General features: G+C 33.1%; 1 protein-coding gene across 1 annotated transcript; it reads right to left on the reverse strand.

The window, feature by feature from the left end:
* Nucleotides 1-76446: 76446 nt before the first annotated feature.
* On the reverse strand, nucleotides 76447-119293 carry Lim1 (LIM homeobox 1). Its single transcript, XM_077434242.1, has 7 exons — nucleotides 119281-119293; nucleotides 116323-116515; nucleotides 112700-112914; nucleotides 90944-91098; nucleotides 90622-90840; nucleotides 79488-79761; nucleotides 76447-77386 (listed from the first exon to the last, which is right to left on the reverse strand). Exons 1-7 carry the CDS (start codon nucleotides 119291-119293, stop codon nucleotides 77175-77177), a joined length of 1281 nt encoding a protein of 426 aa, XP_077290368.1. The 3' UTR covers nucleotides 76447-77174.
* Nucleotides 119294-121896: the final 2603 nt, after the last annotated feature.

Here is a 121896-nt window from a genome sequence, read left to right on the forward strand (position 1 = left end):
TATGTAGTTATGGCTTCATAATTAATATGGAATCAAACGTGTATTCATTGATTTTTAGGAACAAATATATAATAGTTGATAAAAATGTTTATTCTTCTTTGAATTCGCAAATTCATTTAAACTAAAACACACTATTTTTTTTTAATTCAACTATCTTGATTCATTTTTCTCACATACATATGTACATATGTATGTACATATATGTATAGTATAATACTAATCTTCTCGTCTACAATATAGTGAGATATTTTTCTATCTTGATATGTGAAATATTGAGATTTAAATCTTTTTTTTTTAAATTGAAACTCAATATATTTATTTGATTTAAGAAATTAAATAAAGAATAAATAAAAAACGAAATAAAATATGATTATTATTAAAGAGTCATTTATTGAAGAATAATAATAAAAAAAATGTTTTTAAAATGAATAGTTTATAATTGAAAAAAATCATCGACCACTATATTTTTAAAAATTTCCAATTCGATGTATCGGAAAAGAGTAAAAATTAAAAAATGGCAAAGTTTCAAAACGATCGGAAGAATGTAGGATATCAAAACCAAGATGTTGTCAGACGAAAGAGCGAAGTGAAATATAAAAGAGGCTTATAAAAAAACGATCGGAAGTTTGTAGGAACCGACACATTTCTTTTATTTAATAACTTAATATGCCAACACCCATGCGATGATATTTCATCGGGTAAAACAATAGTAATTAATAATGTTATCACTTCTCAATGTTCATATCTTCAATGTTGAAAAGTCATTTTTATATTAGTGAGATAGGTACATATATACATATGTATATCAAAAATTCATACTGATTTAATTTCGTTGTACTTTTGATTAATTTTGGAAGAATCAAGAATACCTTTTGAATTTAAGATCATTAAAATCACACATATGGGATATGTCTTTTTAAATTTATTTTAGGAGTCTTGCATTTTTTGTAGGTGCATATTTATTTAAAACTAGCTGAACAATGCGTTGCAATGCCAGAACAAGGCATGCAATTCCCATTCCCGTTCCCGTTGCGTTCCCGTTTCCGTTTCAAGTTTTATTATGGTTTAATAGTCTTGCGGCCGTATATGTATAAACAAATAAATAAATAAATAAGTGATGGTTGGAGCTCTAATAACGTCTCTTCAACGCCGTGTCGCCATAAACCAACTGGTAACGTGGTTACCAACGAACACATTTCCTTGACTTGACAATGGCGCTCCAAACTTTCGCGTCGGTAAAATTACGAAAATGATTACTAAGAGGTTTTTTCCCGCGTTTTTTTCGCAGTAGTCTTCCCGGACATGCATACAACATATCCTGAAAGTTCCATCGTAATCGGTTCAGTGGTTTATGAGCCTATACGAGGCACACATACATACATTCAATTTTATATACATATATGTATACTAGCTGAACCCTACATGCGTTGCAATGCCATAATAACGCATGCAATTCCCATTCTCGTTCCCGTTCCCATTTGTCGGAAAAACATAGGCGGTGAACACATTTGAAATTATTGCGTTGCAATGACACCCATTCCCGTTTTTCCCCGTTTTTTTTTCACAGTATTCTTCCCGGACATACAAACAACAAATTCTGAAAGTTCCATCGTAATCGGTTCAGTGATTTAGGAGCCTATTCGAGACACACACACACACACGCAGACATTCATTTTTACATACCTCCTTTGCATTTCACATGGCTTTCGTGTTAGTGGTCATTTTTTATATCTCTTATCTCGTATCCGATCGTTTTCATACTTTGCCATATTGCTCATTTTGGTCATCAATATACGTTAATGAATCGTCTGCCATTACGTTGGAGATAAAATATCGTATACAACGCGTTTTAAAAACGGGGCCCGTAGACCTTCTTGACGTTTAACTAGCGTTCGTCCCGTGTCTTCCAACCTGTTCGCCTTGATATGGCCATATCAGATTTTAATTGTTTAAGCGCCTATAATTCACTCCATATTTTATCAAATTTGCTCTATAGGTTCTCGTTATCTCTAATATTTAAATATTGATAGTTTTAACTCTCATATGTATATATAAATTTCAAATTTGGCGTCTAGCTTCATGTAATGTAATACACGATATATATATATATATATATATATATATATATATATATATATATATATATATATATATATATATATATATATATATATATTGATTTTTGGCCAAATATGTCAGATCTGACATTTCACTGTATATCTCCTCAGTGAGTTTTATCTGCGAGATAAGTATTTATATATATATATATATATATATATATATATATATATATATATATATATATATATATATATATATATATATACATAGATAGAAGTACATCCTATCACACTGTTTAATAAATAATGTACATATATTAGCCAGCAGTTTGGCTTAATGGTAGCGTATATAATAAGCACCACTGAGACCGAAGGTTCGAATCGTCAAACTGCTGGTTAGGTTTGGGGGTTTTGTGACTCCAAATCGATCGTTTCTATATCAGAGTTTGCCAATTTTATCTGATCATTGCTGAAACGGTTCCGGAAAAATTGGTATTAGATCATTTCCTGTTGTCACAAAAATCAGTCTGTGTATAATTTGTAATAATTATGCACAGTAATCTGAAATCTATAGATATCTCTATAATTTCGTATTTATTATATGTATAAAAATTGTACAGAAAAATCTAAAAATAATCCATAGATGTTTCTATGATTATTATTTCTGATTAATTGTTATATGCTATATATTCTGATTGTATATGTATTATTGTATTTCTGATTTCTGATTGTTTATGTATTCTGTATTTCGTTATCGTACACCCGTCGCATTGGAGCAATCTGTAATGACGAGTGTCTATTGATTGTAACAATAAAAATAAAATAAAATATAGGTATATGTATATTGATTTCGTTCACAGGCCAGTAATCAATTTATACAAGAGGTACTGAATTTAGTGTCGAGTGTATCGTATGGCGAAATAAAAAAAAGGTGAAATTGTGCACAAGTGCAGTTGGCAATAGTCTGGCATAAATTCGGTTAGTGTTTGTGCGTTAACAAGCATTTTACCCCCTTCGTGGGCCATCACCGAAGACAAATTCCCCTTTGTACGTCCGTATGTTCGTATGCTGGAGGTGGGTGGGGTGGGGAGGAGGTGGCCGGTGATGATGCTGCTGCATCTGTTCCTGTCGTGCATCCTGCTGAGATGAGCTTGGCGGGCGGTCTCGCGTACACCCCCCTTCATCAAAACCGAAATTATACACGCATATAATAACAATTATTGTAACGTGGACACTTTCGGGGGAATTCCCCGTCCAAAAAACTACCAATAAAATAATACCTTCGCTACTCGTCTTCGCTCTCGTCTAGGTGTAGGTGGCAGATGACAGCGGCCACGAGAACCTCGAATCCGTATAAAAGGACCTTTTTTATACGGCTTTTAATAATACTTTTGATAAATCGTTTCGTCAGATACGCTCCCTCCTATATGCGCGCGTTTGTGTTACAATAAAAAGAAACCTTAACAAAAAATTATATACATTGTACATATATGTATGTTACTGTTTCGTCGCCCATTTACTTTCATTCTGCTCGGAAGAAGAAAATTATGTGCTTTTTTGTTTTGGAATCAATATACTTTCTATTTTAAATTATAGCCACAGAATTGAGGACTTTCAGTTTCAAATTATTACATAGTGCCAAAAATAAACCATCAATTTAATTCAATTTAGCAAGCAGTATGGCTCGGTGGTTGAGTTTATGTTTAGCATCGAAATTACTGTGCATAGTGTAAATTAGTGTGCATAGTATGTAGTTACAAAACCATTTTTTCACCTGGTCAGTAAATCATCATCATATGTATGTATGTAAACTATTTTCAGAAAAAAGTACTACATATACATCAGTATCAGTAGCGCTGAAATTCTGAGGAACAGCCTTTTCCTCTTGTATCCTGCTCGTGCACATTAAGTAAGGCTGTACGACAAAAAGAGAGAGAATTTCAGCGCACGCCACTGATATACATATTAGCCAGCAGTACGGCTCGGTGGTGATGTTTATGTTTAGCATCGAAAGATTACCGGGTGGTTCGATCCCGAGCTAATCTTTAATGCTGCTGGTCAGACTTGGATATTTGTGAATCTAAGTCAATCGTTTACTATCAGAGTTTGCCAATTTATCTGATTTCATTGTTGAAACGGTTCCTCCATCATCAAATTGGTAAAAACCACATTCATATATACCTGCTATGTCACAAATATCTGAATTTGATTTATGTACAATATGTAAAAATTTATGTACAAGTCTAAATCCACAGATGTGTCTATGGGTTAATTTATTATTTGTTGATTTCGTGTTCTTTCGCTTTTTATTACATAAATACAGCGATTTATGTATATAATAAAAAATGCTGCAATATTTGTAATTAATTGTCTAGATAGGCACTTTGTGGGTTACTTGCTAAGCCTTCCTGGTATATATGTATCTGTGTAAAAATAAATAAAATAAAAATAAATATATCTCAAAAGACTTTTTTATTTTATTTTACTTTTTACTTTTATACTTATTTATTTATTTTATTGCATTCAAATACATATAAGCCAGGAAAAACTAATAGGTAAACCCCAATGTGCTTTCCTGGCTAATTACAAATAATTTTACAGTATCATAGAGACGGGGTGGGTAGCATTTTTCAATATCAGCAAATTCGGGATGCTTATAAAATTGAATTTGCGAGAGATTTTTTTGGTCTTTAAATGCTTTTTATTATTACTAAATTATGTTCACAATGCATCCTATATCCATTTTAATAGCTACTGATCTACTGATAATTTTCTATTTTACAATTTTATTTTATTTTTGTTAGTAATCATAGTATTATATTATTAAAATGTTAATGTACAGCATAATAGGAAAAAGAGCTCAAAAACGAGCTCAAAAAAAAAAATGCACATTTGTATATACACATATCTACAAATATTCATATATCCTATTTATTTTTAAACATTGGAAAATATTTATTTATCCATTATATATTAATCACTTTATTTATTTGCTATATATTTATTTATTTATTTGTTATCTCTATTATGGTCAAACTCAGTAGTATAGATTATATATCTATCTATCTACATTTCTTTATAAATAAAATCACATATACATATGTTTCTAAAATACATATCGTCATCCAAAATTACAAGCTCTATCATCGTGTATCATTGCTAGTCACCGGACCCAGAAGGTGCCGTGTATTGTTCAAAGGTTGTAAATGCATTGTTAATGGTTTGCCGAACCTTTTTTACAAAGGATTTACAACAATGGAATAATGGATAGCACTGTGACTATCCTACCTCTAATCATTGCCATACAATCGTGCACGAAAATTATATATTTTCTTTGAAATACACAATTTGTATGTGAGTATAGTATATACATACTTAAGAGAATATATGTATGTATGTACATATGTATATTATGAACCTTTGTAGAAATGTATAGCATTTTTGTTTTATACATATTTATCCTAATTTACATATATGTGTATACATATAAATCTCAATCTGCTTATGGAAACATTATGATTGTGATTAAAATATCTGATTATCATATTGTATGATTTTTTTGTAGTAAAGTTTGAAATATTTTATTTTTAACAAGTACATTGTACAATTGTGCAAGTTTTTAATATTTTTTCAACATGTATGGTAGGGAAGATGCAGATTTGAAAGTACAGTGGTCTTTCATTGAATGCGTAATATTATATGTATATTCTTTGTGGGTCTTATGAATTATTGAGCGAACAGAAGAGCACGTTGAAAGATTTGATCTCACAGGATGCTGTGATGATTAGCATCCATTTTGAGAACACAATGGCGTATGAATGACAGCATTGTATCGTACGGGACGTTTTGTTTGTTTGAGAGGGTCCTTCTTCAAAAAACAAACAAACTCTCGTATACTGTATCTACCTAGTACGTATCATATTTATAAATAAAACTCATTCATGCAAAAATTTTCAACAAATATATCATATTGCAATTTGTACATTTTTATTTATAATTTTATGTTGGATTTTGAGTGCACAAATACATATCATTTGAAATTTGATGGATGTACAATAAAAATTTATGTACAATTCATAGATGTCTCGTTAATTTGCGAGTTTTTTCAGTGTCTCGCAATTCAACGACTTATAATAAAAAAATGCTGCATTTGTATTTGTAATTGGCCAGGAAGGCGCATTGGGATTTACCTGTAAGGCCTTCCTGGTATATATGTAAAATAAAAAATATGAGAATGCACGTTGAAGAAGGTGGTGTATTGGGTGTGTCCACCTGTGACATCTTACAAGATCTAAATACGTTGAGGAAATGGATTCATATTTCCGTTCCGACGTTATTACATCACATTTTTTCATAAATAATAATTTTTATCATAACTTTCTCGAAATTTCATCTATAAAAACGAAAGGCATTATTATAATTGCATAAATAATTATGATCAGTACGATAGATGTATTTCTCAAAATCAATGTAGATATTGTAAGTGTGTTTTTATTTTTTATTTCCGAGCTATTCCAAACCAAATTCACATACTACATACATATTTATACACTTATATTATACACGCACATATATTAATGTCTATCATGAATTGTTATCATTTTCCGTAGTGTTGGCTATTTAAGTAAGTTTTTTTTCCAAATTGGATGTTTGGAATATATAAATTAATAAATCCATAGGTAGATTCATACATGGAACGGAATTACAGCATCAGGTAGCCGACATTATGTGACAAAAACTCTACGCCCATCTGAATCATTCATACGAATGTGAATAATATTAAGACCAACGCCCTGACGTATTTATTCATATCAGAGAATGTTAAACATTCTAACCCCACCTTATATCAGTATAATCTTGGTGGAACTCCACTGTGTAGAACATTATCCAAAAAAGACCTTGGCGTTACGTTTGAGAGCAGATGGAAGTTTGGTATCCATATTTCCAATATGTGCAATAAAGCTTCAAAGATGCTGGGTTTCGTTTTACGTAATGCTCACAATTTCAATAATTTAAGAGTTTTGCGTCTTCTTTATAACGCATTGGTCCGAAGCATTTTGGAATCTGATGCCATTATATGGAGTCCCAGTGAATTAACTCACTCTCTAAAAATTGAAAGAGTTCAAAGGAAGTTCCTCCGCTATCTATATATGAGGGAGTTTGGATACTACCCTCAACTGTTTCCTAGTGCTTTTGTGCAAGGTTCTGTTGGCTATACTTCCCTATCTCATCGGCGGGATATGCATCTTGTGTGTCATTTCTTCAAATTATTAAGAGGTGATATTTACAACCCAACTATATTGGAAGAAATGAAATTTTGGGTTCCATCTCGCCTCATTGATTATCGATTGCGTCCATTGTTCCAAACTATTAAAGCAAGAACTAATGTTCTTGCTTTTTCACCAATCGCTCGAGTCTTACGCTGCTTGAATTTGGTCAGCAATCACATTGATATTTTCAATATTTCACCGGATAATCTATCCGTATTTTTACTGTTTTTTACTTTTAATTCAATTTAAACTATTTATATATGTGTTTTTTTTTTGTGTATTATTTTCATTTTTGATTTTTCAATTTATTAATTCTCAATTTTTCAATTTTTAATTTTTATGTACAATTTTTTAAATGTTTTATTTTATTTGTTTTTCTATTATTGTTGTTTTATTTTTTCTTATGTATTTGATCTTTTATGTATTGTCTGGCCACAGTGTCATATTGGGGTGACCTGTAAAGACTCTGTGGTATACTTGTATATTAAAATAAATAAATAAATAAATAAATAAATATACAGATACGATTAATAATAATAATAAAAAAATATATCAAAAGAACCGTCCGTTATAAATTCACGACCGTAGAGTGTGGTGATTGATAATTTTCAAATAGGTTATATAAATAAATGATTACATACTTGACTATCTGATTTATTAAAATACAGTTTGAGAAGCGGCGTGTCCGTGGGTTGACGATAAAATCTGGGATACGGAAGCTGTGTCTGTTCTGGGCTCGGCCTCTCTTAGTGACACCTCATCCCAATGAGATTATTACTACTTAACATAAATTATATTGTTATACAGAATTGTTCATCTTGAATGTGTTGTTGACAAACACGCGAGATTATAACCAGTTGTTTGAGTCATAGTGAGTGCACTTTTTTAGATGCAAAATCTTGTTATAAGCTCATTACTCATTATTAGGGATCCCAATCGAATATTTTGATTGGGATCTGATTTTGCAGCCATTCGTTATTCGAATATTATTCGTGTATGTATTTTTAAATGAAAAAATACACAAAATCAACATGAAAAGAGTGATGACGACGAAACCAACGATTATGAAGAAAATGAAATATTTTTAATGGGGATAATTGTGATGACAATGAAGATTTACAGGAATATGAAATGTCTACATGTGAAAAAACGGTTTTCTATTCATTAAATAGAGAAAATCACTTTTCGATCTATAATAATCTATATTATATTTTGTAAATTTATTTTTAATTGCAATTTTCTTATAATTATGTTCTATTAATTTTAATATATTACATATATAAATATAATGTAATTGATGGTTAGCACATATGTAATTACCTTTTTTTAATTTTCGAATATTTGAAGTCGACAAATATTTGGGATCCCTACTCATTACTCATCTTCAATTTCACTGTTTAAGTATATAATATTATAGACAGTGGTGTCATCCCAATTTTGGAACAACGGGTTTCAAATTTTTTTTCAATAAATTTATTTTAAAAATATATATGTATGTATCTATATACATTTTTTTCATCCAAGGCTAGTTCACATGAGAGTTCATTAAATTTTCAAGATTTGTATAATTTTTGACATCAATTTTTAGATAAAATAACGGGTTTCCGGAATCTTTTGATTTTTAACAACGGGTTTCCGGAAACCCATGGAAACCATTAGGGTGACACCACTGATTGTTATAGATATGTAGATTCTGCTTATTACATCATTGATAGTAAACGATCTCAATTGGAATTATTTGACTCGTATGTACTTATGTACATACATATGTACCTACTTGGCTGGATTGAATGTTTCATAAAAATTAAAATAAACGGCTTGGTATGTACTTAAGTATAAATATATAGATATGTATGTACATATGTGGTATTGTTGCGGTTGACATACACAAAAGCGAGTCAGTTGGGTGGGGGATTTTTCAGGTCTGAAAGGGGATTAAGCTTGAAATGTCAACGGGGATAAACCAGCCGCCTTTGACGAGGGCTATTTCACTCCTATGCCCTACCCCTATTCTGCCTTACAATTACTTTCACGCTTTTTTTCCAAACACCCACTAGTAAGCCTTTTCGCATGCTCAGGTATGACCAAAGCTCCAGCACTTTAATTCGATTCAATCTCACGTCCTCTTTCGTAAGAAAACATACTTCATATAGATGATTGTACCTACATATAAATTAGTTGCCTATATGATTATATTGTTAATGGCACCCATGATCTAAATTTAACATTTCATGCTATAATTTTTTACCTTTTGAAGTAAAAAGTAAAAACATTGAAACTTGAACGGTGATTTTAGTTGACTTTTTACTCGAATAGTCCCCTGCAAAGTCGTATAAACTTGCACGGCATACGAAGGTATCGACTTTTGGAAGCCAAATACATATAAAGTTTCTTTCCAAGTTTCTATTGTACGAACGTGTTTGTGTTTAGTGTATTATATACCTAGATATATTATTGATAGAATTCAGAAATGTGCAAAGGATCGCCAACCGCTTTTAACGCTTCGTGAACTCTTTCATACGCTTACCTACCGCATAGTATTATATTATATGTATCTATAAGTACCTATGTATGTATCTACATACAAACGTATATATGTATGTACATAATCGCCAACTATTGTGTTGTTTGCAAACTTTTCAGCTTTGCCGCGATTGTTATCGCCGTGTTGTGTTGTAAAAACAAGGATTAACTTACCTCACCATTCTGCAGCTTTTTTCCTTTTCATTTTTCCCGAAACGAAATCGATAGGGCAACTAGGCGAATCAGATATTCTCGTGAGTAATCAGATATTCGCATAATTTTTTTTTATGTAAAATTTATATTTAATATGCTTATTATTATGAAAGTTGCAGCTGTTGTTGCTATAGGCGAACTCCGGATATTTTCCGTTGACAAGTTCAATTGTGATGTTTAGCATAATATTTATTTTTGTCGGCACCTATTCGACAAATCAAACGTCTTTTAAATAAATCTACCGCCATTTGTCAAAGATAATATTTAGATAGTATACATAGATATCTATAAGTATGTATTTTGTAGCGCTCTGACTGATCTGTGTGAATATTTGAATGCAGTCAATTTCTGCTATAACGAATGTTGAAATGATAATTTCAAACAAAATTGATTACTTGGTTGACATACTACATACATAAATATGTAGTTCCAATTTCATTTTAACGTAATTTCAGTAGTTACATACACAATAAAATCAAACAAGTACATATAATAAATATAATTTCGATAGAGACTTTTTATGTATGTATGTATGTTTGGTTTGTAGAGTCAATTTAATAAAAAAGTAAATGAATATTCAAATAAATTGAAATAAAATAAAACTTTTCAAATAAATTTAATAAAATGTTTCTATTAGATTGGCCATTTTTAAGCGGTTTATATTACAAATACTGAGCGAAACCGGGTAAAAACACTAGTAATAAATAATAAATGAATAGCAAATTTAATAACTCTTGTAACCCATACTCGTACGTCATAAGAACTAGGTATCATTATATTTATGAATTTAGTAAAAAAATTGGATTATTTGTATCGATTTTTGATGTCTTCACAAGTCTTCTTGTCAATTTACCAGTGAATTAGTGTGCTTCATGTCAATAGACAAAATCGGCGTAAATATATTTGAAAATTTAGGTCTGTTGCACTTTTTTCGATCCTAAGTAGGGGAAGGGTGTTCGCAGATCGTGCATTTTTTATTTACCGATAAAAAAAATCCAGCAAGGTGGGTAGATCTGTGAATAATCCCTGCGTGCTATAATGCGGTCGCAAAAGGGATTATTTTCGGGTTTTGGCGAAATGTGTGGTCCTGTTGTGCACTCATGTCGAATCATAAGCCGAAAGGATACCCCCATTATTCGGGAGTTAAGTATTGACACCGACTTCCCAGAAAATGTCACACCAGGTAAACGCCATTGTTGTCCTTCACAATTACCATTGTCGACAATTTCAACGCCAATCATTTTTACAACAATCTAATTATATACGAATTAGCCCTTCGGTTACTCACGTGGCATTTCCAACGTCCCCGTTCAAGATTACCAGTCGGACATTTGGTGATTGGCAGTTTTCTTGTGAATCATTTGGCTTATTATTATTATTGATAATCGTATTAATACATTAATATTCATATAAAAACTTTGTTTCGCAGAAAAGTTTTCATACTCTTTACTTTATATACATATGTACACACATAGGTACGTAGTAACAATACATGAAGTTTTTTGATTATGAGAGAATTCGAACTCAGAATAGATCACTGATCACGTTTTCATGATCTAGAAAAAATAATGTGTGTGTGTCTTGTGTGTTTATGTGTGTCTGTGTGTTAGGATGTGTGTCTGTGTATTTTGAGGATTTTTTGAACACCGTTATTCCTATTGAACTGATACTTGGTATCAGTTACTGAAATTCCTATCTACATGTATGATGTAGATTTTTTTTTTCAAATTTTTAAATTGACCGGAAGTGGTACCTCCCCTTATAGGTGTCCCTTTTTTAAGTTTTATTATTCAATTATGTCCCAAAACGCTCAACGAATCAGACTGAACAAGTTTTCTCTTGTTCGATTTTTCTTCCACTATTTTGTTCGACCTTTTAAATATGTGTGCTCTTCTCGAGAAAATTCGAGTATAATCCTGTATCAATCTGATGAAAATAAAAAAAATATCATTAAATTGAATGAACCGGAAGTGGGATTTTTTCTTTTAGAAAAGTCAAAAATGTTGTGACCACCGAACGTATCAAGCTATTTCTTTTTTTTTTATTTAACTTAGAGTTGATAAGGTTTTAGTAAGAAGTTGTAAACCGCAAATAGTAATTATTTTTAAACAATATTTCATTATTTTATTTTGAGTTTTTAATTATTTCTATCTTCTTGATATTTTATATTTATAACATTTATAGTAATGTTAAGTAATACATTTTTTAAATCAAATATCAATTTGTATCGAAAATGGTGTCATATGTAGTTGGTCTGTGTGAAAGTGTATGTACGTATGTTTCATTATCGAATTTTCTTATATTCCTATTATATTTCGTATATTTTTCAAATACATAGATAAAGTCATGGGTTAGTCCCATACGAATTTTTTTCTCAGTTGTGGAATCAAAGAAATTTGCTCGAAGTAAATTGTTCGAAAATCAAATGCACAAAGTAGTAAGAGTTCCTTGAATATTCATTACATAAAAATAGACCATTTATCGACTGCACAATATAGCTGGTTATAATTGATGTCATACGAAGAATCATTTACACAAGTCAATATATATTTACATATGTACATATGTATGTATGGCCGGAGTGAAAAACGCAATTTTTGGATTTCCATTAGTAGACATATGTACATATGTATGTGTCTATGTACATATATATTAGTATCAAGGAAACGTCAAATAATAAATTTCATCGATTTTAAACAATTACAATCGATTTATCTCGAATAAAATTTTAAAAAAGTGAGTTTATGTATCTTTTTTTAGAAGATTCAATTTGTTTACTATTTAAAAAAATGAACGCTGAATATTCACCTATTGTAGTTCAGTTGGGTTGATTTTGATAAGTTTTGAAAATTTTCCCGTCAGTATTTTGAAAACATGTAATAGCGGTTGAAAGCTTTTTTGGACATACATATGTATACCATAAATTTGAAAAAACTTATTTTCACTGTATTGTATATACGTACATAAAAGAAATCGTAATAGTGACGTAATTGCCAATGCGTTTGTCAGTCTTGGGATAAAATTCAAGCAACGATATATCGTCGATTGCCAACTAAAGGGTTAACGCAGTGACCTTTCGAGATCTCGTGAATTCCAGACACTTCATTGCCACATTAAATATTTACTACATATGGAATTGTTTACTATTCTCGTTTAATAATAATGAAAGAATTAGGGAGTGATGCTCGATTGAGGGATTTGAACCTCGGCGTCGTCTCAGGTGATAAAAGCGACTCGTAGGGGATGAAAGTGGGATGGAAAAAAAGTATCTAGCAACGAAAAAAATATACATACATACATATATGTATGTATACAAATCCCACACACACACAAGAGAGATATGTACAGCGCTAGGTGATGGCGTGGCATATATGCCCTTCTGGCGTCCTAACATGATACACAGATAAACCCGTTTGAAGTGGACCGGCGGCTCTAGGGGAAACTGCAGGGTCGCACTCGCACTTATAAACTACCTTAACTGGATTAAAAAACCACAACACGGCCGTAACATAACATTAATATTGCAGTGTTCGATTAATTTTCACTTTTTTTTCTAAATGATTCGTTTAAACTTTTTTAATTATGGTTAAAAAGTGGTCATAAACGACAATTTGTATAATTTTCCGATATTGTTATTATAGTACATATATGTAAAATACATTCATAATATGTGTGTACATACACAATATATGAGCCGTTACAATTGAAAGCGGCAGAAGATTTTAAAATAAAATATTAAAAAAGGAGAATGAGTTCATAGAGTTTTCAAAATAACATTTGATGAACAACACTGAATAAACTTGATAAGCACTGTTATAAGTAATCACCAATTTTCAGTTTTCAATTTTCGAGTCCAATAACAGTTTTCAGTTCCATAAACACTGTTTGATTTATTTAACAAATTTTTATCTCTTATTTTATTTCGATATGTTCAGAATTTCGGAAAAACAGAATTACAGACCACCAGTATTTTTAAATATTGCAAAACATCATATTTAATGTTTTGCGAAATATTTATCGAAATGAAAAAATGTGGACTTATGCCACTTTCAAATATAACAGCTCATATATTGTGTATCGGTTGATTTTAATGATTTTATTGGACAGGTTTTATGACTGTATGACTGGATTAAAAAAACTGTCTTCTACTCCGCGCCACTTTTCACGATGAATTTGTATTGAAGTACGAGAGACGATACATTTTAACGTATTCTGATATACTAAGCGGAATTTTTCGAAATTTTCAAAACACACAACAAGGTGGTACATTATCGTATGCATATGTAGGTATGTAGATGTGACATAAACCCGTGTGAATTTACTGTCACTATAGTGTGCTATTACTGTCACCGCTCATATGCTTAAAATGAAATTGAAAAACTTAAATATTTCGATCCGATCCAATTTAAATGTTATCGGGCTAACGGTATATTATTCATAAATGGTTTTGGTCGCCTTTTTTGTGTCGAAACGTGTATTTTTTCGAAAAAAGCACTCGCATCGTATACGTAGGTATACATCGGCGGCGAGATTTTTCGGTTATAATTAGAATCTCGTTTGGACGCTAGAGCTCGGGATCATAATAAAAATCTAATCAGAGACATTTGGGCGAGAGGCAAAAATCGTGAAGACATCGGGTCCGCCCCTGTGCTGCCGGTAATGAAGCAATTTAAATGCATGAGACGGGAGGGCGAGCGAGGGGAGGCGCGGGAACGGGACGGAGGGGCGATGGGGGCGACGGGGGCAGAGCCCCCACCGACACCCCACCCCACCCCACCCTCCGCCTACTCCCTTCGGACGCGCATCCCGTCAGACTCCGGGGTCGGGTCACGTGGGGGTTAAATCTGGCACAGGGGTCGCCAACTTCCGCAAAAGGGCAAACTTTGCCGACCGCGACTTCAATATCTACCCCACTACTGAGTTACCATCAAGTTCTGGGATTTTACGACTCGCTCAATCGTCTCCCTGCCAATGCCGTCTGAAATTGGTACAAGGACGTACATCAAAATCCGACTCGGATTTTTAATTAAATAAAAGATCGCTTTTTAAATTAAATCAATTGAAAAAAAAAACACTCGACCGATTACGATGGAACTTTCAGGATTTGTTGTATGCATGTCCGGGAAGATTACTATGAAAAAAAAAATGAAAAAACCTCTTAATAATAATATTCGTAATTATGATTTTACCGACGCGAAATTTTGAAGCGCCATTATGTTATCAAGAAATTGTGTTCGTTGGTAACTACGTTACCAGTTGGTTTATGACGACACGGTTTTGAAGAGACACGCGTTGAGCTCCAACCATCACTTGAAACGGGAACGGGATTTTCATGCCTTATTCTGGGTGTCACGACAAATCACTCACGGATTTTACACTCAATATAAAGCATTGTCAAAAATTTTCAACTCTTTTGTCGTCACTAGGATTACAATACCGAAAGTATCGATATTTGACCGAAAACAAGTTTTTGGTACTTCCGGTACTATAAACTAAATAAAAGCCTTTGAAAATCCACAGATTTATCAAAATAATTGATCTGACTTTTACAAACGATTGCAGTGATCATAATTTACACGTTAATTTGAACTCTATATGAGTATGTGTAAAATCCGTGAGTGATTTGTCGCGGAACCTTTATTCTGGCATTGTATTATATTAGTATTATATAAAAATTGCATCAATTTTACATAGACCACATCCAAAAAAACTTTGATACGGGCATTTATATATTTTATTTCATTTTATTTAACCTGGATACATACATATATACCAGAAAGGACTAACAGGTTAACCCAATGCGGCTTCCTAGACAATTAATTACAAACATTGCAGTTTTTTTTATCCCATTAATCGCTGTATTTTGAGAGGGGGTTTACCTATTAGGTTTTCCTGGCATATATGTATGTATTTGTATACAATAAAATAAAAAAAAAACATTCAGTTAGTATTTTCGAGTTATATTTATTTTTATTTTATTTATTTTTACATAGATGTATACCAGGCAGGCCTAATAAGTAAACCCTAATGCGCCTTCCTGGACAATTAATTACAAACATTGCAGCATTTTTTTATCGCTGTTATTCGAAAGGCCGAAGATCACGAAATTAACAATTATTTAATTAATGAATTAATCCATAGAAACATCTGTGGATTTAGGCTTGTACATATTTTTTTACATATTGTACATTCAGATATTTGTGACATAGCGGGTAGGATTGTTTTTGCCAATTTGATGGAGGAACCGTTTCAACAATGAAATCCGATAAATTGGCAAACTCTGATAGGAAACGATCGACTTGGAGTCACAAATATCCAATTCTGACCAGCAGTATTAAAGATTAGCACGGAAGCGAACCCGGTAACCTCTCGGTGCTAATAAACGCAACCACCGAACCATACTGCTGATTTATAACCGTAATGCCAATTTATGCGTAAAATTTCACGAAAGAACCACTATGTAGTTTGATATAGTATGCACGCTAAATTAATTTTGGTTTGAAGTTAAAAGCTGTTGATTTGCATAACAAACAAATCATCATCATCATTTACAGCCATTCGCCATCCACTGCTGGATGAAGGCCTCTCCAACACGCTTCCACTCGTCTCTGTTTTGCGCAACACTCATCCATCTCATTCCGCACATTTTCCTAATTTCGTTCACCCATCTTCCTTGCGGTCTTCCTTTTACTCTTTTGCCTTCTCTCGGGTACCATTCAAGCACTTCTTTTGTCCACCTTTCGTCCATCCTCCTAGCTACGTGACCCGCCCATTGCCATTTCAATCTCTTCACTCTATCCACTATGTCCACTACCCTTGTCATATTTCTCACCCACGTGTTCCGCTTCCTGTCTTTCCTCGTTATGCCAAGCATACAGCGTTCCATACTTCTTTGAGTGCATTGGATTTTATTTTGCATCTTGGCGTTCAGTGTCCAAGTTTCACATCCATACGTCATCACTGGCAAAACGCATTGATCAAAGATCCTTTTCTTCAGGCAGAGTGGCATTTTTGATTTAAAAACAGCATTCATCCGTCCAAATGCACTCCATCCTAATTTCATACGTCTCTTTATCTCTTCATTTTTAATACCAGACATGTCAATTATTTGACCTAAATATAAATAATTATTTACTACTTCTACTGGTTTATCATCTAAGGGGATGCTATCAGGCATGCAATAACTATTGAACATTAGTTTAGTCTTATCTACGTTAATTTTTAATCCTACTTTTCTACTTTCCCTGTCCAGCTGTGTTAGTCTGATAAGTAGGTCAGCTGAATCACGAGCTACTAAAACTATATCGTCTGCGAACCGAAGGTGACTCAAAAAGCGACCATTGATGCTTACTCCGGCTGTATCCCAATCCAATTTCCTGAAAACTCCCTCAAGCACCGCATTGAATAACTTGGGCGAGATTGTATCTCCTTGTCTTACTCCTTTTCCTATGCTAAATCTATCTGTACCTGAAAAAATTTTAACCGAAGCTGTGGCATTCTTATATATTGCAGCTAACAGTCCCACATAGGGTTCCGGCACTCCCTGTGTTTTTAGAGCGTTAAGTACTGCATTATGACTAACTGTATCGAAGGCTTTCTCATAATCGACGAAACCTAGGCACAATGGCCGTTGATATTCGTTGGCGCGCTCGATTAGTTCGCCAACTACTTGGAGGTGGTCCATTGTGCTGAAATTTGCCCTAAACCCTGCCTGCTCTATAGGTTGGTTCTCGTCGAGGATATTCTTCAGCCTTTCTGTAATAACCTTCGTGAAGAGCTTGTAGACCGCTGAAAGTAGACTAATGGGTCGGTAGTTCTTGATATCGCTTTTGTCGCCTTTTTTGTGTATTAAAATGATAGTTGCGTTATTCCATCCTTCTGGTATAGCTTGGTTAACAAACAAATATTCATCTTTAATTCAGTTTTTTTTATGTCATATGAAACTGTTTGTTTCTTCTTAATTTAGGTTCAACTTCACAAACTTAAACGCTATAAGGTTTAACGATCTTATGATTGGGTGTGAAAAATAAGGGTCGGAAAATGTTCCATTTTCCTAAATCTTGTTTATTTTAGGAATCGGACGATTTCGTCTATGGTCGAATATAATGAAAATAAATTGACGAGCACCCCACGTATAAATGTTGAAAGTCCCTGCTATAAAGGATGGGGGATGAATGCTGGGTTTTGCGCATGCGGTTTACCCTCAAAGCCATTCATATAATTTAGTTTCAAAGAGGAAATTTCCAAAGGTATATATAAAGTGAGGTCAATTTTATAGCACCCCCGTATGCTTCGAGAGGACCTGTAGAGTCCTGGACGTATCCTGACAACTTTCACTTTCCGACACCTACTTGTACACACATTGTACATATCCACTCGACTATTATTAATTGAGTATTTAAAATACCACTGCACTAAGTATCGATCGATTCAAAATAATTTCCTACATACTTCTAGATACCTATCGCACTTTTTCATGACCTGAATAATTTAATCATTGCAAAATATACTAGGTATAAACGATCAGCGATTACGGCAAATTGGTTCAGAGATAAGAGTGATTTTATTAGAACCAAGCCACGGCTCATTTTCTGATTAAAAATGTACATGAATAAATTTATGTGAACTCCTTTCGATGATTCAATTATTATTTGTGTCAAGTTCAAAGGCGACACTCTTCTCGCACGTTTTATAAATACAAGATACTCTCGATTTTCCGGTTTTGCTGGTAATATTCCGTGTTTTTTAAATTGATAAATACATACATATAAGCATGGTGAATAACATATTTAAACAAAATTTTAATTCAAAGTTAGATTGTATCGAAGAGTTACTTATTTTATTAATATAACAACGCTACTACATAGTACATACTTACTGAACTTCTTAAAATCCTTAAATTCAAAGGAAAATGACGATAGATAATTAGTGCTATTACAAGTATTTTATATGGCGTAACTAAATCATAGTTACAAGTATATAATCTTATTTCGATATATATACATATACTGTATTTCTATTATAACGGTAGATATACATATACACAAAAATAAATTATCAGTACGATTATTCAGAATACTACATAAGACTTTATTGGAATTAAATCGACCAATGAAGATTTGAGCATATTTGACCGATATTAAATAGATTTCTAAATAGACCTATCTTTGTCGTTTTGTTATGAAAAATTATTACCAAAAACATTAAAAAAATGACCTATTAAACGTTTAAACTTGCTGTCTACATTTTATATGTATTTTGCATGTCTACCAAACATATGCTGTCGTATTTAGCGGCCTAGGAGATAAAATTAGCCAGCAGCATAGCTAAGTCGTTAAGCTTCTGCTTAACACCAAGAAGCGCCGGGTTCGATAAAGATTTTTTCTGAATATATCCGTAGTGCTGCTGGTCAGACTTGGATATTTGCGCGCCAGGTCGATCGTTTCCTATCAAAGTTTAACAATTTTCTCTGATTTCATTGTTGAAACCAGGGCTGTGGAGTCGGAGTCGGAGTCGTGGAGTCGAGCTGTTTTGGCCGGAGTCGGAGTCGTGAAAAATGAGCGACTCCGACCAAACTTTGTTTGCTATAATATAGCAAACAAAGAAGACGATGCATTGAAAAATGGTGGAAAAAATTGACCGAGCTAATAATTTAAATGTTAAAATGGCAATACAGCAGTATCCAGAAATCATAAAAAAATCAGCGTTGATCGTTACAACATTGCCGTGTCCGTAGAGCGGTTATTTTCCGCTCTTAAAATCTTTAATTCTGATTTGAGAGCTTCTATGAATACAGATTTATTGGAAGCAACGTTGTTTTTAAGAATAAATTCAAATAAATAATTAATAAAGTTTGATTTGATCTTGTTTTATTTTTATGCCTATAACATGAAAAATATTTGCAATGATAAGAAAACAACCTGATAAAATTTAACATTTTTGAGTCGGAGTCGGAGTCGTGATTTTTTTTAACGACTCCACAGCCCTGGTTGAAACGGTTCCCGATTAAAAATTGGCTAAAAACCTTCCTACTCACTATGTCACCACTATTTGAGTATGATTAATGTACAATAAAATTTTTTACAATTCATATACATATGTCTCGAAAATTTGCGAGTTTTTCAGTGTCTCGTAATTCAACGACTTGTAATAAAAAATGCTGCATTGTTGCCAGGAAAGCGCATTGCGGTTTACCTGTAAGACCTTCCTGGTATATACATATGTAAAATAAATAAATAAATCACTAAAGTTTTCGAAACGGGAGACCCATTTATATGAATTTTAGGTTGGTTCAATTGGATAGTGTTTGTGTCAAGTACGGAGTTGATAACGAGTTGGTTATTTTTGTATATACAAAATAGGTAGAGTCGAGATGTTTATGGAGGCACATTTGAATGGTTGGATAAAAGTGTGGATGCGATATGATAAAAATAAGCAAACAGTAGTCGTAGTGACGGGTAGCCGCGCGGTGTGGTAGTCGTGACCGTCACCGCCCTTTTGTTCATTATGGAAGGGTCCCGGTTCAAATACCAGCACGGACTCGTTGCACAACTCGTTGCGGGAGAGAAAGCCGCAAACAATACGACAGCCCGTTGTTTTAAAATGTTATTTATTATTTTTTTTTTCGTTCGCCGGTGACCGCCCTGCCCTCCCCCTGAGCGCCTCGCGAACGTGTCGCAATACAAAATGGCGGACGGCGATGGCGACGAAAATCTCTCGAAAAATCGCCACTCTCGCCTCGCGTTCATTCTAATTCCGACCGCCAATTTACTATTAAATTGGTCATTGCAGATGTAATCTCGGATCAATATCATGTTGGCGGACATCTTCTGTCTGCTCGATTTCCGGCCCTTATGTGAATTATACGCCTGGCCTGGATCCAAACAAAAAATCTATATATGTAATTTCAATATACATACATAATATCGGACAGGGTGGTGCGACTGTATTGAATGTGTTTTTAATATATGCATATACCTACATATACTCAGTGAAGTAGTGCTAAAAAAAAAAGAACCAGGGCGGTGTTTAATTCTTACGACCCCTCCTCCCCCCCCAAATAAAAAATATGTATCCTAATATTTGTAGTTCAAATATTTATAAAAAAAAGTCAAATGTTAATTAACAAATATTCTTGTTGAAATTGTGATGTTTTTATATTTTATAAAAACATCCAAACATCATCCTCTTTAAAATCTTTGATCTTTCAAACCCGTGTTTATGTGTCAACAGCAACATTTGCTTTTAGCAGTGCTAAAACCATATTTATTTAATTTAATTTATTATTTATAATAATTATAACAATAAAATGACCAGTGTGACCTGACAGGTTGCCCCAAAGCGTCACACTAGGTTTACAAAACAAAATAAAAGCAATAAAAATCCCAATCATTCATCTCATTCAAATAGTCTCGTGTTGAATCTCAAGAATCTAACCAGCTCATCAACATGACAATTGAACAGGTCCAACTGCTCATCATTGATGAGTCATCAATCACATTAAGGAACCGGATAGCCTTTACAAGAGACGAGTTATTGAAAGCAGACGTTTTCGCAGGAATAGGTTGGAAAAATAAATGATGACGCAAAGCTCTACCGCATTCAGGCGCCGAAAATTTAAATTCCAATAAAATCGAACGGTTGTCGATTCTGCCCTTTAATACTCCAAAGAAATATTTGGAAATGGCATATATATGTATGTACATGTACATATATGCCAAAAAATCTAATTTTAACATATGAATTTAGAGATGACTATCTATTTAAGCTGAGTTCCCTTATTTTATCTATCCTCAATTGCGTATGGTCAATAGTTCAAAAAATGTTTTCTTTCGAAGTTCTCGAAATAAAAATAAAACGGGAATAAGTTGATTTTATTTAATTAAACTATTGTAGGCATACATTCTGTAGTCGATTGGTAAGAACTTGTTGTTTGTTTTAATTTTTTCACATGTATGTATGTACATACATACCTATTATACTCACATACTTATTATTTGCATAATATTCATTAAAAATGCATATGGTCATTCACTGGAGCGTGATACCTTTTAATATTAATATTAAGTATGTATATGCATATATCTAATACGTATACGAATTTTTGATAAAATAAAAACGTAATGTAATTTTTTTCGCTGTATTATTTTTGTTCCACTTTTTATTTTCTAATAGATAATTCGTAAAATTCACGAGCCGTCTATGCAAGTATATACATTTGTATATTTTAAACAGTAAATTAAAAATAAATATGATAAAAGTTCAATATTTGAAATACATATTTTTCATATCTATAGGTGCATTCATACTACATACATTCAGTATGTTAATATGTATGTAATTACAATATTTAAAATATCATATATGGCATGAATGGTAGAGAAAAGCGTGCGCACACCTTTGAGCGTAATAATTCAGTGGTTGTCAAGCTTCATTGAGATTCGAACCCATTTAAATAATTGAATTGAAGCGGTGCGGTGGCCGGGGGCGCCGACCGACCCACGATCAGCGAATTTAAACTCTAAACTTAACAATTGAGACCTCATGAATAAAAATTAGCGAACGTGTGTTTTTAAAAAGTTATCTTTATTATTTTGCGCGAGCGTGCTTTTAGCGAAAAAGCTCTCGAGAGTTTTCCCGCGGCGCACGTTTTCATATTTATATTAGGAAGAGAGAGGGAGAGAGAGAGCGGGAGGAAAAAAAAAGAAAGAAACCATTAGCGTCTAGCCTCGGCTGCCTCCATAATTTATTCAGAACCTTAATGACCTCCTTGGGACGTTGGAAATAATATAAAGGAAACCTCGGAAAATGCGCGTCGAGAAAATTGAAAATGTCACAAAGGGGACACACCGTTTTAATGCCACCACCACCACATTTTCTCTGTACAAACATTACGCACACTCTGCAAGTGCACATACATACATAGCCCTTATACCCCCCATATGCCCTTCTTTCGCACCCAACACTAATTTCATTTGTCTTATTTCCTATTCAAATTGATTCAGAATAATTGGATACGTGTGCAATCAATGAATCACTATTTTTCCATCTTTGACCTTTCTTCACCCGACACGACAGGAGGCTGAATTAAAGCGGTATTATTACTACGTTTATCCCCCCCCCCCCTTTCATTCAGATGATTCAATTTGTGAAAAATACTGTAAAAGATTGCACTTTATGCAGATTTTCGGTGGTCGACTTTTTTGTGAAGAAATCCAACTTACCTTATTGCGATCGCCCAAAAGACAATTTTTGCCATGAAAATCTCATCAAATCAATTTTTGGCATGAAATGAATACGGAATATTTGGCACTCGAGTTCTCGTTAGTATGATGGACTTTTCGGATGTTACGTTATATAGATTTTAGTGACTTTTGGGCGAGCGCTTTGTGAGCAATAATCACCGAACCAAATTTTCGGTTCATTTTTAAGTTTCATGCTTAACAAAAATTATGAAAATTTAGAAAAGAGTTTTTTACGATTATTTTTCATCATCGGACTATCAGAATCGATTTAAATTTCCATCGTTGACCAGACCGCGCAAAATGGCAATGTTTCAAAACGATCGGAAGACTGTAGTAAAATATACTGAATCGTTTGCGAAGTAAACCTTAGAAGAGCATTGTAAAAAAAAAATGAACTATGTATCTCTAAAGCTGAGATGTAAATCTTTCAATATTTAACTTTTCAATTTAAACAATTTGTTAGTAATTATAATAAATGCTTTAACAAACGGCATTCGGGTTAGTTTGGAAATCACACGAAATCAGCAGACAAAAATTGAAGTTTGTGATAAAGTCAGTATACGTATGCATGTACATATGTATATACGAATCAGTAAAGTCAATTTTTATTCATCAAGGTTCCCATTTTATAGAATTTTAAAATACTATACACTAAAATTCAAAAATATGTGTTTTTTTTGTTGATACTGTATATTTCTACCTATGTTAATAGTTAATTGAAATTTCTTATATGCATGATCGTGTAGAATATTAGAGGTAACGTTTTAAACTAGGGATAAACATAAAGTGAACGAAATATAGAGGAAATGTACTAGATAAAGTGTTATATTTCATAGACGGGTGTATGTGTGCGTGTTGGTTTCTGTGGGAAAATAAAACATCATCGTAATTTTGACAGCATCCAAATATGATGATGATGGGGCAGATTCATGAGATACGTATGAAAATATATTAAAAAGTATAGAGATACTCAATCAATTTATCCGCCAGTCATTACACGCTGAATTATGAATCCATCTACTATCAACTTGCCTCCGTACGTCGCTTCTTAGAAATGGGGTGACCATTCTTCGCGTCGAACGAATCTAATCTGGAACTGGCACAATTTTAACGAACGAAAGATTGAAAGCGACGGAACGGGGAGAAGATTGGAAGTTGTGATGATTTCCAAGTCGGGTCGTATGTTTTTTTGACAAGCGCATAATTTCCGTTGTTCGCGATTTTCGATGTGTGCAATTGTCGTGACCGGTTTAATCCGATCGGCGGCATTTGTCCCGGATTAGATGTTGGGATTTATCGTCACCGCAAGTCATCAGCATACCCGGCGGCCGTCGGCCACAAAGAAAATAAATTACGAGACTTCTCTAAGACGTGTAATGGACACATGCGCCTATATGTAGAGTATATATAATACATACAATATTGTATTGAAGGTGCGTTTTTGTCGACGGCTCGCGTTTCGGTAGCAATTTGTTCCCTTTCCCCGGGGCGAACGTTCCAAATCGGTAGCCAAATCAAGAACACATCATTGCCCGAAGGTTTACACTATCAAAATAATTATGTCCGCACTATAAAAAACGCATCCACCTCTACCTCTACCTCTACCTCTATCTATGGCTCTCTGCTCGTCCAATCATTCGCCGTTCGATTGGAAATTTTCTATATCTATTCTCTTTCGGAAATTTGACTTGTCATGTTTGTCTTGTTGCATTTGAGAGATTTTATTTTATTTTATTTTTATTTTACATAGATCTTCAATCTTCACCTTTGCTCATTTTTCTACCCTAGCATACTTCTTTCCATGCTCAAACGCTATGACTATGACAAACCAAGCCCAGAGTATCATCAAGGTAGACAGTGAACCTATCGATTATGCAGAGTCCTATGTATGTATACCTCGGGCAGATTGTGTCTTTCAGTGACCACATGGAAGCAGAAATAGAAAAGAGGATCACTAACGCGTGGAAAAGATTCTGGTCCCTGAAGGACATAATGAAGGATAAACAACATTCCAGTGCAATCAAAAGAAAGATGTTCAACACCTGCATACTTCCAATCATGGAAAGAAGTATGCTTCTTATATGAATATACAAATAGTACCAAAATTATTGAAATTTTATTTTTACATATGTAGATATATACCAGGTAGACCCCAATGCGCCTTCCTAGACAATTAATTAAAAACATTGCATCATTTTTATTATATAAATCGCTGTATTTCGAGAGGCTGAATAGCACGAAATCAACAATTAATTAATTAATCCATAGAGACATCTATGGATGTAGATTTGTATATATTTTTTTTACATATTGTACATAAATCAAATTCAGATATTTGTGACAGCGGGGAGGGTGATTTTTGCCAATTTGAGGAACCGTTTCAACAATGTAATCAGATAAATACGACCGACGATAAGAAACGATCGACTTGGGTTCACAAATATCCAAGTTTGCCCAATTGTATTAAAGATAAACACGAGATCGAACCTGATAATATCTCGGTGGTAAACATAAACGCAGCCACCGAGCCATACTCGTGGCATAAAATGTATATGATTAAAAAAAAAAGATTCTCAAAACACAGATTTTTTTTAAACAATGCCTATAAATAAACGTATTGGCTGCATTAGGATGGTAACTATATATAGTAGGATTATCTCCCTATTTGGAGATAATCCCTATGGACGATTTTATAAAAGAAACATGTTTTATTTATCATCGACCTTTTCAAAAAATTATAAATTTGTCATGAATTTACATTTTCAGATGTTTCACTTTCGTTAGGGTCATAAGAATCTAAAAATCCTTTCTTAAATTTCTTCCTCCAAGATAGAATCACGAGAAAAAAAATTTTGAACCAAAATTAGTACCATATCATGTATGTAAACCACCTAAAATTTTATATACCGACAATGATGAGATGACTGTTAGATCTGTTGTTTGAAAAAGTGATTAAAATCAGACAGTGATCATTTTTTGCACGTTTTATTTTATTGTATTATTTAAAAAAAAAATACAGAATTCTTGTAGGTATGGGAAATCTGCACCCAAATAATCGAGATATTATTTTGAATTGCGACACATTATTTGTTTTATTCATGTTTACCTACACTGTACATATGTACATATATGTAAGAATATGAAAATTTTTATATGTAAATTTCAAAAGAAAAGTATAAGAGAAACGCATACGAATTTTCCGCAAAGAAAATATTTCTAATTGATTTCCAATAAGAACGGAAAAATTCTACTATGAATATTCTCATATGAAAAAGAAATTTTAATTGAAATTCTAGGAAAATAAAAAGACTCGCACACCGCTAGAAATATAGTAGAAAAAATGATACAAATAAAAAGACAAGTGTAGAGCATAATGTACGGTTTGTCGTCACATCTGTCGCGTGCTATGGGTTTGTATGGACGCCCCGTGGAGCCCCATCGCGAGCGGCTACGCCCCCGTCCTCATGCAGAATCACCCCCATGACGACTCTCTTTGTTCTGTGTGTCTGTGTGCATTTTGACGACACACCCGACATATTGACGATCCGTCTTTTGTCGTGTTTACACGCATTTTAACACCACGAACGGCTGATGCGCTCTCGGCTAAACGCATTTTATGATACGTCTCTCATTTGCATAGACTTGATCGTTTTCATTGAAGCGATATATTACACCTACCTACCTATTTGTATGTATACCTAAAAGGTGACCGAAGCGTTAATAAATAAAAATGACCACCTCGTACGCGTATAAATATTTAAATTTTGTTTTGGATGCAGATGCACCCCCCGTCGATTCGCTTTCATCGGAGCCCGACTGCGTCACATCATTTTAATCCTTTGCCTTGTGCATACGTATGTAATTCTTGAAAACGATTCTTGAAATCTTCATTTGCTTTCAAACTCATCTTTTATATAAAGGACACTGCTTTTGACAAAGTGTTTTATTGAGAAAATATTTCCACGTTTTACGTAATTGTAATTATAGGTATCGTTTCATGAAAATGTCAAAAAAGTGCTCGGTTCATGAACGGAGCAATTGATACTATTTCTATAAAAAACTATCAATTATCATTTTGACATAAATAGGTAAGTAAAATAAAATGTCATCTGATTTAATTAAAAAAATCATGCATCAAACTGAGCTTACACCGATTCTGAACTGATTTTTTTTACATTTTCATGAAATTACCGATTTCATGAATTAATCGTAACATATTTTCATTTAAATATGTATATTAAAATAAAGTACTTCTTGGAAATTATATATGTATAGTATAGGCTGTTATATTTGAAAGTGGCGGAAGTCTAATTTTCAGTTCCAAAACACTATTTCTGTTTAAATTAATTCACAAATTGTTATCACTTATTTTATATAATTCAATATATTCAAAAAAGCAGAATAAATGCATTACATGCCATCACTATTTTAACAAGGTTTATATTAGTTTCACTTCTTACAAAGAAAAGTGGTTTCTTCCTAAAATCTTCCGATCGCTTTGAAACTTTGCCATTTTGCGAGGTTTTTAAATATGTAATGTTGTAATTGTAAATATTTTGTATTGTAAACACAAAACTTAAAATTTAATGTTTTACGAGATATCTATTTCTCGAATTTCTCGAGAAGGAAAGTGAACGTATACCACTTTCAAATATAACGGCGCAGATGTTAGAATATAGTACTATATTATATGACATTATTTATATTTATTTTTATAAATTTATAAATACATATTGTAGATCGCTTTTTGCCTTGCATTATTATCACGATGTGAAACGAAAGAGATTTTAGCTTTCTTTATAAATTTGCATACTTTCATATTGTAAATAGTTTAGTATGTTTTGATTTTCGATAATTCCCCATTAAAAAGTTGAGAATGAGAAACACAAGCGGGATTTGCACGTATGGAAATTTTGAATTAAAATATCAATACATTTTGTAATGCATAAATTTACAACATCGATGCAACAATCGAATACAGCCTATTGTATTCCCTTTATGCGTGTTTTGCGTCTTGGTTATAAAGCTTAAAACATTTCAAATGATACATACTATACATGTGTAGATATGTATCAGTGGCGTGTATCCATGGATGATGTGGATGCTGCGCACCTTAAAATGTACGTCAAAAATATTTTCGTACCGTTTGTTTTCTGAATTTCTTAGTTTTATTTATCTTTAATTTATTTTTGATCATGTGATTATGATATATACGATCTTTTGTCTAATCCAAAATTGACATAAACAAGCCGTCTTCTCGACCGGTGCTTGTTTCCCATCAAGCTCGTATCACCTTGAATGCTGAAGTTCTCTACAAATCTTTTGCGCATGCGCATAAGTGAGCTGTCACTATTGCGTATGCGCATGATTGAGACGACTCTACAGTCGTCTCACTTGCTCTGGAAGCAAAATCTCTTTTTGCGTATGTATGGACTTGATTCGTTGATGTATATTTCGTACGATACGTCTCTAGTTATTTACTTTTATTATATTATTGTAATTTATTACGTCCTAAATTATTATTTATTATGGCCCTAAATATAAATGGCCAAAGTAACAATGCAAGTGGATTTATCGCTGTTATTAATAATAATTGCAATTGTTTAATTAAAAATGTACTAAAAAGGATATTTGCTTCTCTACGATATAATGAAAAAGAGATTATTGTTAAGATACCAAAACCCACACTAATATTGAATATTCATTCAAAAACGAAAACATATCAAAGACATTTTAATAAATATAAATATGACAATGTTTGGAAGAATAAAATAAAATAAACTGATTGTGTTTTGAACAGCATCCTCTGGTTGAAAAGTCACCGCACGCCACTGATATGTATGTATGTAGTTAGGTATATAAAAAGTAGTGTCCCAGTATTTTTTCATTAAAATCTCACGCTTAGGCGCGAGTGCGCCAAATCGACGGTGCATCATTACGTTGTGGTAAATGGCAATAAAATAGAAATAAAAAGGAATGAAAACAAATTGATGTGAAAATGTTTTTTGTCCGACTTAGCTTTCTCTGCGGTTTGCCGCAAAATTGTCGCCGTGTTGGAAAACCGCGGGCGCCGGGACTCAATCCAGGAGATGCGTGATGGAATCCTTACACCTACACTTCACTACACCATCTCAATACCATACCTCACCTACATATCTCTACCTCAGGACCAGGAGTCGTCTACTCACCTCAGATACCTCAAAAATGGAACTCTCCCCGTCACAATCTGACCACATTATCTTGGATACTTATTCAGAGCAGATTAAATTTGGGTACTTTAATGCTATTTTTGAATCCATAAAGTAGCTCACTGGTTAAGCGATTGTTTACCAGTAGAGAGGTGGGATCAAATCCCGGCTGAAGACTAGTAAGATCTGGATGGTTTTACCTATCCAGATCGATCGTCGCCTGTTTGAGCTTGAAAATTTGTGTAACTTCTATAAATCGACACCCTCGTTCTTTCTTTTCAAATTTAAACAGTCTGAATTTGCTGATTGTTGCAAGTATTATACATATGTGTACGACTCAAAGGAGCAGTAAACCAGGCACATGCCTAGGGATGCCATGGCCACAAGGCGTCCTCATTTGCATATTTTTGATTATAAAATTTTGCTTTATTTGTACTTATAAAACATTTTATATTCAACTTAATTTTTCTAAATATCAACGACTCTATATATCTACCTTGTCAAAATAAATCTTCGCTACAAATGGTTATTTGGCAGTATATATCAGGGATGGATTTACTTCATGAAATTAAATATATAAACTAATATCTAATATTCATTGTTGAATATAAATTAATGTCTTCATTTTCTAACGTTACCCGCTTATGTGGCGAACACAAAAAGGAGATTTTCTAAACTTAAGTTAATAAAAACCAGCTTAAGATCATCTATGAATTGGTTGATTGAGAATCGAGTGATTAGTAATCGAGTGATTAGAATCGAGTGATTAATAATCGAGTGATGAGAATAGAGTGATTAGACAATTTGGATATGATATCCATTGAACAAGATATTTTGTTATATTATATTAATTTATGTTTAATTGCTATTTTGTTTTTTTTGTGTTATATTTTTTGACCATTGTGGCGCTTTAGGAATTCCTGTTATGCCACAATGGTCTGTTAAGAATAAATAAATAAATTTTAAAACACCTCGATATGAAAGAATTGACTACAAATTTTGCATCAGCAAACGTCAGAAAAACTTTTATTATGAAAAATAGTCTCTAAATTTAATTTTATGTATATTTTAAAATATTATCGACAATAACGAGTTCCTTGTGCAAATTTTATTTTATTTATTTTTATTAATATTATATACTAGTTGTTTTACCCGGCTTCGCTCAGTATTTGTAATAATAAACAACTTAAACATGACTAATCTAATTGTAAACATTTTATTAAATTCATTTGAATAGTTTTATTTTATATAAATTTATTTAAATACTCATTTGTTTTTTTTTATTAAATTGACTGTCACGAACAAACAAACATATATACTAAGTTTCTTCTTAGGGGGGGTGGGGGTAAAAGCCAATCTGCTCAGGGACGTCATAGACTCTCTTGTGGCTTTTTATGAAAAATCTTCATTCAAGCCTTCTTTAAAGGTAGGGATATATAAAAAATGTAGAGTTTGACCACCTATAAGAAGTTTTAAATTAAAAAAATTCTCAAGCAATTCAAATTGAGTACTTTTTGACAATATATTCGCGAGTGTTGTCAGTCGCCACCTCAAGAATTCATCTCATAATTTTTATGGGCTGGTGGTAGCGGCACCAAAATTGTCTATCGGTTGAATTAGAAAGCCACTAATAGTTATAAATTTAATTATCCGTCGATAAATCATTTCGTGGGCGATTTAAGAGATTTATTTCAAGGATTTTCTTTGTTGAACAATAAAAATCTTTTGTTTCAAGTTGGAAGTACATATTGAAGTATTGAAGGAAAAGTTTCCAACGCAATGGTGGAAAAGGTTGACGATTGGCTGGGCATTTTCCTTAATTGAGCAGCGAGTATAATCTCGTTCGGGTTGAGGGCACCAATTGGCCTGCGAAGGGCTACCGCTCCGCTCCTATTGCACATTCGGTACGTGACCCTTTTGCGACGAGCCGCTGCCCAAGATTGGATTTATAAAATGGTGAGAATGTGGGAGCGTGACTTGGTAGCCGCTAAATTACTAATCCACCTCTCTGGTCCGAGGTGGTCTACACCTATGTACTTACGATACGTCTTTCGCGTTGGCAAACTTTGACAAATCCTACTTAGCAGTTACCCAGTTGCCAGGTGTTCGATCCTTAAGCCCTTCGCTTGACAGGACCCTCTTGTCAAATCGTCGGACGTCTCCTTGCACCAAAACGTGTCAAACGTCTCGAATTCTGCGTCCGCATCTACTCCCGCCTTTTTCTTGGAAAACAATAAGAGCACTCGCTTTTTTTTTCATCAGTTGTTACATTTCTCACAGGGATTCGATGTCGAGTGAGCATCATCGTAAGATGACCAAACTGACTAAGACGATAAGCCAATAAGCAGAACAGACCACGCATCGGTAAATAGCAGCTATTTATTTCTCAACAAATTCTTTTTCTGTAGTATTATAGATTTTTGAAGTATTTAAAATAGGCTTGTATTTTTCGGGTCAGAATTTTAATACGGTTTTGGTTAGAATTTATATTTCACTGGTCACATTTTTCGCTAAACTAAAAATGCAATAATTAAAAATTGTATTTAATGCATAAGTTTTCTATTAAATTTTATTTTTGTGACTGGCAACATTTTCGACATTTCAATACTTGTCAAATGATACAAAAAATATATTATTTTGAACTTGTACATATTCGCATATTTTGTCGTAAATTAATATTATTTTATATACTATCACCATTCATTATGAATGTTAGTTATAATTATTTATTACTAGTTGTTTTACCCGGCTTCCCTCAGTCTTTGTAATATAAACGAATCTAATAGTAAATATTTATTTGTTTTTTTATTAAATTTATTTGAATCGAAAGAAATATAATATTCAACCAATTGAATTGTCGACATAGAAACTTTGTTTTGTTTACGAAGTTCCCAACCAAAGATACTTACAAACATATACGAGTATACATACTTACATACATATATACAAAGTTTGAAATTATTTTATTCTGATCGTCCTACATATTTATTCTGACCACTTAAAAATTGTATTGTAACAATTTTTATTCTGACCATAAATAGTATAATTCTAACCAGAATGGTAATAATATTCTGACCAAGATTCGAATTTTATTCTGAGCAAAAGGTGATTTAATTTGTTGCAAATGCTTATTGTTACGGGGACAAGTAGGAGATGGTGTAGAATATTATAGTCACAGATTTTGTCAAATGATTATATTCTTTAATTAGCAGTAAATATAAACGAGATTAATGTACAAGTTTGTATTACATGTAACTAGTCTCGAAGTGCTAGTTAGGCAGTTTAATCACAAGTGTCTTGTAAGACTGTTTGATCGCAAGTGAGGTTCAATAGATCTAACATGAGCATTTATACACAAAAGAATGATAAGTTTTTACCAATCACAGAATTCTGGTAAATAATGAAGTGATTAAGATACAGAGCAACATCCGTGTGTAAGACAGTTTTAATATTTGATTTATGTATCCTTTGAGAGTATCGAGACATTATTGAGTAGATACACAATTTATCATAGAGATAAATAGTGATAATAAATTTGAGGGTTTACACGTGTCGTGCGACAAAATGCAGCTATAGCAATAAAGATTATTAAAAGTAATACTTTGGATTTCAACAGGTCATTAACTGTGTCGACTTATATAACAATCGTGTTAGAAACTCGTATAAATTATAATAGATAAAAGTTAAGTAGATAGGATTGAACAGAATAGTTGATTGTACAATGTGGAAGCAATAAATATATTGAAAGTCTCATAAATAATGAGGGATAACTTTAAGAGATAACATCATAAGTAGTTAAAAATGAAACGGATGTTCAAACTTAAGGTTAAAGGGTATTATACATAAGTATATACATAGGTTGTAAGATCGTACCACATAACAATACATTCAGATTTGAAACACAAAATATTTTATTTCGCCGTGAATAAATGTGGTTAGAAAATAAGGTATCCAACGAGGTAGATTACAGATGATTTGCGATGCAAGTAGAGAAGATTAGTAAGTACCTAAGTCAACGAAATTTCAGTCATTTTGGAAAATACTTCATACTTGTTCAGGTTAAGACATCACAGTAGAGTAATAAAGACAAGTGAACATCTTCTCATGTAATTCAGCTTTTGGCATCTATTGTTCAACGATAGGTGTCCTGGGCTGCGCGTGGCAATATAATAAATTATGAATAAATTGGAAGACGTAAGCAAGGGTCGTCTTGTTTTGATGTGACTATAGAGGGCACATATACTTGTGTATTGGTGGTAGTTTAGCGGTGTTAAAAAGCATTCCGCATGAGTTGAGTGGTGGCGTGACAGCGGGGATTCGATCCGGGGAGCTTTGAAAGCTCAAGCCGACTGACCCAACACCAGGCCTACCCTAATTCCCGGTACACCGTGACAAACGACAAAAAAACATTATATACTCCTATATAAGTTTTATATTATACCAGTCTTCAGCCTTCGTTCCACTATTTCTAGACCAAATCCACTACTACTGTGCTTACTACATAGATCTGGCTACTTCTCGCTTTCTTCTGCATCTTCTTGGATTAGCTACACTGCCACTGCTTTTTTCCCCTTTCCATTTCTTTTTTTTCATTCATTCGCTACTAATGCACTCTATTTGTTTACTTCAAAAATAAGCATAATCGACCGACTTAAAATTTCTAGAGACTCATTTTCTGGACTTTTCGTCTGCTTGGACAGGAGCTTGTAGTATATTGTATACAAATAAGTTTTTTTTTTGTATACATGTATGTAATATTTTTAATATTGAGTCATATTGTGGTCGTTCAATAAGTTTTTAAGCTATTATAACACCTTTATTTATTTTTTTAAACGTTTAAACATCAATTATCACTATGTTTTTTCGATAGTTTGACTAGTTGGAATATATTCCGTCTAACCCACGCAAGTTGATTCATATGGCGAATTACATTCCAACTGATCAAAATATATTACAACTGAAAATACAGTTCAACTCTAGGTTTTCGTGAAAACGTCATTCGACTAGTAAATTCAGTTGGAAAGTTTTTGTTTTTAAGATATTTTTAGAGCTATCGTAATATGGTATTCATCACATTTATTCGTAATACCTAGCAAATATTAACGCATTATTGAATTCTAAATCATTCGTAAAAAATCACAGCTGGCAAAGCTCAACTGGCGCACATTGTTGAAAGTGTATTTGCGCTTCTAGAGATATAATTTATTTAATAATTGAATTGTATTCGAATATGAATGAGCTAAAACGCCAGTCGGAATATGTATATTGTAACTGAAAATACATTTCGACTGTAATATATATGTACATACATATGTATATATGTACATACATATACTCAATGACGAAATACACTGAAAAAGTCGAGATAACGAGTTTCAAGAAATTTCTAGTCGGTGATTCCAATAAAATACTTAACATACAAACATACATTACGAATATGGGTTTTATATGTATGTATGTACATATATTTTCCATTTATATTTAAGCATAACATTGATGGCAAAATATTTAAAATTTAGCTCGTGTTTTACGAATTATTTTAAATTGCTTTCGTATTTTACGAATTATTTTAAATTGTATACAATAATTTTAAAAAATATATATGCTTACTAGGTATCTGAACTAGGTATGTATGGATGTAAAACTTGAAAATTGGACTCCAAGATGCTGCACCAAATTTAATTCAATCAAAGATGTCTGGAACGCTGTATTCTTGGCATAGCAAGGATATATAGGAATCGGAATACGTGGGTGAGAAATATAACAAGGGTAGTGGATATAGTGGAGCGAGTGAAGAGATTGAAATGGCAATGGGCGGGTCACGTAGCTAGAAAAACGTGCTTGAATGGTACCCGAGAAAATGTAAAAGGGTAAAATAAAAACCATAAGAAAGATGAGTAGACGAAATTCGGAAAATGTGTGGGGTGAAATGGATGAGAGTTGCGTCAAACAGAGACTTCTATGCGAGTGGCCTTCTCTGGGATTCTTACTCTATGTATTATAACTATCTTTTAATTATTTTAATTCATACTCTATTATAATTATTAATCTAGTATAATTTTCTTTGGCCAGTGAGGCGCATTGGGCTTACCTGTTAGGCCTTCTTGGTATAAATTGAATAAAAAATAAAAATAAAATAAATAAAATCACTATTTTTTAACTGATCGAGTTTTAGCTATATATTGTATGTAGATGTATTATATATGGTTACCCACTTCGTCTATTAAACTTATTTGCAAACTTCTAATTAGCTATGTACAATTACATGGAACTTTGAACCGCTGATTGAGAAGTCGTACGAAATATTTGATGCCGAGACTCAAGGTGTATAGTATGTATGTGAGTTTGTAGGGGGTGGGGTGGGGGTTTGGGGTTGTGAGGGTTGTTTGCGGCGTGCGGCCTGTTGCAAACTAATTTCAGGCTCGGCTGGTCGCGGACCCCATACACTCTTGCCATTTGCGACACAAATCCACTGGATTACGACACCCATTCCATTTTGCCATTCTGCCTATCCTGCCTATATAGGTATATACGTACATATACATCCATATGTTTAAATATATAGGTAAACACACCCCTAGCCACATACGACTCAAGAGTGAATTAAGACATTTGCGATGCGCGTATTACATTTTTCATTTCATGTCTACATATGTATTTATGTATCGTCGTTTCGTCTACTTGTGATTTAATTCATTCAATTCGAATGGCAAACAAGATTGGTTTGTTTGTTGTTTGTTGTGTGTGAGTACAATGGATTATCGGTTTTGCCATTAATCTAAGGGTGAATTTACCATACATCGTTGAATTCGATACGAAGCTATGTCAAAATCTGAGTAAATCTAATTTTAGACCTTTAGATATCTGTTTTCAATTTTTATTTAAAATTAATTTGTTTCATTTTCAAATTAAATACATGTGTACATACAAATATTGTAATGAATATTAGGTAATAAATAGTTTGGCAAAATTATTTATTTCATCTAATTCTGGCGTAGAGATTCCAATGAAATGAGTCTCGAATGAATAAAAACTCATTTAAGGGCGAACATAGCAATTTCAACCCCATGTAAAGCGCACCGTTGCTTCAGTAAAGTAAATAAATATTAAAGTCAAGTTAACTTTAGATTATCGACTTTAGAGAGTCTTTAATAAATATTATGTATTAGATGTATTATGAGCATTTATAAGGTTTTTGAGATTTTTTTCATATTATACTGTACATTAGAATAATATATTACTATGATTACTAACAAAATTAAATTAAAATTGTAAAATAGAAAATAGATTATTTGATACAGATATTGAGATATTTGAGAGAAATTATGAACGTAGAATTATGTACGTATGTATGTACCTATACATATGTAAGACCTAGCTTGCAGGTTTTTTGTGGAAATTGTTACCACTATTGTCTAGAGTGCATGAATGTACTATGATTTCTGAAAATAATAGAAGTTAAAATACATTTTACTGTTCTATGTACGTCAACAAATTCTAGTGAAATTATAAATACATGTAAAATATGAATATAGCACTCTTGGATTAATAATAATTAATCAGGGTAGCGTGAAAGTGATATAGGTGTCGATTAAAGGTAGATATTCATAAAGGAGACGGTTAATTTTCGCACTGTTAAAGTACATGCAGTTGAGCGGTTTTCCTATCGACGCCATCGATCATCTCGAATTTACATGCGAGTTGAGGACGAGAAAAAGTAGTCCAGTTTGGAGTAAATAAATCTTGGAGAAGGCGCTTCGCCCCCGGGCGTCTAATAAGGGGGTTGAGACCACAGACAAGAGTCTCACCGACCAAATTATGCAAATATACTTATGGACAGTAGCCGTTCTCCACGTAATTACCACTTGTCAAACCACCTTTATCACCCGTCACAAACTGAGATTGATAGCTGCCAGATCGAGTGCAATCAACCCCAAACTTAAATCTGATACATTCTGGGAGACTGGAAACACAGGGAAAGACTCTCTTTGTGATACCTACATACTATAATCGATATGTTTAATTTCAAATAAACATGTATATATTATAGTAAATATGGAAATTGATACACACAATTAGACAATAATGTAAATGGGTATGAAAATTATTAAATAATAATCGTTTCAACTTTTAAGTGCTTGACATATGTACCTAAATAAGTATGTATGTAATTGGAAATTGTGAGATGAAAAATGTATTACTAATTTTCCCTGATCACTAAAATTATCGAAGGTTTTTGTCAATTTTTTCAATATATGAGCCGTTATATTTGAAAGTGGCATTAATCCACTTTTCTTCATTTCGAGATATTTCTCGAAAACATTAAATATAATGTTTTGCGTTTAAAAATACTGGTGGCCTGTAATATGTTTATTTTGCTTTTCCGAGATTCTGGACATATCGAATTAAATACAAGTGAAAACAATTTGTGAATTGAAGTGTTTTTGGAACTGAAAATTGCACTTCCGTCACTTAAAAAGTATGAGGCTCTAGTAGATATATGTGTATAGCACTAATAATATTTATTAATACTCATCTTCCATAAATACATATGTAGATACATAATTGTGCAACTGATCGAATTTATGTACACATAGTAGGTCTTTTATGAACTTCAATTATAGCCTTTTGTCAAAAATTCTTCGATTTCATAACTACAGTCCAGTTTTTTGTCATCTGAAAATCGTTTTTGTTATTTTTAATAATGTTTACATCTAATTGACTTATAGATAAACATTATATGTATGTATGTGTATTCGTTTTTTATATAAACATTTTGGAGATTTTAAGATGTTATTTAAAAAAAATACGTTCACCTTACAATTTAATTAGAAGACGACTATTCGAGTTTTTTATAGATTAAATTCTTCCTGATTTATTACCACACACTTAACATTTTTTTTTAATCTGAAAGCAATAATAACGGACGGATAATTTCCACGAATATCTTTTTGTAGTCGACGCCGCTAAAGTGCTTCTATTACGACATTATATTATTTGAATAATTGACGATAAACGTGCGCGTTTTGCATAATGTACACATCTTCTCCCGAAGCTGCTCGATCGAACCTCGTCTATGCCATTAAATCGTAGAATATATTCATTATATTATATTATTATACAAAACATTTGGGGGGTTTGGAACAGACGACACCAAAGTGACTTGTAATTAGCCACTGTTAACATTCTGCGGCTCGTCCAGGACACCTCGTCTCTCTTATACTAATGCGTCAATGTTTCATACAAATTATCATAATTTCAACAGGGTTGCACCAAATTAAGAAAATTGTTTAGGTTTCCTATAAATTTTGTTTCAAAAAACCACCCGATGTAAACAGAAACATAAAATTTATATGAAATAAATCAAAACTCAAAAGAATTTCAAAATTATTTCTCAGCCCTGTTACACTTGAACGTTTATAGAATATTTTTGAATAAGAATGTACATATACATATGTTAAAACGATGCACTTGTGCATTTCGTTACCATAAACTTTGAACGTAATTGCCTTAATTTTTTCATATTATAATAATAGGGATATTACACAGGTAATCATCGAATGATTCGTATTATCTATTTTATTCATCCGAATTAATAAAATAATAAATTGAGCGAACTACACGCAACTTTCTTTAAGGAAAAGTTATTTTTAAAGAACTTCAACAAGTAAAAAGAAGATTTATATCATTCCGTAGTCATTTTAAACAATTTCAAGTATAAATATCACAATGACATGAAGGCTCAAAATCAGCTTTATTTGTGTTCATTTACTTACCGTTTTTTATTGAATATTACACAAACACTGTTATTGTGGACACTAAATGAAAAGTATAAGCGAATTTCATAATAATTTTGTGAAACATATAAAATATTTGCTCAGTCCGGTTCTTGCGGGAATAATTCTGCTACAATTCGAATCCGATTTATAGTAATGACATTGAATGGTACATATATTAAATAATAACATAATTCCTGTATATTTAATAATATATATATCTATATATATATATATATATATATATATATATATATATATATATATATATATATATATATATACATATATATGCCAAATAAAAATGTTGGGGTGAAAGGAACCCGGCGAAACTTTATAAAGCCAATCGCGTATGGAAATTGGCACACTTTGGTCTCGTTTCGAACGTCATTATCGAATTTGTTCGCACACAGTCGGTATACCATCCTCATCGCATATGTATGAACGTGTTTTGTATATATGTATATACGTATATATACATACATATATTTATTTATTAATATTATATTCATATACCTAGGTATTCTTTTTGCTTTAGCGTCGGCCGATTTGCATATAAACGCGGACGATTTCGGTCAAAAGTGACGGGACTCGCAGTGATGACGTTTACATGTTATTTATAGAATATTTGCTCTTGAAATTTTGAATACATAAGTATGAATGTATGTATGTATGTACATATTGAATTCGATTGTGTCGCATGACATATTATTGATGCGTTAATACGGGGACAAAAAGAGTAGTGTGTGGTCGTGGAAAGGTTGGGGCGCGTGTCCAGGTAGGTGTGTATATTATGATTGTTGAACATGTTAAGTTGATTACGTGTTGGAGATGACACGACGATGCAGCACGTGGGCACCGTGTAATTTGGAATGGTATCCCCTTATGCAAAAGTGCAGGAAGTGCAGGAAATTGGATGCGAGGGTGACGCCGTTGGATAACCGGCTATTATCGCGGAACCAAGACGACAAAAACATTCCCGTTCACACATTATGTATAATAATTATTCGTGTAAAAACATAATTGCCACCGTGGAATTTCTCCCATTTTGGATGTAATTTGTCCCTTTTGGAAATTGAAAACTAGGGTTGCCAGTGAATGCATTTTTTTATATCATAATGCATTCATCGCAAATCGCGGCAAAATTATAAGTAGGATAGCGTTCATAAGAATATGATTTTATTTATTTATTTACTATATTATATTTATTATTTACTAGAATTATATTTATTTATTTACTAGTGGTTTTACCCGGCTTCGCTCGGTATTTATAATATAAACCACTTAAACATGCCTAATCTAATAGTAAACATTTTATATAAATTTATTTGAATACTCATTTGTTTTTTTTTTATTAAATTGACTGTCACGAACAAACAAACATATATACTGTCTCTTTCGAAATTATATGTATGTATACCAGAATCCGGCGCCTGCGCCCCCGGAGCCTTCGCCCCTGGCGGTGCCTGTGCCCTCAGTGCCTTTGCACCCGTTGACTACGAATCCTTTGAATCGAAAAAAATCGAATCAGTGCCTATGAATCGAAAAAAAAAAATCGATCGTGTCGTCTACGAACGAACCAACCAACCAATGTTACATATATACATATAAAGTCTCTTTCGAAATTATATATTAGATTACAGTTAAGATAGTGACATTACAGATATACTCCAGGGGGTGACTATATATAGCTAGGCATATTGTATGTAAATGAAAAACAAAAGATACAAAATAAAAATTAAATATGAAAATGTAATAAAATTAAAATAATGTGAAGTAAAGAACAAAAAAAAAAAAAAAAAAAATGAAATGTGACACATTTACATAAAAAACATTTATGATCTCAAATTGCACAAATCACTATTATATACATATGTAGTTTTGAGTTTGTACAATTGCTTGACTTTCAATTTGCTTGAAATATGATACTAGTTCCTCCAATATATGTAAATTGCTCGAAATATATATATTTTTTAAATTAGCCGTTTTTAAATTTTTATTTGACCGATTTTCAGAAAAACTCACCTGGAATATAGTCTAGTTTTATTTTGTGTGGGAAGATAAATATTTTGGAAAAAATAAATAGTCGAATTTTTTCTCTCCGAAAAATATTTAGTGATTATCTTATCGTTATACAACGATTACTGATTACATTTCACATTTTTAAAAAGATTCAAAATTTTATTCTTTATGAAATTGTCATACAATAGAAAATTTTGTTTTATTCATTTCAATCGTTGCTTTTAGCCATTGTATATATTATGTATGTATGTATGTATATGTAGTCTCAAAATGTTAAATCTCCTACTTTATTTTATATTAATAGAATCAGCTGTACACAATCCTAATTAAGATTATAATTATTTATTTTTTCATTTTCTTACAACGATGTGATTTTATACATATTATGTATCATGATGACACCCCTATTTTTTTTAGAGACAGGTCTGTAAAAGCATTTTTAGGCGATTTTTTTTTTCTCTATATTGCTTCCTATTTTTTTTGGATCGTAGATTGCAATACTCATCAAATAATTCATTTTAAATCAAACTTTATTTTATCATGAAGCTTTTTTTTAAGTAAAATATATATTAATAAATATGCACGTCGAAAAAGAATTAACATAAAAGCTAAACATTCTTTAATCAATAAAATTTTAGTCCCAAATTAACGAGCAAGTTTATCTATCAATCTGAATAGTTTGATATTTTGAATTTGGAAGCAGGGTGTATTGGAAAGACGTTAAAAATTGAAAATTTTTCGATTAGCGATCGTTTCATTGGATTCCGGATATGGGTAATGGTAATGGCCACCGGGTAAACCATTTTAGACCCTTCGCTATCCCCATTGTTTTCATTTATGTATAATTTGAACAATTTAATAGGAAATTGCCCATACGTGGCAACAGACGTCCTCCTACTACCAGATGCCGTAATTTCGAACGCCGTTTTTTTATATCATATTAGGTATACCTATATGTTGAACGAGAGAGAGAATTTTTTCAGCTTCTCATACAGCCAGTGACGGGAAGTCGTAAGCAATTATGATTCCGTTTTTCGATAAGCGTTCCGAACATATACGTATACCAGTGATTCCCAACTGGGGTTACGTGGACCCTCGGGGGTACCCGAAAATTAATTTTCATTATATCTGATGAAAGTGATGTGAAATGAAGCATCTATAGTAAGTTTTCAGAAGTTCCACTTGGCTTCTGACGTTTCAGTGCATATTTACTATTCATGGATCGCAAGAAGGAAAAGGTGAGAAGTGTCGTGGAGGGGGAGGCGGGAATGTTGATAAATTATTCGCTAATGTGAGCTGCAATGAGGCACGCGAATTAAAAAGGTTGAGAGTCGCTGACATACGTATTCGTACATATATGTTTGTGTGTGTGTTTTTTTTGTTTTATTCACGCAACCGGTATACAGTTATTATAATTTTTTATCAGAGATTCGGTCGGGGGAGGTAGTTTTTCGTTGAATTTTCCGGTCGTGATATATCTCGTGGGTCTGGTCGTTATCGAGCCATTATCCGGCTGATGTTGATGCTGTAAGATCAGTAAGTGATAGCCGCCGACTCGTGGGTCAGACGCGAACCACTCGTACGCTTTGCAGACCGCAAAACGTGTTCGCAGCCGAGTAATTTCGGTGGTCGGATCCAAATTACACTTAATATGAGGCCTATTACTATGGGAAATGCCGACAGGACTACAAAAACGCCACACACCACATCAAAACTGTCATAACCACTCCACAATCTTATTTTGCTTCTATTAAAAGGGATTGTCATATCACCAGGGACACACCGAGAAGCCTGGACTTTATCGGTGGAAAGTCTTTGAAAAATGCTGAAGGAAAATTAAGTATTGTACCTACATATACATACATGTATACAAGATATGTCAGTGGTGGCACACGCTACAATTTATTTGTCCATATAAAACATTTCACCAATTCCATATTTCAAAAAATTACAGGTGCCCCCAAAGCACCAATATAACCGGAAGCATGAAAACAAAATTCAGTGTCGATACCTGATCACGTTTTCACGGCAATTTTTTTGCGTATACTCGTATATATGGTTTTCGTCAACTATTGACCAACTCTGTTACTGACAGTTACATATATAATATGGCGGTCTCCGTGGCGGGACAGAATGTTAAATTACAGAAAACGCAAATATCGGAAGGCAAAGATCGAAAATCGAAAGATCTTAAGTCGAAAGATCGAAAAAAATTGGTGCATGGTAAACGGTACATACTCACTTAATTTGCGCGAGCAGGATAAAACAGGAACAAGAGGAACAGGATTTTCCTCCTGTATTAATGTGCGCGCGCAGAATACGGGAGGAAAAGCATGTTCCTCTTGTTCCTGTTGTATCCTGCTCGCGCAAATTAAGTATGTACCGTTTCCCATGCACCATTTTTTTTTTGATCTTTCGACTTAAGATCTTTCGATTTTCGATCTTTGCCTTCCGATATTTGTGTTTTCTGTAATTTAACATTCTGTCTCGTCACGTAGACCCATAATATGGGTATTTGACGTCTGGACGAAATTCGCGACTGTTTTAATTTAAACATGTACGAAAGACGAGATATTCATTGGAGTGGCGCAGATGACATTTCGATGTGCATTGATGATTGGCAATTATTAAAATTGAGTTGGATCTCTCTGGCATGATTAAAAAGGCAAAAATCGAGACAAAAGTATGAAATGTAGCGGAGCGACAGAACCGATTCGGTTCGTTCGGATACCGTTCATTCGGCTGGAATATTTATATTTAATATATGGAAGATTTATTTTAGAAAGGTCTGCAGTCATGCAGACCTTTCGATGTTTATAACGATAGCTATTTTTATATTTATATATCAATCGAAAAATGCATATTGAAACATTTAAATGTTGGACTTCGTAAGTACATATGTATAATACGACCGGAATCTACCCTGTCATGTCTTTGGGCCGGGCCGCACCGTGCAACTTCGCGCAACTGTCGGCCGACTAGTTGCGCGACACGAAAAAATGTATGGAAATGTGTGCGACAAACAAGTTGACGGGTGTGGCATGTCCCATCTACCTGCATGCATTGGTCTCGTCGCCCTCAACCAAGTCGCTCGCAAGTCGCACGGTGTGGCCCAGCCCTTTATTGTGATAATTGTACTTGAAAATTATTATACAAAATGTGGCCAAAAAAACCTCACTCATATATGTATGTATATAACACATGCATATAATATGGTGTCACGACGAAACATCCCTGGACGAAACGCGACATAATGTCTACGGATAAAATGGTTAATGCGACATAATTTTATTATTTTTTTATTTTATTTTTCATAAATATATACCAGGAAGGCTTAACAGGTAGACCCCAATGCGCCTTTCTAGACAATTAATTACAAACATTTCAGTTTTAATTTATTTTAAATCAATTTTATTACATAAATCGCTGGATTTTGAGAGGCTGAACAACACGAAATCAACAATTAATTAATTATTCCATGGAGACATCTATGGATTTAGATTTGTATATATGTATATTTTTTACATATTGTACATTAATCAAATTCAGCTATTTGTGACTGGATAGGATGATTTTTGCTAATGCGAGGAACCGTTTCAACAATGAAAATCAGATAAATAGGTAAACTCTGATAAGAAATGATAGACTTGGATTCACAAATATCCAAGTCTAACCAGCAGTATTAAAGATTAGCACGAAATCGAACCCGGTAATCTTTTGGTGCTAAACATAAACGCAATCACCGAGCAATAATGCTGGATAATGTCTACGGATAAAATGATATGTACATATATGGATGTGTGTGTATGTAGATCTTCGTCATCACACGTTTTATTGAATTCTTGTACGTTTTTTCGTTAAAAAAATTGTTTTGAACATGTGAATGTCATATTATGTCGCGTTATCATTTTGTTGGGGATATTGTATCGTTCGGCATTTCGTCCGGGGATGTTTCGTCGTGGATCCATATAATATATGTACATAGGTAGGTTGCATTTTCGCTTAGTTGCCTTTTATACATATACAGATGTAAGTAGGAATGACACGTGAAGGTACATATGTATGTATGTATGTAGTGTGTCCTAATTAAATTTAAGCGATGAAAATTTTCTAATGTTAATTATTGTTATAGTTACACAATGTTTGAAAGTGAAAGGAAATAAAGAGATTCATAATCAGTTTCCGCATAATCAGTACCTGGCGGTTTTCTTTGAGATTTTAAGGTGCATTAAATTCAACCGCACATGTAAACTCTCTTGTAAAAGTGAATCAACTCTATATATAGTCACCGATAAAACGTGTTTAATGAACAAAAAAGATAATTTGAATATATGAAAGTGTTGCTATTTATGTACATATGATATGTATGTCGGTATATCCCGTTAAGTGTGAACATCCTCATATCAGTCGACAAAGTCGGAGAAAATGTTTGAGAAATAAAACAAAAGGAGTTGGTTCGTTTTGTTGTCCTGTAGGATTGTTCGTATGTGAATTGTTGTGGTTGTTGTTTTGTTGTTGCGGTTGAATTGTTTCAGTTGAGCTATACTATGATTACAAATTGCGGGCAAGGCCGCTAAGTGGCTCGACGGTACCTCACCGTTTACGAAATTATAATAATTTCACCTTTTGTCGATACCAATAATACCTACTCGTACTACCTAGAACATACAGAATCGCCTCTCTAAAACTTTTTACGCTCATTTTCAAAATTATCGAACACCGTGCTCACACCACCCCCCAAAATATTCATTCTCATACTTCAATTTATTTTAATTCCCTCCACATTCCTTCATCGATGGATACACCATTACATACAAATGTATTTTAGATCTACATACATATCTGTGCAATTATATTTAACCATGCAATTTCAGCTAGGCTTCATTAGAGACTAGTGTTGTGCCCGTTGATGTTTCCACGAGTGGTTTTGAAAAGGGAATTGATACATGAATTAAAATGAAGTTGTATAATAATAGTTGTATAACAACAATAATTAATACAACTTGCATGAATTGCCCTGTATTCTCTTTGTGAGACAGTTGTAATGTACAATGAATTATTTGTGCGCGTAAAAACATTTCAAAATCAATTTTTACTTTACGTTATAAATCGGAATTAGTCTAATTATTTAAATATTATATCACTAGTTAATCGGAATCGGAACTGAAGCGAGGATTGGGAATCGGAATTGAAGCAGCTATCGGAATTCAGAACTAAAACAGGGATTGGGAATCCAAAATGGAATAATCCAAAGTTTAATAACAAATGTGCAGCTTACCACTCACTGATCAAGTAAACGGGCGATAGATTGACTCGGTGATTGGCCTTTTTAGCAGAGCTGAATTGGAAACAAGAATTTGACAGGAGACGTGCTTTACTGATTCCCAAGAGATGCAAGAAATGCCACAAGTAAGATAAGTATACGAATAATGAATGCAAATAAGCGTTGTTCAGAGATAATCCAGCCTTAATCCACCATCATTTCCACTATTAGGTGCAAATGATAGTGATATCGAATACAATAGCCAGCAGCATAGCTCGGTCGATGAGCTTCTGTCTAACACCAAGAGGCACTGGGTTCGATCCCATGAGCTGACCTCAATTGAATAGAATTTTTCCGAGTATATCTGTAGTGCTGCTGGTTAGACCTGGATATTTGTGACTCCAGGTCGATCGTTTCCTATCAGAGTTTGCCAGATTTCATTTTAGAAACGGTTCCCGATTAAAAATTGGCTAAAAACCTCCCTACTTACTATGTCACCACTATTTGAGTATGATTAATGTACAATAAAATGTATGTACAATTCATAGATGTCTCGTTAATTTGCGAGCTTTCAGTGTGTCTAGTAATTCTCGTGTCTTGTATAATACAAATGCTGTATTTTTTGTAATTGGCCAGGAAGGCGCATTGGGGTTTACCTACAACGCCTTCCTGATATAAAATGTAATAAAATAAAAATAAAAATAAAAACAATAGTGCATAGTGTTCACTTATCTATGTATGTATGTATATCATTCGCTAAGTTACCCTACAGTGTTAATTTCATCAATACGTTGGACCTATGTACTCGCCTAAGTCGCACCCCCCACTACTGACGTGTAGATACATATTTACAGTCCATATAGGAGTTTATTTGTAAAAAGTCCGAGTGGGTTTTTGTGTCGCGGTGTATTATCGATCGGTAAATCGTGGATGTTCGATGTCCGCAGAGTATCGACGGCCATTTGGTAAATTGTGAGCGATTAGACGCCGATTAAATAATCCCCGGTCCCTTTTATACCCGTGCACAAATTATGGTCGTTTAACCCTCACCCGACCGGGAGACCCTCGACCCCAAAAAACCAACCCTGCCTGCCACAATACCAATCTAATCGCTCATAATGCACCTCCATTTCTTTTTTGCAAAGCGCTTCTCGGAAGGCCGTCTTCGACTTTCGATTTGTCCCGCAACTCATCGGAAATATCATTTCCTAAAAAAGGCTCATAAATTTTAATCATCTGTAATAAACCTTTTTTATGAACGCACGGCAATCAACGCGCAGATAAACAACATCCGAATTTGAATCTTGATACACATTTAGAAGAGTAATTTAGTGAGCTTCACTTTTTGACGGATTTATTTTATGATCTACTTGAAATTCTCCGAGGCACTTTTATACTACATATGTTAGATTTTAAGCGAGCGTTCGAGACAGTAGATAGGAATATTTTATTACAAAAATTATATAAGTTAGGAATAAATGGTATAGTATTAAAGTGGCTTCAATCATACTTAAATAATAGAAGGCAAAGAGTAAAAATTGATAAGGTGTTATCCTCTGAATTTGTAACACCTCATGGAGTGCCGCAAGGGTCCAAATTGGGACCCTTATTATTTATATTATATATAAACGATATTGTTAAGGTAATTAAGATGTGTAAAATACATTTGTTTGCAGATGATACATTGATATATATATAATTGGAAAGAATGTTGATGTAATGTCTGAGATTTTAAATATAGAATTAAATTATGTGAATGACTGGTTGTGTGAAAATAAATTAAAGTTGAATGTGAATAAAACAAAAATGATGTGGTTGAATGGTAAAAATAAAAATATATTGAATGAAATTAGAATTGATGATAAGTTAATTGAAAAAGTTGAAAATATAAAATACTTAGGTGTATACATAGATTCAGGACTAAATTTTAAAATGCACGCTGACTATATAATAAAAAAAATGGCTAGAAAAGTTGGTGTATTATGTAGATTAAGAAATATTTTAAGTAAAAAAAGTAAAATTTTAGTGTTTAATTCAATTGTCTTGCCACATGTGGTTTATTGTGCCACTGTGCTTAATTTGTTTAGTGGCCAAGATTTAGAAAAAATGCAAAAAATACAGAATAAAGCTATGAGAGCTATTTTGAATGTGAGTAGATTTAAGAGTATTGGAAGTATGTTAGATGAATTAGGATGGATGAGTATTAGAATTAGTCTAAATATTAGTACATTGTCTTTTGTTTATAAGTTAGATCATAAGTTATTACCTAAGTATTTTGATGATTATATAATAAGGAATAGAGATAAACATAGTTTTTATACTAGAAATAAGGACAAACTAGTTGTAAGTAGAGTAAGAAAGAATAAGACGGCTGGGGGTGTTTTTCACAGGGGTGTGCTCATGTATAATGCCCTCCCTGAGTGCGTCAGGTCTGCTAAAAACATGGATGCATTCCTGCGAGGTGCGAAGAGACACCTCTGTGAGGGACAGTACATATAAGTTAATTATAAATTTTAGAGTTAAGTATAATAATTAAGATGTATTTTTTTTTAAATTAGCTTGATAGCTAAAATATATATAAATAAATAAATAAATATGTATGTATATGGAGTACATGGCAATTAAGTAATTTTGAAAATATTCACGCGCCATATACCGCGCGGTATTAAATGATGCGAAAACCGTATAAAAATTTAAATGTTAAGAATTCGGTCCACTTAGACATGACAGCTGTCAATATCGAATGTGAACCGCTCTACTGTGTAAAATGCAAATTATTCATATTGATATATTATACTGTGTGTGACTTTATAATGACTTTATTGGGCATTTATCCGCAGAAATTGATAGCGTAATTGCACCGTACGAATATATGTATGTAGTTTAATTAAACTATTCGACTAATCGTTATATTATATAAAACATTTTGATATTGGGTGGCGTAAGTATTTGTATTAGTTGTCACCTGTTATGTCTACAATATACAATGTACTGTGACATTTTCAATTTTGATTACAATAATTAACAAATTGGTTAATTTTCATTCAAAATAATTAAAAATAAATAAATAACTTTTATGACGAAATTATTCCACTGCGATCATATTAGAACTCGCAATACATGTTGTTGCGGTCAAATAATAATTAATAATTAAATATGTAGTCCTATTATACAACGGCAATACATATATGTTATATTTTAATAATTGTAATTTGGGGGAGGATAGAAAATGATAATCTCTTCAACTTCTTCCGTGGCAGCTCCTATGCGGTTTCTCGATCAAATTAATGACTTCTCAGTGATGCCAATTCATGCGGCTACAAAGTTTTTATGAACGACTATTTTACTGTTTATCCCTTCTCATTTTGGTTTTGAATATTTTCGAAATATGTATAGGCAAGTCAGGTTGATGCACACAAGTTACAAGTTACAAGTTTACCGCTGGATGTTTGACAAATTGAATGTTTCACCGTTTGTGATATTCATGACTAGTAGACTGCTAATATTTAAAAAAAGCTGGCAACTTTAACAAGTAAAAATTTGTTTAACTTCAGACTTAACCTTTCTATTTTTATCTATCATCATCATTATACATACATTATATATTATACATTATATATATACATACATTATATATATATATATATATATATATATATATATATATATATATATATATATATATATCTTTAACGTTTGTCTTTGCCTTTGTTTTAATTTCGAGCCCTCATGCAAATTTTATTCAAGACCCCCTCCACGGACATGAGATAAAATAATTCAAATTATTTATTGATATGAACATATTTGCAAATGACTATTAGTATTATATAATAGTTCTACTAAATAATATATGTAGATGAACTTAGTTGATCGCTTCCTGCAATCGTTTGTAGCGCATCACCTGCGCTACAAACGATTGCAAATCAAGCGGGCGCATGCTCATTACATACTTTTGTCTCGGCTTTTGCCATTTTTAACTTGCCAGAAAGATCCAACTCAATTTTAAGAATTGCCAATCATCAATGTACATCGAAATGTCATCTGCGCAACCCCATGAATATCTCGTCTTTCGTACATGCTGAAATTCAAACAGCTAAAATTCAATCGAAATGAGCATGCAGCCGGTTGTTTTGCAATCATTTGCAGCAAACCCGCATTTTCATTATAGTATTTTTTCTTAATAATGGCGTTACGTGAATAATTATACCATTTGAAGCCAAATAGGTTTTAATGGTCTGCTAACGTCCAAATAGTTGCTTGTGACTTTTGCACATTTCTGTATCGTAAAATAAAGGTGAAGCAAAATCATATTTGATATGTAAAAATATATGACTCGAATTTTTTAAGTAGAACAATGTTAAATTACATATATTGAGTGTATGTATTTGTATATAAATTTGGACCCCTTGACAAGCTGGGCCCTCATTGCTTTACATAACTTTGTTATGATTAAAGCCCGGACCCAGAGCGTGCCGCGTATTGTTCAAATGTTGTAAATGCATTGTTTAAGGTTTGCCGAACCTTTTTTAAAAAGGATTTACAACAATGGAACAATGAGCGGCCCCTTGGCTATCCTACCTCTAGTTATGATGTAGCTTCGCCACTGTTTTGACCATTGTACTACAGTGGGATTTTTTTTAATTTCAAAATGATACGAACTTTTAAAATAAATAAATGATCATTTTCAGCCCTCTACCATTAATTATATGATGGGTGTCGTCTGTTTTCCACATATTTTATTTTATTTATACATCCATTTTGTACATTCAATATATGTATGTAGATGCCACGGCCGTAACCAGGAGGGGGCTATTCGGGCGCCATCCCCCCCCTAAATTAAAAAAATAACACAAATTTAGAAAAAATATCGTATGTTAAATCAAATTTATTGTAATTCAACGCCTCGGGTAATTTTTTTTTCAATATATAAACACTTGAATCAAATCAAATCGTGAACTTGTGATAATTCGCAATTCGATTCATAAATTTTTGTATAAAACCGTAATTAAGCGTCGAAGTAATAATTTTTTTCGAAAAAATGATAGCATGACTAGTTAATTTGATAATTTGGTTCAAAAATCATAAAAATAACAAAAAATATATTATTCTATTCAACACGATATTCTATTAAAAATATATACGTATGTATATATAGTCGTATTAAAAATATATACATAACATATTGACAAATGAAAAAAGCTTATAAAAAGTTTGGTTTTTTCATTTGAAAAATGTTTCACCTGTATTTCAGCCCCGCCCTAAAAGAAATCCTGACTACGGTCGTGATAAACACATGTCGTATTTTTGTATATGCTATCAATTCGTCTACATATTTTCATGATTTTTAAGCATAAATACTTTCCATATTTCTTTTCGTGGGTACACCTGATTTGTATGCTTAGGAAGATCAGTAGCAAACATGTTGAAATTAAAAATTTGAACAACTCTTGAGCAAAAAAATACCCATTGAATAAATTAAACGACTTCACAAATAATTTTCAGAAGCTTACTTATGTATATTGTATTTGCCGACTCATCAGACTTTGAAGAGGTGAACAAAATCAAGGACGTTCAAATGAGGCCCTCGAAATGAAGACCAATGGCGAAAGAATAACACTAGTGTGTGTTTATAAAGGTATAGTCAGATATATAGGTATGATAAATGAACATGCGCGTTGCGCACGCGTTATTTGTGTCCATTGTGTTGTGGGATTCGGGATGACTCCACCTCTGTAATTACAGTCTACCGAGCAACTGGGCCGTGCTTGGGCAGAGCCTGGTAGGCAGGCATTTCAAATTATATATTATACGTATATCCAATATACATATGCAAAGGTATACCTCTTCTGAGGTAGTTAGCTCAAGCCGTTTCGGTTGGAAGCCTGCTCATTCTGCTCACTCACATGACTACGTGCCCGACCATCTTCACATCACACGATCGGGCCTTACAAATCATCACTATCTATTTTCATTTTTATTTTATTTTATTCATATCTCTATTTTCAAACCATCTTACACTAAAAAGGAGATACACATGTAAGTGGACAGATAAATCTCCAGTTGGCGTATTTTGTATCAATTACATACATACATACATACATATAGGTTCAAATTTCAGTTTCTATTTTGCGACTGCGGATGCGACCAACATTCGAGTTGGCCTCAATCAAAAGGCTATTTTTGTAAATAGCTTCGAATTTTCAGCGATAGTTAAAATAAGCTATCTTGTATAAATGGTTTGTGGTGTGAGTGCCTACCATAAAAATCATTATCCTTGCAGGATAAGGTAATTGTCTCAGTCTCACCTGCAGTCTACTTATGTAAATCACGGCTGCTGGAATATACACGGAATACTCCCACACCCCATTTCTTCTTGTAACGTACATATGTAGGGTAGTAGAGTTTGCAATCCGAATATTTGAATATTCCATATTAGAATATATTCGGCCTGTTTTGAACTATTCTTTATTCGAATATTTGAGCAATTATTCGAATAATACAATTTTATTTTTAACTCAAAATGTATAACGCAACAGTGTATTGTGCAAAAGACGTATTAGTCGTCGACTCGAAGTCATTTTAACGCCTCAGTGCAATGGATTCGTGGAACTTGACATTGGAATTCCTCGCTTTAGAAATTGAACTTATGTATTTTACTAAAGAGAACTTATTGCAGCGTTTATTTGAAACGAAACGAAAATACAGTTCGAAACGGGAACGCAATTTTTATGCGTAAGTAGAAATATTTAGTTTCATTTATGTTATTTTAAACTTCAGTTGTGTTTCGGAGTTCGCAGTGACACATTATCGATCCGGGTATTTTTCTCAAATTAAATAAATTGATTGCGGTTGTGATAAGTGCACCTTATAAAAGTACGTTTTTCAAATTCCATGATAATTCCAAAAGGTTAAAAAAAGATTTAAAAAAAATTCGAATATTCAAATGTTACTATTCGATATTCGAATAGTTGATTAAATCGAATAATTGGAAACTCTAGTAGGTACATAGTTTGTTAGTTTAGAGAAATAAAACCTAGTAAGAGAAGAGTCTAAAGAGCGGACCCAGAGCGCGCTGTTCATTGTTCACATGTTGTAAATGCATTGTTAAAGGTTTGCTGAACCTTTTTTACAAAGCATTTACAATAATGGAACAATAAACGGCGCGCTTCCGGTCCTACCTCTAAAGAAGACATTTCTGTTAAAAAGCATTTTATGAATGAATTTGATTGTCAAGTATGAGTGCATTGTATATGCAGTTGAAGGGGTTGCAAGCCTCTGTCACTGGTTGGGTTTTGATAGTGCGGCAAAATATAATAATAATCGTAATGTAGTGGGAGGGAGGGAGGGAGGGAGGGGAGTTGGATCGGATCCGACTACCACATGGTAAGAAGTCTCCCAGCCCACAGACCCATGAGTTATGATCAGCCCGTCCTGCCTTCGGACACGCCCCGAAACATTCATGAGAATCGACCCACAAGAAAGACCCCCACAACACAAAAAAAGTATACATATATGCCTTTTGAATTTTTAATTTTTCACTTGATTGCACGTTTTGGGGGGAAAACGCGCAGGCAGGCAGGCAGGCAGGCAGGCGCCTCTCAAAGTTCGCCTTCGAAAGCTCCTCAATACTCTTCGAAAGCTCCTCAAGGATCTTTCAATTTCTTCATTAATGTCAAATCATCAATAATGCGGTACTTTCAAACTTATAACGAAGTCTACAGTCAATACAGTTAGGCATTTCAGTCACACTGATCATTAATCTATGACTGGTCCTGATAAATTAGTCAACTCTTCTGATATATACATACATACGTACACTCGACAGTAAATTCAGAACTTCCTGTATAAATTGATTACTGGTCTGTTAAAGAAATTAATACGTACACTATTTATTAAACAGAAAGATTTTAAATAAATATGCACCTACAAAAAATGCAACACTCAAAACAATATATTTAAAAAGACATATCCCATATGACACAGGGTGATTTTGATGATCTTTAAGTTCAAAAAGTATTCTTAATTCTTCGAAAGTTAATGAAAAGTACAACAAAATAAAATCGGTATAAACTTTTGATATACATATATATGTATGTTACTATCTCACATATCTACTAATATAAAAATAAATTTTCAATTTTGAATATATGAACATCTAATAAATGTATAATTTCAAAAGATACTTTGTAACTATGCGTGTAAGGTTTGTTGGGAACATCGAAAGCAAATCAAAGTTTCTATGACGACGATATCTATATCGTTGAATATAATTTTTTTTCGATTAAAATAAATTCAATAAAAAAACAAATTAATGTTTACTATTAGATTGTTTTGCCATTTTTAAGTTGTTTATATTACAAATACCGAGCGAAGCCGGGTAAAACCACTAGTATTAAATACATAGCCGGCAGTATGGCTCGATGGTTGGGTTTATGTTTAGCACCGAGAGGTTAACGGGTTCGATCCCATGCTAATCTTTAATACTGCTGGTCAGACTTGAATATTTGTGACTTCAAGACGATCATTTCCCATCGGAGTTTTCCAATTTGGTTTCATGAAACGATTCCTTCATTAAATTGGCAAAAATACCCGATATGTAATAAATATATGAATTTGATTTATGTAAAAATTTACGCACAAGTCACCCATGGATGTTTCTATGGATTAATTAATTAATTAATTGTTAATTTTGTGTTCTTCAGTCTCTCGAAATACAGCGATTTATGTAATAAAAAATGCTGCAATTTTTGTAATTAATTGTATAGGAAGGTCCATTGGGGTTTACCTGTTAGGCCTTCCCGGTATATATCTATGAAAAAATAAAATAAAAATATGTTACTATGAAATAATTATACTTGACGTTTCAGTGAATTCACATCCAATTAAATATATATTTTCGGTATAGTTATATTTTCAGAACGGAAATTAAATTTTAACTGGACTTTATTAGTGAAATTATAATTTTTGACAGCTGAATCATAGTGAAATACAAGCTTAAGATTATTTTATATAATGCTTTACGATTCAATAATTAATTGATATTACGTACTATGAAAATAAAGATTCTGATTACGACGACCCGAATGACGCTTTTACATTCACCCCAAACAGAATGAAACACACATATTATTAACATTTTAAATAATAATAATAAAATTAAAAACACGCACATTTAATATTATCGTGGAAATAATACATTTTGAGTTTATTATTTCAAATTTTTCTAAAAACTAGTTTTTATAATCAAAAAGGCTTATGTCATTAAAGCACTACTTTGTTAATATTTTTCAGTTTATTGAATTATAATTATTATAATTTCACTGACATTAAGAAGTGAATTTGTAATTCTATTGTCACATCCATACTCACTACCTGAGTCAGTGAAATTATAATTTCACTGAAACATATACATATGTACATACATACATAGATCATAAAAACATTGACATTTGACAAAAAAATTATTTTCCAAATGCAATTTTAAGATCATATTAAAAATATTTTATGTAGGTACATACATACATACATATGTATATGTGAATAGTAGCTACATAAAATAAAAATTAACTATAATTAATAAATAATATACTACTGAATTCATAATTGTCGACAATGAGTCTAGTGTCTTGGCCATAACAAAACTAAAACATTTACATAGTTCAGTATTCAATATTTTGAGTTTTTGAAATATTTATTACTTACTGTACATATACTAGTATGTATGTATGTCGGCATGAATATGCGAGCAAAAAATCACCGTAATAAGATGTCTAGCCAATTGTGAAGACAATTGCCACTATCCAATCATATGTAGGTAAGAAATCTCATTTTGATGACTGAAAATTATTTCAAATGTGTATGAAATAAATATGAGAACATTGAAACATATTGTTGATTAATAATAGTAAAAATCTCATTTCGTATACGCCGTAAACTTTTATTGCTAATCGTGAGATCAAAAGAGTCTCGTGCAAAGCGTCTCCATTTATAAATAAATATTTTTATCATATTTACGTAGTTTAAATAATTTCGCACAGAAAATATATATTGTATATACATATATGTATATAAAAAATATATAAGATTGTTAAGCGTCTTGCCTGATTGATAATATTAAAATAAATGAATATTGGGGCTAGCTAAAACGTTTTGAGGTAATCGGTAGGCTTTGATGGAGAAGAGGAAGATGATGTTCCACGGTTTGATGAGCGCACAACTCTCATAGTCTCTCGACTATTAAATATTGCCTTTGGTGAGTGATTTATAGCTGCGTTAAAGACTTGTGTGTGTGTGTGTGTGTGTGTGTGTGTGTGCGAGAGTTTGTCAGTGTGGTCAAAAAAACTTGTTTTTACTACTGTCAAAATATATTCTCATGTATAATTAACCTTCTTCATTTTTATGGAAGCTTGATGAGGTTCCGAGTCCCAGAGGCTTCATCACGCTTAATGGGCGAGCAAGTATTAATAATCGTGGATTACACGCTGGAAACTGTAAACCTATAACTTACGCAGCCCAATTATAATAAAAATTAAAAAAGAAAACGAGTGGCAAGCTCATTATTCATCGGAAAACTTGTCGAGAAAATCTGTACCTAAATATATGTACGTACAATACTCATGTACAACTTTTTCTACTGTTTTGTCGACAATTTCCTTCAATCGAAAAACATTTCACGTAAGAGACTTTCAATTAAGTGATCGTCGTTTCATTATGCAAAATATATGCGAAGTGTATTTACTTTTAATATGTTGTATTATTCATATGAACCCACACATTAAATGGCCATGTCATTATCGCATTAACTTACAAAAAATAAATAAAAATAAAGTAACGAGGACGGAAGCATGCTTTTCATATTAATTATTTTTTTCTATCACAGTAGTGGATAGACTTTTATCGCGTTAAATTATAAAATGAGGTTGTTTCCATTTTTACATTTTAATTTCCGAAGAAAAGCACAGTATAAAATTAAAGTGTCTAATTACTTCTAAATGTGTCGAAACTATCTTTTATACGTTTCTTATTTTACTACTATCTATTCGCTATTGATATTCAAAACGAATAATTTTCAATACAGAATACTTCAATTATTATAAAAATTTGCATAATACCTCTGAATATCACATAAGGCCTAAGAATGTCTGTGTCTTGAGATATTTAGCCGGGCTTGAAATAAAAACAATATAATATTTGATTTTGATTTTTAAATGCTTTTTGTTATTACGAAATTATGTTCACAATACATCTTATAGCTATTTTAATAGCTACTGATCTACTGATCATTTTCTATTTTACAATTTAATTTAATTTGGTTAGTAATCATAGTATTATATTATTCTAATGTTAATCTACAGCATAATAAGAAAAAGAGTTCAAAAACCTATTTACAATCTTTATAAATGCTCATAATACATCTAATACATAATATTTATTAAAGACTCGCTAAAGTCGATGACCTAAAGCAAATTGTGTTTAGGTAATCTGTGTTTATACCTGAAGGGTATAGACATTTTGTTGTAATCATTGAGACTCTTCACAAGTGTGTTAGTATGGTTATTAGTGATTCTGTCATAGAATCTACTGGTTAGTTTTTTAGTAATTTCTGTAACAAACGGAATATTATATATGGCATGCAGTTTTTTCAAGTTAATATATATGGGTGTATTACAAATTATTTTTGGGGATTAGTATTCGAGGCGTTATTCCATACAGGTGAAGCATAGGTTAAAATATAATATACTCTTAATTATCTGGTTGCAGACATGACTGTACTCTTCTATCGATAGTATATACAAGATATAGATTGATATGACCATAGCGAAACTCATTTGCGTAGATATAAAATGCGAGTACATAATAAACGTGTATTCGAAACATATCTACGATTTAATTTAATTTTTCACGTGTTTTAATGGGTATTGGAAAATCATTGCAATCAGTCATAATTTCACGGCCGAATTATAAATAGCATATAGCAAAAGATGAATGGGTTCGAGCCAATTTTAAATAATCGTGAGCTAATCCGCACTGGTGTTGTTTTTTTTGTTAAGAAACGAATGAATGATGAAATGGTGGTGTTATTAAATATAGTTTTCACATTTGATGATGGTGTTTTGTTTAGTAGTGGTGGCTACCGGTGTTTGAGTAGTATATAATATAATATGATGCAAACGGGGGCTGCAAGACCAGCCCCCGCCGCAGGTCAACTGCTTCTTGAACGCCTCTTCAGGAGATGCAGATGGAGAAGGAGACGGAGATGGAGATGAAGACGACCCACCTTGGACGATTACTCCACACTTTGGGACGCTGGGATGCTTGCCATCTACGAATTAATCGCAGATCGACAACCATCGACTTTCATCTCACCCACTTATTTATTTATAACAAACCTACATACGTACATACATATTTATATAGGAAATGCGAGAAGATTGCAACGTTATGTAGTGATTTTATTTCATATTGTTTAAATGTCAATAACACCAAGATCTTAATACCTTTAAGTTGGATTACATGCATTTTTTTATTTTAAGTTATTTTTTATAATAAAAGACAAATGTATGTGGGATATTTTATTATATAAAAATTAATATTTATAGAAGTATGCATGTATATACAAAATATGTATATATATATATATCGATCATGTAGTGCAAGATAAAGGTGATTTTTTTTTTGTTTTAAGAAAAACGAGTTTGTAGTTTTGAAGATTTTTGAAATATTTTTTAAAAATCTTATAACTGGAGTATTCATGTTTTTTTTTGTTTTAGTATTGAAAAGAAAGCTTCTTTTAGGATTTTTTTTATTAACAAAAAATAAAAAAAAAGATACCGTAGTCTTACTTTAGCACTTTTGGTCTTTTTACAGATGTGTCGATTCTGTACAACAAATACATATAAGAAATATATGGGTATTTTTACGTTATCAACCCAAAATTCCCATTTTTGCACTTATGATCCTTTGGCATTATATGATAAAATAAAATAAAAATAAAACTATTTTTCCTAGCTTCTTTTGAGATTTCACCCAGAAGTATTTATAACTAATTTTCACAGTTAGTAGTCGGACATTAAAACTGGTGCTATAAATCATACATATCGTATATAATAATTGTCTAATGCGTGCATGCGTGCGTGTGTACAAAGTACTCTCGCTGTTAACACCATGCTCCATCTCTCTTTCTCCCCTTGGAATCGTATATTGTGGAAAGAGACAGAGCTTGGTGAGTGTTTACGAAGTACTCACTAACCATGCTTCGTCTATCTTTCTCCCCTTGGAATCGCACATCATGGAAAGAGACGCGGCATATAATTTCGTTCACAAGAGTGGCCGACAAAAACAATATAATTTTTTTCAAAAAAAATAATTACATAAATAAATTATTAATTCCGTTGATCCGAATTGCGATATTTTACCGAGTGTAAAATTATACATACACAGGCCTCTAGTAAACATATAAAAGGTTAAGTTTTTTTTTTACTATTATACTGATTTGTGAACTATACTAACTATTAGTAAAATTCAAAATATAAGCAAAACACCATAATGAATTATGTGTACATATTATGTACGTATTATTGTGTACAATTGAGTATTGTTGTAAGTAGTTGCTAAGCTACTTGATTTCTAGTTACTTACCAAAGTAGTTCGGACGTTTAGATCATCCGTTCTGTTTCGGTCGTTTAATCGTTTCAAAGTGTCCGGATTTGATAAAGTTTGAATCGAAAATAGTACGTGTACCTACTTAAATATTGATTAAAAAAAATCACTTGGTGAATATTTAAATGCAGTGATTTAAGTGTCCGTGAAGATTTTCAGTAGAAGAAAAAAATTCATTTGTTTCTTCATATGAAAATAAATTTTGTTTTTCGTTTCAAATAAATAAAATTCAATGGAGATAAAGTTAATATACGCGCACGTTAAATGAAGTGAATCAGTGTTTCACGTAATTTTTCATTGTGCAACATTGAAGATTCAAAAGTGAAGTGAAGTGCCTGCTGCGGTTGGAAAGGACAGGAAGGAAATTGTTTGGAAAAAGGTTTGCGATGTGGTCCAGCCCCGAGCAGAGACCACTGTCTAATTATTGGCAGGCCAGGGCCGTGAATATAATTGCAGGTGGGCAGTTCTGGCCCCGGGCGGCAAACCGATGAACCCGAACAACGTATCATTACGCTCGTGTGTGAGCCATCGAACCTCCAACCTCATCTCATCTCACCTCACCTCACCTCACACACTCATTCATACCTCACCACCGTATTACCATTTAATCGGACACTATTTACATTACAAATTAGATCAATTAACTCACAAATGAACACATCAATTACAACCACGAAAACCAACCGTGCACATATTACTTATATCATTTCATGTATATGTACATACATATATTCTCTCTACATAGGTACATATTATGTACATATGTTGTCTTTGATTTAGAACAAATTTTGTACTAATACGGTGGCGACAATGCATACATATATGTACAGTGGATTTTTTCGATGGGTGGATTATGTGTTCACGAAATCAGTATTCTTTTTAATAATTTAATAAAATGAATCTCTTTTATAAAAAAAATTTAGCACATGCAATGAATAAATTATGTATCAAAGAGTTATTTCATCAATAAGATAATGTTACCTCGTAAAAATCTTGCTGACGAGAATTACAATATTGGTAAAATCATAATCTTTTTCTATATCTGCAAAAATGTCTTCAAGTGTGACTGGCTTTATTCTTGATCAGGATGAAGTTAATCCAAATATTATATTATACCAGTATTAAATTTCGTTATTTTTGTTAAGAAGTGTTAAAGATGAGGTAGTTTAAATTCAAAGTTGTTAAAAATAAAATTAATATAAGGTTTAAATTAACAGTCGTTTAAAACAGTCGATCAGTTTACAGTGTGTTTAAATTTTATCGTAATTAAAGAAGAAATTGTCGATTGCCTTTGACAATACCAAAACATCATCATCATCAAAATATCAATCAACAGTATAACATAGTATTATTTAGCGATAATATTATAGTATTATCGCTAAATAAATAAAGATTCTTCATAATAAATTATATGTGTAAGGCTGTTGTCTATTATAAAAATATTTTATCGTATTTTAAAACGACATAAAAATGAACATGTACATATGTAGTTCAAATTATCCGTGCCCTCATTTTCTACAATAAATCGGAAGAGTATAGTGTATTATAAATCTGAGTGATATGCAGACGTGTAATATCGAAAAAGGTTTAACAATTCAATTAAAGGAATCGAGCATCGGGAATTAAACTGACAATTAAAAGAGACGGGCCTGTATTTAGCGCGTTAGTGAAAACGGTAATAGATAAAGGCACCCGTTAATTTGATAGTGTAAAAAAGTTAACGGTTCGCCCTAGGGAACGAACGAATCAAATCGTTTCTCGTTCTAAAATGCCGAAAATACCCCTCGGCGATACATTATTTTATACATACATATGTAGGTATGTATCTATACGTATAATATTTTATCGGATCAATGCACAATATATGAGATGGAAATCGATACAGTTATTATATCTACGAGTATATCAACAATTTTCAATATTCACAAAGAGCTTTTAAAATAACAAAATTTAATTCAATTAAATGTATTTAGTTAATTAAGAAACATTATACATTTATTCAATATGTAATCATCTCCAATATACATATGTATATATATGTGTGGTATGTATTTTGTTGTCAATCATCGTATACTCAAATTTTTTTTTAATACAATCCGTCATTTGTCATTTATCTTTCCTGTTTTACTTATTTGCATAAATATGTAAATGCTTTATCTGAAAATACCTCCAGTTAGAGAAGATGTTCCGTATCATGGGAAATCCGTAAAAAATAATATTAAAATTCTAAAACAAATATTTGCACTGCCGCCAGTCCCTACAAGATTGTGAAAATCGTAAATTTTACCGATTTAGTTTAACATTTTATTTGATTTAAGCTCGTTTAAGTAGTTAATCTATTTCAATTAACTTAATTATGTAAATGGAATAATTCTGCCATAAAAAAAACCACATACGGGGATGTTTCGTCAAATTGCTAAGGTACGAAAAAAAATCGTAATCGTAGAAAAAGTCAGTATTAGCGCATCTCCAGTCCAGTTGTAGATATTCCTTAAATATCGTTTCACACTCAAAACAATTAGAAAATGATTGGATTTAGATTAAACCATTTCCAAACTAAAAGTAGAGATATAATCTACTATATATAATTTCTAAAGAGACTTTGTATGTAACTATGTAAGGTTTGGGTGACGATCGTTGAATATTTTTTTTTTCGATTCAAATAAATTTAATAAAAAAAAAAACAAATGAATGTTCACTATTAGATTAACCATTTTAAAGTGGTTTATATTACAAATTATATTACAAATACCGAGCGAAGCCGGGTAAAACCGCTAGTACCTATACTGTATTTATGTACATATGTACATGAATAAAAGTTGTATGACTTTGTGTGGGTGCCTTTTACAAACTTTGCAAATAAAACAAAAAATAAGTATCAAAATTTTTTCTATTCAAATTATTTCATTACATCCTCTCAAAAAAAAACATTTATGCTACAGATATATTACAATTTTTGTATTTATTTGTGAGGAAAAGCATTCTATGTTCAGACAGGACTTTTTACCATTTAGCAGTATCTATGTTTTTTTAACCAACTTATTTAATTAACCTTTTCAATTGATCAGAGTCGTGTCATTTTAATGGAAAATTTAATATCTTCATATAAGACTCAATCTTTCAGTCACAGATATGTATTATACATGTGTACATATGTATGAATAGATACCGTTTATATTTATAGAAACACATAAAATATTTGGAAATTGTTTGACGCGGGTATGAGACGGCCAAAGTTTTCCAGAGTTTGAAGTTAAAATAGTATCGAAGGATATATTTTTTAGGCGATGTAGTAGTAGAAGTGGTAAGATATGTACATGGAATATATAGAATTGGTGTTGTGTTGTGTTGTGGTTCCATTTATAACCGAATGGCTGCCCCGTGGCTGAGTGATGAGTGTGCGGTGACGGCCGCTCACAATATATTGCTTCACTGCTCTGCTGCCACATATTATACATATTATATTATATTATCTCTATACATATGTACAGATGTATGTGTATTTATTGTATTATACATATGAATGATATTTGTAAACAGGGCCACGTCGATAGTCACATGACACGCTCTGTGAAAAGCTCTGTGACATTTTTCATTACAGTACCTACATTATTTGATTTTTAAATGTTTTTTTATTATTACTAAATTACAATACATCTTATATCTATTTTAATTAATAATAGCTACTGATCTACTGATCATTTTCTATTTTACAATTTTAATTTAATTTTTTTAGTAATCATATAGTATTATATTATTATAATGTTAATGTACAGTATAATAGGAAAAATAGCTCAAAAACCTATTTACAATTCTTATAAATGCTCATAATACATCTGATACATAATATTAATTAAAGACTCTCTAACGTCGACGATCTAAAGGAGGTTGTGTTTAGGTAATCTACAGTACATACATTATGATTTTATTCGTTTGAATTTGTTTCAGTTGCAATTTTAAAGGAAATAACGCCGCATGGATGAGGAGTGTGACTACCTAGAATAGCTTTTACAATGGTACGAGTGATGCGATTGATTGCCAATGCGAACATGGAAATAGTTCGAATGGTACCCAAGAGAGAGAAAAAGGGTGTAAGGGAGGCTAAAAGTGAGATAGTCCGACCAAGTAAAGAGAATGTGTGAGGTTGGGTGGATGAGAAATGCTCATATAGGTATATTGGAGATGAATGTTCAAGTATTCTTGTAGTTCAAGTTTGTCTTGCACAGTTTTTTTTTTTTGCCAAATATTGATAGATATGCATGTGTATGTTTGTAAAATCGTAATAAATAGATACAAATATGTATAGTGGGTAGGTAGGAGTGTGTGTGTGTGTGTGTGTGTGTGTGTGTGTGAGGTGAGTGTCGGTCAGACAGCTCAGGGGTCCTCGAGAGCAGGGTCGTCATTTATCATAGGAAGTAATTTTTCAGGGGGCCCCGGGGGCGCAGGGGGGCGCAGGGCGGCAAAAGGAGCAGCCGAGAGGCGGACCGGCTCCCAAAGGGTTCCTTATTTCATTAAACTTTTTTTACACGTCTTTTTTTCACCAACAACCATTGTTTCTTTTTTTTCTATTACCGTTGTTTGCCTGCATCGGCCCCTTCAAAACAAATCACGACCTAAAAATAAAATAATAAATATTACACACCTACACTATATTATATTATATAAATATTATATTTATGTACATATGTATGTATGTACGTATGAAGGTACTTTTACGGTTGTGCTAGCCCTGCGTTTTTTGCGCTATCAATCTTTTACATTTTCTACTTTTGGGAATCATGTTTTTCTTTATTATTATTTTGTGTTTGTACGTTTTTCTACCTATGCGTGTTTATGTGTGTGTGTGTGTGTGTCTGAAACGTCATTATTCAAACACACATGTCTACTATTTTAGATAAAAAATATATAAACTTACATACATATGTAGGTACAACGAGCATGACCTTTTACATTTTTCTAAAAAATTACAATAGAATTTTCTCCATCTACACATTTGAAACAATTTTACTTCAATCATTGTCGCATAAAAATTTTCATTCTAAATCTTAAACGATTTGGAAAATATTCCCAGAGTCGTTTTAACGATAGCTGAAAGGATTTATTATACATATGTTATGTGTAATCATCTATTTGATACATCTATATGATTTAATATGTACATAAACTTAATTTTCCATTTTGTTCATAAATAAATATTTTTGAAAGCAGCGATTGAATTTAATGTTGGCAAAAATAATTCAGCTGCATTGACGGCTCATATGTATGGTATGTACACATGAGCCGTTATATTTGAAAGTGGCGGAGTCCAATTTTCAGTTTCAAAAACAATATTACTGTTCGACTTCTTTTAATTCGATATGTCCAGAATCTCGAAAAAACACTGCATATTACAGGCCACCAGTATTTTTAAATATATTTAATGTTTTGCGTGATATGTACATATGTATGTAGGTATGTATTTCTCGAAATGAAGAAAAGTGGACTTATGCCACTTTCAATTATAGCGGCTCATATGTATGTATGTATGTATGTATGTGAAAACTTACATATTACCCAACTTGTGAAATTTCGTTTATTATTATTAATGAGATATTTTTCTAGTATTTAAGTATTAATACGTTTGTATGTATGTACCTATGTAGGTATGTAGCAGATTCATTAAATTGAGACACACTCCTACATATGTATGTACTTCAATTTAAACAGCTTTCATATACGATGTTCTTTTTCTTTATACGAAAATATAATGACGTGTTTCGTGCTTTGAATTAAATTATTCTACTAATTCTTTAGAACTCGATTAAAACTTGCTAGTATTCGTGTTTATTATCACTGATGAGTAATTTTTGATAAGTTCATTCCCATTTTTTGTCGTACTTTTACATGCAAATGCCAACTATGTATACGATCCCTTATAGAAAAAAAAAACACGCAAACCACAATCGTTAATAAGAAGAATTTCAACTTGAATTCAAAACACGAGTGTGACTCACAAACAGTTTCAAGTGTAATCGTCAGGTACTTACCTAAATACGTACATATATTGGGGTGACCTGTAAAGACACTGTGGTATACTTGTATATTAAAATAAATAAATATGTATGTAGTTGACATTTTCTAATTGAAGCTTTACAAATACAAATTGAAGAACTTGCAGTTGATGGGATTTTAAACTAAAGCAATAAATTAGCAACCGCATTTAATACGAGTAATTATCGACAAACACTCATAAGTGTGTATGTGTATGTATGTACATATGTATTATATGGATATATCTACAGACATACATACATATGTATGCATAATGAGTATAGAGACTGAAACGTGCAATCACGGCAATGTATATAAGTTGTGGATAAATCATCGAGGACCACGCCTATTACATGTTTGCTTTGGTTGTCTGATGATAGGCTACGAAACGACAAACTACCATAAACCATGGTGGTGTTCTTTGGCAATTTTTATAAATTTGATTCGATTCCGAGTAGTCGTGGTAGTATGTAGTAGAAGTCGTCTCATTACGAACCCCCTGATTATATTAAACGAATGTATTTATTTTTTTTGTGTCTTAACCCTTTGTAGTTATAAATTGATGGTCACCCATCAAACATAGCGGACGCGTTGAATGACAATAACATTCATAACTTGCAATTAAGCAATTTTTTTTTGGTTTTTAATTTGGAGCGGTAGCAAGACAGGACAAGAACACAAACAGTCGGACATCACGCATTTTTTCTTGGTCTCTCCCCCTCCGGTGTAACAACATAATAGATATTATTAAAGAACCTAATTAGTGTTATTAATGTTGTATCAAAAGAACAAGAGGCGCGCATAGCGTGATGATATTCGACACATGCAATAAAACACTCCACACACCTTGTGCGATACGTTATGTATTCGGGGATAGAATCCAAATGCTCCTGTATATTCTTTCGAAAAATATCTGCATGTTTAACGAAAATCACAAAATCATGAAATCACGTGAATGTCGAGAAGCACGGAACAATACATATTAACATATGTGTGGAATATCAAGGAAGAGATCAAAAAACGTATGAGTGGAAACCACGACCAAGATAGTGAAATAACTAAATCAAGGAAGTTTTTGAATGGACAGAAGTTTTCTTCCTCAAAAATATATTGAATTTTAAATATAGCTATCATCTGTTATATTTGAAAGTGGCAAAAGTCCACTTTTCTTCATTTCGAGAAATATTTCGCACACATTAAACATAATGTTTTGCGTTTAACAGTATTTTAAAATACTGGTGGCCTGTAATACGTTTGTTCTTCTTTTCCGAGATTCTGAACATATCGAAGAAGTGATAACAATTTTGTAAATTAAGTGTTTTTGAACTGAAAATTGGACTTCCGACACTTTCAAATATATCGACCCAAAATAATTAATAAATTAAATGATTTTTGTATATTAATACTTAAATAAAATTAATAATCAAATAAAAAATTATTGATAATTTAAATTTTATTAAAAAAAAAACTTTTAAATAAAAATAATATTTAAATTATTTCTAGTATGAATTTAAAATGATAATTAAAATTAAAAGGAATATATACATACATACATAACTACATATGTATGTATGTGTACATTACATTAATTTTATATATGTACATATAAATGACTAGTGATTACTTTTGATTATCTATTTATATCAGTGCTTATCAAGTTTAGTCAGTGTTGTTCATCAAATTTTATTTGAAACCTCTACGAACCCATCCCCCTTTTTAATATTTCATTTTAAAATCACAATTCTATATATAATTAATTAATTTCGAAGAAATATATACGGCGAATTGGACAAAATAGTATTTGGTCAAGATTGCATAAAATCTGAATTAAAAGAAGAATAGATACATAAATTTATGTTTTTCGCATCAATGCTATTTAAAATTAACGATTTTTTAATGCAAACATCGTTTTCGTAGAATTATTGCACTATTTCGCTCGTATATTTACTATTTTATTCAAACTCGTACATTTTTAAAATAGTATGACATTATTTTAGTTTGTCGGACCGTAAAATGTTATTAATTAAACGGGTGGTTAATAAATTAGGGTTTACTGATATCATTCAATTTTAAATTAGATATTATTGGTTAATGTTGTAATTTCGTGTATTTTTCACATATATTTCCAGAGTGTATTATACATTATATGTACATATGTATGTATGTGTTGAGTGGATGGTATCTATAAATTGTCGGAATCTAATTGACGAATTAAATTTAACGAGTTAGTTTAGGGTTGGTGCGTGAGCGGACATTCAAAAAAATCCACCCCCTTCTAAGCCTAACCGCACTTTATTATTTACCGTTAGATAAAATAGGTTTTCTTTCCCCACGTGTCAACATGGGAATCGAACACGTGCCCGCTCGAATTTTCTAGATATTATTAGTATGTATGTCTAGGTAGTGTCTATGTATATAGGTAGATGGATTGGTACATGTCTTCGCTCCACGAACCACCGAAATTGATATTGGATATGAACCACACAGTACCACCTACCTACCTACCTACATAGGTTTTAAAAATTACAAAATATAACATGTATGTACGTGTGCGTGCATAAGAGTATGTTCGCCTCACTAATTCGTTCTCGCTTCTGGCTCTCTCGTTCCTAGCGATTAAATTTAATGGCTCACTGTCGAAACGGCCTAACAGATTAATTGAATATATTTTGTATGTACATATGTACGTGTGTGTGTGGCTTATGATATGGCTCTCATCTTTAAACATCTCATTTTAAGGAAAAGGGATGATTCGCTGGAAGTGGAAAGATCGGCTACCGAGACTTCTAATGCGCTATAAGGTTGGGGCCCGAGGCGCCAATTTTCAACCGACTAACCTTCTCGGAACATGTAAAATATTATATTTTATAATTTCAATCTATAAATTATTTTTATTTCGTGTTGACACGTTCGCAATTCTTAAGAGGTGTGTATGTACCTACTACATTCATATGTGCATATGTACAATATACATATAAAAATAATGAAAATTATGAAATATTGTGATTTGTCGGAAAATTTGACCAAGATATTTTGACTGATTTGTATCTAGTATCGATCCCTAATCATGATTTCATGATTTATAAAAACATGTGTGTGTAACTAAGCATCGACGGTCTAGAAAATATTATTAAGGAAGGTGAAGCTATTATTCGCACATACGTTGAGGGCTAGTTTATCGGAAGAAGATCAATTATTATTATTATCTCTATAAAGCTGTTTATGAGATTATATTAAACAAAAAAAAAATTATTAAAAAAATTAATCTTTTTAATCAACGAATTAACACCCGGAAGATCGAACCTTTCAATAAGACCAGTGATGAGTGATGACATCACAATTGTTACTTATCGTCAACCTTTCGGTGGTTAGCATTTACGCAACCACCAAGCTATACTGCTGGCTATGTACATGTATTTCCAGAAGCTGAAGAACGCGAAATAATAATAAATTAATTACATAATTAATCCATTGAGACATCTATGGATTTAGATTTTCTACATAATTTTTACAAATTATACACACAATAAATACAGAAGATTTGTGACAACAGGAAAGATGATTTTTTGCCAATTTTAAGGAGCCGCTTCAAAAATGATGAGATAAAATTGGCAAACTCTGATACAAAACGATCGATTTGGAGTCACAAATACCCCCAAAACTAATCAGCAGTATGGCGGATCGAACCCACTGATCACTTGGTGCTAAACATACACGCTACCATTAAGCCATACTGCTGCCATATGTATATGTATGTGTGTATGATTCAGAACAATCGGGTGGAACAATAATAGAAAAAAATAGTCCGATATTAGGTGGAAGATATATGTATACATGTGTAGTTGTGCGTGATGTGTTTCGGCAAAAGGGCAGCAGGGTTTGACCCTGGTTTGGAAGAATAGCATGTGCAGTGAGTGAGTGAGTGAGCAGTGTGCAGTATTGGAACCCCAAACCGAGCCACAAGTCCATGGCGAATCGTGATTGATTGGCATCGCGGCTACCACTACTTTTGATACTCGCGTGAGAATTAAACCACCTTTTCATTTTATTTCATTTTCGTCGGATAACAGAGGCGTCCTCTCGTCCGTTAGGTACAGTTTTTGGCAATTGTCGTATCAAGATTCTATAATATGAAGATACTTAGAAAGAGCGGAATGAAATAAAAAGAGAGAATGTTGAAATGGTTGCAGCGGTTATCTCTCACGGCGGGGTGAGGCGAGAGGGTGGGTGGGTGGATGGGTGGGTGCGCGCACTTCAATTCATTTTTATGGCTTTTTTATGTGGCCGCCTCCCGACACCATTGTGCTCCACAGAGCACCTATTAAACGGAAAATGTGAGACTTCTTTTTTTCAGTTTCGATCTCATTTTTACTTTTTCTCTCTTTGCTCCGTTTCTTCTTCTTCTTCGACGATCGTTTTACTGTTGTTTCTTTTATTTATCTATTTTCACGAGTGGGGTGCAAGGTGGGAATTGACTCTCATCGTGAGAAAAACCAACTGTATCTATGTATGTATGTACTACGTACCTTTCCTTTTTATTTTTATAGGATACACGTTGAAACTTCTTTGACACATCTTTGATTTAACACTTACAGATTACCATAATTTTCATTCATTTAACCGCACACATTTTCCTCAATTCATCTAACCTCTGGGACCTTACGAGCACTGTTCAAAGTCTTCATCTGTTATTATTCGAGTCATCTCGTTCTCTAATGCTAATCATAGAACTTTTGATTAACTCACTCAGTCTCTTCTCTTTTCGTTACATCGATTATATGATACATATGTAAATGCATACGACGTTCAATACTTCTCTTTATTATATTATACTTGTTTTTTTACCCGGCTTCGCTCAGTATTTGTAATATAAACATGTCGAATCTAATAGTAAATATTCATTTGTTTTTTTTATTAAATTTATTAGAATCGAAAAAAATAACCAATTGAATTGTCGTCATAGAAATTTTGTTTTGTTTACGACGTTCACAACCAAAGATACTTACATACATACATACAAAGTCTCTTTCGAAATAATATATTAGATTATAAATTATTGTCTACATTCATTTGGTACTGCCAAAGCATAGTACTGGCAAAACGCATTGACCAAAAACACATTTCTTGAGAAAAAACGACCTCAATCATTATACGTATATATAATACATAATATATACGTATAATACGTGTTTTTTTTTTCAAAATCGACCAAAATGTAAAATTATTTCAAAATAATATCATTATTAGTAAATAGTATACGTGATAAACAATGTTTAAGGTACGCGCGACACAGTTTCAGATTTTTTTTCGTACTTTAGCAATATGAAAAAGTCATCCCATTTGAGATTTTTTAATGTAGAATTGTTCCATTTATGTGATAAATCAAAAAATACTCTGCTAAAACTGAGCTTAAATTTAAAAAACCTTCGAAAATCGTTAAAATTTAATATATTCACAAACTTGAATGGGCTGGCGGCAGTGCAAATATATATATTTTTTAATTTTATGTTATTTCTTACCGATTTTCCATGATACAGCCTTCCACCTAGAAGTGTTTCCAAATTTCAAAATTCGTTGTTTTCGATATACCCCAATATGCATACATTTTATTTAATCTTGGACGGGAGCATGGAAAATAGTTGATATTTCTGGCGTTTTTTAATGTGTAGTGTAAATTGATTTTTTTATTTGAAAATACTTTCATTTAAAAACGGGTAACTACATAGGTATATAATAATAACAGCATTTTAATAGGTATATATGTATTATATTATTTTCAATTATTTGTATTGTAACTATGTATATAAAGTATATACATATATAGATATCTCGATAAAATACATTCTCTCTTTCAAACTTTGTGTCATCACTATTTTATACTTGCCTTGAGTTTTATGCAACTATCGAGAATCGATCCTCTCCGGGTGTGCGGAAAAAACTCGTACGACTCGTTTCGGCGGGTTTTATTTTAAGCATTTTATACGAATGCATAAATTTTAGCGTGGCGACTGATCGCCGTTTAAATCCAACGCAATCACTTGATTTGACCCGAACTTTAAACTATCTAGCTTAAAAAAGGGGTTAGATTGCGTGCTTTGTGAATAAATGTCAACAGTTTTGGCGTATCGCACCCCCACATTCGCCCCCGAATTAAAAATCGGATCGCTCCCTCAATATATTTACCGGAGAGATGGGGATTGGGGGGTGGTAGTTGGAAATCATCAATTTCCATAATTTATGAAGAGCGGTGGGCATTATTGGCCGCAATTTGTAAGGGGGCTCACAAAAGAAAGCCAATTTTACACTTGCAACATTGAATTGAATAATAAAAATCATATATCATACGAAGGGGGTGGGGGAGGCGGGAGGTGTTGTACAAAAGGGGACTAACTTTCTATGAAGCCGCTCTTGCATTTTACACATGATTTATTATTCCACTGACTAACTAGACTACACCTCTGAATTTCGTACCAGTGTAAAGCAAAGTGCCTACTCTTTTGGCTTCATTTTCATACATTGTGTAATCACTTTATGAGTTACTTGGATAGATATGACAATTAAATATAATATTTATAGTTAACGTGTAATTAAGGACGAGTATATTAACTCTTACGAAGTCAACTACTTGCATATTTATATGTATGTATGCTAAAAATTACGCTACAAATGTTTGTATAATTTTTTTTTCACAAGGGCTATGGTGGAATCGTAGTGGTTAAAAATCTAGTGAATCTAGTATTGATTTTATTATATTACTCAATAATATATGTACATATGTATGTATACAATATAATAACTATGTATGTATAAGGAATATCACAGGGATAATTAATATAATTGAGAAAGTTAAGAAATTGAAATGGCAATTGGTGGGTCACGTAGCCAGAAGAACGGACGATAGATGGACGAAAGAAATGCTCGAATGGTACCCAAGAACATGTAAAAGAGTGCAGGAAAGCCATTAAGGGATTCTTGGATGAAATGTGTGGGATCAGATGGTTGAGAGTTGCCCAAAACAGAGATGAAGTAAAGTGTGTTGGAGAGGCCTGTATCCAGCAGTGGATGGTGAATGATTGTAAATGATGATGATGATATGTGAATATTGCATTATGTACGAACAAACGTAATATTTAATAATAAAATAGAATAACTTATCTTTGTATTATGTTTTATTATTTTAATTTATTTATAATAAAATAAACGGGTTTTAATTTTGTATTTTTTTAACTATGATGCGTTGAATTTTTTTGTTGTGAAAAAGTCGAAATAAAAGTTTGAGGGTTGGGTGGGTATTTTTTTTTTGGTTATCAATAGAAGGGCACTTGTGTGTGACAGGTGTTGAAGCAATAAATAGGGAATGATGTTAGCGATGTGGTGGGATGGTATGTAATTGCGTTTTGTATGCACTCTGGCCAATTCCGATTCCACACTCTGTTACCTCACAATGCACCGAAACGCATTAGTCAATACCAATCGTTTTCCTAGTTTTACATATTATTACGTACATACATACATATATGTATGTGTTCACTTATTATTATTTAATTTGTGACACATTTGCACAAAAAAAGATTTGGCTTTTGTATCCAAAAATTTTAGCACATCTGGAAATGGGACTGGTCACATTACGTATGTATTATGGGTGGATTGTGTAAAATAATCAAACTAGAATTATGAAACATGGATTTAACTATTTATTTTTTTAATTATCAATTATTATTTATACACCAATAAACGAAAATTAGGAATAAAAAAAGCGAACTCATAGACAGATGTTGTACATATCCATATTACACCGATGAAAAATTGATGCGATCATAAATAATTATTCTCTCGATAAAAGATTTTTTTTATTATGTACAATATTAATATATGTATATATATATATATATATATATATATATATGAATAATAATAATAATAATAATTATCATCATCACTTTCCCATTTCTTATTACGAGACGGCAAATTACATGTTAATCGATTTTACAACAACGTTGACACAATAATAATAATTAATAGTAATATAATAATAGGAAACAATTGTCACATAATCACATAAATATATTCATACACAAAATTAATCCCAAGTTTATGGCTAAAAACAATATAATATATCTTTATATATATGTATATGTATGTATGTATAAAATAATATATGCAGGTATACCTACATATGTACGGTATCCCAACTTTTTTCTAGACAAAACTACCCCAGCAAAAAGCGCTCGGAGACCGCTCGAAAACCGCGCCAGAATATATTAAAAAATTAAAATATCCATTTCGACTTTGATTTAGACGTCTATATAAAGTCTATGGAATCAATGTACATATGTACATAGAAGTCGAAATTGACATTTTTTTTTTTTTTCATATATTCTGGCGCAGTTTTGTCGTCGAGCACTTTTTGATGGGGCGGTTATTTACCGAGGAGTTTTGACTGGACACCCCTATGTATGATACTTGTATGTACCCAAGTATATGTGCATGCATACAACATACATACATACATATATTGCACCAATGGAACTAACAAACACAATCAAAATAAATACGTATAGGTATAATAGTAAACTGTTTTCATAGAAATCGGTTCGTATTTTATTTAAACATTACGCTTTCACTAACACGTGCATACATATACTGAAATCAACAGTACAAAAATTTACGTTAATTTTTATACAAGGTTTGTTTTTTTTATTTATTTTTTAATTGAACCCATTTTGAACAAATTGATACATGAAAAAGAAAAAGGAAAACAACGATCGCCCTCATTATGTAAAATATTGTGTACAATACATATAATATAATATCTACACATTATCTATATTAAATATTCAATACCTTTTTACTATATACAAAATATTTACAATTTTCTTACTAACTGTAAGTAATAATTAATCTTTTGAGCTTGAATAGGATGAAATCGTTTAATTATTGTAAAAAATAAATAAATAGGAATCGTGACGTCCCAAGCAAGTTCAAATATTTCATCAGATATTTTTATATACAAAATTTTGTTAACATATGCACATACATATGTAGGTACATATACCCAGTACACTCGTTTCACGAGAAATAAAATTAATGAAAAACATGAAATAATTTCAGATATTATCTGGTATTGTGATCATTTGAAGATTTTTATGGTGCGTAACCAATAAACCCTAACAACCACACCATTACAAACAATAGGGTAATTATTTTGTACAATAATAATTGAAAATCGTTCTCGCAAAACGTTCATATGCATGTGTATGATTATGATACACATGTACATACGTACATATGTATGTATGTATGTATGTATGTATGTATAACAAAATACACATGTTTTTCGTACAAATTCATAATATGTACATACTTACATACCTACATCGTAGTCTTATTAAACATCTAGTACCAAATGTGGTGTGGTCTTTACACAATTTTCTCCATACGAAAATCAAGTTCAAAAATACAATTATCTTTCAACTTTAAAAATTCAATCGTATTTTATAATAATCGGAAAATTCTTCTGTTAGTTTAAACAAAACGAAATATAACACATTGCACATACATACATACGCACAAACTAACAAATCATTATATTAGATTTTAAGTTTTTTTTTATGAAAGTACTTAAATAATTTTGGACCTTCGCCATCGCTTACGGAACATGTCGACAAGTACTAAATTAAAATACTCACAATAACACACAGTATATCCCAAACAAGTGATATCATTTTGACTAGCGATAGTCAAATTTCAATATTCAAAAATATTTATTGAATGTGGTGTATTTTAAATGAAGGAACACACGAGTGGAGAGGTTTGTCGACAAATTTGTCTTTCGTAGTCATTATTCATAGCTAGCGATTTTACATTGTATGAAATTTGAATTTCATTGTACATATTTGTCATATTATTTGTTCGATGTTGTATTTTTCTGCGACGAGCTATGACTATCACTCAACTGATAAGGATCAAAACAATCGATCGAATCGGTATGAAATATTTACAAAAGAGCATACGCTATTTTAAAGACTCAAAATAATATTCAAAAATTTGCCGAAAATACCTGTATTTCTGTAGTCGCTTGTAGAAAGTGTTTTTTTTTTTTATTATTAACACATTTTTAACCCCAAAACTTTAAAGCGATATTAGGTTTTTTTTCTGTCAATAATTCTCTAAGGATAAATCTTTCGACTTTGTTTTTGATAATCTTATGAAGAACAATAAATATTTTATGAATTGAAATTTGAGATCATATTGTCATTGCTATGTAGACCCATGTGTTAAATTTTAGCATTCTTACATTTTATTTCGGCGAATAGAATATTTAGTTGTTGTGAAATAACTAACGATTTTGGTAAAACTGCTACGATAGACAAATTTTGATAGACTTTTCTGCAAACAAACCCCTCCCTCCATCCGCTTAAGCTTTCGTCAATGGGTGCACTATCAGATACGACTTGGATGAGATATTCCGTAGAGAAAAGTAAAAACGCACATTCACATATATGTAAATAGTTTATACAACAGGGATTTATGACAAAGCCGGTCACCGAAAATGGCGGAAATTTAAAATATGAATTTTTCGGCTTTGAAAAACGGTGTCCGCAATTTTCGCGGCCGGCTTCATCCGATCACCATGCAACAGTAGATAGAACAGTAGTATATAACAGTAAAGACAATCAATGAACAATGTCCAAGGAACGTTCCGTGTTTTGATATTTGATAATAGTTTGAGACACTTTTCGGGGAGGGTCGCGGTGTGTACACTCACGTGGTGGTGTGCAGCATAGTCGCTGGCAGTGGCAGTGGCAGAGTCAGAGGCAGTGGCAGCGACAGTGACAGGGACATTGGATGTGTGTGGTGTGTTGTGACGATAGGCGTTGGCCGCGGGCGACATCACTCAGCGCAATCCCGCGGCTCTGCCTTTAGCTACCAGACCAGACCCTCGCTGTGCATTCCCGGCGACCCGTCGTTGAAGGGCTGCTGGGGCAGGAAGTCGGGGGAGCCTCGGGGGAGCCCCGCCAGCAGGTGCTCCGGCGGGGGGCCCCCTTGGCCCAGGAATCCGCCCTCCAGCGAGCCCCCTTCGAAGCCCATCGCCATGGGCCCTCCGTGATCCATAGGACCTCCTGGAACAAACAAGACTGTCGAGGTGGCGGCACACACCCAACACAACACATTGTACTAAACAGCCTCCTTCAAAACAGCCCTGAGGGCTGTTTGAAGGAGGCCCTCAGCCCTTTCCTCCAATCTGTAATACCTTCCTTTCTCGAAAGGTAATACACACTTTCGATACGATAGAAAGGGCCAAAGTACAAAGTTTGTGTTGGTGTTAAGATTAAACACAGCATATGACATCCAAAATTAACTTATTGTACCTACATATGTATATATACATACATATGTACAGTGGTGTAGTGCTAAATAAAAAAGAACCAGGGCGGTGTTTAATTTTTACAACCCCCCCCCCCCCCCGGCTTATTTCGATACGTACAAAATATGTATCATATAAAATATGTATTGGTAGTTCAAATATTTATAAAAGAAATCTAATGCTATTTAAAAAATATTCTTGTTGAAATTATGATGTTTTTTTTTATATTTTATAAAAACATCCAATTTGCATCCTCTTTAACATCTCTGATTTTGCAAACCCGTGTTTGTATGTCAACAGCAACATTTGCTTTTAGCAATGCTAAAACCATATATGTATATGTCAAAAACTTATCAAATTTTAGCATGCAAATTTAGAGACGACTATTTATTTAAGCCGAGTTGCTCAAGTGCCAATGGTTAATAGTTCATACAATGTTTTCTTTCGAAATTTTGGGTGGTTTTAGATAAAAAAAGCCTATGAATTTCATCAAAACGTCTTTTAAGTTGTATTTTTTAAGCTTTGAATACGCTCAGATTACCAATAGATCAGATTACTCAAAATATTGCTTAATTGAACTCGAAAAACAATTTTCATATCAATCAAAGTGCCAGGGCGTCGACCTGGCCCGACTACACCACTGCATACATATGTATGTACATATATTACATTCAGGGCTCGAAATGGACGGGAACCCTTTCTTGAAATCCAAAAACGTAGCGCTCCCTCTCACGAAGAATGCAAAATTTCCGTACCCTTTCGTAAGTTTTGAAAAATATTGAAATTCAATAATGCCAAAATTGCAATATTGAATCACAATTGTTGACTGCAAGTAAAATGCTTTACATTTCAATTCGGCCAAAAGCATCTACATACATATCTATCTGTGGCCGAAAACCATTTAAATTATTGTTTAAATGGGTGGGTGCAATAATGTTTCTTTTAAATACCGGATTCCAAATTTCAATCAATTTGGGGGCTTTATGATTGCATGTATGTATTTATTTTATTTATGCTTTGAGAGAAAAGTTTCAATTTTGAGGCCGACAATCGACATTTCTATGATCTAGCGACAAGCCTGTCGCCGAATTTGATACTTAAATTGTAGGCTTTTAAGTCCAGACCCTGACTGATCACAAGCAAATATGTCAATCTATTATGAATAAATATGTAGATATATATGTACATATAAATGAATATGCTCTTCTTTGAACAACGTCCCATCATTTAAACATACGAAATGTTTTGAAAGCTCCCATTCGTGAAAATTTCCACTTCGAGCCCTGCTTACCCTAGTGCTTTCGATTATCCGGTTGCAGACGTAGAATTTTTTTTTTGGATTCTAATAAACTTTAGGCAAATGAAATATCTAAAATTTTCGAATTAGAAGTTGCGTCAGTCACAATATGACACTGACATCATTGTCATTTGAATACAACAATAGCACTTAGAGAAATTGTATTGATATAAGGAAAGAGTCAAAACATAAAACATTAAAAAATATCAGATTTTCTTAATCTTAGTCTGTTGTCCGTATTGGAAACGTGTCATTGAATTTTGAAACTAAATAAAAATTGATAGTTCGAATTATACAGATTAACCCGGATAATCGAGGGTACATTGTAGTATTTTATAAATTCTCTAGAGTAATCCCCGGAGTAGTTGTTTTGTATTTACTTGCCAAAAAGTGCAGTACCACGACACTGGGTCACATACTGCGGAAACACATATGTACATACATACATATATGTACATATATTCTTTCGCCAAAATATAAAAGTTGGCAAAAGCGTTGTACGTATATGCAAAAAGTGCACAAAATAGGTGTTGTGTGTGGAGGTAAAAAAGGTGGTAAAGTGGTTTGTAGGTACCTTGTTGTGCGAAGGACATGGGCCCCGGCGGGTGGTGTCCAGGGAAGAAGGGCCCCTCGTGTCCGTGGAAGGGGGGCCCACCATAGCCGAACTCGAACTTGACGTCGGCCGTGGCAAAGTATGGGAACCCAGGGGGCCCCTCGTCGAGCCCCCCTGGTGACAGGTTCATGGGGAATCCTCGCATCTTGCGCGACGACCCGAAGAAGGGCCCCCGTCCCATCGAGGTCAGCTGCTTCAATCGACGCTCCTTCGATCTCTTGTTCTGGAACCACACCTGCAACAAACACACACAAACACTTTATAAAGCATTCAATTTCATTAACCAATCATTTTGACCAAATTCAATTTTGACCAAATTCAAACCCTCGACCTATCAACCTAGAAGTAGGGAAAAAATGAATGCCCTTCAATTCTATGATATACAATTCTGTCTGTATTAGTCGACTCGCCATGTTTGCATTATAATTTATGAAAATCATCATAATATGATAGTTTGCGAATGTCAAATGTGTGCATCTCCTACGATTCGTCTCGGTTTGAGGTCGAGCTCGGACTCTGAGGTCCTCAGGTAGGGCTGTCAAGTCTCGTCTGACAAACGGGCCCCCCTGCCGGGCCCCGACCGGTCGGGGCTCACCTTTTTGCAATTCGCACAGAAAATCTGCCGCCGCTCTCGATATGGTAAAAATCAAGACTAAATCATTCATCATTAGTGCACCACGCCGCTCTCATCTTTTGTGTTTTTGTCGGAATTCTTCGGAAACCTCACATCACCTCGGTACGCTCGTAATATGTACATATGTAGTCTCGCCACCTTTTTTTCCTCTCTGCTTTAAATTTCATCATGTCGGACGCTTTATAAAGGGGTTTAAAAAGGTCTGCTTTGCATGCGTGTAAAACGCGGTAATTGCGGTAAAATCATAAACCGTGCTACACCTGTCTTATGACTTGTGAACAAATCATCCAATCTATCATGGGTGACCACATTTTTATGGCGCCGATTATGCCACTTATTTATTATATTGGCCGGCAATGAAATCTTCGATGGAAACAATTCAGCGATCACTAACCAAACGAAAAACCTGCACATATTGTACATATGTAAATTCAAAAATAAAAAAATAGATAAAACTGCGGACACGAATAATATGTTATCGCGTTTTTCAGCTCGATGTTCAAAATTGGATTTTTAAACAACATCAGAAAAGTTTCATACATTTATTAGAGACTTCAATGAAATTTCAGAGTTACTCAAACTATTTATACACCAAAATACATATGTACATATGTCTTGAATACATAGATACATATCCTCGCAGGAATGTTTTGTATTTGCGTAGATGCAAGACATACCCTACTACATATGTACATATGTATAATATTTTGTTATTTGATATTTTTACAAGGCTCTTATATTTCACTTCGCAAACGATTGTGCTAAAATTCCTACAGTGTTCCGATCGTTTTGAAACTTTGTCATTTTGCGCGGTTTGGTCAACGATGGAAATTTCAATCGATTTTGATAGTTCGATAGTGAAAAAAAATCGTAATAAACACGTTTAAGATTGCGTAATTTTTGAAGACGGTGACTTGTAATAGCTAGTATCCTTATTACTAGTCACCGGAGCCTGAGGGGGCCGTGTATTGTTCAAAGGTTGTAAATGCATTGTTAAAGGTTTGCCGAACAATGGATAGCACTGTGACTATCCTACCTCTACTTATTACTTCATCAGCTATTGTTACTTTATCTATGTACGTAGTAACAATAGATGAAGTTGTGTGATCATGCGAAAATTCGAACTCAGAATCGATCACTGATCACGTTTTCATGATCTAGAAATAATGTGTATCTGTGTGTCTGTGTATTTTTTGAACACCGTTAGTCCTATCGAACTGAAACTTAGTATCGGTTACTGAAATTCTTATCGATTCGACGTAGTCTGTATGAATGTATTTTTGGCTGTATAAATATATTATTCTCATATATCTATATTGTTTCGAGCATTGTGGTGCATTAGGGACTCTTGTAATGCCAAAATGGTCCAAACTTAAATAAATAAATATTATATGTTCCGTTGATAGTGTGCAAGTGCTAAAATGATCGAAATCAATATGTGCCTAAAATTGTTTAAATGCATGTATTTTATAGCTACACTAGCTGGACATATACATACATACATTACATCTCGTTTTTGGGCGATTTTTTTTACATTAAGCTTCCCGGACATGTATACAACAAATCCTGAAAGTTCAATCGTAATCGGTTGAGTGGTTTAGGGCGGGGCCGCACCGCTCAACTCGCGAACAACTTGGTTGAGGGCTACCAGACCAATGCATGCAGGTAGATGGGACATACCACACTCGTCAACTTGTTTGTCGCACACATTTCCATACATTTTTTCGTGTCGCGCAACAAGTCGGCCGACAAAGTTGCACGGTGCGGCCCGGCCCTTAGGAGCCTATACGAGACAGACAGACAAAGAGACATTCATTACTAGTCTCTTCTTATTTTTATATATATATATATATATGTATATGTAGATATGTAGCTAGATTTTGTTCAGAATCAGTTGAAAAGTTCAGAATCAACATTTATCCTAATACTATTCACCGCACTATGAATGTACATATTTATGCACATACATACATAGATGAAGATGAGTTCACTTTTTCGGTTTCGGTTTCAAATTTTTGAAACGGATTTTTGTGTGACAATTTTTTCCAAAGCTGGTTGATTGATTGAAATTTGAGTGACAATAATTAGCGTCGTTATATAATATGATATAAAAGATAGCGAGGTGTGTATCGATAGTACTTTTATCCAGACATAAAGATGTCGGTGGTTCCCTTTTGAAAAAGTTGTAAAACAAGAAACACATAAAAAGAGTGGCGACCGCGTACAAGGGAACATGAGTTCTCCATGGGAAGCCGACTAACAAACTGTGGCGCGCACGCATCTCCAAACCGATGCCATAATTCACTGCGGCACGATTCCTACCGGCTACCGAAGAACCATCTCATCTCACTAATTCATTCGAAACATCTCAAAAAATATCTCAAAGCGGAAATTATCATATAAGCACGCACGTTGACATTAAAATTTATTTTTATGTCAAAAATGAAAAAAAAATACACGTTTTGAGAGTCGTCGACAAAAGATACCTACAAGAGGAATAAAATCGGACATTAGCGTTGGTCTCGCTCACCCTAAAAACAGTGATAGATGTACTAGACTCGGCGGGATACCGCAGGCCTGAAAAAATGCTAATGATACAAAATTAATAAATCCCCAGCATTATGATAATCATGCGGCCCTTTGTCGGATCGAGTGCGGCCCATACCTCCATACAATCCACACGATTTGCACGCCCTATACATATGTACATATCACACATACTATGTACATAAGAATATGGACAAACATTATTGTCCCTTGTTAACCGATTTGTTACACTTGTACCCAATATACATATGTACATATGTATAATAGTTTCAATTTCAGCTAAATTCTGATTCTTTTTACGACATCAACTTAATGAGTTTTCCCAAAATCAAGACTCATTGTATTGGAATTTTTGGCTACAACTTTAGACATGAAAAGGTTCGGCAAAATCGTTAGTTTTTGGTCTTCGAGAAAAATTTGATTTGATCTATGTATTTGAATTTTGTGTGGAATTAATTTTCGAATTCTCTACAAGTTTGATAAACAAGTGTCCGGCAAATATGATACATATTGATATATGTAATATGTACTAACATTTGTAGATACACATTTTAGCAAAAAAGGAAGAAAAAAAATGAAAAAACAACGGTGGCATGAAATACGAGCAGGGATGTGAAAAAGACGGGATATTATTTATAGTGTTGCGTTTGTAGGATAGACGAAATAGAAAAGGGCGGCTCTTTGTTCTCGCAGAAATCGGCATCGGGCCCTTCAACAAAAAGACCTCTGCTGTTTTATGGGATAATAATTGTTGGATTTTACACGGGACTGACCCCACGGGGAGCATCGCCCATTATATTTTATAAAACGGAAAAATTGAAATATCGAACTATTGATTTATAGATTGCTCACCCAACAGAACAATAGCGCAAACTAACTAACACTCTATTCTATTTTTATTGTCTTTGATTTTTTATTCCTCACTGCTTTTGTACTCATTCTGTTTTATATGCAGATAAGACTCGAGCCGAAGCCGCAACTGTTTGTGGTCTGTTTGTGGGCCCTTTTAACATACACCGACAGAATCACCTACGTATGTATTCGTAATGTCCAATTGAAAATTGAATTTTCACAAATGTTTTGTACGAGATAAATGGCGCGTTCTGTAAAATATTACATACATACATACAGTAATAGACGGGCGACATAAAAAGGGCCTCTGGAATGGTATAATTAAAGGGAAGACCGCAAGGCATTTATTATCACATCATTTTCTGTTACAAACATTATCATTTTATGGGGCCGACCCTACAAACCAAACGACAGGTCCCGTAATCGCCACAAACCCACACGTTTATTCCATAAACATAAACGTAAACATCTTTATATATGGGTATGCCCTTCGACAAAAATATAATTAACATAAAAATAAGCTAAAAACCCGGTACATATTGCAAATATGGAGCAAGTGAGTGCCATTCAATGGAAAAATTGTAGAATACCTGCACAAAGTGGTCCAGTCGGCGACAGCCTTTGTAGCGAAGAGAGACGTATATTATTATTTATGTGCACTAAAAATGAAGTTTGAACCCTCCTCGGGTCCTTCTATGCGTCGCGTCGGGTTCGGGACTTCATAATATTGTCATTAATAAAAGATTTTGTCACTTTTTTATAAGCGAGAAAAAGGAATGCCGCAAGGCGCCTGCACTACAAGACATCCAGCTGGGCTTTATTGTCCTCGTGAAAAATTATAGTCGCCGACGACGACAAAAAATCATATGAAGACGCGATTGAGTCATCCTTGAGATGTATTTACGTAAATACATATCAACAATCAATTTCCAAGTGCAGATAACAAAAGGCATCAGTTGTAATCTACATATGTACATATTTAAATCAGTCGTCACGTCACGGTCATTTTTTGCGGTTTCAGTTTATTTTTAAGTATTCCAGGATTTAGGTTCGTAAATAATATAATTTTGAGCGCGATATTGCAGAAGAAGATGTCTGACATTTTAACGACGGCCGATTACGTCAAAATAAAAAGAGATTTGAAATGTTCAAGCCGATTGGATTGGGTGTTTGTCTACATTGTAAAAATGAAATGAATGTATCGAATGAACATTGAGTGTTGTCATAATTTATAGGTACATTTATACCCTATTGTGAATATTCCATATTACATATTCGTTGCAAAAGTCTTTCTATTACTAAGATATAAATCTATTCATACGCTTTCAATTAAAATAAAAAGTCTATCAAAGTCGACGAAGACTTTTTGTCGCGGTAAGTACAATAGATATGTATTTCGTTGATAGATTTTGAAATTAATTTATAAATTTTCGGCACGTCTAAACTTTTAGTAAAGCTATCATTACTATAAAGGTAGTGTTATATTATACATATAAACTTCATAAATATAAAAATTTACATACCGATATATTTTTCATATTTTACTACCTATCGAATTTTTTTATTTTCCGTGTGAATTACGTGTGAACGATACTAAAACTGTTTTAACAGGTATTAATTTTATAATTATGTGCATTTTTATACGTTGTCGTCTTCCGCTCTAAGCGGTTCGAAATGTAGCCATTAAAATTACACATAAACGTCTATTTGAATGCCCGAAATGTATTTTAAATTTGATATCAGTTGATATATATTTTTGAAAATCGTAAAACTGTGTTTTATCGTAACGGCTATACTTACTTACATAGTACCTACATAAATATTTTTGCACACGTTTATATTCAAATTTACATTTTACAAATAACAGTTTGATACTTTTCCCAAGGCATTTACATAAACGAGCGGTCGGAGCTTTTTCAGCGAATTTGTTTGAATACTTTTGGTACCTACATACCTACCTACTACGTAGGTAAACGATTCTGCGAAGTCTGTCTAGTTTTCAAAAATAATAGCTTTGAAAAGAAAACAAAAGAGGAGAAACCGGTGAAGATTAACGGGTGAAAAAACGCGAGTGACGAATGGTGGCCACCGCGACACCAATTTAATTGTTAAATGTTGCATGTCTGACGAACTGCCGTCTTCATTCACTCAAATATATCTCTTAAGTTTTATTTTTAATTATATTAATTTGAAATATTCACCGTGCTGACGACTGACGAGATGGGTACGTGGATTTTAAGTCTTTCTCATACAGATTTCATAAAGAAAAACTAGGTTTTTCATCGGGACAACGACAAGTTACGTTTCGCGGGAAAATATCGATTATTTGATAAAATATCAGAAAATTTTCCAAAACTGTGTTCAAGAAAACATTCGTAATCGTACGAAGTATTTTATTTTTATTTTTTATTATTTTATCTTTATCAATTTCTTTTCAGTATTATGTCGATTTTACTTTTTTAATTTCAATTACGGTATTCCCTAACGTTTTTGGTAAGGACATTGACTTTTTTGAAGCATCTTATTGTAGTAATTAATATCTATGTTTGAGTACAACTTTTAATAAAGTTGTACTCAAACAAATATATGATTGCATTGGAATTCATTCGACTTTAGTTTATGAAAATCTGCACACGTGTCAAAATCTCGAGATAAATGCGATTCCTTCAAAATGAATCGGGATAAAACGAGGTGGGCGTGACAATGTATGTATGTATGTATAGATAATAATAGATGTACATATATATGTAAGTATGTAGATTCACAAATTGCGGCCACCTTGGCGGGCTATTTGGATGTTAAATGTTCCACAGTCGAGTTGACGCCAATTGCCATCACTCTAATTCACTCTAAACTCTGAAGAATCGAAACGAATGTGTACAATGTACGTACATATATACAGTGTGCACAGGTAATATTAGATTTGGCATTTGGTGCGGCTTGTTTGCGTTAAAAACGCATTAACGAGACACGGCGCATTTATTTCGCGTCCCGAAAAGCGATCGTTTATAAATCATAAGGGAATACGGATGGCTGTCACGTGTTTAATTAGTGAGTGTAGGTAGGTACTCACTCACCGTGATATTCTATTTCGGTTTAAAATTGATTAAATATTGGGTTTCCGTGTGTTTGGACAAAAAAAGGCAGGAAGACTATCAATCTTGAGAGTGCTGACAAGTCCGTGTGTACAAAATCTTACATCCAATTTGTTTGAAGCGGCATTTTTTTCGTGGATGAGAATTTGTGGAATCTCTTCAATTAGGTGCGAAGCGGCCGCAGAATGCTAAGAATCACACATGTCGCCACAACAACAAATACCACATCACATACCTATACTATACATACATACATATATGAGATGCTTTGATTTTCACATGCCTGCTATAATCAACATATTTCAGATTGCATTCTCATCGCATGTTTCAATCTACATATGTATGTAGTTCATACAAAAGTTCATACAACAGCTCTTATACTCAAATTGAGTGTAACTTTTTAAATATCGATATGCTTTAAATCATATCAATAGAGTGACCCAATTATTTCTCGGACATGTCATTTACTATGTATTTTCGTTACCATGCCAAACAATTTATGTTCTTCAGTGATAGTTCTAATTTTTATGTAATTTCAACGAATATAACGTTCAGTTTTAGAATATAAACATTTCTTTTAGATATAATTTCCAAAAATAAGATCAATTGCAATACAAATAAAAAATAATATACAATGACAATTACTAAAAAAAGTTACATACATAGCAGGGCCGCCTAGAGGGGTGGTGGAGGGGGGGAAAGCTGGGGTTAAAGTTCCAGGGCCCAGACTACTTGAGGGGCCCCGCGTTGAGACTTTCGGCTTAATATCATACTTTCTTATATCCTGTTATATCATACTGTCTTATTCGATTGTTTCACAAAATAGCATTTAACATATAGGTATTTTTATAATGTTTCTGATAGATTTTTTGCATATGAAAAATATATCTATACGATTTTTTTGGTTTGCCATAGGGTATGGAATTATTTTTCCAGGGCCCTGGATTCCTCTCGACAGCCCTGTACATATGTACATATATGTGAAAATACTTAAATAAATGCGCAAATTAGCAGGACATATAAGATATATAATCATTGAAGAAAATCATTGAAATTGTCACATAAATTAAACTTCAAACTTAAATTAATTTAAAATTTAATTTTCTTAGGTGACCCTGTGAAAATTTATAATGGCATAAAAATGTTTTATTTATAAGATATTCAAAAAAGCGAAAGTTGTCATTTAATGAAGAAAGTCGATTAAGATAGCAAGAAAATTAATATATGCATGTATTGTTTGGAGCTGTAGAAAAATTTGTAAAGGATTACTCACTTTTAGCAACATAATTTTTAGATATGCTTGTATTGTAATATGTACATTACACAATAATTAATAAAATATTATAGTACGAGTAATAAAAGTTATGCGAAGAATTAAAGTAAAAAAAAACGAGCAGTAGAAGTATCTTTGTACTTTGATTTTGTTATTATTTTTCGACAGAGTATATGATTGATATTTGAATGAAACTTGGAAAATATATTTCGCAAAATGCACTCGTGTTACAAATGAAAAAAAAAAAAACTTTAGAAGGGCTTTTTGAGCATTAAAGCTTAATCTCACCGCTCGCATATATGTATGTACGTACATATGTGTGTATGAATTTAATCTGAGAGACACAAAACGGACATATATCACATTTTACGATTCATTCCAAGGAGATGCAGTTTTACGAGTGAGAACCGCCGCCGCTGCATCGCTGCAGTTTCCAATAAATAACGTCGAAAACGCTTCACAATGCTCACTCGCGAAACAATGCCGGCAGTAAATAATTCGCGACTCGTTTATCGCCTAATGTTACGAAACCGTTTTAAAATATTTGTCAACAACAGCATGCATGATTAATTAGCAGGCAGTAGTCGTAGCCGTAGGGGAACGCTTTCGCAGCCGCCCCATGATTGACGCATCGTGATGATTTCCCAAAACGAAACGGAAGCCGAACACCGTTAAAGAAAAACCCTCCGAAGTATTCTTCAATTATACGCCCAAATACGAATGTGCGTTTCCAATTACACGCCTGCTATTTATACCTGCTTACATTTTATAATATATGTATATCCACCTAAGTGCGTGTGTTCAGAGCTTTCAGAAAAAAAATCATTTTAATTTCACTTTGATTTTGACAAGACTGAAAATGTGATTAGAATTTCTGAGACTGGAGTTTCGCTATTTTGGAAAAACAATCTTGGAGTCAATTGTCCATCATTAGGCCGGATAAACGACGGAAGTACCTACACTGGACGTATGAAAGCCGCGAATGTGACGTGTCGTGATGTATGCAGATTTTAGCGTTTGGCGGAAGGGGTCGCGAACATTTTTTGGCGATACGAGGGGAGCAATTAGCGGTCCAGAGTCGTCACGTCCAATATGAGCCAGGGTCTATAAATAAGGCGGCATAACGTGTTCGGAGCACAAACGAGCCGACGGATCCGTAATAAGCCGGCGGGGGACCGATGTCGGTATGCAAACGAGACCATCACAACGACAGCCGTCGACAACATTTGACACTAATCTCTCCTCTCCTCTCCTACATGCCATGGCTACATCCATTCCATATTACGTTCATACATATATGCATTTTTATATTCCTAGCTGGCGTGAGAACTCTACTTCGAAGCGCAACCCTCGAATGCATCGATCAATGCTGAATATACATATGTAGATATACGTACAATACTCTCGTTTGAAAATTGAAAATGATTAATAAATTAGGTTTGTAAAGAAACGTTTGGCGATCGCTGATCATCATAAGGCGTCGCATCTCGGCCATAATCCGGAACGAATTCCGTATTCATTTCGCCGGCAAATATTTGCTCAAGTAGAAAATTATTTAATAATAAGCTGCAAACTGACTCAATCCAAGATCCTTGGAGTTGCACTTGTTTCCGTTAAAAGCACATTTCATATTTTCACGTACCATTTATTTGTATTTGAAAATATAAGGGGACATCCGTATGTATGTACTTACTTTGAATTGATTTAATTACCTAATGTTTTAATTGCAATTAATTACAAATTTATATGCATTCACTTAAATTTGAGAAAAAAAATCAACCTATTAAAATCTTCCCTATATAAAATAATTCCAAAAACAACCGAACAAAGTATTATTTATTGAAAATGAATGTGAAAGAAAATTGCACAATTTTTCCCAACTCAGAACTGGGGTCAGCTATCAAATGACGTATCATTTTAGATTGGTATAGTTTAAATGGTTTTATTCGTTTGATGGATTTCAAGATTATATTGTACATATGTACATTCGATAGATAATGTCCTACAATTTTCAAAATGAAATCCTAATTATAAATAGTAGCTAAAAGGATGACCATCACATCCGGTATCCCACATGTATATACATATGTATATTATCCCACATGTAGATATATTGCAGTTAAAAAGCGAAATTGTTATAAAGTTGCGCATTTTATAAAACAAATGCGCATTTATCGTAAGAATTTCTAAAAAATTTGGTGAATTTCAATATGATTTCTCATATTATAAAACAAAAGTTTTATGTCTTATGTTCCTTTAATATAATATTTGTACAATTAAAAAAATAAAATAAGAAAACGGACTGAAATTTTCTAATAAATGAAATAAAAGAATACTTGGATCATTTGAAAAATTACAAATCATTGTTTTAATTAGGTCAGCATTTTAATATCAAATGCCGTTATTTGATAAGCCATTCGTTTTGGTTTTAACGCCATTTATTTATTTATTTATCAAGCCATTCATTTTAAGTATTATTTGCGCATTAACGCTAAACATTAAAGATCTCGCATATATGTATGTATGTATGTAGGGTCGTCAAATCGTACCCATAAAATAAGAACAGTAGTAAATTTGTTAGAATCTTACACATACAATTAAGATAATACAGTATTCGTTCCCATTTGGTTAAGTGTGTTTGGAAAAGTGCATACCTGTATTAGTAGGTATTATATAATATGTAAGTATGTGTACCTGTATAACTCTCATGGGTAGACCGGTCTCCTTGGCGAGTTGTTCCCGGATGTGTCTGGTCGGCTTCGGTGTCTGCGAGAAGGCCGTCTTGAGGATCTCGAGCTGCTTCGCCTTGATAGTCGTCCTGGGTCCTCGCCTCTTCGAACCTCCGTTTCCGTCGTCTGGAGATCTGTTCTCCGCCTGCGAATCACGCGTCTCAGGATTACCGTCCACCGAACCCTGATTAAAATCGAAAATCACACCTGATATAGCACACCTGATCTCTACAATTCTATTCTTTCAATTCAACACACACACACAATATCTACATATGTCTACACACCTGATCTTCGGAGTCGTCTTGTCCCGTTTTGGAGTCGCTGTTGAGCGCCAGGTCTGCCGCATGAGGTAGCTCTCCAGGACTGAGGGACGTGTGTCCTTTGGTACCGGCCTCTTCGTCGTCTTCGTCCTCAGATCCTGATCCGAGCAGAGAATCGGCTGTGGAAAACCAAATTAATTTACATTAATTACACAACCGATGTTTTGAAAATTGTTTTCAAACTAATGTCATTCAAAATGATTTCGAACCTAAAGTACATGATCACATTCGACAGATCGCGGAACAGTTCTATTTTTTGACCGGGAAAGGCTTAATTTCATTATCAATAGAAGAATTAGAAGAAAAAGGAACTCTATTGTCGGCGGCATATCCAGTAATAGACAAAGATAATTTACTAAAGAAACTAATTCGATTTAAATACTAAATAAAGTGTATATTGGAAAATAAAGATCCGAGCTCTATTTATCATATGGATATATATTGAATGTACATAGTGAGCGTGTGGGATTTATTATATAATACAAGTCATGTATGTATTCGCATATTACTAATAATTTCAGCGACAATAGAAGAAATAAAATAAAATAAAAAAATAAGTTTCAGCAAATTAAGAACTATCAAAAATTATTTGAGACCTGTAAGTAGTCAAGATCGCACTTCTGATTTAAGCCTATTATCAATAGAACATAAATACAGTGAGTGATTTAAAATTTGACGATATCATTAACGAGTTTGCTAATTTAAAAGCGAGAAAAATAACTACATATAGATACATAGATGTGCTTTTTAAGTATGAATTGAATTTAAGTATGTAAAATATGAATTAGTATCACGAACAGACAAAATGTTTTATTGTAAATTTATGTTATACATTTTTATTGTTTTAAAAACAGTTTAATTTTATATAACGAAATTTTAATACAATAAATAATTTTCATAATAAAATTAATTAGCTATTAAAAAAAAGACATTAAGGGGCGCTTATTTGATATTTGCCAAGGGCGCTAAAATCATTGGTACGGCTCTGCGGCTCCTCATTCATTAATTGTACATGATACATATGTAATTATTAGCCACGATTGAATAAATACATACATACATATATGTATGTATGTATTTATAGTAACCATGTAACTAATACCAATAGAATAACGTTGTTTCATTGATGAAATGGCTTCTTTGAATTAAGTAATATATTTTATAAAAAAATAATTTGAATTAATAAAAAGTAACATACAAGTATAGGTATCTACTGTATCTCGTATGTACCTGAGAGGTGTGGCATTGGTCACGGCTTGACCGCAATAACCCTAGAGAACCTGATGAACCTGAACAATGGACTTTCTCCGAAGCGGACAATGCAATTTTGCACGCAATGCCAACCGGGAGATGCCTCGTCAAAATTAGACCATGATATTGCGCAATGGACTTACTTTTACACTTAGATATACCCCGTTTGAAATTCCATTATATCACAAGTCGACATCGAGGGAGAGGAGCGTGCTTTTTTAGACGAATCGCAATTACCCGAGACGTCGTGTTGGGGTGGATGGTGGGGTGGAGTGGGGTGGGGTGGTTTGAGAGGTGCAGGTTGGATTCTCGCCAGGGGTGCATTGTTAAAATAATAGTTTAATCTGGCGGACAAACACTCAGTGGGCGGTTGTGCGAGTGTATTTGACAAACACTCCATGCAGGGGACTCCACTTCATTCCACTCTTCGTACTTACATACATATTATATACTTACTTACATACATACATAGCCAGCAGCATAGCTCGGACGTTAAGCTTCTGCTTACCGTCAAGAAGGTGCCGGGTTCTATCCCTGAATGAAAATGAATTTTTCAGAGTATGCTGTTGGTCAGACCTGGATTTGTGACTCCAGGTTGATCGTTTCCTATCAGAGTTTGCCAATTTTCTCTGATTTCATTGTTGAAACGGTTCCCGGAAAAAAAAATTGGCTAAAAATCCTTCCTACCTACTATGTCACCACTATTTGAAAATTTGATGGATGTACAATAAGAATTTATGTACAATTCATAGATGTCTCGTTAATTTGCGAGTTTTTTCAGTGTCTTGCAATTCAACGAATTATAATAAAAAATGCTGCATTTGTATTTGTAATTGGCCAGGAAGGCGCATTGGGATTTTCCTGTAAGGCCTTCCTGGTATATATGTAAAATAAAATAAAAAAATAAAATATACCATACCTACTTCACTGTAAACGAACGAGGGTAACTTACATCATAAACGAGCACAATCATTAAATATATCTACTCAATATATTCACTCACATACAATCAATTTCCACATGACATATTTTTAGCTAAAAAAAACACTTTTGTTATCAGAAAGTTATCATTTCAACAAAGTTCAAGAAGAGTACTGTGCGGATATTAATTTATATCTGGGAAACCGGAAGACATACAATTTTAAATAACACATGGATGTCTATTTGTCCAGTATGCAAATTCAATTTTCAATTCATTTAGTGTTTAGTAAAGAAAGATCTAATGAGAAAACACAGTAAGTGGCAGTTTCAGCCTTGATCTTATGTAAATTCGTTAAAATGTATCGTGTGATCCATTTTTTTTTAATATTGGGTTACTCATGAACCACCATTAATTTTATTCAAACTCGTAAATCAATTGATTCCCAAAACAAACAAACATACGCCAAAAATATAGTAAATTTATTTCAGTATTATGGTTGCAATAATACTAATGAGATTATTGCTCAATATTTCATATATCTAAATTGTATTTCGTCATTTGAAATTTTACAGCTTTGTATCTGATTACAATTATTACAATGATATTATCTAATGAAAAAAGAGATTATTTAAATGCGGAGTAAAAATTCAAAATGGGAAGAAAGCCGTAAAATGTATGTAATGTTTCAAGTTGTTTTTTTGTTCTTTTTCTTCACTGAAATAACTTCAGTTTAGGTACTCTAGCTGACAATTGATTCAAAGGCATTACATATATATATGTAAATAGTGTTTGGGGGATCGACTCAATATTGTATTGTCATCGGAAAAAAAATCAGCTGGGTGGAAATGGTTGAAAACTTCATTGCGAAATATACATAAGTAAAGAAAATTAAGTAAAATAAACAATTTACTTTAAACTATTTATAAAGCATTGCCGTTAGCTTATTAGTTATTTAACACAATAATAATAATATGTGCTATTTAATAGACATTTTAGGCATGGCAAATGAAAAAGACGATCATAAAAATGAATATGAGTGTAAGTCAGTAACGGAAACACATATTTGATACGCATTCGACATCAAAGAACGGAAACAGTTCCCAACAGGGAAAAAATCGGAGATTATACGCTTCATTTTCGAACACAGTGCGGTTCAACATTTTTCACGCAAAAAAGCCACGTTTTATTGTCTCGGCGACAATAATTGCAATTTTGCGCGCCTTGTTTTTCGCAAAAGGGTTAAACGATCGGTACAAAAATGAAGAATGCAGACAGTTCTGGAGGAGGACGTCACATTTGCAGTGTCAGCCGTAAAGCATTTATGTTTATTGGGTTATAAAACGGATGTGCAGCATCACCTCCGTTGCACTACCAGAACATACATACATATGTACATACATATGTATAAAATAACATCTATACACTTCAGTATACACTCGTCTGCAAATATGTACGTACATACATATTATGTATCTAGAATAGACGTGCATGCGCACATAAATACTGATGGAAAAACGCACCTTCACATTTTGCTCGATGGTTAGTAAATTTTAATTTCTGTGCATACGTCGTAACCAGGGCCGGCTCAAGGGAGAAGCAGACTAGGCACGTGTCTAGGGCCCCCCCTTTTTTTTTTTTACTCTAAAATTGGCTATCTTTGAACTTGCAAAACATTTTATATTCAACTAAATCTTTCCACTCGAAATAACAATTTTAACTATAAAATATTACAATTTACGAGGAACGCAGGAAGTTGACTGTCAAATATCGACGACTCATGAATACAACTTTTCAAACAATAAACTGATGTCGGAACAACTGTGAGTAGAAGGTAGTTAAAATTGGCGAAGAATTACTATGACCATAAAAAAATTTCTAGAAAATTTTCTAAATTAAGAATGGTTCGAGTTTTCTTAACTCACGGGAGACTGAGACGGTTACCATGGGTAGAATCATGTGGGTAAATTGCACAAGTTCTTAGTACCTACACATGTATGTACATAGTAACATACCGTATATTTTTTTATCGATTTTCAGATGAAAAAAATTCATACAACATCGTCTAGCACGTAAAGGTCGATAGAATGATGGAATACTTTGACAGCTATTGGATAGATGATTAAAAATAATAAACTCGGTTCGGAACGAAAACCCGAGTCGAGAGTGCATAGAAATGACTTCATTACCTTTTCATGCGGTCGTGTAATTAATCATCTCGAAATTGAACAGTTACAAAAAAGAAGTAGAAGAAGAAGAAGAAGAAACCGGCGAGTTCAGAGGTCACCAAGTCGGGGCCGAAGCCAACTTCTACCATCTCGTATTTATGTAGGTACAATACGTATGGATGTATTTTTTGCCGATCGTCGATTTCGTTATCATTTCGCGAAATAAATCGATCGTCGCCGAAATGAATGAACCCGAAATCGCTATAATTGGGCATCTCTGTCTGTTGAGGTGGGCTCGCGCGCGCAAAAGGTTATACGTCATTTTGACAGATCTACCATTTGTACGAACAGCCTCGAGTATCCGTCATATCGCTACCTGCCATTTCAAATGTGGCGTCATATTTTTCTCATACCTCACTAAATTTATACGAATTTTGTAACCACTCACTTCATTTCAGGTTCAGATTTTCAAAACAAATGAATTATCTATTAATATTACATTTATACCATACATGTCGATTTGAATATACATATATTATATGTATGTATATTTGAATATTCATAGATACCAAGAAAGAATATGTATACATAATACATGTATGTATTTATGTACATACATACATATGAGTAAGTATACTTTAGAGTAAATATATTTTTTTGGTCAAAGCTTTGTATAATAATTTCTTTCTTTTTGGACGATGCCGAAATAAAATGGATATTACGTCTCGACCCCAAATGAGCCAGACTGTTTATTTTATACAAAAAACATAAAACATTGGCAGCAAAAAATCGCATGATTTTGGGTGTTTTTAATTTTTTTATAGGTATTCTCCGTTCTCAAAAGAAATACAATTGACTATGAAACTTTTATCATCAAACGTATACTTATTGTAAAATTATAAAAGTCTATAGTCAATATCAGCAAACCAATAAAATGTTAAATTGTACGTAAAAAATATAACATTATGTATTCATAATATGCATGTATGTACATACATATGTACATACGTATTCAAACACAAATATGTAGGAACAATTAATTATTTATATTTTACACAAAAAAATTTCAAAAACAAATACTACTTTGTTTTTCAAATTGAGTAATTATTTTATTTTGTTCATTCAATTTTAAATATAATGTGTAGTGTTTTCCCTCATATTTTACAGACACAGTAGGCATGATTATTTATTTGGGCTAATCGTCGATCTGCGAAAAATTAATTACGGACAAATGTCGACATGGACTTTTATTATTATCATATTAATCCAGGCAACGATACGTTCGACAAAAAAATGTTTCGGTACGTATCTATAAATCTATTTTTATTTCTTAAGATTTTATCGCACATTAAAAGAGTAATAGTTGAAAAATAAAAAGTACACACGTGTGTGGGAGATATAAAATAGTCCTAGTCGTAGTAGTAGTAGGCAGCTGTTGGGTCGTATAATCGATTCGTTACACAACCGACGGATCCTGTGATGGGGCGCCGACTTTATTTTATATATATATTATATATTATATACATACATATGTATACATAATATTAAATGTATGTACATACATACGGTCAAACACGGCTTCAAAATTATGTCGTTGCTATTATTATATGTACTTTTAGTCTTCGAGACAAAGTGGTGAATAAAAGTTTAATCTCGGGGTCTTTGTTTTCGATCGCTTGTAATTATCATCGCAATAAAAAGTGTGAAATTTGATTTAGTACGCGATCGGCATCTGTGGCGCCGCGCACTTTTAATCCGTTACACTTTGGCGCCAACGCTGCTCTGCTCCTACTCAATATTTCATTTCAATATTACACATGTATGTATATTATTCGAAAGTTCTCATTATTATTATTCGCTTATTCATTTGATCCGTGTGAAAATCAGTGGAACGTCGGGGGACAAAGGGCGGGTCACCCTAGGCGTTTCTATTGGTCAAAACGCATCTCATCTTGTCTACACAAAACACAAAACACAAAAAACAAAAAAACAAAAAACCAAAAAGTAAAAAGTCATCAAGATGGCGTCGCGGCCACTGTGTTGAAGATGGTCGCCGAAACGCTGACACATGAACCACATCAGAGAAGTGCTTTCGGTGGTTTGCCCGCACAAAGAAAACAATCTCCGATCGGGACAGCCATTGTGTTCATACTCAACCAAAAAAAATATTAAATATATACATATAAATATATATGTATATATGAATACGTGAAACTATTACTAGGCCTTTTTCAGCCACGTTTCCACTGTTTTTTCCACGTATCGAAACACCAATGCAAAGCGGATAAAAACAAATGTTTAGTTTTTTTTTTCGGATCACAAACCCCGAATTGCCAACTTCAGGTTCGTGGTCATGATTGATCTTATTGATAGTTTGAATCATTGGAACGCGTATAAAACCGATATTTTTTAATATTTATGTAGGTATTATCATTTATTCAATCCTGAAACACTACCACAATAGACGATTTAGAGAGTCCGTCATGGTTTGATTGCAAATCTATTAGGATATTTTTACAAGCTTTTTTTATTACCTACACTCCGTTAATTCAGTGACATTCCTGCCCGTCAAAAAATTGTGATACGATTTTGAATCACTTCCACTTTTTGGTTGCTTAGATCTTACCGAAATACGGGGGTTAGTTTACATTGAAGTAAGTTAATGACTGCGACATGAAGCTAGAGGAGTTCGATCATTAAGGAACTCGTTAAAAATTATATGGGAATCTTGTGTCAGATTGAACCGATGACGTCTTTCTACTAACCCTTCACAACTCACAGGCTAAACAGTTACAACAGTTACTTTATTCACTCTCATATAATATAAATTTAATATTACAAGCGTTTATACTCTCTCACATACGTTTTCAATTCACTAATAGATTAAATAAGTAATATATTGGTGATATCCGTGACCCAACTATTGAAGTGTTTTGGCCAAATCAAAAGAGATCGCGCTAATTTCAAAATTCCGCAGATATACGTGGCTATAACTTAGTGCTGAGGGTGTTGTAGAGAGATTTTCTAGATCGTCCACACTCCTCATTGGAAGACCAATAGAGGTCGCGATCCTCAGGAATGAGGGTATCGACAAGAATATATTTAGGATCAAGGCGCATCCCTACTGGGAAATTCTACGGTGAAATTACTACGCATTGAAGAATTAGAATGATCTAAATTAATTGACAAAACAAAAAATTCAGGAACTCTGAAACGCATCAAATAAAATAATTATGATAAAAAAGCTTTCTATTAGTATTATTTCATATGCCGTAATATTGGTTCGACATTCCACTCCCCGAAAATAATTCGATAAGAGCAATTGTAGCCCAGACTTTTGACAGATTTTGAAAGTCATAACCATAAGTGATCCACTATATATGTATGTACGTGCGGTCGTAATATTGAATCTACCTTATAATATCGACTAACGACTAGTTTGATGTTCCATTTCTTGTAAATACAAAAAAGGTAGTACATAATTGAAACGTTTAAAAATGTTTATATATATAATGCGTTTAAAAAGTTGCCACACACTATTTATAGAATATTTGTAATTAAATTTCACATACATATGTACATATTTTAGTTTTCTGTCGATCAAACATGCGAAAAGCTCAAAATTTGAATTCGAAATAAGTTAATACGTATTATATGTATGTATATATATAGTTACATAATATAATATAATATGAGAATAACAGTTTATAAAGTCTGTAGGCGTGTAGATGTAGAGGCCGACAACAAAGCGTCATAGGCGACCGGAAAAACAGCAAACTCACCGTCTGGCAGTCGGTCCAGCCCTCTCGACCCGGCTACTCCATTTTATTTTATTTTATTTTTTTATACGTACATACAACAACAAAGCAAAAAAAAAAAAAACAAAAAAAAAACGGCGTACCTATGTATGAACACGATCGGTGGACACAAAGAACTGTTTTCAGAACGGCAAAGGTGCCGAGTGAGAGTCCATTATGTACCAACAGAGTGATTGTCAAACGCGGTTCGATCAAACCGTCATGACAGCTGAGATAATTCCAATTTCTAATTTTGATTCGGAATTCTCACTCCCTCGTATCACGTAGAACGGGTGTCGAAACACAAACTCATTATTTAACTTTTTTTCTTTTTTTTTTCACCACATGAAGTGGTAATCAGAATTTGTTGATTATTTTGAATTGAGCACGTCACGGTTGACAATGTTCGGTGTGGGAATGAATGTACATTGATTTAAATAGCGGGATCAATTAAAAGAGGCTGACGCAAATGACGTGGTGTTGAAACATTGATAGAAAGCCAGGTTTTATTTATTTATTTTGTTGTTTGGTGTGGTCAGAGTTGGTTAGCTATTCGAGCAGTTGACGAGTGACGGACAAAAGATGAGTGCAGTTTCGGGCAGGCGCCCCGCTGCGATCGAAATAAGAAGAGGAGAAGAGTAGAAGAAGAGGAGAAGAAGAGGAGAAGAGAAGAGTAGAAGAAGTGAAGAAGGAGCCGGAGGAACGAGGCGTGAAGGTCGCACACGCCATGACGCCAACATGGCGACCCCATTGTGTGACTGCCCTCACAAAAACACTATCAATCTTTAATCACACCTACAGCCCGACCGACCGTTTTAATTATTCTCACACATCTATCTATAAACATCCTCGTCATTTTGCCACAATATCAACTTACACGACTACATATGTACATACATACATATCATGTATTTTCTCATGTCAAATTAACTAAGAAAAATATCTAGGGAACATTTGTAGGGTTCGCTAATCAATCTAATTACTAATTTGCATATTTAAATGGACGACGGAGCAACTGGCAACTGGTTCGGTTTAATCAAAATAAGTTTCAACCCTTTGTGTTCTCGCTTGTGAGGTGCAAGCTAGAGTACAATGCGATTGTGTGGAATCCGCATGAAGCAAATTACTTTCTAGTGATTGAGAAAGTGCAAAAAGCATTCATTCGTTTGGGTATTACACATATTTTTAGCCCTATCCTTTCCTTTTGGACATACTTGGTTACAATTCCCATGTACTTCGAAGAAACTTCTCATTAATTCCTTCAGTTCTCCAACTTCTATGTGGTAATACGTCATGCCCGTCGTTGATGGAATAGTTGGAACTTTATGTATTCATCATTTGATGGTTGCAACTCCTGCCCGCACAGTTTTTTATCGGATGGCTCCTGTCCTAAGAGCTATCCGACTTCTCAATGAAATTGTTGCTTAATGTGATATTTTCCACCTCAGTAAGCGTAGTTTATAGGAGATTGTTTTATCTACATATATGTCTGGTAGCTTGCGCTAATCATTATTTTTATAATTGTATTGATGTATGAGTGGAATTTTGATCTGCTCTCTTCCATTTGGGCCTTTCAGGGATTTTTTGTATTTACGTCTGGTTTTTACCTACATATATACATATGTATGTATTGATGCTGGCTGTAGATGCAAGGCATTCCATTTAACATTTTCTGTTTATTTGATGTTTATTTATGTATATGTAAATCGTAATGTTTCAATTGTTTTAATAACTCGTAATTTCGATAATTACAAACTTTAGATTATTTGGGCATTTTTACAGATTACGAATTAATGGAGCGCCATCAGATTGGGCATTTTGGAAAATTTAACTTCCGTAAAATCCAAAACGGCCAAATATTTCAAAAAATTTCACAATCGTATTTAAAAAAAAAATTTTTTTTGTTTTCTAAAATAACAAATACATACAAACATAATTATCCACATTGGATTTTGTGTTTTTTAATGAAAATTCGTTCGTGGACAGGTAAGTGTCTTACCAACAACTCACACTTATGTATGTACATATGTACAGCGTTACAGAAAAAAAATCTCAAGTTCCCGCAAACCAGGTCTACATACTACATACATACACATACATATGTAGTAGGTAGGTAGGTAGTTGTATGTACGCACACATAATGCAGGTTAACTTATTGCAGAATGAAAATGGTTTTGGTTTAATGCGTTTTCCAATTCATTAGTCGCATCTGAATCGTTGGCGTATTCGTTGATCGGTCGGTCGGTCGGTCGCTCGTGTTTGCAATGATTTTATTTATTTTTTTGTTTGTAAGAATGATTTTCTAAACAGAGTGGGGCTGTTTTTCGACGTAATGTCGCAGTCGGGATTCGAACCAGTGAGCGTAAAAACGCCAGGTCACCGCGTCTAAAACGAAAAACCGTGAACGTTCCGTTCCGTTCCGTTTCGTTCCGGTATCACTCGCCCACCTGCGAATATCGCTCTAATCATTTATTCCTTCTTCTATTCATCTCATCCACACCGTCTTATACGTACATACATATGTACATACAATATTAAATGTATTTCACAAAACTAATTTGTAGGCTGTTTGCTCAATAAACGCCGATCATATATCAATTTTTTCCGATCGATTGAAACCAGAAGCGGTGCAACGTATTGATTATGTCGGATGCTTACATCCAAATATGAACGAATGATAAATTGAGTAGTTTTACGATCGGTTAGAAGGGACGATGACTTATTGTGAGACGACGAAGGATAACTCCTTGACTATTACTCCCCGTAAGCCACGTAAATCCAATCCATTTTTTATTCAATCCATCGTTTTATCGACCATAATCTAATATATAATTTGGAAAGAGACTTTGCATATACATATATATGTAACCTTCGTTCGTAGACGACAAATTGATTTATTTTTTTTTCGATTCATAGGCGCCGATTCAATTTTTTTCGATGCAAAGGATTCGAAGTTCCCCGGGGCAAAGCCCTAAGGGCCCTGGGGGCGCAGCCGCCGGATTCTGGTATACATATAATTTCGAAAGAGACTTACTATATATGTTTGTTTTTTCGTGACAGTCAATTTAATAAAAAAAACAAATGAGTTTTCAAATAAATTTATATAAAATAAAACTATTCAAATAAATTTAATAAAATGTTTACTATTGTTTAAGCGGTTAATATTACAAATGCCGAGCGGAGCCGGGTAAAACCACTAGTCTATCTATAAAGAGGAAAATTTTACAGCTTTCTAGTTGATCAACAATTGTCAAAAACTAAATTTTCCACAAATATGTAAATTGATGTGAAATTCAATGTCAAAATTCATATATACACCAGAACATTATTTTAGAATACGCAAACGTGTTCTGTTTTCGCCAATTATAGCGAAAACTAACATTTTTTTAAATACTCCTATATGTATATGCTCAGCCATAGGGCTTTTTAACCATTTAGCTAATCAGACGGACGTTGACATATTTTGTAATGTTACTTTTGGTCGGTTTATAGGATCCATTCAGAATATTAATTTTTACTATCTTGACGGATTTCCTTTTTTCTTTTATTGTTAATTTTATACTATAAGATTTCATTATATGTTTTTATTATGTAATTCGCTTAAATGGGTTTTTACATGTAAATAAATAAATAAATATTTAGACAGGAATTTAAATATTATTCGGAGAAAACTCATACCGTTGGATTAAAATTGATATTTTAATGACATCACATAGTGATTTGTCGGTGAACTATTCATCACATTTTTCTAGTGGGGTTACGTATAGCTACGATTTGATTTTTCATTCCAGTGTTCGATTGGTCGCAAAGCTTTGCAATGAACCTGGTAACATCGCAAATTCGTGAAAATACAGAATTTGCAGGTCGTCGGTCGTTGGTCTAAGCAAATTAAAAGACGTGGAACAACAATAAAATGAAATAGTGGCAGTTAAGAGAGATTCCCAAGGGTTTTGGGTCCCGTTGACCCCAGTTCGTCTGCAATAATGTATTCATCATTTGCGATGCCCCCCGCCGGCCATACAAAATGTTCGGCGGCTGCCAACGCGACTAACACCGCATTAATCACGCGCACCACACTCGTGGAAACACTGCCTGCCTGCCCAACTAACCCTTTTCTTACCTTCCCTTACCTTGACTCTCTCCACTCGCGAGTGATCCATTTACGTTGCAACTCTACCCACATTATACGATTCTCACGTTGTGCACATTAAAACACATCAAGCCTTCATTTTTACTCCATATGCTAATTTATAATACCATTTTCAGATCTTCTTATAGGGATATACATATATACATACATACATTAGCTATACATATTTGCGTATCTTCAAGTCATCTCCCATTTTATTTATAAATTTATTTATTTATTTTGAATACACAAGTCTACCACAGTGTCTTCACAGGTCACCACAATATGACACTGTGGCCTTTATATTGATGAATCCTTTATTTAATCCGGAATCGCTTCATATTATTTCGTACACATTTTATAAATTCTAGCGATAAAATTTAAATGTTTATGAAAGCAAATACGTGTACATTGAAACTGTATTTGTGATCAATAGTTGTAAAAATCTATAATGTATGTATGTACTAGGGATCCCAAATATTCGAATATATTGGAATATATTCGAATATCGAATAATAGCTTTAAATTATTTATTTGTAGTTTTAAGAAGTTGAAGATATCATTAAAGTTTTAAGAGAACCATTATCCGGAACATCAAATAGAACTAAATGTGCTGTAGATTGAAAATAAAAAGATAAGTTCGTATAAAAAGTATTCGAATATTCGAATATTTTTTAGAGACTTTTTTTGAGGAAAGAAAAAGCCCGAGGCTAGACTAGTGCGAATAATGTCATAGAATACGCCATCGAGAGATAAAACCACTAGACTTGTATACCTCCATGTATCTACATATGTGCCATATATAATATATACATACATAAATACGTGGTTCATTTTTAATTTATGTTGAAATTTTAATCGAGCTAAGCTACTTTCAAAGTGACGCTACTGACATGACATGACAGGAAGCAAGAAACCGTCATCGGCTACTGATACTGGAACTGCTTCGATGACAGTTTCTCGCATTTCATTGTGCAACTTTATTAGCTGTTCAATTTTAGTATAGTTAGAGAAAAATGTTTGAATTTAAAACAGACAAGTTAAATTCATATAAAAGCTTAGAATCGATCGCAGTAATTAATTATAATAAAAATCAGGTTCGTAGAAAATTGTAGAAGTATACCTACGACTAGAAGTACGCACAAACAAAAAGAAAAAAAGGTAGAGCAAAAAAGAGAGGTAGATAGTAAGTAGGTAGGTACATACAATATGATTAGCATTAGTAATGAATGAATGTGGCCGAGCACGAGCACACGAGTATGAGCAAGAGCAAGAGCAAGAGCAGCAAGAAAGGCTGTTGCGATTCTTGCCCTCGAGTCTCGCCGCAGGGGTTTAGACTAATTGGGCTTTGGCCCCCTCGAGGCCCCCGTGTGAACGTTGAATGGGGCCTTCGCCATGTCCGAGTCAAAGCCCCAACTCCAGCCCCTGCCTCTACAATGTACTTCCACCTCCACTTCTTACGTGCTGCGTGACTGATCGTCAATCCACTTCATAAATTACGTTCAAGGGGCCGACACGAAATATTGATAACATTAAATTTTTATTTATGCCCATACTAGACTAGAAAACACGCGATAAACGAAGCGAATCTCGAATTACGCCATTCGCGTATCGCAAACTGTTCGGATGTCCGACATCAATTAGCCATACTCGTATGAAAATAATGAATTACACTGAAAAAACGGTCGCTTTGCCCTCATCATCATCAATCATTGCTTTTTCACCGAGAGGAGAATGGGTGGTTACATTAGAGATGCGCAACGCATTTTCATGTACATACTTGGGTGCCTATGCATCTTGTTCATTGCGTTTACTTGCATGTTTTAACTATCAAAATTGTGTTAAGTAGTGTGCCGATTACTTAAAACCGATGTCAAAGTTAAAAAAACAAGGGAGGTTTGTACTTATTTACGTACGTAGGTACACATGTATTTGAATAGATGTAAGAAAGAGAGGGATCTCCATCATTCATTTGTAATGACCGAAAATGATGGTAAAACAATTCAATGAGCGTGGTTCGACAACGCGTATAATAACTTCCGAACATAAATTTGACCATCATCAATCACACACGCGCATAAATAATGATACATTTTTTCTATCGAATGTAATGTCAGAGCCATAGCCAGAGCTAGAGCTCAGCCACTGTACCACAGCGTGGCGAATCGAGAGAAAAGCGCCGCATTTTACTATTGGAACGTTAATTTATACCAAAATTAATGACAATCAATGAATGGCTCGCGCGCGTAAATCATCTTACCAATAATTGAAAATTTATTTTTTCGTCTCGTTTCCAAATCATGTATCTATACGAGTTAGTATGTAAGTATGTACATATGTACATATGTACTGGCGGCCATCTTGTTCCCATTGAAGTAAAAATATACACACTAACTTAAATTTCCCCCGATAAATTGAGTAAAATTTTATAATTATCTTTTAAAAAATATAATACTTCTGTAAAATTATTCGGCAGAAGCCATAGTAGCTATAAATAAAATTACTATTGAATATGATCATATTTCCGAGTCTTCAAATTAGATAATACAACTATGAATGAATGTACGTATGTAGTGACTAATCTGAAAAATCACAAAAATGATATCTAGGTGTGTAGTGTGGAAAAATGAAGCGTTAAACGAACATTGAATATTGTAATCAATATTTAATAAGAAATAATTAATATAAGCCAAGTACGAATATTAAAACGTTTATATTTTGTTATTATATAATCTGCAGTATATATGAAAACTTAAATGAAAAAAATTGATGTAAGTTTTTATTATGAAAGCGTTTATTTCATTTTGATGAAAGCTCCGCGAAAAGCGCTCTTCGCCTGAACGTAAAACCCAAACGGCGAAAAGCGTTAAGCAAACAGGAAAAGGGAAGTAAAGTAAAAAAAATATATATATCAAAGCGAAGACGAAATAAAAGTTGAGGAGAAAATACGTGAAACGCAAATTTATTTTCTGTTGTTTTTTGCAGTAAGAAAGCTCACCGCGAAAAGCTCGACGGAAATGGAAACCGTCTTGCGTGGAAAATTTTCAATGAAAATCGTTATATCCATTTAAAATACAAACGCAATATATCATCTAAAACACACACACGGTATAAAATACGTACAGATATGTGTAGTTTATTCGAAAAATATTCCCCTTTTTAATTAACAAATTTTAAGGCTCATTAAACGCTATCAAAGTGAATCCCGCGAATTCGACACGCTCACGGTAGTACCTATTTATCAAACATTAATTGTTTCGACCTTCTCCATTTCAAAATCAAAACACTCGAAGACATTATTGAAAAATGCACAGCGGAAAATATAATATTATATTATATATGCGAATTTCATCATGCATATATGTACATACATGTATGTATGTATGAATAGGCACGTCTACATGAGACGATAAGTCGAATTTTATTGCTGAAATTTAATTACGGCGCGGCGATACATACCTACTATAAAAACTACAATAACTGTTTTCAATATAAAATTCGAGATAAGTACTTTAGTACTTACAACATTTATAATAAAAATAAAATAAAATAAAAAACCTCAATATTTTCTGTATTTTTCGCACAACTAACGTTCAATAATATCTGTGTTTGATGTATTGATGTATTCGGACTTTTTATAAACCAAATCGTTACACGCATCGTAATGAGTTGAAAAAGAAAGCAAAACCCCTGCAGGGTTTGTCGCATGTACATGATATGTACATAGACATGGCAGAATACTAAATTGTTTTTACACTAATTAATAAGATACAAATATATAAATTGTTGGTACATACATACGTTCATAAGTACCAGAGTTATATTTAATATTCTATGTTGAAAAGTTCACCAACTTACACGTTCAATATTAACGCTCCATTAACCAAATTGAATATTAAACTACACACACATGCATAAACAATTCGCATATCGGCACAAGGCCGTCGTAAACTTACAGAGAACATTTTTTCCCGAGTTTCGACATCCCATCGGACGGTTGGTCAGTCGTGGAACACGATTTTCGCGTATCAAAATATTTTAACTAGGTACATACATAGTATACTAAAAATTCGCACCAACTACCCTCAAAGCACATTCGTGAATTATTGAGACGTTTGTCATAACAGAAGCGATATATGTATGTATGTATGTAATTACAACTTGACTCATTCGCAGGTGATTTTTTAGTTTATAAAAAAAGCAATAAAAAATTTGTATCGGTTGACCGTTAAACAAATTAAATTGTTTCGTTTTTTGTATTCATTTAAAGTCATTTCTTTCGCACGGTTGGAAGAATTACACTCACATGCTTAAATGTTACTTACATTCATATGTGTATTGCAAATTTATTATCTTCAAAGAAAAAGTAGAATCGTTTTCTGAATGAAAAATGGATGGAATGGAAGTGTAACGCGTAATGAATTCGTGGCGATATCAATCGACGATATGCTAATACACGATTCGAGGAGTATAATATTATGTTTTCATGAATAATAAATTATGCATTTTCAAAAGCAAACATTCCCCTAAAAAATGTCTTTCATATGTAGATAATTTCTACAATATAATGTGATATTTTTAAGTGAATCGAAAACGTCAACACATCGTCTGGAGTGTCGTCACACGTTTATTTATAAAGCACACGATTGGACGCCCATAATAATACCACATTTACCATAATACCACATAGCATATGCGATATTTTATTGAAAAACTTTTTATTCTATTTTTAAATGATGCGATTATGCGATTGAATCTTCAAAGAATTTGAGCAGCACCTTCACTATACTTAAAACCGCTTAAGTTCCACAGCCAAACTGAATCAAAAAGTGGCAAATGATCGTAATTATTGTTTACCCACAATATACATATGTATGTATATGTACATATATGTACATTTATTTGTATCATCGTTAAATACTTAAGAGGTATTTATTTATAGACATATACCTACTTGTACGTGTATGTACATATATGTATGTAGATAAAACGTTTTATGAATCCTACGACATTTAATTAGACTAAATTTGTATCATCGTTAAATACTTAAGAGGTATGTATTTATAGACAAATACCTACTTGTACTTGTAGGTACATATATGTACATACATATATACATAGTTTTTTCATTTCGTCTGTAAATTTTTTGGGTAGAATGTGAATGTTTGTTAAATAAAATTAAATGTGTTTTTATATCTTTTATGTGTACGTATGTATGTTTATATAAAAAGTGTGTTATTTATGTATAGGTATTATCTCGCCACAGTGTCATATTGGGGAAACCTATGAAAACACTGTGGTATATGTATATTTATTAAAATAAAATTATATATCAATTACTAATATTACATATAATCAACCGAAGACGCCTGGCATGAGATTCAGTGAAAAAGTTTATGAAATTTTCATTCAAAACCTCCACACCACGATATATATATAATGTACATGATAACTCTATTAATTCTATCATAATTATTTGAAAAAAAAATCGTATGTCCCCCACTTCTACATATATTATATATTATATGTATTTAAAAGCAAAATTTGCGATCACAATATTTTTACGAATATATAATTTTCAAAAACCGAAATGACATCGAAAACATAAAAAATTCACAGACAATCACGATAAATGCGATTGTAATATTGTGTATTAGAGTTTTCTTCGGGATTTAAAAAATGAAAACAATAAAATTTAAGGAAAATTAATATATCATTATCTATTTACATTTCGTCCGACTCATTTTAGTTTATATCTATTAAGTACATACATACAGACAAGTTGTGTATTCGCTTGAAAAATGTGTATACATATGTACATATGATTGAATGGTTGAAACGAATGTCAGCCATTTGTGGAAAATGTAAATAAAATTAAAATAATTGATGAAAAGGTGAAAAGTGTAGTGGTGGTGAGATCAATATATATGTACATACATATATACATACATTGATACATAATAGGAGGCTTTGCGTTGCACGAGGCGTGCGTCACTCGGCCGAGTCCCGTCATCCCGGAAAATAAATAGTGGAGGAGAGCGTTGTGGGACGGGGTGGAGATGGGGATGGGGATGGGGATGGGGGAGTGAGGTGGTGGTGGTAGGGGTTGTGGTGGTGAGGGGTGGGGGGTTGAAACGGGACGTCGCGATTGGTCGCCCCGCCAAATGAGTTTTTATCAGCCGCTCCTCCATTGCACGGGTTTTCGCACAGGGGCGGACTTCGCTTTTTACATATACATAAAATACTAGGCACAATATAACACCTACATACATACATACATACATACATCATTCATTCTCAACTTTACTAAGAGCCTATATTCCCATATTTTATTAATATTAAATGCACTGCAGCTTTATTGCATTTTTGATTCGACTCATCCGGTCATATCTTTGAATATTTCATACTTACAGTATAGTTACCTATAGGATATACTTCGACATAATTATTGAATATCTAACAAGTTTTAGGCACACATACGCACACAAACACACAAACTAGTGGTAGACTATTTCATTAAAATTTCGATCACGGAATATCTGGCATTCAAAATTCCACCCAGCGAGAGCCATCCACACAAACTAACGAGAATTCGAGTGACAGATTATCCGTATTAGTGATTTTTGCGGCAATGATTGTCGTGTGCGAGATCTCCACGTGCGAAATAGATCGTTTACCAAAATCGTATTTTCAGGGTATCCAAATGAAAAATTGGTCACGATTATTATGCGAGACCTAATGTCAAGTCTTAACTAAGTTATTAATAGTATACGGTTATTCAGAAAAATATAAAAAGCTTTTCAAATCATGAAGCAAAAGATAAAACTCAAAATTGCCACTACAGAAGTAAGATGAAGGGCTCAAAAGAAAGGGCAATAAGCAGATATGTTTTTGTAGAGGTTTGGCCCTTTAGCGTAAATTTGTTTTTTTTTTTAATATGAAAAATAAATCAGTTTACTTTTACAGTTGACAAATTTTCGAAAACTTGTGACTCTAGTATATTTTTTTCTCTATTGATACAGATGCTTGTATTTGTTTCATTGAATAAACATAAGAAAAAAAATATATATTTACTAATATAGGTACCACTTTGAATTTGGACAGTATTAGCAATTAACTGTAACTGTAAACTTAAATAAAAAAAAAACCCATAAGACTTTATCCTGAGGTTATGTATTGGTCAAAATGTTCTAAATGATAGGAGCTATCCTCCATTTAAAGCCTTGCACTTAGCTTCATAACACCCCGTATATAAAAAATATAACTTAAATACCGTAAAATGTACTAAATTTGAATTGTATGCACTATTTATAAGTGACTGGAGTGTATGCATATTTATTAAATTATTAGTAGATATCTATTGGTAAGTCCGTCCCTGATTCTCACATAGGTATATTGTAATATACACATATGTACATACGTACGTAAGCAGAAATAGCCTCATTTGAGAACTATAGATTTTCGAACCACCCCTCTCATAGTATTAAATTATATTATTTATACATATGTATATTAAAAAAATGAAATTGAATTACTATGTACTTTTCGGTTAGATATTTTGAATTAATACTCGAATGGGAATATTAAATTTACATTTATTCGATTGTAAGAAGGAATATTTGAAATTCGATTCAAACGTTTATATGAAAATCACATTATATTGCTACATATGTATTATGTACATACATATGTACCTACACAGCGATATATGTATGTACATACATATGTATATATATTCCGATGATGCGAAAATCTGCATTTGACGTTTGATTTCAAATTTGAATGTCACTAACACCAAAGTATGAAATATGTCTGTGTATGTAATATATTTATACACGTGTTAGCAATATTTACTGTATATACATATTTTATGACACGATTGTGAAGTGGATATACACATGGAAGTAGGTTTTATATACGTGTGGGCATTTGAAAACAAAAATATTTACCGTCCCGAGTCTCATTGAATTCGAAATGGGTTGATATTATAATTTATTATGAAGGTGACGTTCCGAAAGGGTTAGTTTATATTTGGAGTTTGGAATTGTTTTCTGATTGGCGTGACGATTTCGATTCCACATAACAAGCTTCAAAAAGACCATTCCAATTTTCGCATTTAATATTTTTACATATGTGGTCGTTAAAATGACCTTTTACTCCCCTCCCCGTTCAGGGCTGCCACTCGCTGCTACAAGACATTCCAATCATTTTTAAATTAATTGTTGTTCAATTTTCTCATTGCAAACTAAAATGTTATACATTACATTTATGACAATGTATCAATGGTTATCCGATTCTTATTGGATACTTGCTAACATCAACATTTATTTTTATAGGTCATCATTATCTACATTTGCAAACGCTCACCATCCAGAGCTTCCATTCCTCTCTGTTCTGAACTTTCCTAACTATCCACCTATATGTATTTGTCCACCTATATGTATCCTATGCATACAAGTAATATTTACATATATATGGATTTATGTAGATAACAGTGGCGTGCCGTGAAAATCTTCCCGTGCGAGTTTTTCACGGCAAGTCACTGCTACATTTGCTACATAGCTTTCCTTGGGTCATTTTACACTGTCTTGGATACCATTTGAGCACTTTTCTTATCCACATTTCATCCGTTTTCCACAAGTATTTTGTCTTCTGTCTTCCCTCGTTATTCTGAGCATCAAACGTTTTAGCTATGCTTTTTTATATGTACGTGCCTAATGCAACATATAGGTATAAGTACATAGTAGTAAATCATATTGACCGAAGCTGCACTTTTGGGTGAAATATGTACGTATATACATATATAAAAATTAAAAGGTGCAATAAACGGTGGGCATTATAAGAAAGCACTTATAAGTGGCACAATAAGAAGTGCAGACCGCAAAATTTAAAAGCCATAAATCTCCCTAAGCGTAAGTGTCAGATGCGTTCCGCGCCATAAGGTTGCCATATGACACCCATTGTGCGCTTCCACGAATATCGCCACACATAAAAACACACAATAAACCATAAAAACCGAACGCCGACAATCGAACCGGCTCGAGTAATTCGCAAATTTTACACGTTTAATTTTTGCGCGCGGGAGGAACGGGGCCTAGTCAAGGGTAAACATACATACATAGTGAAAATAGCCCGAAGGCCGGGTGGGGGTGGGTGGAGTGTAGACCCACCCTGTATAAACACTCGGTACGTGTACAATAATAATACGCGTCCTGTTTTTATTATTATGATAGCGTAACACGCATTCGCGGAGAGGCCGATTGTGCCGAGTTGTTATAGCGTGGCGTGGCGTGGAAGCGATCTGTTTGCTCAACAAACAATACATTCCCCGCAGCCTGTATAGATATATAATATAAGATATAATATTGGGTAGGTGGGTAGGTACTTATCGTACACGTATACTATATGTATAGGGTGCAACGTGCAAGGGACGATGGGAAAGTGAATGCAACTCACAGTGTTGAATGGGAGGCGCCTTCCCCGCTAAATAGTCGACTTTGCATATGAATTTGTTGTCGTCGAGCACGTATAGTTCTTCTCCCGTGCTGAGTTGCTTCCGACAGACGAGACACGTGAAGCAGTTCAGGTGGAAAACCCTTTCCCGGGCTTTCCTCACCAGGTCCGAAGGTGAGATTCCGTTGCCGCATCCGCTGCATTTCGTGCCGTATCGTCTGAAAATATCCAAATAACGATCCCTCAGAACAAACAATTATTGTGGGTACACATAAATACAGCACTTGCACTGAGCACAACTATTTATGTAAGTGCACGGGTGTCATAGTTTTAATAAATGTAAGCAATTGACGTCAAAACGTCAAAAATACGCAAATCATGTATATTTATTTCATGTTAGTAATGACATATATATACAATATGTATATGTAATGTACGTATCTATCTAATAGATACATATGTACATAAACATATACAGAGAAAAATAAAATGTTTTAATGATCGCTTGCAATCTGATACCAATCAAATTGCAAATAGTGAAATATAGATACATATATTTAATTTTTGTTTACTTTAAAACTTTCTACTATGTATAATATAATAGATGTATGTATATTAACAACCTTAGCTGTTCTCAAGTTACACCTACTTAACGGTCATAAATGAGGATATTGGGATGAGTGCTGATCAATCAAATTAATTAAGACATAACAATAACAAATCGATAACTAATATATATATGACTAAATGTTCTTCCAATTTAACACTATTGATAATAAATTAAACAACATACATTCACTCAATGCACACAACCAGAGTGGATAAAACGGATTTGAATATGCGAACGTACTATCATATGTATGCATCTACAGTAGATATAGAACAGTATAGACCTTCTGTCGAAGGAAACTGCAATGCAGAGACGACGAATACTTTAGTATTGTTTGTTAGAATATAGTTTGTTAGAAAAAGAAGAGTGTGATTGGCAAGTTGGCGTTGGCGTGACCCCGGCGAGTTTAAAAAAAGTGAGATGTCACATTCGCTACGGGGAATAAAAACGAGACAATGTGAAGTCGCCGCCGTTTCATAAACATACATACGTACCCATGTACATGCTTTATTTATAGGTATGTAGTATGTACATACGTATTCAGATTAATGATTCTGCAGCGAAATGGCAGCTCGTGACGTTTCGCCGATTATATCGTGACGGTTGGGGCCTTGTTCTTGCTATTGCTAAGATGCATATTCTTACATATTTACTCCTTCTTAATAGTAGTAGGTACATTATATAATAACAACATAAAATATGATCACTCGATGCTCGTCAAACGTACCAATGTATTAGAATGTCAAAATTTGGTCTGACCAGGGAAACAATATAAGATGATAAAACAACTTGCAACCACATACGATAGGTTTTGGAACGTTAAACATACATATAAACATATATGTACATATGTGTGTGTACATAACATCTAACTTATTGGTCTGCGTACAAGCACGACTTTGGGGTTTTGACGAATAACAATTAAAAAGAAAAATTAATTTACTTATTAATTATTGGTATGCATTTACCATACCTATAGTTTACAGATGACAACGTCTTATTTATATACATTTTACTGTATTATAAAATCTCTTAATATAGGCTATCCAAAGGATGTCAATATTATTGAACTGCTCAAGCCTTAAGTAGATTATAAATATGTACCTATAGATGTACATATGTAGCAATCTGTTGGTATTTTTACATACCTCTTCTTACTTTTTATAGAATCGAAGCTAGGCGATTTTCTTACGCCAAATCCCTCAACTTCGGTTGGGTCATTTATTTTTTTCCGACTATTAAATTATTATTTTGTCAATAAAAGATTTATATTATGTATAATTGAGTGCACTTAATATTCTGGTCTATATATTACGACAGATTGTTGCATTTGTTACTGCAAACGATTAGCCGACATACATTGTAAATACATATACATATATGCATGCCGATGTGTTGTAAACAAAATTTGTCATTGGTTAAGATTAGATATATATGTACAAAGAATTATGCTATATGCAGAGAAATGTTATAATAATAGAAGTGGCTTTAGGCGTCATATTTGTTGTCAAGTGAGGAATGTCCACAGACTTTTGTAAATAATTTTGACGTCAGTCGTATTTGATGCGTGGTGCTCAACGTATGTCCGATAAAAACTTCTCTGTTTGTTTATATTACTCGCAAGATGGGCAAGTGCATCGTTAAAAATTGCACAAAACACACAATAAACAACAAGGGATACATTTTTTACAAGTAAATTGATCATTTAAGTAACATATTATTCAATTAACATCGTAGTTTGACAGTTTTTAAAAGTGTCATGGCGATCGCCCCGCGTTCTACATAAAATTTCAGGGGTGGCACCAGACAAATGTAAAAATTATTTTTAAATAAATGTAAAAACATTTGTCTTGGTGGCGCCGAATTCTCAATTATTTAATATCGAAAACCACTTATTTAAGTTTAATTAATATAAACATCGTTAATTTTATATTATACATATTTTTGTTGAAACTTAACATTACACGTTAATTTAAGAGTTCCCAAGGACAGACAAATACAAAAAAGTGGATAAAAATAATCCGCCAAGTGAGAAAAGAAACGGATTGGCCACTAACGTGCAACACCACCATATACTCAAATTGTAAATAAATCTACATCAAAATAAAACTTTATTTCATTTAGTGAATATGTGTTGACCCTGATTATATTCCGTGCGTTGTAGCGTAGTTATGGAGACGTAGATTCTGTTCAAGAAATGAGCGACCTGGTTGACAGTGTTCGTATCTACCGGTTGACTGCAAAGTATGCGTTACGCATATAAATATATATATATATATATATATATATATATATATATATATATATATATATATATATATATATATATATATATATATATATATATAAATTTTTTAAAGTTTTTCTCAAAAATGGAACGAAAGGAACGTTTTTGTTATCTAAATTTATTTATATCTACATATATTACGTAATATAAAAAAAGTACAAAAACAAATACAAATAAAAATACTTTATTATAAAAAAAATAGATTTATTATACGCTATACAATCGAGCGCGGTGATGTAGTGGTAATCTTAAAAGCAGTAATTATTAATTTTTCTGGAATTTTGAAACGGAATTGACGGGTTTTTTTGGATCATTATCTGGTTTTGGCGGAGGGAAATACCGGAGCGCACATGCCGCACCACTACATCATGCATGACTGTATTATACCTATACTTTTACTTACAATTTTTTTTATATTACTTATGTGTTGGGAACTTTGTAACCACCGTGTATGAAAAAGCGAAGATACGTCGAACTCCGAAGCGAAACTAATGACCACTGCATGTATATACACTAATACTGTCACCCAGGTCACTCGTTTCTTGAACAGACTCTACCGCATATTATTGACACGGGCAATTTATTAGTAAAGGCACTTGTATTATTATAACATTTGTGTGTTCCCAGTGGTCATGAGTATGAATGTCCCTACATATGTATGAACGATGATAGAGTAAATAGTAAAAAGGGGAATTGGGTTGTGTGGGAGATACATAGGTGTAGGTGTACCTGAAGAAGTCTTCTCTGCAAAAGAGCTTGGCCTCTCTGGAGAAGCACTTTTCTGTGAGGGGTGCTCTGCAATCTGCGCACCTGACGCAGGCTGCGTGCCACGCCCTCTCCAGGACATGAAGGAGGAACTTGTCCAGGATGGGCTTATCGCAGCCCGCGCACGCCATCACCGCGCCGCCAGACTCTCCTCGACCTGCAACCAACCAACCATCAGAAACACATTCTATTACACATGTATGTGTCCTATTTCACTAAATCATATTAGATATGTATCTATCAATGGAGAAATATCACATAACAAATGAAAAAATAAGGAAAAACAATATGTGTTGAATGGATCTAATAAACCGACCAAAAGTAGCACTAAATGTGTCGTTGTCCGTCTGATTGGTTATATGGTTAAATGGCCCTACAACTAATATACATATACATAATTACAGGCGGTGGCCGTCACTGCATCGAAAGTCGAAAAATATAGAGTGAAAAAATAAAAAGTTAAAGGCGTTTAAATAATTAAAATTTGACAGCGAGATGGCAGGGCGAAAAGTAATGAAACTACCGATGTGACAGATAAACGTCACCGTGTAATATGATGCAGTATTTTCAAACGTGTCTAATACGATATTTTTTCACCATCGTAATTGCGGATGATACCTTAACTTATATTGATGAGCAATATGGCAAAGTATGAAAACGATCAGATAAGAGATAAGGGATATAAAAAATGACCGCTTACACGAAAACCATGTGAAACGTATAAGAGGTTAGTAAAAACCAAGATTTTTCGCGATTTTATGACAATATGTGAAATAGTCCGTTTACCATGCATACATATGAAGAGCGGGTAGTATTACCCGGTCTCCGTGACCAGCTGGAATGTTAAATTAAACGCAAATATCTAAAGGCAAAGATCGAAAATCGAAAGATCTTAAGTCGAAAGATAAAAAAAGGGTGCATGGTAAACGGTACATACTCACTTAATTTGCGCGAGCAGGATACAACAGGAACAAGAGGAACAGGCTTTTCCTCCCGCATTAATGTGCGCGCGCAGAATACGGGAGGAAAAGTCTGTTTCTCTTGTTCCTGTTGTACCCTGCTCGTGCAAATTAAGTGAGTATGTACCGTTTACCATGCACCCTTTTTTTTGATCATTTGACTTAAGATCTTTCGATTTTCGATCTTTGCCTTCCGATATTTGTGTTTTCTGTAATTTAACATTCTGGCTCGTCACGTAGACCCAGTATTACCATAAATACATACATTCATATATACATAGTACCGTTTACCATGCATACATTCTTTTCGATCTTTCGACTTTCGATGCAGTGACCCAGACCTAATTACAGGGTACCATTTATCGGTCTGGTAAATAAAAATCTCTAAAATAGCTCGCACGACAGATTCAAATAGGTTGCCAGTTACATTAATAAATCCCGACCCTATCAACCTAATCTTAAATGAATAAGGTCTACCCTAACATAACCTAACCTTTAAATAAATAAGTGGTGGCTGCTAAGATATTACGATTACCCAGTGACAAAGTTACTGGTTATGATTTCACTGAAACGTCAAATTTTATTTTTGTTATGGCAACCCGTTTGACGTTTGATTTTCCGGGCGAACGCTGATTCTGTCGTGCGAGATATTTTAGAGATGCTAATTTGACATTAAATGTCGTTTTGACGTTTGTCGTGTAATTTATTTTACAGAAGACCAAAAATATTCTCCCATAATTATGTATATACATAGGTATTGTGTATCTAATATATGTATGTGTAATTTCGAAAGCGACTTTGTAAGTATGTATGTAATGTTGGTTGGTAACATCGAAAACAAATCAAAGTTTCTATGAAACAAATGAATATTTACTATAAGATTCGCCATTGTTAAAGCTTTTTATATAACAAACACTGAGCGAAGCCGGGTAAAACAACTAGTGTACCTATGTATATAATATATCTATTGTACATATTATAACTAAGTACCTACGTAACACTCGATTCAAATTATCCGTACGAAAGAAAATCTCCTACAACAACTAATTATATTAAAATATTCATCATCATCAATTATATTTTCAAATTTCATTCTATTTCCGATTTATTTAGGTAGGTAAAATGTACCTCTACAATGCCTAGTAATCTCACTCAAGTAGGTATACATTTTAATATTTCCAATAACTGTATAAAACGGTTTGTATCATCTGTGTTGATTGTACTCATTAAAATTTATTTTTATAATAATATGAATAGGTAGAAAAAAAAATGTTATTAACATAGATGGAAAACTATAATATAGCAAGTGCATACATTTCTGATCTACCTTATAAATATAAAAAAAATAGTCCGCTGATTTATCAATTTGATCACTGAATAAATTATTTTATTGGATTCGTTAAAATGTCCATTTTAAAAATCACTCGCCTGTTTTGGCTAGCAAAAAATATTCCATTATGCGTATAATAAAACTTCATATTGTATTTAATAGATACATCAAATTGTCAAAACTAATCGTCAAAAATTGGAGCTAAATTTAAGGTTACCTTAACTACCGACCGTTAAATATAAAATACTGATCAATCGATATATTTACCAAAATCATTTATGTTAAATTACTAACACGAGAAAACGGCGATATTTAATGATTTTCAAAAGTGTCGATTCAAAACGAATACATATCATGTGTATGTATGTAAATTAACGTCGAAGTGTATCATCAGTTGTAATATATTTCATTCATTCATATTCGAATACAATTCAACTAGTAAATAATAGCCCTGCAAGCACATATACACCTTCAACAATGTGCGCCAGTTATAATATTATATAACAGTTGAGTTTTGACAGCTTCCATGTTTTTACGAATGCTTTAGAATTCGATAATGCGTTAATATTTGCTAGGTATTACGAATAAAGGTACGTATAGCTATAGAGTACCTTAGTAATTTACTAGTCTAACCTAAGCTCTCCATCTTGCCTGGTACCAATTTATAGTTGACATGTGTTTTCAGTTGTAATATATTTTGACCAGTTGGAATGTAAATCGCCGTATTAATCAACTGACTCAGGTGAGACGGAATATATTCCACCCAGTCAAAATATATTACAACTGGAAGATACACTTCAACTGTAACATACATACATACATATTGTATACTTCTAAGAGCAAAACAAATTTTCTTTAAAATAAATCATAGCAAATGGTTACATATCATACATATGTATATGTAGGTACTACGTATTTTTATAATGTTTTAAGCTACATTCATATTTTACGTTGGCCTTACTACTATCAATTAGTAGTGAACAGTGTTATTTATATCTTTAAATTCGAAGTGATCAATACATCCTATTTACAAATTAAATCTCATTTGAAATATACATATGTACCTACATACATACATATGTAGGGGAGAAGTAACATGAAAGGACCATTTTTGTAAATCGATTCATAAATACTGTTTAATCAATCGAAAATAGAAAAATATATTAATAAAACATAAAAATAACCTTTAGGAAGGCAAATTGATAAAAAAAACATCATAAATTGTTCTTAAGGTTTCGTATGCATACGATTTTAAAAAACATTAAGTTTGTCCCTTTTATGGAAACCCGTCCATGAAATCCCATCCATTGGTTCCCATGAAAGGGCCATTGAAATTATATGTAAAAAATTGTATGTGTTAATGTGTGTATTTCGTTTATAACTTCGTATTTTCGTTCTACCTACTTTATATTTATCGGTAACAATTTAAATATGAACTTATATTAAACTAAATATTTATTGAAATGAAAAAAAAAAACAAAATTTTGTTTTGGATGCTTTGATTTTTTTAATGTCTGTAGGAGATTTGCTTATAATAACTTAAAATAATTTGATTAAACGACTGAAAATTCTAAAATAAATTATCATTTAAGTAATTTTTCATGAAAGAGCCGTCCCTTTCATGGAAACATTGAATTGCTCTTTCAAGGAAATAGTGCTTTTTGAGAAATCCCCTAAAGCTTAGTCCTTGATAACTGGGATATTTAATGACGTTCTTAAATTATTACAAACTAAATAAGTAAGTTAGGTTATTTGCTTTAGCAGAAAACAGAAAAAAAAACACTTTTGGTAACGGAAATAAACTTTCACACACAGATCCGAACACTTTCGATCCTGAACTGTCAGATCAAGAAGAGAGTTTTACAGAGTTGCCATTGTTAAAAAACAATATTCATTTATGTGACAATATTAAACATAGACGATAGACTGGCAATCGCGAATGGCCCTTTCGTGGTACTTCTCCCCTACCTACATACATATGTATGTATAACTTACGAGTCTCCTATCAAGAGTGTAACATGTCCTCTTTTTTTAAAATATTCACTTGTTCTCTCTTCTTTTAAAATATGCTCAAAGTGTTCTCTTTTTACAGGCTTTTTATCATATTTACACATAAGTGATTCGTAAAAGTCACAATCGTCAAAAAAGTTTCAATTCGTTACTTACATACCTATGAGTATATTAGCCTAATAATATACATATGTATATTAGCCTAATAATAGCCAAGTAGGTATTCATTTAAATATGTAGAAAAAACCAGACTCAGAAAAGCAACAGGTACAAGTACCGAATTGATTAGTATAATGGATATGTATGCTTAAACTTGAAATTAAAAAAGGATCCGTATCGTTCTCTTTTAAAATCCAGTATCATAATTTTGTATAAAATTTACGTTTGAAACACTAATGTTGTATGACGATGCATCTAACTACACATTTTGCATAAATATCCAATCAAAATGTTGAGGAGGGGCATAAAAACAATTTTTGGCATAAAAATAAAATTCAACAACCGCATCGAACGTCCTGTCCTATTCGCGAATCAGCATGTCAATAAAATTTTATATTTATGCAATCCGTTTTGAATTCGTATAAAACGCCAATGGAGACAATTGCATTCACTTCACAAATTAGTTTTTTGTATACGTATTTTTGTATTTACATCGAAGTTTCATTTTATTTTTGATTATAAACCCCATAGATATATGTTTCTAGGTATATATAAATATGTATCTACACTGACATATACATATTATAAGTTGGTAATTATTTACTTTGTTCATTGTCCAATGGGAACTATTATTAATATTATAATATACATACATATGTATATGTAGGTGCATACACACTACTTGACGCTGTAAGAGGCAAGCCTGAACAGGATAGAGTCCTTTGAAATGTGGTGTTACCAGAGGATGTAAAAGATCTCATGGAAGGAGCATGTGAGGAACGAAACGGTCCTCCAGCTTCTTCATAAAATATAAAAAAGAGAGAGCTTCTTGACACGGTAAAGCGTCATAAGATGGAAAAATTTGGCCACGTTATTCGCGGCCCCAAATATCGTTTTCTACATGTACAAACAATCATAGAGGGGAACGTGAGTAGAAGGCAAACTGTGGCTTGGGAGAAAGAAGCTCTCTTGGCTCCGGAACATCAGGACTTCGGAACATGGGAAATTTTTTCGGCTTGCCCATGATAGGAAGAAATTCGCACGGGCCATAAACGATGTCTGTCCATGGTAGTCGCTAAT

Source organism: Arctopsyche grandis, chromosome 7, assembly GCF_051622035.1.
Source record: "Arctopsyche grandis isolate Sample6627 chromosome 7, ASM5162203v2, whole genome shotgun sequence".
Classification (NCBI taxonomy): domain Eukaryota; kingdom Metazoa; phylum Arthropoda; class Insecta; order Trichoptera; family Hydropsychidae; genus Arctopsyche; species Arctopsyche grandis.

What these genes read in the sequence shown, in the direction of transcription:
- Lim1 (XM_077434242.1), bottom strand. An exon ending in AAGACGACTCCGAAGATCAG is followed by an intron (nt 90,841 to 90,943) that starts GTGTGTAGACAT and finishes GATTTTAATCAG; the next exon opens with GGTTCGGTGGACGGTAATCC. An exon ending in TACCCATGAGAGTTATACAG is followed by an intron (nt 79,762 to 90,621) that starts GTACACATACTT and finishes TGTTTGTTGCAG; the next exon opens with GTGTGGTTCCAGAACAAGAG.